At 40.0% G+C, this 132286-nt stretch overlaps 1 protein-coding gene across 4 annotated transcripts; it reads left to right on the top strand.

Annotated features, from left to right (window-relative positions):
• Positions 1 to 25236: 25236 nt before the first annotated feature.
• Positions 25237 to 131315, top strand: ARHGAP21 (Rho GTPase activating protein 21). 4 transcript variants are annotated; one of them, XM_065731369.1, is made up of 24 exons: positions 25237 to 25602; positions 68593 to 68775; positions 70964 to 70985; positions 82473 to 82565; positions 87606 to 87684; positions 93878 to 93932; positions 103487 to 105434; positions 116300 to 116458; positions 116620 to 116722; positions 116809 to 116845; positions 117524 to 117649; positions 118471 to 118755; positions 119769 to 119833; positions 119913 to 120061; positions 120911 to 121053; positions 121193 to 121348; positions 121454 to 121532; positions 122428 to 122501; positions 122606 to 122695; positions 124835 to 124960; positions 125154 to 125195; positions 125541 to 125646; positions 127425 to 127456; positions 128714 to 131315. In XM_065731369.1, exons 1-24 carry the CDS (start codon positions 25525 to 25527, stop codon positions 130445 to 130447), a joined length of 5964 nt encoding a protein of 1987 aa, XP_065587441.1. In that variant the 5' UTR covers positions 25237 to 25524; the 3' UTR covers positions 130448 to 131315. The 4 variants fall into 4 exon arrangements, with proteins under 4 accessions (XP_065587441.1, XP_065587440.1, XP_065587439.1 ...); XM_065731368.1 differs by having other exon boundaries at positions 25237 to 25608; XM_065731367.1 differs by lacking the exon at positions 25237 to 25602 and adding an exon at positions 46888 to 47288.
• Positions 131316 to 132286: the final 971 nt, after the last annotated feature.

The raw sequence follows: 132286 nt of genomic DNA, 5'->3' as shown, positions 1-132286 counted from the left end.
TTACAGATCAAAGCACGTCCAAGGAATGGGTAATTGTGCACATGTATCATTAACGTTGAGTTTGGTTTCTTCTTTCTGTTCAGATAGTTAAAAAAAAAACAACAGAAAACTTACTTTTCCCATGGCTGTTTCGTGGCTTAATAACAGCATTGATTCCATGTGTCACAATGTTTTTGAACCGAAAGGCCACTACACATTTTTTCAGTTGCAGTTGCACCCTATGACCCACAAAGCTGTGCATTTTTATTTTTATTTTTAAATCAGTTCAGTAACATCTGTTGCTGAAGAAGAGAGGATGTTCTTTACAATCAGTTATTTTTCTGGACATGGTGTTCATGTGTTTGGCAGGCATCCATTTTTATCTCAGTTTTACTTCTCATGCACTCTAACACCAGCGTCCTTTCCCCACCCACTGAATACAAATTAACACGGGCAGTTACTCAGATTGAAGCTACATGAATGTTTAGCAGTCTTCAGGTTTTAGATATCATTTGATTCAGTCATGCTTCTGTCTGGTCCAGTTCCAAAATATCTGAAAGTAAAGGAGCTTTAAATAATCTGAATGGTATGTATATAATTATTATCATTTTTCCCAAGCAAGCTGCTGCATGCTTGTCTTTGTAGTTGAGCAAAGTAGTAAATAGTGACTGGGTTTTTTCTGATTTCTTACTATTAGTGATGTATTTCCTGAATGCACTGTGTTGATCTTAGAAATATTCTGTTTGTTTGTTTGTTTTAATTACATTTCTATGTGACATTCAGGTGTTTGCTAAAACAAACAAAAACGTGTATGTGGTATTCTGATCTGGAAGAGTCAAATCATCCCTCTTTGCACACAAAATGCTTAACTTGGAGACGGACTTACAGCACGAGTCATCTCTACTGCTCTGTAGTGACAATAACATTTATTTGAATAAAAATAATGGAATTTAGATTTTAGTACTTCTTTAGACTGAAGAAGACAGAGACATAACCAGCTTCTCTCCATTATATTCATAGAACAAGGGGGAATGGTTTTACACTAAGACGGGAGATTGAGGTTAGATATTAGGAGGAATGTTTTCACACAGAAGGTGGTGATGCACTGGTACAGGTTGCCAGAGAGATGTGGATGCCCCATCCCTGGAGGCATTCAAGGCAATGCTGGATGTGGCTCTGGGCAGCCTGCTCTAGTGGCTGGTGACCCTGCCCATGGCAGGGAGGTTGAAACCAGGCGATATTTGAGATCCTTTTCAACCCAGGCCATTCTATATGCTTGCATTTTCATTGTATCCTGACAAAACAGCACTGAAAACCTCTGATGTAATCAAACTTGATACACAAGAAGCCTGCAATTGACTCTAGCTACCTGGAACACTTTAATTTTGAGTTTCAGTTAAAAATGAGAATCTCTAAAAAAAAAGTAGAGTATCACAACAAGTGATAGAAGTCTGCTCTCCCTTTTGTAAAGCCAGTGATTTAGGAATGCCTTTTCCCTTCTTTTACCTTTTCAGATGTTCTCCAGAAATGGTCTACCTATAGCAGCTGAGATGAACGCAACGTCTAAGTATACTGTGAAGGGTAGAATAGATTAGATTAGAGAAAAGAATAAATTCATTTAATTAATTTTCCTCCTTAGATTGAAGAGAGAAATGTACACATTCCTCTGCCAGGAATTATGGGCTGGTGCCATCCTTTCTGCCCAGGAAGTGCTGCTTTGTTCCTTTGTCTTCTCACAGGAGCACATGTATCCACACCTGGACTGCTCCCTGCTACCACAGGTTCTTTTGGAACTTGAGTTTCAAATCAGCAAAAACGTCATCTCAGTGCAGAACTTTGCTGTCGTGCTTTGTTCCTTCTGCTGCTGCACAGAGGAGTGAACTACTGGCAAACAGCTGGAGTCTGCAGTACAGCAATTTATTTGTAATACTGAGAGAGAAAAAGGTTTGGATACCGTTCAAAGACTGACCTTTAGTTTGCTTTGGGAGTGGCCTGACAGTTTTTCCTTCTTTTTCCATAGCAGTAAGAGACAAAAGCGACTTGTATTTCTGCGATCCAGTACTCTGTTAGACCTGCATGATTGAACTTCTGATAATGATAAGAAAATTTCATTTCCAAACATGACACAGCATTTCATTAGATGAAATCATTGCTACGCTTGTTGCAAAACCCAGTGGTCCTACTATTAGTAAAGCTTCCCACATTTGCCAGTGCTGTTAAGTTGTAAGGCTTGACAAGGGACAATGCTGGAAGGTCAGTGCTATACCTTTACAGCTATTGAAATTGAAAAACATGAGAAATTATCAAAGCTTTTGTGGAAGCAATGGAAGAAATCAGCGTTATCCTGAAGTGTTTTTTCTCAGTTATTTTGTTTTCCTAAATTGTTAGAAGTATTTACCTTTTTTCATCAGATTGTTTTTCTGTAGTTTGTGCAGGTGTACCTTTCTTCCACATGCTGTTCTCTCCTTTGTCCTCTTATCTCTTAACCAAACCCTTGTCAGCCTTGTCATTTATAATGAATGAAGAAGGAACAGTCTCACAGATTGTTGTTTTGTTGTTTTTTTTTCAAAAAAGGTAAGCCCCGGTTCTGTGATGCTCAGGGCTGGATTTTTGAAAGTACTTAGGTATCCAAGAAATTATAGCATTTCACTTGTTTGGTTATGTGCCTACCTGCATCCTTCAGTGGTTATGTTCCTTTGAAAATACGCTTGTTACCCCATCTGGATAGAAAGCACAACCTGGGATGAAACAGGAGGTACCAGAATGAAAAGGAGAGGCAAGTACAATTTCGTCATTCTTTGATTTGGGCATCAATCTCTCTCGTATTTCTGAGTTATTCAAGGGTTAAATTGATTTATTTGTTTGGGTTTTCATGCGAATTATTGGAATAGTGTTTCTGCTTTTTCTTAAGAAATTTGGAATGGGGTGAGAGTGAGAATTTGAATTTTGTAAGACATAACTCAGCCTAAACAGTCGCAGAGTGAGACAAAAAGCAGACAGCTTTCATGACACCAAAGGCAGGCCAGAGACAGAGGTGTGTTCAGCAATAGCAGAGCAGAAGAATCAGAGAGGCTAAAAAATGAAGTGTCCTTGCAAGCTTTAATTGTGGAACATTAATTGGAATGAGTCCACTAGTGAGTGTACAGGAAGGATACTGAAATCAGTTAAATATGACCTGCTGAGTGAGTATGGAGATGGAAGGCACTGAGAGGCAGTTTGATCCTGAGCCCATTTGTGCCATATAGGAAAGAAAACCGTAATAAACCAAAATTGTTTATCTTCCCCCTGAAGGCTTTGCACATAATAACAGGATGTTATTAACTGCTTTCAAGCTTTTAACTACAGACAGCCAATTTAAGCTTCCAAATACTTTTGCCTAAGTTATGTATGAGGCAGAATCAGCTATGTAAAGTAAGTTTGAATCTCTCTTTCCCTTTAATCAAACAAATTACGTACCTATGTTTGTCCATCTGACTAGAACCCAGTGTGGTTACTCACAGTCTGTCTTACTTTCGAAGGCTTCAAGATCTTTCCATCTCAGGCTTTACCTTATTCCTTACATCTTCATCTTCCCATTTTCTCCTAGTCTATGTAGGGCAGAAACCAGTTTAGAAGCTCAGCAAGTACTGGGAGCAAGGTGAAGGATGATCTGGTGAATGCAGTGTTGAAATGTGTCACAAATGTGGATGAGTTTGCCACCCTGAGGTAAAACACACCCCATGAACGGCTGAAACCCCTCCAACAGGCAGGTACAGATCTTTCATGAGAGATATTTAAGAAAAGGAGATAATTCTGGGGGAAAAGACTTGTGATTTGTGTCCCTAGGTATAAAACTAGAGAAGCTAAGTGGTTTGGAAGGCACAGGGAGAGCCCCATGTATCACCAGCTTTGCTGAGCCCTTCCTAGGGGCCCAGGTGACATCCTGGCTGCCAGCTGCCTTCAAGCTAGGGAGGAATCTGCCCATGGCCATGCAAATTTGCACAACCAACATCCCGCTGCGCTGTGGTATTTCTAGCTCCAGAATTCAGACAAGAATAGTTTATCCAGGTCAGGTCTGTCATGCAGTGATTCTGTCGGGCTTCCACTATATCTTGGAGCAGCTTAGCCAAAATATACACCAAAATATTACTACGCAGGTCACGAAGTGGAGTCCAAAGCTCGTGAGTGTTTTCCTGACTATGCTTTACGTATTTTAGAAAGAGTCAACTACAAGAACACATTTCCTGAGCAAAAGGGAAGAAGGAAGCCAAGGTACGCCATGGCACTGCCTCAAGATGATCTGAATTCTTCAGACCGGCACAGCATTGCTGATGTTATTTTCTGTTCCTCAAACTGTGTTTACGCTGTCTCAGCCTCAGCATGAGACATTTAAATTGTTCTACAAAAGTGTTTCATAAAGTAAAAATAGGCTGTGAAAATTGTGTGTAAGCTCCTCAAGAACGAGGAGCACGTGTTGTATATTTGGATAGCAAAACAACTTCAGTGCGGGCCCTGTTCCTGCAGAGACACACTGACTGACAGGTGCTCATAGTCCCCAGGTTACACCCTAGTAAGTCTCAGCAAGTTCTCAGACTAGTTTTTAGTTAGTGTAGTGCAGATGTGCATATGGAAATACATATGAAAATATAACAATTTTCCATGTGAATGTCATTGCTTCGGCCTGCCAGTATGATGGCATCAGCCTCAAGATAGGAATGCCGGTATCGCGGCTAACTCCAAGAATTTAAATTTTCAGGTAAATTGCATACGTTACCAGATAGGATGGAAATGCAGTCATATGGGCCTTGGTAAAGTTCACCGAATGTTCAACTGACTACGACCCCTCGGAATCACCTCCGGAGGACACAGCTGGGAGAGGGCAGAGGGCAGCCCCTCCACCAGCCTCATCCCCAGCCTCTCGTGGAGGTCTCCTGGTATTTTCCCAGCTCAGTGCTCAACTTCAGAGCAGATGGGATCACAGTTTAAAACTGTAAAGATGTAGGAGTTAGCTTTTCACTGAGAACCGGCTCTAAATTTAAATGAAAGTCGTTAACATCTTGAAACATCCCTAACCTTCTCTTAGAAGCTGTCCTGCTGTGAGTGCCAGTGCTGCCTCCACACTGCTTCTTGCCAGCACCAGCTCCTCTTGCCCTCAGTTGGCTCCTGCTCGTGCTCCAGCCTCTTCACTGAATGTGCCCCGTGAGACGGGTGCTGCCTGTGGGCTGTGTTCAGGCCCAAAACGCCTGGCTGCAGCCTGTGCCAGTCTGAGGCTCCACTGGAGACAATTAGGTGAGCATGAAGGATTTTGAAAATCAGGTACGGAGATAATTTCTGTTTGCCAAAATTACAGCACCGAGACACTTCAGCACTAGGGCAGCAGGGTCTGGCCAGCGTCCTCTTGCTGCTGGTGAAAGGAGCTGCTGCTTTCACTCCCTCAGATGATTGTGATGCATATGGAAATGTAGTGTCCCTGTAGTACCAGTACTGTATTTATCTGTAACATAGCTCATAACTAACAGAAAAGGAGCTGCAAATTTACAAATTATTGTTGAAGAATTTGGGGCTCTGGGAGGGAAATTCTCCTCTGCCCCAACATACTTTGCAAAAAAACCCTCCATCATATTTTCGAAAGTTCAAGTGACTGCAGAAAGCAAATGCTTACAGTCCCATATTCCATCTATAGACTCATCTGAGGTGAAAACAAGTCCTGCAAATTTTCCCTCACTGTTCTGAGTTAAATAAAAATAATCACAATAAACTTGCTACAAAAGTTAGCCTTAAAATCATAGAATCATAGGGATTGGAAGGGACCTCAAGAGATCATTGAGCCCAACCCCCCTGCCAAAGCAGGTACCCTACACCAGGCAAAATACACTATTAGGCATTCATGTTTCCCCGTGCATTAACTGTTTTGTGAAAGGCAAAATGTTCTTAATTATGTATAATTGTTAAGAGAAATATAGACATAGAAAAATGGCTTAGAACAAAACCCTGTATTTTTATCCCTGTTTTTAATGAACGTTCAACTAAAATGTATTATTCTCTTTTCCACTTTCTCACTGATTTCCAGAGCTCTACCAAAACTCCTCATCTCTGCTCTGGCTGAGGTGCAGCTGGTGACCTGGAAGCACAGTGCACAGGTGCCTCAGCAGCACCAGGTTTGCTGCCCGCAGCTCCACAGTGGGCTGTGCCCAGCTGCCACGAGCCTGGCTTGTGTGATGCCTCTCCTGCTGGATCTAATTTTTCTAGTGGCTGGAGAAACTTCTGGAAGCTCTGCCGGCCTCGGCACTCTGTGCCGATATGTCGGCGCTCATCTGTTTTTCTCTGAAGGTCTGTCCATCTTTCAGAAACATTTTTCCTGACCAGGCCAGATTCTTGGCACATTCCTCCAGCATTCCTTTAAACAGGCAGTCAGCAAACAACAGAGCAAACAGTCCCCAGCCCTCTCATTGTTTCCTGACCCTGCTTTACCAGGGGTGAGCCCGATAGATGATTAAACTAACCACAGGCCTGGCTTGTGCCAGACCATTCCTTCTGAGCTCTCATGACATTAATTCAGATTTCTTTTAGTTCCTTTATAACTACAATTGAAAGTAGCCGTTGTGTGTGTTCAGCACCTCCTGCTCAGATATTTCACGTTGGCCAGGGTCATGCTCTGTCCTCTTGCTCTTTCTGGACATCGTCTTTCTTTCGTTGTTCATATTTTGACGTTGCTCTTGAAAAGAAAGTGGAGATACATCCAATGAAGTGGCTGGTTGGCTGGGGTGACATCCAAGGGTAAGGCACTACTTGAGATAAGACTGTTCCAAGCCGACCCTTTGCAGACATTTCTAAGCTGGCTTTCATGACATAAACATGTGATGTGGGCAAGTACACAGTCTCACATTTTGATTCAAAAACTAAGAGGTTACAGCCCTGATTTTAGAGATACATGTCAGCTCCCCTCTCATACTATTAAGGAGAGTAGCACAGCAAATAAGAGCAAGCTGCTGTAAGATCCTGGCACTAATGTTTTTTCACACCCAGAGGGGCACTGCACATGGCAGTGTCCTGTTTAATGGCAGCCCCCCCAAGGTGATGTTCTCATTGTAGGACCATACAGTTGCACCAGGGTTCAGCTACTCACCTCCTTGCTCAGCATACTCTGCTTGCTGCCTCTTTGTTATAACACCTCCTGTTTACCTTGCTGCATTTCTTTTATTGTCCTGCTTTGATTTTTGCTGCATTCATGATTCTGTTTTGCCTTAATTTCACTGGAATTGTCCATCCTCTGCAAGACTGTTGGACTCTGAAGGATCTGCTGTGCTTCCTTTCTGATCTCCCAGAACCATTGCTGAAGCTTCTAGCAGAATTTTTTAGTAGCTTTATTTTTCCTTCTCTATTTAGATTTTACTAAAATAGGTATTTGACTTTCCAAGCAGAGATGCTTTGTTACTACCAGGAGCAGGTGGTTCTCATTTCAGAAATTTCAGTCAAGAAACCAAAGCATGTGACATCTTGTGAATCACAGATTCTTGCTTTCTGTCTTGACTTTTGTCTGTTTGAGCTGAAGGCTGATCCTGAAATGGATAATTAAGTGAAGTTGCATACTGCACCACTAGTGCCTAGCCAACAATATCTGGACAAATGGCTTAGGCGGAGTCAGCACGAACTGCAGAATTAACACAAATCACTAGATTTTGGCCTGCACAATATTTTTATATTTGTACTGTTGCTGATTACAGAAAAATGATGTTCCCTGATAACTCCTAATCCCCTAAGTTTTACCTATCAGCAGAATTCCATATCTATTTTCTTTTCAGAAAGTTAAACCAAAATCTAACTTGCCATTGCCCAGTCTTCCTTCATTCCCACTTGAGAGCTGGAGCTGCCCAGCCAGACCATATCGCCAGGCACTTCAGCTTGTCCTGGGCTGTAAAAAGTCAAAATGTGTAACATACCATATTAAAACCTATGTCCACACAGTCCATAATGTCACAGGCCATACCAGTGATCCAGTGATAACATGACTCTTGTTTTTCCTGTCGCTGTCAGCAGGTTAGCAGTGAGTACATAGTAACTACGGATCCTCTTGACTCAGTTATTCAGACAGTGGTCAAGGTGTGAGTGTACAACATGGCCACATTCATTTAATGACCCACTGAAAGGAGGAATCTGCCTTGGAAATTTAAGAAAAAAGCATGGGTCCAACACACACCTTCATTCCTCTCTGTGCACTTCCCTTCCAAGAAGTAAAGGACCGAGGGATAACTGCAGATCTGAAGAGTGAGAGAGGATGGAACACATCTTATGGGGAACCCTATCTGCCCATGGGTGGTGTGGGAAGGAAGACTAGTGAAAGAGTAGGAAAAAAAGGAGGAAAAAAAAAACTTGACAGACAAAAGTGGGAGATATAATAAATAAGGGAAGACAGAGAAAGAAAAGACACTGAAAAAAAAAACCAACAGACTACGATAAGAAAAAATAGAGTGAGGAAAAAAAGCCAAGAGCCATTGGAAAAAAAAAGCCATTTTTTCAACATTCATTGCAAAAGGTTATCTATAGCAAGGGAGGATATTTGAATTAAACATCTCAAATTCAAACCTAAATATCTTGTGTGGTTTAAAATTTATCTCTAGATTTTGATGTCTTTGGCCAGGGTCTCTCTCTTTGGTGTTATCTGAATGGAGTGAGTGGAAAGAAGGTTCTGCTGTCTCCAGAGAAGTTCATCCAATTTCTACTGCTAGCACGTCACATAACAACAATAACTTTACACTTAGGTCACAGAGATATGTCAGAGTATCTTCTTTTGCACCTCACTGCAGTCCAGACAGGCGGGAATGCAATGCAGTTTCCTGGGAACAGAAACGCCTGAGCCCACAACTGTTCTTTGTGCCACCTAATGTCTGAATGTTTTCACATTTTCAGTTGTGTTCAAGTGGCAAGCACCTGGAGCTCGTGCACATGCTGTTTGAGCAGCTCTTGATAATGTCAGCACCACAAAATTACAGTTGTTATCCATGACACAATGTTCTCTTGCTGTCTCCTTGATGGATTCACTGTGGAAGAAAAAAATGCATATTTACAGGTGCAAAGAGCAAGGCTTCCCAAGGATAGTTTAGTCTCTTCTACCTGCCCCTGACCCAGGTGCTCTCTCCTTGCTGCGGTTTGCTCCGTGAGCAGCATATCCACAATCCTTGCTTGTGGTGCTTTCTTCACTTCTGACCTCTGTCTACCTTGATTTGGCTTTTGTCCCTTCTGCTCCAGCATCATGACTCCCACGTCTCCCAATTCATAAGTGGAGGTAAAATGTGCCTTTCATCTTAATTTTAAACTGTTACTTCTAAACTCTGGTATTTTAAAGACGAGCTCGTGGGGGAAGGAGAGGAATATTTCATCTCGTCCCTCTCGGCAGCTTTCTTCTGACTAAGGCTAACAAGGAACAGCCTGTTCTATTGATGCTGCACTGCAACCCAAGCTTCCAGAAGACCAGTTATCTCTTAAGGGCCTCACAAAAGCCTCTATTGATTTCTTTCTAGCTAATACTACTGCTCCCTCCTCTGATCTGTCTCCTACTTTCAAAAGATTTGATCAGTTTACTCTTCGTGCTTTCATTTCGCTTCCACAGTTCTACTTCAGCTTCTCTGTCTTTAAACTTTCTTACAGAGTATGACAGGATCTTCCTTCTCTTTCCAGCATTTTCCGAACATTCAAGAAATAACTGTTTTCAGTCACCTTTTCTTCCCTCCCTCTACTTGGCCTCTGAAGAATCTCACCACAAATAACATTTCATCAGCTTTCCCCATGCTTATGATTCACCAGTCTTTCTACTTCAGATTTGCCATATTCTTTCCAAGCTAAAATTTGTCTCTCTGGCATTAATTGCAGTGTTACTGTCTGGTATTTCCTAAGTTGAGTTAAAGCAGCACCCACACAGAGATATTTTTGGTAATCTTTTCTTAACACCACTCCACTAAACACATTTTCCTGCAACTCTCTGGTTTCTGCGTCCCCTTATTATAGATAACTGGTTTTGCTTTCCTACATCTGTTACTCCCACTTCATGTAATGCGTTCCCATCGTTCTGACACAGGTAGGAAGGAGGTGGTGGGATGCAAGGCCACCAGTCATCGTACCTTAAAAGACCTGAGCAGGTCCCAGCTGGGTTTGCTGTACAAAAGTAGATTAAATCCTAAAAGCGTCCTCTAAGAGTAACTTATCTCATCCTTTGCTCATGTTTTTGATTTGTCTCTGCATTTGAAAAAGTGAATGCTATATAATGAAGCCAACGGGATTTTCCTAAAGATGACTGTATCCAATTGTGAAGGTGTAAGCACAAAGGAGAGGGGCTGACTGTTCAGCACTGACCAATGGGGAATTACTGCGAGTAATGAGATTAAACCGAACAAAGGAAAACCACTGAAGGTTGAACATCAGGAAAACGTCCTGGCTGTGTCTATCAGACCATGGACCAATTTCCCATGGGAAGTGGTAGAAACTCCATTTCTTGAGTCATTTAAAATTAGACCAGAAAAAATCACTGAAAAACACAAGGCTGCAAACAACCCAGATGGAACTGGATGGGGATGAACTAGGTGGTTTTGAAAGGCTGCTTTGGTCTCAGTCTCTCTTATTCTGAAATTAAATATTTTGCCTTGTTTAGGGCCTGTTGACACAAGACTGCCAACCCCGCAGCTGTGCTGCGTTCTCCTCCCCTCAGTGAGGCTGAATTGCTGATGCGACTGATCATTTTTCTGTACCTTGTGAGTGCTACAGACTGAGGTTGCTGGTCTTCCTAGTGGACACTCTCCTGGACCCAGGTCCTCCCCATACTGCAGACCTGGTTGGCTCCATCATAAGGGTTTTCTGCCAAAAACGTCCTTTATTTTGCACTGACTCTTCACTACTCCCTCTACCATGCACCCTCCGGGCTGAGATCCCCTAGATGGCAGAGCTGAAGCAATTTAAAATGTGAAACTTCAGACAGCTTTGCTGCAACAGCGGCTGTCAAAGCCCACAAACTTCTCTAGAGCTGCTTGCTAGAAACAATGTCTGCTGTCGTGGTTCACTCTACTGTAGGTGAAAGGCAGACCAGATCCACATACAGTCAATGAAGGTAGGATTTAGCCCCAGGAGTATATTATTATCCATACATTATTCAAGTGTCCAGTTCTCATGGACTGCAGGCCAAGAAAACAGCCCCCAATCCACCTACACCAACTTTCTGAAAGAAAACAACAACATAGAAACAACTACTGCAACAACCAAACAGCTTTTAAATAGCCGTGTAAAAACTTGGAAGAGCAATGACAATGATGAGCAGAGTTCAAGGAAGGTACAAGTGACCTTCTTGTCCATTCACACTTCTCAAACCCTTTGTTATGTAAACCTACAGGTTATCCAATTAGGAGCGGTTAGTCGCAGTTTCTCTTTTCCCTTGCACACAGATGTGTTTCCGACTAACTGAACTCTGCTGCACTGCGTTATTTTTGGACTGTAGAACTGAAGAAAGCTGAACCCAACTGGGGTCATGTTTTGAGGATTTCTTTTGACTAAAATGTTGTGCATCACTTCCTGCGAGTTTAAAGATCTGATAAAAACTACTTCTGTTATCTCTAGAACTGTTCCCATTTTCTACAGTTTGCAGAAGAGGACAACAGGTCAGGGGCTTCTTTTCTTTTTTGTGCTGTTTTCGGCTGAGCGAATGCATGCAGAATGTTCTCTCTCTCAGCTGGCAGAAGGATTTAGTTTTTGAACTGTTGTTCGATTGCCATGAGATGCCTGAGAGTTTCACATCTTACAATCAGAGATAAAGTAAATAAACTGATCTTGGCTGTGGTGGATATACAGAGGGAAAAATGAAATGAGCTGGGAAACCAGAAGATTGAGTGGAATCATTTTGAGTCCCTTTTCTTACGTATCTGAATGTATAAGTTTAGGTGAGTAATGCAATCCAAATCAGGAACTAAAAGTAGAATATAGCTACGAAAATATTTTATCTGTGCTGGTAAAAGTTATCATGTACCAACTTTCTTAGCTTTGAATTTGTCCTTCACGCTTTATTCCCTAGAGATTCTTCTTTATATCGGTAATTCAAAATGCTTACAATAATTTTTTTCTAACAATTTCCTTACTACTCCTTCTAACTATCCCATGTTTCTGTTATTTTTATCTCTTGTTTGTTAAAAGTTCTAACATTTCTGATTTCCCACTCACCTTTGATTGTCTCCATTCATTTCACACTTACCTGTATTTTCAGCATTTTCTTCTTCCTTTTATCCTGTTATGATATTCCTTTTAAAAGATGTCTTATCTTTATAATTCCTGTGTATCTTTTTTTCTCCACAGTGCAGCTTTGCAGTATCAAATGCTCATGTTGCAAAATTTCCCTCATATAAAGATCAACAATAAGTTAGCTGGAAGTCATTCGTATTTCATTATATTTGGCAATGAGCAGTGCACTTTTAAAGAGCCTCCACCCTACAGCTGCATCTCATCACTGATCCATTTAAATTCACTAATCTAGCCAAAACCCAAATGTTTCCCATTACAACCTGTCTCTAAGTGACATCTATGTGCTAGTTTAGAAGTAGATCTTCCTAACAGAACTCCTTTGGAGGTACAACAGGAAAATATATTTTTCTGGTTCAGTGCTAAACACTTGCATGCTTTTACACTGAAATGAAGGTAGAGCCATGTATTCCCATCCAGCTCCATTGGGATGAAATAGACATGGAAAGTGTTCCTATATATTTGTAGGAATTCCTCCACAGAAACGGAAAGTCATGAAAAACTCTGAAGTTTGTAAAGAACATAGGATGGAGCATCATCTGCTACTGATATCACAAAGGCCCTCGGGGGTTAGGGGTGACCACACCACAGTAGTGTGAGCAGAGTAACAAGGCCTGGTTGGCCCTGAGGCACACAAAAGTGTGTCAGATGACTTGTTGGTTTGCTTGACTTTCCTCTGTTTTGTTTTCTGCCCCCTCTACTCTGCCCTGGTGAGGCCACATGTGGTGTAGCATGTCCAAATCTGGGCTCCTCTGTTGAATAAAGATGGGAAACTTCTAGAGAGTCCAGTGGAGGGCCACAAAGGTGATGAGAAGCCTGGAGCATACCCTACTGTGATTCTGTGACTTTCTCAATATGATTATACTAATCCTAATCAAGATGGAAAGTGTCCTTCAAAAACAGAAGTGGTTTTTGCAGGTCCTGTGACACAGTAGCATTTGGATGCCAATCTCAAAGAAAGATTAAAAAGGGTTTTCTTATAATTAAGCAGGGAAAAAAATCAGCATATTCAATACTATATTCATTACTTCATATACATAACTGTTGAAATAATGATAAGTACCTCTTTCAGATAGGCCTTCATTCCTCATGCCACTGTCACATCCCCCATGTTCAGGAGCCTCAGGCCACCTCAGCAGTCCCAGTCACGGCAGGACGTGAGTATACAGCAAGTAGGTGTCTCTAATTTTGATTCTCAGGAATGCGTGGGAGTCTATTTCATGACACTCAGATAAAGGAGGATCCAAGGTGAGATATGCAAAGGCTCAGGAGAGCTTTGCAGGACCTGCCACCATGCGATCCACAGAGGCCTGACCGAATTCCCTCAGCATCCATTGGAATACGGTGGTTTCTCCAGCTGGCCTTTCTTACTGCCAAAAGCATGTTTTAGGTTGGTCTCTGGATCATAGTTCCTGCTGTGTGCACAAAACTAAATCCACCTTTGACCCCACTGGCACTTCTTTTCCACATTTTTTCTTCACCTTTAAATCACATCTCTAGCACCTTCAGCATCTGATGTAACCTTCCAATACATTCATCCCTATGGAAGAAATACTGTTAAAACTCTGAGCTGTATGTGCTTCGTAAATTAACATCACAGCTGTGATAAATGTGGCAGTTCTTGGACTTTGCTGGAAGCACCAGGAGAGTAACTGCACTAGCATGAGTTCAAGTCACACCCGAGGGGTGTCCTACAGCCACAGGGAATGGGGAAACAATCTGTGTAAGGGAGGCTTTGGTTCTTAGTTCTAGTTATACGGACGGGATGGAATTCCAGCTACTACCTTGTTCAGCAGTGATCAAGATAAATTGTTAGCCACTCCTTGCTACAGAATAATTTAAAGAATATCTGTGCTGCAAATCTTTCCATTGTGTTGTTCTACCTAACAGATCTCTGATGAACAACAACAACTGCAAAAAACAGCCCTTGTGAGAGTATATACTGTGAAAAGACAAGATCAGAGTCCAGTTTTAATGCATTTGGCACAGTGTACAGTGCTAAACTCCTCACCCCTGTAGAGGTCAGTTATATCACTGCTCAATATTTTAGTTTTCTCTGTGTTGGTGTATGTCAGTTGTGCAATGGATTTTCTAATTATTTCTTACACTAGTGGACACCATTGCTCAATTCTTTATTACTACCAAACGGGTCCAATTTCAATATCAATAACTGTGACGTGTACCAGGCAGACTGTTTCCAGGGTCACAGCTATCCCTGGCATCCTCCGCAACAGACAGACTGCTAAGTTTTGTAACACGATGGATAAAACTAAACTGAAAATCGATATTTTCTCTTATAGAAGCTTTCAGAATACTATTCCTGGTGCTCTGTTTAGAATAAAAAGGCTTCCTTACTGAAAACAAAACTCCCATAATGCTGATCCTGTAGAACAATCACACTGTCACTCACGCCGCAGAACAGCATTACAATTTATGAAGTGATAAGCCAAAGAAATAGGAAATACCTAATTAACGTAATTGGAATGTCTCACTTAATGTACTCAGCTAACAGCAATGCCACAAGGAGAAAATTTCCCCTACACATTTGGATGAAAGCCTTCATGTTAACACGTCACGCTTATTCCTTAATATAGAAGTAATTAGTACTTGCATACGTAGAGCAGAGTTGCACAGCAGTCCACTGCTACCGTCAGAAGGATGCTGTTTTATATCCACGGATAAAGCATTACTTTTATTGCAATCCTCCCAATATGAAGATGGCAGAAAGAAGATGAGCTAATAATAAGTCATTACAGTGACACAAGTCCAAGCTCTCCCAACAGCCAGTGAGGAGAAACAACCCTAAGAAGCTGATGCAATTCCTCTTAAAAACAGTGTGTGAACACATCAGCTTCTGCGTCTTCACTGACTACTGAGAGAGCCTAGCAAACGAGCTCAGTGCCATGAATGATTTATAAGTGGGTGAAATCAGGTGTCATGGATACTGCCCTTGGTCTCCAGTGCACTTGGAGCACAGAGCACAAGGCATGCAGAAAAACTTATTTGCCTCAGGGCGTTAGAAATTTGTGCTATCAGGCTCCCTGCTCACCTCGCTGCAGTCAGACTCATAGGGATTTGCTTGCACTTGGAGCCATGTTGGAGCAGCTTCATGAGCACCTCATTCTTGGTTTTAAGAGCGTGCTGAACTGAAGGTGAATGAGACGTTCAATTTCAGAGAGTACCCAGTATATGCTGCACTAATCTGACAATATTTCAGCAATGCTCCTGCTCTAAATTGCAACCAAAAGCAAGTATGATTAAGAGCCAGAAGGAGAGAGGGAGTGTGAGAGCCACTTCAATAAAACATTTCCAGCCAATGCTCTGAAGAACTTTCAGATTCTGCACATATCCTGTGCATAGTCAATGGAAACTGCATGAGCAGACGATGAAAAGACTTGGAATATAAAATGAGCAAAAACTACAAAAAGAGTAGACCATGAGAACAAAGCCCTGACATTTGTCTGAGAAGAACCAAACCCTTCAGTGGCTAGCCAGACCTGCTGGCTACTGAAGAGTGGCATTCGAACCCCTACACAGCCTCAAGCTGTGGGTCTGCTCTGCAGTGGGTGCCACGTCTGGCTGTAATGAAGAGCTCCAGCAATGCTTCTGTGTGGGATGCTCTGATCCTCTCGTGCAGCAGTGCCCAGCTCCCTGCAGCAGGCATCTCCTCTGGCCAGACCTGTTGTCTCTCTGCCCTCTTTGAGCACAGAGTAGCAGAAAAGTTCATAGGAGCAAAGAAAGTGGTTTGTCATTCTCTTGCTTTGAGGGACTGTGTAAAGCCAGGTCCAACTGTATTCACACATCAGGGAGGACTTCATCAGTCCAGCCAGCTGTGAAACAACCTCCTGGCTCCAGGTGCACCTAAAGGAGCAGCTGCCTGAGATAGCTGTCTTCAGAGGATGGCACACAAGCCATCCTGTACCAGTAATTCAAGCAGTGTACCTGACTCTTGGCCCCCATCTTTGTTCCTTTACATTTTTTTCTTCATTATCAAGAGTGTAATCCTCCAAGCTGGAGTCACAGAACATCTTTCAGGAGGAAAAGCCAAAAGATGACTGCTGCAGAGTTTCCACTCAGTTCATCCCCTTTGCTACAGCAGGAACAGTTGGAAGGGGACTTGAGCTGCGCACAGCTGTTATTTACCTCTGGTTTGAAATGCTCAAAGTTGCAGTAATCTGTTTATTTTTCTTTAACTCTTTGGTGCTTTGGAGGTACCACACATTTCAAAGGCCACATTGCTAAATTTTAAGACAATTATTGGGCTGGCAACGCTGTAGCAACTGTCCCTTTGTAAAAGAAAAGCAATAAATAAAGGAAAGCAGACTGAATAAACATAGAAGCTATCGGCACAGCAAAAAAGTCTCAGTGAACAGAGAGGTTTGACGAATGATGACTGGTGCAGATCTTTGCTTTATCTCTGGCTTCCATCAAGATTCCTCTAAAACGTAACCATGTCTCCAGGAGTCCTGGCACAACTCGGGGTGATGGAGAGGTCCTGCAGCCAGCACTGCAGGTCTGGTGGAAAGCACACGGGAGTGCAGTGTGCCAGGCAGGAGGCTCTCACTCCTGGGTTTCTTTTTCATATTATCCAGACCTGGTTATTAAGGTTAATTAACCTCAAAATTAACCTATAAACCTATACACCAGGCAACTGTACAGCCCTGCAATCTGATAGTTCACCCCAAGTGAACACCAGGAACGGCCACTCCAACTGTACCAAAAAGACTAAGCCCTGTCCTTAGATTTTTTTTGGGGGAAAATGCTTTGCATTACTGCACTCAAAGTTTGTTTTGTATTTTGCTTAGGGTTTAAGGACTGCCTTGAGAATTAAGTTAACTTGGACGATTCCTTCTTGCCTCTCTTGTAATGTTTTGGTCTAATCCTGCAAATGACCTCTGTGTGGACATGGAATCCACATGGAGCTGTTTGGAGACCGGTGCATGCGAAGCAGCCCAGTGCTGCACTGAAGAATTTGAGTATATCTAATGAGTTTAAATATTTGGCTGCTGCTTTCCTCTGGGAAAGCAGTTCTGAAATGAACATCTGAGGGTGTCCCAGCAGAAGACTGGGCTGAGAGCACTCTGAAAATGTGGCTTTGTTTCTTAGCAAACTGCTTTCATTTTAACTTCTCGCTGCACTATGTTATTGCTGATCAGATTTCTGGATCAAACTGTGCCATTCTTAACAGAGAAAAAATGAAGGAGGGTGCTAATAATTAATTTAGTCACACTGGAAATGTGTTACATTCAATGCTTTCTCCAGTTTCTTTTTTATGGACTGCAGTTTGTACAGGGAGTAAACATCACTTGTTTAAAGAACATGAGCATGTTTGCTCCTTATATGCAATAACTGACATGGCTTGATTTCTGCCTTATTTTTTTCACCAGTCCAGGCAGGTGAGGAGTTTGGAGCCTGAACGCAGCTCCAGATGTTCCTCATGCTCACAGCTGTCTCTGATGCTCCTTAAAACTAGAGCAGCCTCACATTACGTAGTACATCTAACTCTGATCAGCCAGCATCTAGTGTGAAAACTGACATTTGTTCAAAGGGTTTATAAAAGATGTAAAGAGAATAAAGTGCAATATTTTCTGCCTCTTTAAAGCAGCACTTGCAGACAATCCTGTCTCTGGAAGTTGCATGCAGCTTTCTAGGGAATTTATAAGTCTTCCTTCAGGAAGCTACAGTGACAATTTTGCCCTGTTAAAATACCAAATATGTTCCTGGAAAATTCTCACTGTATAGACATAAATGCAATTTGACCTTCCCACTTTGTTGTTTTTTTGTTTGTTTGTTTTTGTTTGTGGTTTTTTTTATTTTTTGTTTGTTTGTTTTTGAGGGGATGGGAATGGGATGCATGCTTTCCTGGATACTGTCTCCCTATTTTCTATCTCAGTAATTAAATGCCAGAACAGGAAAATAGGTGGTGGGAAAGCAGTGGGGAAGGGAGGGGGAGCAGGAGAAGGAGAGGGAGAAGAGAGGAGGAGGAGGAGGAGGAGAAAAGAGTATAATATCACATTCAGAGTCCCCATAAATAGTAATCAGCTTACAGGTTTAGAGACCTTCTGGCCTTTAGATGCCTCCTGCTGTCCCAGAGAGCATCTCCTGTGTCTCTGTTTAGTGAAAAGAGAGCTGAGCAGCGGACAGTTTAAGTAGCAGAACATGGAGTCAGGTTTAGAGGTACCTGGTTCCTATCTGCTAGAAGTGTTCTGATGAGCTCCAAGTGAAGTAAAAGCTCTTTGGACAGAGTGGACAAAATAAGAAAATAGCAACTTCGGGTGGAGCATGTCACTGCTGGAAGGAGGGAGGGTTCTAATGAATTTAATATATTTGTATGATATGAATGCATTATTTTTCCTTCTGATCTTGCAATGCCTGAAAGCTATCTTGACACAGCCCTATCTGTAGAAGAAGACCCATCCAACAGCAGGGCTCAGGAGAAAGCTGTCACACCGTGCCCCTTCTGAGGGAAGCCGTGAGCAGTCACATTAAAAACAAGAGGAGTAGCCTGAAACTTGGAGACGGCTGTTCACACCTCTGTGCTACTCCACCACAGCTTCACCAATCAGCAGATCAAGCTGCTGCTGATGCGATAAAGCAAGCCAGAGTGATAACACCGTGGTCGATTCATCACCAGCTACTTCCCCCTACATTGTCAGCTAAGTAGTTAAACTAAACATTTCACAAAACGGGGCTGATTTATCCCCCCTCAGCAGACAGCAGAGAGCCAAACACAGAGCTGCTCTTTCAGCAAAGGGGGTAGGGGAACAAACATTGTCACCTCACTTCTCCCTACCATTTGAGCCTTTTCTGTCATGGCCAATTTTAAATAGATTTGATATTTATTATCTTGAACTCTTCTAAACTCTGTGTGCATGTGTGGGAGGGGATGGTTTTAAGGGAGAATGCTGCACATCTAATAGTCCCTGTTGGTTTTCTAAAACAAGTTAGCATTGTCTGACCTGAAGTGAATAAAGCCACAACAGAACTGATGCTTTATCTGCTAAACACTGGCTCCTCTAATCTAAAACAAATGAACGAACGCAGATAGTTTAAGTGAATGCAGAAAGATCAGAGTGATTTTTTTCCCTTAGCCCTTTAGAAAATTAGGAAATCTTGTTGTAAACAACACGCATGGCATTTTCAGAAACAAGTTGTCATTCCACAGAGACAGTTTCCAACAGCAAAATGTGAAAAACGAGTTTTGCTTTGCTTATGGTTTCAGCATGTTTCAGTAGCTTCTCATTGCTAGGAACCCAGGATAAAAGTAAAGTGAGTTCTGCTGGGCTCCTCCTAGTTGTAATCTGCTTGCTCAAATTGTGCATTGCAACTAATTCCCCCAGGCACACTGAATTATACTTGACTTTGTTTTTGTCTCTGGATAGATGATGGTAAATTCCTGCAGGCTTGAACAATGTCATAGTTTGCTTCACAGAGTACCAAGTTTGCTTTTAGTGAATGACTGAAGCTTGTTGCTGTAAAAGGTGTGCATCAGCCTGCTTGGACTCAGGCTGTCAACCCCTGGGTCCAGTTTGAGCAGACTGTATGCAGGCACGCACAGCAGCATTAAGAAGTACCTGGGTGTGAATTCACAGCACACCAGAAGCTTTCCACCATCTCTGTTTTGAACATGTCTCATGGAAGAATAACCCCCCCTTGCCACTCAGTCATCGTTGCTCCGAGGAGAAATGAAGTTAGCTGCACACAGCCTCCTTTCCACCTGGAGATGGACCAGTGATGCTGGCCAGGAGAAACAACCACTTCTCTGTGAAGTCCTGGCTTCTCTTTGTGCCTCAGACCTGGACTGTGTGACGAGCAGCATCCTGACAGAGACAGCTCTCTCTCACACCTCGATTTTGTGATCCAAGAAGATGACGCTGAAGACTTGGGGTGCTGAGATGCTGCTTCTCACAAGGCAGCTAGCTGGTTCCCAAAGGAGACAGCAACCAGAAGACAAATGGCTAAAAATCCAACAGGGTAAGGACCAGATGCCCAGATATCTGCACAAGCTGTGGTATTACTCTCCATTGATACTCTCAAGTCCACAAAATGTTTTGAGAATAAGCAGTTCATTGCCTCCTTTTCCAAACCCTGGCCTCTAGCCTGAGCACAGGCACAATCCTCTGTCACTGCAGTCACGTCGTACCTCCTATTTGAAAAAGATGTTGGAGCCATATGCACACACACACGTACAGATCAGAATGGGCTGCCCAGGGAGGTGGTGGACTCACAGTGTGTTCAGGAGCGTGTTCAGGAACACAGGAGGTCTTCAAGAAATGTGGAGAAGTGGCACTGAGGGACAGATTTGGTGGGCATGGTGGGGATGGGTTGGGGGGGTGGAATACATGATCCCTTTCCCAACCTTAATGATTCTATCATGCTGATTCTCCTCTGAGGAGAACACAAACGGCCAGGGAGCCTGCATAAAAAATCTCTCTCTTGTGTAGTAGTGAAATGCAAGGTCCAGAGAGAAGCCTGACCCAGGACCATGATGCCTGGCAGCAAAGCACCTCTCCCCTATCTACCACATCATTCCACAGCCTGTATGGGAGGAGCCAACTTGACCATTTCTAAGTCATTTCAGGTCAGGACTGGGTGGAAAGTTGTGCAGACTCATGCTGTTAACTGGAAAGAAGCTGCGGTGTCCTGAAAGCAGGGGCTGGAATTGTCCTAGCACAGGATAGAAAATAAGGCCAGGGAAATCAGCTCCTGGCAGCTTCTGCGCAGAAGGTGGCTGCCCCTTCCCATGTCACAGTGCCAGAGACGCAGGTCCTGAGAGTGCAGATAGAAATAACTCCACACTCAGCCTCACTGAGCACACCCAGTAGTCATTTTCACTTCACGGTCCTGAACCTGCCATGCATTTATGCAATATCACACCCAAGCTGGCTCATTGCTTCAAGTCATTTACGGCTATGGCAGGGGAAGGTGATAGGCTGTGTTGCCCACCAGACTGGTTAGCTTAGTGGTGAAGAATATTTTGAGGACATATGAATCAGCACTGACACTTCTGCTCTTACAAAGCATGTCTCCCTGCCTCGCCTCCATTCAGCAAGCCTGGTGATGCTGGCTCTGATCTGCTTCAGTGCCCAGCCACTCTCAGGGCACCGCACTTCCCCTTTGTTTAACCTGGTGCTTGTCTCAGCCTTGCCCTGTAGCTGCTCTGCACATCTCATTACTCACGGGCACCACTGGCAGTCATCCTCATGTTCCAGACTGAAGCCCACTCAATGCATTTTTTACCATGACTTCCATACATTTTTCCTTTTGTAGTAAGTCACCTCGCCACCTTCAAGATGCACGCCCCACCACACATCTTCAGCAACCTCTGTGACTTTCCAGTTGGAAAATGTGTTGTTCTCACAACAGCTTCAGCTAGGCAGAGATTTTACCAGGGGACTTAGTTGGGCAGAATACAGTGTATGCTCAGAATGGGACTACTTCTAACAGCTCATAGCAGGGTGCAGCTGGTGGAGACAGCATCACTGAAGCTTCATGATGCCAAAACCTTCTCCTACTATGAGCCCAGTGGCAGGTTTGGCTGCAATTCTTGGCAGTGCTCTGGAGCACTTAGAAAGCCTCAGCATCCAGGGCCAACTGAGATAGGTGTGATCGCTTGTGGAGAGAAGATTGAAATAAAAGCAGGGAGGCACTTTGGTCAGAGTTCAGCGTGCACAAGGGAGCCAAGACTTAGGCACGGCAGCAATGGCATTGATCTCTGCAGCCAGGGGGGAGGTAATAGAGAAGTCCACAGAGGGAGAGGGGAATGTTACGGTACAACTACTAGAAAACCAGCCATCATCAGTAATATCCAGGGTGAATAATGTGTCAGTGTTGGATGGAAAACATGCCTGTATCATGGATGAAACAAAGGAATCTTAATGCAGAAATCTGTAAAGCAAATGCAGACAACGCTCAGATTATTGTGTGGCTCTAGTCATGGCTTCACAGAAGGCTTTCACTTATCTAGAAAGGAACTGTAGTATCTTGGAAATATTGGTTAATGAAAAATGTGTGCATCATTTTGACCTGCCATTCTGGGGACAGTGTGATGAATCATCCTCACGTAGGGCACCAGACAGTATCTCTGGGAGTATGGAAGCTGCTGTACTGATGCCAGTTGGTGCCATGTCTGTGCACTGAAAAAGCCCACAGCCAGGATGCTCGCTGTGGTGCTCGCACACTTTGGGGAGTTAGCAGCAGTCTGAAACAGAGAAGTTGCAGAGGTGTCCGCATTCAGCCTGAACTGCCCAGAGTAGACCCTGACTGTGAGATTTAGGCAGATGGGTTCTTATAGTAGGAAGCATTACTGAATGGATCACCTCAACAGCTCCCAGAGGTGACAATTTCTGAGACCAAATGTGTCGAACTGCTTAAAACAAGATCTCTTCCTACTCACTCTTCCAAAACCCAGACCCTTTAAACTTGAATTTTTTCCTACTGGACTCTTCACTTTATAGTCTTTCCCTGTACCATCACAGAACACCCAGGGTTTACCGTTATCTCCCACTGCTGCCTATCTAATCTACCCTACCAGGTGCTCCACACTAATCTAATCTGGAAAGTCCTGTAAGAAATCTGTTGTCACTTTGGCTTCTGTTTCTCTCTGTGTTTTTCCCTAAGGCAGGGCAGTAGAAGCAGGCCTTCAGGACAGCTGGGACAACTTGGGCTGCTTGGGCAGCGAGTTTGTGTTCTGGGTCCGTTTTTGTGTCATCACTCGCCTAGCAGAACTGGCACAGGACAATGAGCACAGTGCAGGCCCAGCTCTGCCCACCTCTGCCACTGAAGCGAACCAGCACCCAAGTGGCTCAGGTGCTGCCAGAGATGCCTGCACCAGCTCTCCTGTGGGGATGACACTCTTTAGCAAGGAGTCATAATAAACAGTAGGACGGTGCTAACACTTTAAGCTGCTGCAGCTGCCTGCTAACAGAATATGTGTCAACACCTTCAGACTGGAAGGTGAGAAAGTGACATTACAGCTCTCAGTTACCCTAATTCTGCTCTTGCAACCTCTTTTTATTAAATCACTTTCAGAGGTGGCTGAGGGACTCAGATATCGCTTATGTGGAGTGGGGCTGAGAACGAGCATGTTTCTGAACACTTTCCTCCTTCTGTAAGTTCTGTTGTAATGATAACACCATATTTAGAATGAAAAATTACAGCAGCCTTATGCATGAAAGTCCTACAGACATCTCGGCCCCCTAAGCAAAAACATCTGCCACAAAAATAGAAAACTGTGATTAAGGGGAAGAAAATGAAGCACGTACAGTTTAATAAGGATCTGGCACTGCAAATATTCTTTTGATAATTGCACTAATAGAACCTTCCCAGAGTTAATAATATCTATTCCCCCAGCCTCACCATGAAACAATCTGAGATTCTGGAATCACATCTCACTCTGTGATATTTTTGCCTCACTGTTATGTTTTGAACACTAAGGCTCGAGAATTTGATTGGCAGTGTAAGAAAAGTAAAAATGGGAGATTTGTCACTGTATTGATGTAGCTGTGGTGATATAAATAGAGACTCACCAGATACTAAATGACTGCTCAGATAGTCTATTCATGTTTCAATCTGAGACGTTTTATAAATCTGACAACTTTCTGCACGGATATTAGTTATGATGCTAATTTAGATTTGGAGCCGGTACTGCGGCTCCCAGAGGAGAAGTGATGATTACGAATACATGGAACTTATTTAATATACATAATAGATTTCCAATGATGTTCTGCAGATTGACACAATGACTACAGCGCAGGGAGCAGCGCGCAGCCAAGCACACAAATACAGCTCTCGGTTTCGTCTGGGAACAGCTTCCAAACGCGCAAAGTACCTCAGCCGTTCCCCTTCTTCACTCTTTCGGTTTCAACTCCGCTCTTTTGGACTTCTTGACAACCGCGGATTGAATCATAAGTTCGCGCAGGGACTGGACGGCAAATAAATGTTGTGTGACGGCGAGAGACGAGGAGGGAGCTGGCCGGGCTCGTCCCGAGCGCGGGGATCCAGGTGCACCGCCGGCAGCGCAGCCCGGCGTCCTCCGCGAGGGCGGAAAAGCGGCGATTACCGCCGTCCCGCCGGGAAAGCTGAGGGGAGAGAGGGACCGCCTCGGGGCTCCACGCGGCCGGGAGCCAGCTCCCGCGCCGTCGTCTGAGCAGGAGGCGGCTGCATTTTCGGAGGGAACAGAAACCGCCGGCCCGCAGGCGAGGGGGGGGGGAACGAGAGCTCCGGGCGCGTCTCGTCGCCGCCGCGGGGCAGAGGGGCCCTAACCCCGCGGCCGCCGAGAGAGTAGGGGCGGGCGGAGCGAGGGCCTTCCCCGGGCCGGGGGTCTCCGGGAGTCGCGGCGGCGGCTGAGCCGCACGGAGCCCGCGGGCGATGGCCCCCACCTCCTCACCCCCCCCGACCCCCGCCGAGGGATGCCGGTGCCCAGGTGGCCGGCAGCGCAGGGGCGCAGCTGGCGCAGCCTGAGAGTCCTCGGGCGGGGGCGGGGGCGGGGCCGGGCCGGGCGGCCGCGCTCGGGTGGAGCGGCGCGGAGGCCCCGAGGGAGGGGCGGCGGGCGGGGCGCGGTGGTCTGATCGCCGGCGGCGCCGGGGGGAGGGAGGGCGGCGCTGCCTGGGAGCGGCGAACAAAAGCCCGGCTTCGGCGGCGCGGGGCCGCGCTCTTTTGTTGTCGCTTCGTCGGTGGAGTGAGTTCCGTGGCAGCCCGCCCCGCCGCCGGCACGGCCCGAGGCTGTGGGACAGGCGGCGGCCCCCAACTCGCGCCCGCCCCTCGCGAGTTGATCAAAGTTGGTCCGGCCCGGAGCCGCCGGCACGCCCGGCCCCGCCGCTCCTCTGCCTCCCGCCGTCCCTCCCCGTCCCGCTCCGCGTGCGGCCAGGCGGCAGCAGCAGTACGGGCACCGCCCGCCCCCGCCTCCCTCTCCTCCCCGCGGTCGGGGCTTGGGATAGGAGGAGTTGGAGGAAGAGGAAGATGACGAGCGGGCGCAATTAGCCCAACGAGGGACGGGTGGCGGCGGCTCCGCGTCGGGACCGATACCTCCGTGCTCTCTCCTGCTGCTGCCATGAAGGCGGACGCCGGGGAGCGCCGCTGAAGCCCGGCTCGGCCGCTGCCCCATGGCCGCTGCGTGACGGGGCCGAGCCCCCCCACCCTCGGTGGGGCCGCCCGGGATCGGCATCGTCGTCGTCACCGCTGCGGCCGCCGCGCTGGGTGCGCGCGAGCGGCTCCGGCGCTGCTTCCCCGCTCCCCTCTCTTCCTCGATGTGGGCTCCAGAGGATTTGCACCTCCTTTGTAACCGGGAATGAGATAATGGCGACGCGGTGGGCAGCGGGGTCACCTGGCGGAGATGGAGACAACGAGCCCCCCCCGAGCGGCGGCGGCGGCCAGGTAGGAGTGTACGGGCTGGGCCCGGGCGGCCGCCTCCCGCCGCGGGGAACGGCTTGGCTGGAGCGGGCTTAATGGCCGCCCCCTCTCCTTCCTCCTCCCGCCCTCCCTTTCTCTCTCCCTCTCTCTCTTCCTGCCCGCCCGCCCCGGAGTTGCTGGGAGTTGGACGCTGGGAGCGGTGTGGGGCCGCGGCTCCCGCCCCGGCTCTCGGGGTGTTCGGTGGGGGTGGCCCCGTCCGTTTCCCGTGCGACCGACCCCGCAGCGCGGCTTCGGGGTACGGCTTCGTCCTTCCCCGCAGCGAGAAGCGTGAACGCGGTGCTTCGTGGTGGGAATGCCGGCCTGTCCGCGGCGACCGGCGATAAACGCGCTCTGAGCCGCGGTGTTTGTTGCTGGAGTGCTTCTCCGTGAGTTTAGCCTGAAAACTTAACGGCGCGCCCCGTGGTGTCACTGCGCGTGTTGGGACAAGCAGCCCGTCTAACGCCGAGCTGTACCCCGTGATTCCCTCTGTGCCCCGTCGTAATGGCGGGTTAAACAGTTAAACGACTGTTACTACAGACCGACAAAGCATACAGCAGCTTCAGCCGAGCTGTCCCGAGGTACGCCTGAAACTTTGCTTACGAAGACCAACTTCTGTGTTGTTCCTGACTTGAGGCGCGCTGCGCCCGTGATAGAAGGCTGACTTCGGCTTTGGAATGAGCGTCCTTGATGTGGAGTTACCTTTTGTCGGCTGGAACTAACTGCATCAAGCTGGTACGGAACCTAGCGAATTGAGAAAGGGAAGCTGGTTTTGAAGCCGGCAGGTTTTAGTCTGCTACTATCCTCAGTTCACCCTTTTGCCTTGATTTAAAGTGCCACATATGGTGGCGTAAGATTTTTCTCACTGCCGTTGCAGTCTCTTAGAGCAGGTGGGTTACGTGAGGACAAAATAGGAGTTCTGAGTAAAAGCAGGAGATGGTAAGGTTTTGGACTTGGTGATAAAATCCACATACAAATAAAGAATTTGTGTTATTCTTGTTAAACTGAAAACAACAGAGTTTTTTGGAGAGTGTATCTTTTACTACTATTCCTGTAGAGTGAGAGGAGGGAAGTGGCCACACGTCAAAGTCTGCTTTTTAATTCTGTCGAGTCTGTTGGTCTCTTGGCTCTGGCTCTCCTCTTGTAATCTACCTCTCCCTCCCGGTAAGCCCCGATGAGGCTCCTGGCACTTCTGCAGCTCCTCATCTTAAAGCTGTCTAACTCCTAGGTGTGGGATTGTAAAATGGGCTGCACTGTCTGCTGTTTTGCCTGGTATTTTGGTGTTGCAGTTAAATGTTAACTGCTAGAAAGTACGCGTTTACTCTGATAATTGTACACTGATGGCTGCCTCAATCACAGCAGGTCTGACATAATCTTTACTTGAATGAAGATAGCCCTCCTGAATGCCTAATCAAGGTCGCAGTGCTTTCTCAGGCACTTCAGTGTACATATTCCTGAGTGGCTTCAAGTACAATTTATTTCCTTATTCTTATATTTTGTTTCATAGAATGGTGTGAAAGGCCAAGAGAGAATGAGGGTTGTGGTCTTCTGAACCTGTGATCTACTGTCTGGGTTTGGCTGATGGAGCAGTTACTGTGTGCAGTGCTGGTGTACTGTGCGTGAATGATCTCTAACTGAAATATGGTGTGTATTAGGCAGTAAGGACATCATTTCTCCAGGGAAAAACAAAAATCAGGAAATGTTTTCAGTGAAAAAACTCAAACCCAAACTCATGAATTTGTGGAGAAGTTGATGGGGGGGTTTCATAGTGTGCTAATACTGGCATTAAAGGTATTAGCATTTGGGGGGAATGATTTATGTTTTTGGGATGCTGTCTTCCATATGTTGTTTGCATTATAATGCAGTATTAACTCACGCCCATGTAATAACTCATACACCTGCAAGTGCAGCAAGTTGTGGTGAGGAAGACCCCCAAGCACAGCCTGTGTTCATCGTGGATGAGGCAGCTGCAGCAGAAGTTAACATTTCCAGCCAGTCAGAGGTTTTGAAAACATACAATGATAACTGTTCGTCTTTGGTAAGACACGGGTTGGACAAGAGAAGGGAACTCGTGAGCAAGAAACTCTTGCTTCTGTTATCTTTGCACACACAGATGGGAAAACTGCAGATGTATGGTTTGACTCCTTTAGTTAGTGCATATATGGGCAGATAATAGTTTTTTGTGTGGCTGCCTATTTTTTCTGTCATCGTGTTCAATTTCTGTCTTGCTTGACCATGATTTCTATTTCTGTTTTACACTTCTCTTTGTTCCTTTTGCCTTGAGAGTGTACCTGGTGGTCTCTCTGACTCTAGAGCCCTGCACTAAAATGATTGTTGAGAACAAAGATTATGCATTCAGGCTCACTGTGCCTATTCAAAGGGACAGTGCACGTATTCTGGGCTCTTGGGGGAGTTGGCAGAGAGGGCCAGGGAATCTCGGGGCTGTTTGCTATTCTTTTTGAAATCTGACACACATTTGCAAATGGGAACAAAAATTGCCGAGCTTATGTTCATAAGGATAGATAAGTGAGAGTGTGCTTTCTCTTGCTTTTAGATTACTGAGCGTATGCTATCTCCATTTTGTCAGGTTCTAGAGGTGTTTTGCTGTAGAGATTAAGCCCTGCTGAAGTACAGGCAGTACTGCCTTAGTCACAACATCGCATTTACAGGCTTGTCCAGATTCAAGGCTGGACCTGGCTGCTTTGCTGTTGTAAATATAAACTCCATTTTTCTGCCTCCTACTTCGCATTTGCTAAAATCCCTCCCCTCCCTCCCCCAGAAAAAAATCCATCCCCAAACCAACTGCATCACTTTGTGGTGCAGTTTGCAGTAAATCCATATTAAAAGGAAATTAAAGAATGTTAAAATATATAATTGAAAAAATACAACTGACATCTGTAGCTTTCAAAGGGAAGCTTTTATTGTAAAGCATTGTTTCCTCTACTTATGATTTCTAAAAAAAATAATACATTTTATTAAGAGGCTTTGATACTTTTTCTGTTGGAAATTTGAGCACTTTTTATTTTTTTTTTAATTGGAAATGCCTAATACTTTACTGCAAAAAAAAATGTGGAGTGTGTAGGTTTTTTTTCTGGGCAGTTGGATTGTTAGGAATAGGAGACCTTCGAGGCATTCCCGGGAGTTCCTGTTTTGGGCAAATAATTAGGGGGTGTGTTTCCAAAGGCTACAATAAATGAGAAGTTAGATTCTTCAGTACTTGCACAAGTTCAGTATTTGTGGTTATAAATACAGGGGGAGGAAAAGTTCTGCATATTCTCTCATGTCTTATCAGAGGGAGCACAACTGCATAAGTTGGACAGATCAGGAACCAGAGAAGGGCAGCAACGACAGTCAAAATAGAAAATGACTGGCATTTTCATGAACATTGATTAGTGGACTGTGCTTACTATTGCACTGGCCTAGTTGGGATGACACTGATAAGCCTAGAGTGGTGACATTCAGGTGTTATGTGTCTGCTGTAGGAGCAGGAGCTCTGGAGGGCTGTATTTAGATACCGTGTGCCAGTCTATATGTAATTACACCTGTAATTGTGTGAGCTACTCTGGAACTCTATCAGTGGAGATCAGTACCTTTTCTGTGTGTAGAGGCTTTAATGTAATGTAAAGAGGCTTAATTATAATGTAACAACTCAAAATCGGTGAAAGGCATTTATAAAATTTTATATGTAAAATAATACACAGTACTAGAAAGAAACACTGTTGGAAATGGCTGGTAGTTGTGGTGTTCTATAGAGAACTGTGCACAAATACTGTATCAAGGGAAAATAGATTCAATAAAGATAGCAGTGCAAACAGAGAGTGTTCTTCTTAACTATTCAAAAACGTTGAGTCAAACTGTGTTTGTTCATGCAATCCTGACACTGGTTTCTGCTCACATTTACGTCAGGGTAGGCCTGAGGTAGTTCTGACAGAACGTGGACCTCTTCTGTAGGGAAGTGTTAACAATTTGGTAAGCGATAGTATAAAGCAGCAAATTATTTATTTCCTTCAGAACAGGAGGGGATGTGCCTTCAAGCGTAACTGGACCTGCCATTTCCTTTTTTTTCAAGTGAATTTTGGCTTTCCAAAAAGACACCTTTGTTACACTGCATCAGTAGCTGTTTGAAAAACAAGAACTTCTGGAAGAGAAGCTCAATGGATTGAAGACCTCCTTGAACTGAACCAGTGCAAAATAACTGCATTTTCAGTATGCAGTGTACATGTTTAAGTGGTAAATCATAGAACACCTGGTGTTGGAAGGACCCAGAGGAATCAGCAAATCCAGCCCCCAGCTCCACACAGGACATCCCAAAATCCAAACCCAGTGTCTGAGAGCGGTGTCCAAACGCTCCCAGAGCTCCATCCCTTGGGCCGTGCCCACTGCCCCGTGCAGCCCGTCCATGCCCACCGCCCTCCGGTGCAGAACCGTTCCCTGACCCCCAGCTGCCCCTCCCCTGACACAGCTCCATGCCGTTCCCTCGGGCCCTGTCGCTGTCACACAGAGCAGAGCTCAGCGCTGCCCCTCCGCTCCCTGCGAGAGCTGCAGCCGCCATCAGGGCTCCCCTCAGCTCCTCTGCTCTGGGCTGAGCACATCCAGGGCCCTCAGCTGCTCATCTTTCATCTTGGCCTTCAGACCCTGCTCTGTAATAGCTTTATATTCTTATATTGTGGCACCCAAACTGCACTCAGTGCTGGAGCTGAGGCTGCGCAGAGCAGACAGCCCTTCCCTTGCTGGGCCTGGTGTACCCCAGGGCACACTGCTGGCACATTAAACTTGCTGCCAGCCACAGCCTCCAGATCCCTTTCTGTGGGGCTGCTCTTCAAGGCTCACATCCCTTACTCAGTACATGTACTCCAGGTTGGCCCATTCCAGGTACGCAAAGAATCTGACACTTGCCCTTAAACTTCATGTGGTTGCTCAGTCCTTCAGTTTGTCAAAGTCCCCCTGTAAGGCCTCTCTGCTCCCCCCAAAGGGAATCAGCAGCTCCTCCCAACGTAGGATTGTCTGCAGACTTACTTAGTATGTATTGGAGTCCAGCATTCAGATCATTTATAAATATGCTAGAGAGAGCTGGCCCTGAGGTGTTTCTGTTTTAACAAACAGCAAAGCACTGACTTGACTTTTTTTCCTACACTAAGTTCTTTTAAGCAGTCCCTGTTGTTAAACTAAATGCAGTAATAATATCACTGCTCCTTCTGATATATGATTTCTTGTCTGTGCTGTTTACTTGTATGCACAAAAAAAATTGAGCAAACTGTTGGGAAAGAAAAAGCATCTGATGATGCTTATACGCTTTGTGCATTTGTGTTCTTGTACTACTTGAGTGTACAAAAATGTCTTGTTGATGTCTAAATTGAAGCTCAGCAGAATTCTAGCTCAGTACTGCCTTTGGAAAAAGTAAAAGCTGATATTTTTATTTACTTATTTAATTATGTGAACATGTGTGCATGTTGCTTTGTAGAGGAGGTGATGCCAACGTGGATGGGTGCAACCTTCGTTATGGAACAGAAACGTCTCTGTTATCTTTTTCTAAGGAAACTTGCAGTTGTTTGTATGTTGAATTGCAGAGGCTAGGAAGCAGCGTATAAAAACTTAGGAAATGATGTTAAATGAAAATGGATTTATTTCCTGTTGCTAATAAGAGGTCATTGTTTCTAAAAAGCCTGACATAGACCCACTGCAAGTGGCAGGGTGGTGTAACTGCTGTTGAGGCCAGTGTGTCAATAAACTGGACTCCAGAAGTCATTCTGAGCTGTGAGGTGTGGCTCCTTCATTGCAGAAGACAACAATTCCTGTGAGCTCATAAAGTCCCTGGGTTTAGCTCAGTGCTACAGAGAAGGAGTTTGCCTGCCTCCCCTAATAGGTAATCTTTATACCAAATGATGTGTTGTGCCAAGTGTGATATGTAAACAGTAGATGAGAGTTAACGCTGCCTGGTTGGATTGATGGATAGTGGAAATAATCATGTAATGCTCTGCCTGTTCATTATACAATTAATGTAAAGATACATAAGATTATTGTAAACTGTGTATTTTTTTCCTGTCTGAGCCCTTCTTATAGCTTCTCACTTTTAATACTTCTTTATGAAGGCACTTACAATAGTTTTTCCCCATCACCAGTAGCAGATAAATGCAGCAGGAGTGTAAGTGCAGGTGGGAGCAGGAACATCAAACAGACTTGTGCTCCTCCTCTCAGAAGCCCTGCACATCTTGTAAACCAGAAGGTGCTGAAGAAAATGCCTTTAATCTTAGGGTTGAAGGTGTGATAAGCTGTTTTATGTATACAGCTCTTAAATACTTGCAGGCCTTCTTCATTGGAAGGCTTTCCTATGTTGTGTCTTTGCCTTTTCTGTTGTTTTTAAACAGGATGAAATGTGTTTTTCTTTCTCTCATTACACTGGAGCTTCCTGAATTGTTATATACATTGTTTTTCTGTAAAGATGAAGCAGTTTTCTGAATTTACTCTTTAATCTGTGCTGTGAGATTTGAAGAAAACTTCTATGGAGATGATATCTGCAGTCTCTAAAATCTCTTCTTCACTTGCTGATAGGCAAAGCTATGGGCTTTGCTCTCTGAATCTCTTTATTTGTATTGTGGGGATAGAACTGCTCCATCTTCCTGAATATCTGTGCCCTATTACAGCTTTGAATGCCATCACCAAACTGTGCTCCCTAGGAAATGTTGCTGCTCTTCTCTTCCTGATTTTTGTGTTTCAGAAAGTGCTTCTGAGTACTGGGAGCTGTTGCTGCAGCTCTGAGCAGCACATTGTTTGAGAGAGCCTGATTTGGATCATGTCAGTAAAGATGTGGTGCTGGTTGTCAGGTGCTGTGAGGGCTTACTGGAGAAATACCGGCAGCTCTTTAGATTTTGACTTTTTCTTGCAACCGTGAGCATACACCTTTGGAAGTGTAGGTAGTAGGCTTATTTATGTTTCCATTTATTATTATTATTTTTTTAATTTTCTTTTGCTAGCAGCTGCTGCTTTGCAAAGAGTGAATGAGGAGCCCCCTTAGGGGCCATGGCTAATTACAGCTCGGCTCTTGGTGGAGGGGTGTGCTGCAAGATAGACAGTTTTCTTTTATGTGTGTGGCATTTGCATAATGTGTTAGGACACACTGTATGGATTGCATTAAGCACAAGCAAATACACTGTAGGGAATAATCTTGCACTGACAATCAGTGGCTGCCTAGATGACCTAATCCTCATTTTGAATTTTGAGATTTGTTCTTTTTGTTTTTCCACTTTGAAGGACAGGAATGAGAAATAAGAGAAAGCTTGGAATCTTGTTGAGAATAGTGATGTTGAACACTTCTGAGTAATGACTGTAGTTGGTACACATCTGCTGAAAAGAGAAATGTTTTTGAATTCATCTTGTAGCTGAAGTGGTAGCATGTTCTCCTAGTTACATTTCTACATTTTAATGGAGTATTATTTCTTAGTGAAATTTAATTACAAAATGATTAAATAATTTAAAAATATATTTTATTTTCTCCTCTTCTGTTTTTGCCTCTGAGTATTTAGGACTTTCCATGTTAAACAGTTGATGAGAGTGTAAGAGAATTAAAACTCTACAGGGTTGGGGAGTCAATGCTGCTTAAATCAGTGTCAGCATTTAACATGTAGGTGTTGTCTAATTCACATTTCTGCACGCTTATTTATTTCAAATTGTGAAGGCAGAATGGGTTAAAATACAGGTATGTTTCCTAGGAGTGCTACCTGTTTTGACCTGGAGGTGAACTTAAGAAAAATAATCATGTGTCCAGAAAGCCCTTACAGAGTATTTGGATTATGACAGATACATGTGGTCTACACAGTAGCTCCTGGTATTGGGGCAGCCTTCTCAGCTGAGAATCAAAACATTGTGTTGTTTGGGCCACTGAAAGCAGCAGCACATCTACTATGTGCCCTTAGGCAGGTGGCTCTTACCACCTTTAAGTTCTGAGGATCTGGTTAGAGTTAAATTGGGAAGGAATGCCTTGGTTTGCATGGAGTGCTCAGCCTCATCATAATTCCTGTTTTGTTGTTCTGCTTTCTGGTTTTGATGCAGTTTGAATAGCAAGACTACGATTATTGTGAAAAGTATTCCCATGTGTAGCCACAGATGTTTCTTATCCATCAATAGCTGTTAAATCTTACTTGTTTCTAATTGCATGCATTTTAAATTTCATTATTTCCATTCACCATGGTGAAAGGTGAGTAAGTAAACTTTGCCTGGAGTAATCAATTTTCATGGCAATTTTACAGACCTTCTGTGTACTTCCTGTTTTCGTATGGGTTTGGTCTGAACATGGTCCAGCATTCTCTATTTTAGTTAATTAAATGAATTGAGAAGTTGCTTTGGAGCTCCCTATAGGTGAGACTTGAATGTGATTTCCTTTATGGCCTTTAGAAAGGAATAATGAATGGCTGTTGTTCTGCTGTTCTGATGTCAAAGTATCCTGTCTCCTCCAACTGACACTGGGAGGAAAGCTAGGAGACTGCTAGAAACAAGTTTACATGAATATTGTTCAATCTGTGCATCAGAATCAGGAGTAATTCAGTACCCATAAATACTCGAGTGAGCTGGTGTTCTGATACTGATATCATGGAGGTAATCTTGCAAGCTCATTAATTGCATCTCTTTTGTTCTCATTAAAAAAAAAAAAAGTTGATCATGGATTTTTATTTTCTTAATAATAATGACTGTCCCAAACGGCTCCTGTAGCTCTGTTGTGGAACAAAGGTTTTTTTTTATGTATGGAAGTGTTACAAAACAGGACGTTGTATAATGGATACAGGCCAATACTAGTAGCATTGCATAGCCTATGCCCTTTAGCTGTTCTTTTTTTTTTTTTTTTAATGACTTTGTCAGTGGTTTTGAATAGGTTTTTTTTCCTGTGTTTACACTGTGACTGAGAATTTGATTCAGCTGTACAGCTGGACAGGTCTTTCTGCTGTTTTTGTGAGTTAAGTAGTAACAGGGAAGTGAAGTACTTACTTTTCTATTTTCCTTTGTACACATTTTTTACTTGCTAGTGAAGATAAATGTTGGTGAGGAAATGCTGAAGGACCTCTTGATGTTCAGTATATGTTGATAAAGCGAAAACTGTGTGCGTAAATGTCAAGTGATACGTATGGGGAAGGTTAAAACAGTCAGTGCTGCACTGAAAGTGCTGAGAGGTAATGCTTGACTTGGAGCTCATGAGTGGAGTCCTCAGAGCTGTGATTGCTAGTTCTAAAGACTCAGTAGGTTAACTCTTCATGGTGGTCAAAAAAGCAAATTGTCATCCATTTCAACATAGTTTTGAGCAGCTAATGTTCTCTGTCATGTATTGGTGTGTAAATCCATGGCACCATTGCAGCTGATATGTCTAGGCCTGGTTCTCTTGCTTCCCTCTTTGTTTTTCCCCATTTGAGAAACAACATAGCAGAACAAGAAGAGTGTCAGAGAAAGGACAGTTATTACTGAACATATGAGTTGTCTGTGTACCAAAAACTAAGGAATTTAGGACTTTATAGTTTAGGAAAGAAGAGACTGTGGAGGTGTAGTGAGAACTCGAGATGCGGTGGCCTTCTCAATCTCCCTTAAATTCATATGGATCAGTGTTAAACTCTGTTCCAATATTTGTCAGGTGAGTAATGGAGAGAGAATGAGCAAGAGAAGCTGGGCCTTAAGCATAACAGTTGATTAAGTGTGTTACTCATCACTCTAATACTTTGGAAGCTGAAGGTGTGTATGGAAGCTGAAGGATAATCCAGATAGGTTTTTGGAAGAGCAGTTTCTAAATACCATTGCAGTGGAGCAAGTTACGGTGTGTGAGTAATTGAAGCCTGGATTGTGTTCCAGTGATGCTTGCTCTTGTGTTCTTAATTGTCTGCAGTCTTTTTGGTCACTTCTGGAGGAGAGCTAGGTGGATCTTTGATCTGACCTATGGACCTCTTCCTATCTTTTAATGCCAATTCCATGGTAGCTCACCAGAACTTCTGCTTTTGGGCCTCTCAGGCTGTGATTCTGTGCTAAGCATGCTGAAACAAGGTAGCTATTGCTGTCAGCAGCAGGAAATGCAGTTTTCCAAATGTCTGATTTTTTTTATGTGCTTGTTTCTTGAAGGCTCAGGCTAGATATCAAACTTAAGATAACTTGCTTTTATTATTTTGTAAACATTTCTATTAATTTTTACTGCATTAGTGGATCTCAGTCTCCAGTTTTGTGTTCTCATACTACTTTTCTACTTGCTCATGGTCTTGCAAGTACTCAGCAGCAAACCCAGTAAAATCCTGAGGGCTATAGCAGAACTGCATTCTCCTCCTTGGGTGGATGATGCCACTGTGTCTTCTGACTACTGTAGAACAGTTGGGTTTCCTGTATTCCTCACGCACTCCAGTTCTGTGGTACCTGCTTAGGGATAGAAGATGTTTGCTATGCAGCTCCTCATAGAAACTACATAGCTTTGGGGCCTGCTGGCATTCAGGTATGGGAAATAGTGGAGGGATAGGCTGTACCTGTCAAAAAGCAACTTTTCCCATTCACCAGTCCTTAAAATCAGTTCTTGAGAAGGTTGAGAGAGGCTCATTTCTTACTCACTTGAAATGAGTTCTGCTGATTTAAGGTTTTTGTCTTGTGTTGATGGGCAGAACAGCAGTCTGCCCACTTGAACCCATCCTGAGGTGCTTGGCATTATGTTTAAAGCTAGGCCTAAAATGTTTAATGGCTTCTGTGGTGGAGATGGTTTCTGCTCGTGTAATCAGTGATTCATGACTGAAAAACCAAATTCTTAAAGGTGAGAAGAGACAGTGGTAATACCAGACAGTTACTCAGCAAGGTGTGTATGGGATAAACAGTTCTGTTAGGCTTGTATGTGGGCTATCAATTAAACTTGAAAAACTATGTGTTTAAGCTTGTGCTTAAGCTTCTCCTCTCAGAATGTTGTGATGTCTGTTTTTTTTCTCACGTTATCTGGTGTAAGTTTATTTGGGGAAAAAGATTCTAACCCCCACCTCCTACAGCACACTAACCTTTTTATTCACTTCACAGTCAGGTATGAGACAGCAGTACTTTGGATGATGCAATGTCAGTTAAAGATATAACAGTTGTTTCAAGGCACCCTCATCACTCAGAATGGGAACCTGGAGTTTGTAAACCAGGATTTTTATCTGTATATAATGTTTTGCCTCTGTTGTGAGGGAGGTGAAACACAAACACCATCAGTAATGTCCAGTTCCTTTTAGTTAATGCCAGAAAGGTGAATCATAATGTTTCAAGGTTTGTTTTTTTCCCTTTAAATTCAAGCCATTAATGCTACCGGATGAGTTGAGGGAAAGGTATTATGTATGAGATTAAGAACAGGATTTGTGGGAGTGACTTGACCTTAAGTTCAGTTAATGCTGTAGTCTCTTCCCCTTCTTAGATAATCTGGCCTGGCAGATTTCTCTTTGCTTCTTAGGGCCCAAGATACCATAAGCTTTCATTCCTTGAAAGGCTCTTGTAGTCTTCCCTACTTGGTGAACAAGAAAGCAGGGATTGCAAAAATATGCTCTCAAATGAGGATTACTAACCTCTTCAACCCATGAGGAGCAGCAGTAGTATTTGCCCAGTGTTCTTTAATCTGTGATGCCACTGTTCCTTTGTGAAACTCAGCTTCTTCCTTCCAGATATATTTTCTCCTTTGGGAAAGAAATAGGAATAGTCGCATTTTTCTCACTACAGAAACATTTCCAATTAGTTCTAATTCTGTAGTAAAGCCTTTCTGAGATGGTTGCACTTTCTTTCACAAATCCATTTTGTCACTGTTACTGTATGTACTATTATTACCTATGGTAGTAGAGGCTTTGCTATTCTATGAGGCTGTTTTGTACTATGAGTCCCAGCCAGTTCCCTGAAGTTCTTCTCTATTTATTGCTTAATGTTTTACAGTCTAGAATATTTTTTTAAGTACAGATGACTTCAGAAGTTAGTGAAAATTTATGGGTAGCAAAAGATTTTATAGTGGTTTATATTAATGAAGATTTCTTAAAAAAAATAAAAAATAAAAAAATCAAACAACAGAAAAACTAATAAAATACCTGAAATGGGTGAAAAATGACATTGTTCCTACTGTGGTACTCCATAAAATAACCTAAGTCATTTCAGCTGAATATTCTTACGGATTTCAGCAGGCTTTAGACCACCAGTTCTAGTAAACAGGCTTTTGGGAAAAGCCTTTTAATTCTTGAGACAAACAGTTGTGTCTGTTCTATTATATGCTAGAATATAACATAAAAAGTAAGTAAATAGTTTGCATCATCTACTTTCCTGCTAGCTATGTTTCCATGGATTTGGTGCTAGGTTTCAGTACAGATACCCCAAGCACCTTAGCATATTCTTACAGCATTAGAGTACAAGGGCTTCAAATGCAAGTTTTATTTTTATGAATGTATAGCTAGATACAGTATCTGGTGTCTTCTTCCAGCATTAGCAAAATCTGCCTAAGAGAACTACCTCTTCCATGTTTTTTTTTCTTTGCTAGAATTCTGGCTCTCAGAGACAAGTATCAAACTGAGTTTTCCCTTTTGCATTCTCTTCCCTATATTATGCTCTGTTTGATGGCATTTGAGGAGGCTGCTGGCCTTCTTTGCTCTGAGGGCATGTTTGTGAATGTTGTTCAACTTGCTGACCATCAGGAGTCCAAGGGTTTTTTGTGCTGAACTGCTTTCCAGATGATTGACCCCAGGCCTGTGCTGGTGCTTGGGGCTATTCCTCCCCAGGTGCATGACCTGACATTTCTATTTGAGTTTCTTGTTTGCCTGTTTTTCCAGCCTGTCAACATCCACTTGAGTGGCAGGATGCTCACCCAGTGTATAAACAACTTTCCTCAGATTTGAATCATCTGCAGACTTGATTGAGGGTACTCTCTGCCTAATGGTCCATATCATCAGTGAAGCAGATTTTAAGAGTATTGACTTCTGGGGCTCACCACCAGCAGCCAGCCTCCAGCTGGACCTCTTGCTGTTGATCACAACTTTCAGTCTGGCACATCAGCAATTTTCAGTCCAGTTCACTGTTCATTTATCTACCCTATACTTGATCAGCTTGTCTATGCAGACTTTATGGGGGACAGTGTCAAAAGCGGTCCTGAAATTGATCCTGTTTTGACATCTGCTGCTCTTCCCTTTTTCACCAAGCCTATAATCTCCTTCCAGTAGCTATCGTGTTCATTAACCATGGTTTCCCCTTTGTAAATCCATCTTCTTGTCCTCTGTATGTTTGGAAACCTTTGTTACTCTACACGTGCCTTTCAGATTCAACTGCAGTTGGGCTTCTGTGAGCACGACTCCAACACTCTGACAAGGTCTGCGTATTCCCTTCGGAGCACCCAGGTCTTGTCTGTACCTTTCTTGTATTTGAGTTCAGCCAGAAGCTCTTTCTTCATCCCTGTAGGCTTTGTGCTACCTTCGCTTGATTTCTTGCCCATTGGTGTGTACCATTCCTGAGCTTGGAAGAGGAGATGCTTGAAAGTCGCCATATTTTCTGGACTCCCCTCCAGGATAGTCTCCCATAGGACATTACTGTGCTTATCCCTGAACCCTTCAGGAGTCCTTTCCTGAAGTCCCGGGCTGTGATGCTGCTGTATCCCAGGATCCTGAGCATCACTTTCATGGTCATTAGAGTGAAAACAGAAAGCTACAGAAAGAGCCACCTCTCCAGTACCAGGTATTTTTGCACAGCCTGTTACTGTCACTTATCTGATGAAGAGCTTAGCATGTGGGTAGCAGTTTCAAGATTGATGGGTCACTGTGCATTCCTAAGTTATAATGTGAACTTAAAGAAAACACTTAGTATCATATTAAGGATCAAGGCCTATTTTCTTCTGAAATAAGCAACTCCAAATTGAATGCATATGTCTTGGTGTTTACTACAGTCTTCCCCTAAGAAGAAAAAAACCTGCTTCATTACAGGTTTCTGTTAACATGTGGGTTTTTTTTTGTATTCCACAGATTCACCTATGATTGTTTTCCTTTGATTTCTTTTTGAATATCTGAGTTTGCAGTAACTTGTTCTATAGGACTTCTGGATGAAGTGTTAGTAGCCCACCAAGCACTGACAGATATCTGATTGAGTGATCTAGGACTTGTTTTTCTTGAAACTGTAACTTAACAGGCATTACTCTTTGATTGGGTTTCACTGACACATTAACTTTGGGTATAGTTCACTTAAACTGCTGAGAATGTTGCAATAACATTCTGAGTTCTGTTCATTTTCACTTGTATAAAAATCTGTTGGTGGATCGACACCTTCTCAGCTGCCTGAAGTATGCCAGTTCAGGCTGTCTTTAGCCTGGATTTCTGACTTGTGTTATTTCAGTCTCAGTTTGTTTTTTTGTTAGTGGAAGATTTGTTTATGACTAAGAATTAAAAAAGTTACATTAACACCGTAACAAAAAATTCCAAATTCATTAATAAGAATCATAAGATAGCCTGAGGTGGAAGGGACCTCAAGGATCATTAAGTTCCTACTCCCGGCCATAGGCATGTTGTCAGCTGCTAGGTCAAGGATCAGGTCAGGTTGCCCAGGGCTCCACTGATCCTGGCCTTAAACATCTTCAGAGATGGGGCATTCATGACCTCTCTGGGCAGCCCGTTCCAGCACTTCACCACTCTCTCAGTAAAAAAAAAAAAACAACAAAAACTTTCCCCAATATCTAAACCTCTCTTCCTTTAGTTTAAAACTATTCCCCCTTGTCCTGTCACTATTTACACATAAAAAGTTGTTTTTCCTCATGATTATAATCTCCCTTTAAATCCTAGAAGGCTATGAAGAGGTTTCCCCACAGTCTTCTCTTTTCCAGGCTAGATAAGCCCAGCTCCCTCAGCTTGTCAGCAGATAAGAGGTGCTCCAGCCCTTTAGTCACCTTTGTGGCCCTCCTTTGGACCTCTTCAGAAGTTCCACATCCTTCCTTTGTTGGGGGCCTTAGACCTGGACACAGTGCTCCATCTGAGGCCTCACAAACGCAGGATAGAGGGGGACAGTCACCTCCCTTGCCCTGCTGGAGCCTGGCTGCCATTGACTGTCCATGCTGCAAGCACACACTGCTGGCTCACATTCAGTTTTCCATCAACCAGAATCCTGAAGTCTTTCTCAGTAGGGCTGAGAACTATTTCATATTTACTTAGAACTTTTTAGGGTGGGTGTGTTGTGGGTTTTTTTTTAACCTTTCTTATTAGCTTAGTACTATAACCCTGAATTTATCAGTTTAAAAGAAAAAAAAAATAAATCTGACTATTAACTGTATTCTACTCTCAAAGAAACAAAATTATCCTTGGTGATACCAGGGAAATATTTGCAGACAGGCTGATAGTGATAAACAGAAATAATCAAACTCACCCAACTGGTAAAGGGGCCCTCTGGCTGTGCAGTACTCCTTAGGAAGCAGCCTGTGCCTAAGAGATGCTCTCCCTTCTGTGGCTGGCTCTTATATGAGCCCAGGGTGGCTCCACTCTGGGTCTGCCCTTTCTGGTCACTTGGGAGCACAGGTGCAAACACTTTACCTGTGCTCCCTAGGCCAGCCACACCCCTCATCAGGTGCTCAATCACCAGTTCAAGCCTTCACCTGACAGTTCCCCTCCAAACTGCATCCAGTTTTTTGTGGTCATAGAATCTTCCAGGACAAATGGTTTCTGTTGTATTCAGTGCAGAGGGATGGACTGCTGATGTTCTGTTAAGTGTTTGGTTGTCCTTTTATATTGTCAGTCACTGTTATGTAGCCTAAAAATAGAGACCACTTGACACCCTCTGTCACCCTACTCATCTTCATCTTTTCCTGCTGAACAAGAAGTTATGTATGCTGTTGGATTTCTACATTTAGCATATGGCAGAGCATTATATTTTTAAATGGGTCAAGACTCGAGGAAGGTTTTACATCCTGCTTTGGAAGTTCAAGCAATTCAGTGAAATAGAAAATGAACGCTTACAACTGCTATTGGTAGCATTGGGATTGTAATTCTTACTGTTTTACTTGTGTGGCAAACCGGTGTGCTTTCATGTTTTTTGTTCATGATTCTTGGAGTGTCATCTTCTAAGTGCAGGGATCTCTGTCTGCTTGGCGCTCTGAGGCTGGTGGAGCCAGCGTGGCCTGGCCTGTGGCAGGGAAGGCTGAAGTGCAGCTGCAGGGCATTCAGCGGCTGGAAGGGGTGTTATGGAGAGAGCAGTCAGAATCTGCTCAAAGGCTCTGTAGAAGTAATGGAAAGTCTCTCCTGTAGCCGAGGAGAAAGAAAGGGGCTTCTCATTGAGGATGGTTGAACACTGGAGTGGGCTGCTGGAGTCCGGGAACCTTCTTCAGCGACGTTTACCATTTAAGTGGGCAAAGGCCTCAACAGCTGCTTGCATTGTCGGTGGTCTCCACTGACAGTGATTAGAACTGTATGTTCTTCTTCCTCTGATATTGTTTTATTATGTTGTATAAAATTTATTGGCATATGCTTTCTAATAAAGATGAGATTATTTCTTACCATGTTTAGACCAGGAAAGTGCAGTTATCCAGGCCTGTAGAGTTCTTATATCTTAAGAAAACAGAGCTTGCGAAACATTGAATTCCTTTTTCGCACTTAGATTGATTTCATTCGGAGGCCTACCTGCATGGTACTTGATGAAGATCAAGCTCAGCAGAACAGTGCTATTTTGGACTGGTGTGGGTGGCATCTCTTTTGGAGACAAAGGTGTTTCAGACATGGGAATAAAAGTAACAGCTGATTCATCTTGGTGCTAAGTCTGTCCTCTGGAACTTTGGGAGAGCTGGGAAGAACATGGCTTTTTTTTCTCCCCACGTAAATTTTGACTGGGGTGATGGTTAGGTACAATTCAGGGTTCTCCTTTATCACCTGACTCCAGAGGATGACATTTTGGTAAGGAAAATTAAAATCCATTTGACTTGCTAAGTAAAGAACTGCTTTGCTTGCATAGCTCCTGTATTTAACTACTTGTTTTCAGGATCAGTGCTTCAGTGAAAGTACAAATCCTCTTTGTAGAGGATTATTTCTCATTGATTTGACTTCATGTTGGGAAATTCTCTCATGCTTTATTTTAGTATACATCTTTCTCTTCTGCCAAGACTTTGGGAATGAGGTGGAAGAAAGATGGATCTGAGACTAGTGTGCTTCTAAGAATGATAAATGGTGATGGTAGAGCTATAAATGGTATAGGTCGTTGTACCGCAAAAGTCCATCATTTTATTACTGTCATTACTTCTGTAGATACTACTACTGGTTTCCAAGGCACTGATGGAGCTACAAGTGAACTTGTTTGAGGATTGGAGTGAAGTTATAACTCCCAAATCAGTGTGGTAGAACACTGTTGGCCAGAGTTCTGGTACAGCTTTGCCTGTACTCTCCAGTAACAGTGACAACCCTAAAATGTTTTGAAACTCAGAGATTTTATTCACTTCTATTTACAATATTGGTTGGAAAAAAATACTAGATCAAATTAAAAGTTGTAAACCAGTCACTCTCCACAGGATAGAGTGAAGCAGGCCCTCATTTCTAGAATTAGTTTCAGATGAGGATATCATTTTTTTTCTTCATGAATTGTACAGACTACTGTAACTCAGAGACCAGTTTTCTCCAGTCCCTGGGAAGTTTTATTTTCCGTCTGTGAGGCCTGCCTGTGACTCTGGCATTATTCTTACCTGTCTGTGGCTCTTCATGACCTGTGGGCTTATCACCTTGCTGCTGTTGCCCTAATTGTATTTATTTATTTATTTTTGTCTCATGTTGCTCTGTGCTTTCTTTCCCAAAGCTGGAGCAAGCTGTGTTCCTTCCCATAGAGGAACCCACTATTTGCTGTGCTGGATGTGTTGGGGTTAAATGGTGGGAATGACAGAGCACAGGACTTCCTGCCCTCCTCATTCTTCCCCTCATAAGAAGCAACCTGCTGGGTTTGCTAAGCTCATCATGTAAGCACTACATACTTCATGTATGAAGCAGAGGTCATTTGGAAAGTGAGATGGTTTCTAATGCTTAATGAATTCCACGTGCTTTAGCTAGTGTGCAAATTTGAGCAAACGTCTGTTTTTAGGATGCTGCCTACTTTCATTCTTACATGTTGTGCTGTAGGGAAGTATGTTATTCTGCTTATCTCAGCTTCTCTCAGGGTGTGATGAGCTTTATTTTTTTGTTCAGAATTTTGGATGGATGAATTGTGATGCCAGCAAAGCAAGGTTTAAAAATAGAATTCTGAGACACGTTATTACTAAGATGTACTTAGATAGCATCCCTGCGGTGCTAAGTGTGTTGATTCTGTGGTTTTCTGCAATCAGTGTACTTCCCTTTAGTGGTAACCACTGAAAATTACCTTGGGTTCATAGTGTAATTGAAATTCTGAGGCTAGAGGGCGAAGCTGTTGACTTCCTCTAAATGTAGTGAGGCAGTGCTTCTAGTTGAGGAAGAACGGGTCTTTACCAGTGCTGCAGTTGTATTTTGCATGCTGCTTGTTTTTGTCATAAAAAGTTTCTTTCATCCTATGCTTATGAAATGGAAAGGTTTTAAATTCTAGGGTTATGAAAAAAACTATCACGTCAAGTTTCCTTCATGCTGCAAGTAACTGCCTTTTAAATGTGGGCAGGGTTGGACACCTGGCTTCTGGCTTTTTATCCTTCTAACAGGTACTGCAGTAATGCTTACTAGTAAGTAGTGCTGCTCGTGCTCTAAAAATATGGAATTGGCACAGGCTGCCCAGAGAGATTGTGGAGTCTCCTTCTCTGGAGACATTCAAGACCCACCTGGATGCCTACCTGTGCAACCTGGGCTAGGGAGCTGCTTTGGCAGGGGGTTGGACTTCATGATCTCTAGGGGTCCAACCCCTACAACTCTGTGATTCTGTGTTATATCCTGTTGTCTGAACTCTAGAAATACCTGAGATTTCAGATATACTCCTTTCTTCAGCTTAATATATTGCTCCATCTATCTGGTCAGTACCTTGCTATTTGATTTCCCATATGAGATGCTTGGGTCTCACTGTTGCTGAGGTAGGCACACGATCCTGTACAGCACACTGTAAATGATATTCCAGGAGCTATGTGTCATACTGAGATGCAGTGATACCTTTGCAGTATTCTCATGTATTTTGAATTTGACCTTGTTCTGTATAGAAAAACTTCCATGGAATCGTAGAACCACCTGGGTTCACCTTGGCCACCTGGGCACTCTGCTGGCTTACGTTCAGCTGAGTGTCAGTCAACACTGCCAGCTCCACTTCTTCAACACAGTCTCCTAACCACTCTGCCCAAGGCCTGTAGTGTTGCCTGAGGTTGTTGTGGCCAAAGTGGAGTACCTGGTGCTTGGTCTTGTGGAACTTCATCCTACTGGCCTCAGCTCATCTATTCAGTCTGTTCATGTCTCTCTGAAGGGCCTTGCAACCCCTGGTCACACTGATACTTCCCTTCAACTTGGTGTTATCTGCAGACTTAGTGAGGGTGCACTCTATCCCCTCATCCATGTCATCAGTAAAAGTTGATAGCCTGCTTTTATGCCTCTTAAGACTTTCTTCTTGAGAAGTGTCCAGCTGTTCTGGACCCTTTTGGACAGACTCCCAGGGGGTTCTCCCTACCAATGTCTTGAATACTTCAAAGTCTGCCCTCTGGAAGTCCAAGGTAGCAGTTTTGCTAACCCCCAACTTGACCTCACTAAGAATGGAGAACTCTACATTTCACAGTCACTCTGCCCAAGATGGCTCCTGACCTCCAGATTTCCTACCAAATCTCTGTGAACAGCAGGACTAGTGGGGCACCTCCCCTGCTAAGCTCTCTTATGAACTGTGTGAGTAAGTTATCTTCCACACACTTTAGAAACCTCCTAGACTGCTTCTTCTTTGCTGTGTTGTATTTGCAGTATATATCAGGGAGGTTTAAGTCCCTCCCAGGAGCAAGGCCAGTCATACAACTTCTGTGATCTGATGGCAGAACACCTCATCTCTTCATCCTGGTTAGGTGGTCTGTAACAGATACCCATGAGGATGTCAGCATTATTGGCCCTCCCCCTGATCCTTAGCCATAGTGACTCAACCCTCAAACCCCTCAATCATTTCTAGCCCTGAGCTCAACAACACTGAAGCTCTCTTAACAGAGAGCCATGCCACTGCCCCTGCTTCCTTGCCTATCCCTCTGAAGATCTTATAGCCATTCATTGCAGCACTCCCATTGTGGGAGCAATCCCGCCATGTTTCAGTAATGCCAACTAAGTTGTAGTTCACACAGTGGCTTCCAGCTCCTCCTGTTTGTTGCCCATGCTGCAATGCTGCATGCATTGGTGTAGATGTGCTTGAGCTGAACCATTTGCCTCACCCCCAACCCCATCATCATTTTTCTAGGCTCACCTCTGCTGAGCCTCGCTTAAACCCCTTCTTTGTATCTAGTTTAAATCTCTCTCCTGGGCTAGGATCTGTTTTCTCACTTTGAGATGGGTCAGACCCATCTACAGCCAGCAGGCCAGGTGCAGAGTAAACTGCTCCGCAGTCAGAAGAACGCAAAGTTCCTGTCATGGCACCATCCTGTTAGCCACATATTTATGAGATGGATTTTTCTGCTTCTCTGAGTATCTCTTGCTGCCACTGAAGGGATAGAGGAAAACAATATCTGTACTCCTGCTCCATCTCCTAACTGCCCCAATGCTCTGAAGTCCCTTTTGATAACCCTCAGTTTCCTCTCATCAATGTCATCACTGCCAGCCTGAATGTCAGTAAAAGAGGGATGAACTAGACCATGAAGATTTTAGTAATGTCTCTGACCTGTACCCCAGGGAGGCAGCACACCTCCCTATGGGAAGGTTTGGATGACGTGTTGGGTCCTCTCTTCCCCTCAGAAGGGAATCACCTGTGAGAATTATCCTTCTTTCCTTCTTGATGGAGGCAGTCTTGAGGTGTGAGTCAACTGCCTCATCCTAGACAACTTCCTGGGTGGAGGAGGTTGCCTCGTCCTTGAGTTTCAGAGTCTCAAACCTGTTACGGAGGGGTACCTGGGGAAGCAGAATGGGTAGGGAGAGGGTCTTACGTTCATTTTTCTTGTTATTGTCTTTTATGGGCAGAAGGAAAATGTAGAAAATGGGAAACCTGGTGAAAAATAAAAGATTATCAAGAAAACCTGACTGTTTCTCATATGCTCATGTAAATGTTTTGACAAAGGTAGGACTACAGGGTCATTTCATCGTAATTATTTTAGATGTCCATGGTGTTATAAAGAATTTATACAAGCAGTAGTAGATTGAAATGTATTAAAAATGGTAGTGTGAGGCACTGCACATCTTTTCTACTTCTCCTCAGATGTCTATGATCCCTACAGTTTTGTAGGATAACAATGATACTGTAGGATTACGGGGAAGAGAATGATGTATTAACCAAAATAAAAGCTATGAAGTGTGGTTTGTGTAATAGTGGGACATGGAGGGCAGTACACTTCAAAATGCAGGGCCCATATTCTTTGGACAAAAGACAGGATAGGAAACAGATGCTGTAATGGAGTGAAACAAAGAGGTAAGAACTCCTGAGTCTGATTGTTATTTATTTTGTGGTTGCCATCAGTCTGCTCACCTGTTAGTTCTTTTGCAGTTGCTCTTGAACTCATGGGCCAGTTTTAAAATATGAAAAGAGGAAAGGAGAAAAGGAAGTGCCTGGAAATTTGGAGCATGTCAGCAGCTGGGTGGAAGAGAAGCTTAGATTTGTGCTTCCCACTGGAGGTGAGGTGGGGGAACCTTGGCTGTCAGCACAGGCATGACAGCAGCCTAGCCAAAAACTTCCTGCAGAGGGAATCTTAGGAGAGGAAAGATGATGAGAGGGAGATTCAAGATGTGTGAGGCCAAAGTCAATTCTACTCATTTCGTAACCTGATAAAGTTTATTGCTAAAATAAACCATAAACTTTTCTAGAATTCCAAGGCTTGCTGAATTATAACTTTTTAAAGTGTATTTTTTTTCCAAGGCTATCCAGTTTTGACTGAACAAATGCTTTAATGAGAGGACAGAAAGCTACACAAGTGTGAGGAAAAGCTTTGATCTAGTTAGTGTATGTGTCTTCTAAAATGAAAAATACTGGAAGCAACTACAGATGGTTTCAGAATGTCAGATGGCACATTTGATAACCGTGGGGAAAAAAATATGGAGAAACTGAAGAGAAATATTCAATAAGAGGTCTTCAGTAAGGATCTCTGTAAGAGGATATTGGGCTATGATCTGAGGTGCTTCTCTATGGTTGCACCTAGTGATTAGCTTTATCCAGATCTTGTATTTAGAGATTGCCAGATTATTGAGAAGATTTAACTGTGTTATAGCTGTGTAAGTAAACATCCTAATGCATTTGAAGGATTTTCTTTATAATTAGTATAGCTAGAACTTTATTTTCCCATGTACTTATTTACGCCCTAATGTATGCAAGGAATTATTTATTTATTTTATTTTTTCCTCAAAATGGAAGTTGGAGGATTCTGAAGCCTGATCTTGGGCAGGTACATAACCTCGTAGTTCTGGTTCGGGGCTGGGGTCAAAAAGAGCAGAAGTTGTCACGTGGAAGTACAGCAGTACAGCGAGGAATCTGAAGACAAAAGGAATTCTCTGTTAGCATTGCCCCTGTGGAAGGGCTTAAGCCAATCTTGGACCCAGAGTTGAACCTTTCAGGGCTGCATCTGCTGATGTTCTGTTCTAGTAGGTGCCACTTGGCAGGCAGAGTGCTTGGAGGCTGTGCCAGTCACTGTGCTTATTTCTCTGCAGACAGAAAGCCTTTCCAGTCTGCTGTTGTTATGAAAGCCATACAAGTTGATATGATTTAGTTTAGATGCTTTTACCACTGTTCCCGGGGAAGAAAAATTCAAAACCTCCCTGCTGTCTAATCTAGTAAATGTAATAATGTACCATATAATTGCCACTGTGTACAGTTTGTCTTCTTGAGGCATGCATGGAATAGAGACATGATTAGTAATGTAGCTTACAGTCATCATCATTTTTGTGATGACAAATTTGATGATGGTGTTATATTACTTATGAGCACTGAAGTGTTTTGATCAGGCCTTACAAGGTAACCATAGAGAGAAAGCTCCAATTTTTTTGTGGAGATGATGTAAAATATCCAGGTGAAAAGGACTATTGTAACTCAGAACACAGTAAAAAATACGTTTGCTTCCTTACATTTAGAATTTTGGTTTTGCTTTTTCATCCTCTACTGATCTGTAAAACAAAGGGTAGTGAGAACAGATCACCACTGAAATAGAACTGATGCAGTTGTGAGGACAGGGGATTAGGCAAAGAGGAATTTCCAAAGGAGTGTGCTGTGTTTCTTCTGCCCTCCAGGACTGTGAAGGTGGAAAGCAAGTAATCATCAGTTGAGCTGAGGTAGCGGTGATGAAAGCTTGGGAAACCTTTTGTGTTCTCACAAGTTTGATCTTGTTAACACAGTGATGTTACAGAAGTGCTGAGTGGTATCACAGAAGTATACTTTGTCTAAGAGTTTGCGTTGCATTGTATTTCTTGTTCAGTCGCCTTAATCCTGGATGCCTATCTCGGCAAGAGAGCAGTGGTAGAAGCTTTCTCCCAGTTTCCAAAGATCGCCAGCTCCCTTACTAGTATTCAATTTGGAGACTTTTGTGGTGTGTTTTTTTTTCTTTTTCTGTACTCTTTTATTTTGTGAAATAACTTAGAAAATAATACTTTCCTGCAGCTGAAGTGAGAGGCCTGTTCTAATTCTGAATACCTGCATTCTGAAGGAGAGAAGTCTGTAAATGAACAACTTAGATAAAGGGGGAGAGAAAATGCATCTTGTATCATGTCAGAAGCAGAAATAAATTAAAGAAACACCAAAGCAGTCTACTGAAAACGGGCTACTGAAAATGACTGTGTGAGGCTAACATCTAAGTAAGGGGCAGTGCTTTGGCTTACTTGTGAACTGGTAGCTCAGGGGAGAAGGGTTTTCTCTCTGCTGTGATTCAGCCTAACAGTCTCCACATTAATATTGCTGTCCAGTGTCCTTGAAAATGAACAGGATGACAGCAAAGTTCTGTGAGAATGGCTCCCTATGACTTCAAAAGCCTTCTTGCAACCAAACAGATGAGGACTTCATTCTGCATTAGCAATGTCTTTAAAACATTCACAGAAGCAGCTCTGTATGGTTTATACGTGGTTCTGTACCAGCTGTTGTACAGCTGTATTTATCCCTGAAGGATATCTGTTGTGTTAGTAGTTCTCTCAGCTGTATTGCATCCTAAAAAGAAGTTGATCTGGGGGAAGAAAACACTCCAAATTCTTTTTAAGATGAGGGGAGGTGGTTTTGGCATTTACGTTTTTTTTCCTACTTAATGTTCATAGCTTTTGATAACCATTCCAATGATGGGAAGGAATTCAGAATGGAAATCCTATTTCAAGCCTCTTCCTGCTCTTGACTCAGTGTGTAAAAACTTTTCTCATTGTCAGTCTTGTCAGCTGAGCAATGGAAAGAGTGTGTTTTTTTATTATTTTTTTAGATGAGCTTTTCCTTCTTGTTCTTGTTAATTTCATTTACTAAAATGTGCCAGACTTCCTGTGGAGCTTCACCATCGTCATGAGGAGTCTAGACGTAGTTGGCAACCTCTGACATACATCTGAGCTTGAAATTTCCTTAAGTGCCCACTGTGCACAACTGTAGTTAAGAGAAACAAATGGAACCTAGAAGTACTGTTCAAGGCTTCTGTCTGTGAGAAAAGAAAATCTTATCCTTTCTAGAGCCTTGTAACTTCTGGTGAAAGTAATTGCTTTCCAGATCTGAAAACATGGGAGAAGGGAAGAACCAATTCAGAGGCACTGTTTACATTTGTTGCTGGTGTCTATGTATGTCTTTTGTTTTCTTTTTGAAATCCTAAAATGTCATTAGGAAGAAAGAAGTATTAATTACTCTGTGCAGAGTGCAGCAACATCCTTGTGGTTACTTTGTATGGGAATGCCTGCTACTTGTTTCAAGAGCACTGGTCTCTTAACTGCATAGGTGGAGCAGTAAGTGATCGGTTGGAATGGGACTTGCTCCGCTCACTGGTGTTCTCAGTCCAGTCATCATTTTCTGAAGTACATTTTCCATGACTGACTCTAAAAGATAACCTTAGTTGTTACTATGCATCGGTACGTGTTAAGATGCAGGAAAATGGAGTAAATTAAATCCTCCGTGTCGTCGTCAACTTTTCTCAGTCAGAGCTTGCAGTGTGGCAAGGGGCTGTCTGGGCAATTGAAGTTGAGACCTTTGGAGCCTGCTGACATGGACATGTGCCTGCTGTCATTCTCTGCTGCTGGGAGTGGACCTTTACATGCTGTGTTGGCCTCTGTACCCCAGTTTGAAATGTGGAAGCCTTGTTCTTAAAATTTTTACCAAAACAATGTAAACTTTATGTATAAATATATATTTTTGCAGTAAGCTTTTTTTGTAAAAAGGATTAGTAAATTGAGCATTGAGAACTCTTCACTGTGTGCCTACCTGAAGGTTGTTCCGTCGGTTCTACTGCAGTTACTCAAGGATTTTCTAAGCAGAATCTCCAAAGCATGGCTGTGCTTAGAAGAAATACAGAAGGTCTTCCAACAAGCATGTAACAGTGATCTGTAAAGAAAATTCTATTCTGTTCTAAAATAAGGTAGTGGAATTTGATTTAACCTCGTACCAGGAAGGAGGTTGTCTCTTGTAAATAGGAGCAATTGACAGGCTAGCTGAAGACTGTCAGGAATGGTTTTCAGTAATGGCAGATTAAACTTAGAGGTACACAGACTGACTTGGAAGAACATTTTTTAGGGAATAAATGTCATTTACTGTTGGAGGTGCAGCCTTTGTAGCAGTTCTTTTATCTGAGGACGTGAGCAAAGACTTAGGCTTGTGAGAACTTTGGTCTTTGTCTCCTTTTGCACTTACTGAAGTTTAAAAGTGTTTCGATATTGACTGTTAATGGCAAAAAGCCAAGCCAATACTGACTGTGTCTGAAGATGTTTTCCTACTGCAATCTATTGTAATTTATGCTTTTATCTGAAGGATTCAGATACTTCTGTGTGAACTGCAGTATTACATAAGTACTGGCCAGATTTGGGGGATGACTTGTTTTAGAATTTCCATAAAACAGCTTTGAAAGTTAATGCCAGAAAGTAGCAGGTTAATAATGGCTGTTGATCTTACGTGAAGAATTGCACAAACATGATTCTTGAGGCTGAACTGACATCTTAAATTTTGAGCAGTATTTTTAATATGCCATATTGAATACTTATGAGGAGTTTGAATACATTAGCGAGACTACTGGATAATGCTATATATAATTCCAGAAGTTGTTTATAGTGAGACTGATTGTTGCAGAATTGGACTACAGTATTGTTTAAAACATGTCTGATTTTTTTGGTCTGAACAAGCAAACTTTTCTCAACTTTCCAGACCTCCTCTCCCTTCTTCCCTCCACCCTGTTCAGCTGATGACAGCGTTTTTCCACAGCACAAGTGATGTGCAGCTGAATGTTGCCAAGCCATGCACAGACTGATGCATGGCCTTCGCCAGCACCCCTGCCTGCTGCTCCCACAGGGTGCCCGCTCCTGCCTTCATCCAGCCTCCCCCTCCTGAGTGCCTCACTGTCTCGTTCTGCTCTGGCATCTCTGCAGTATTCCCCCTCTCATCAGGACCTTCTCAAGCATCCTTCTGCTCCAAGATTTCTCAGGCTTACATAGTTATGATGTCTGTTGTAAGGAAGTATGTCTGTTCCACCTAGTAATAGTTGCTTAGCAGGACTCGTCTTCCAGCCTCTTTGTCAGCACAGGCTGCTTCAGTGCTGGCCATTTCAATTGTACAAAGAGCTCTTATGCTTTTAATATCTCCAGCACTTTAATTTCCCTATTTTTCTTTTCTTAGGCTATATTAATTTCATTCAGTGTCACGTTGATACTGCTCTTCTCCTTTTTCCGTTATGATAGTAGAGAATTTCTGTCACATACTTCTTAAACAGTGTAGATCTCTTGCACACAGCTGTGTTCTGGCAGTCTTCAGACTCTTCACATTGGTGAGAAGGGAAGAGACTTGCTTGGACTCTGACATGAATTCCCAGAACCCTTGGGATGAGAATCTGAAACAAGTTTCGTGATTGGATTAAAAGCAAACGAGACTGTATCAGTGTAACTGTTTCAGTGTGACGAGCTGCTGTTTATCTCTTGTGTACAAGTTCGTTCTGTTTCCAGACTGCTTTTAGTGTGCATTTTTTCTTTCACGTTTGAACTGAAAATTTCAGTAGTTTGGCTGTTAGTAAAGCAAAGGTTAAATTGGCCACCTGGTTTTGAAGCCCTTAATAGGTATTTCCTCGTGATAGACAAGTCTTCTGCATCTCAAAGATGTTCTTCCTTGAGGCAGTGCATGAATACTCATTCAAGTGGGATTCTTTCCTTCTCATCCACATCTATTCTGTTTTCCTTGTCTTCCCCTTACTGGAGGAGTTGCTGATCCTGGGTATGGAGGTACCTGACACTTGTGTGGAGGTACCTGACACCTGTGGAGCCATCTCTGCCCTTTTCTTGGCTTCAGTTCAGAATTCTGAAGTCTGTTCTCCTCAGGGGAGTTTATTGGTGTACCAGACATTTTCCAAAAATAAGACATTATGATTTTAAGTTATTTGGAGCTCCAGCTGATATATAAAACCATGTCTGACTGGTACTAAAGAGTTTGTTTGTTAGTTGTGGTGCTTAAATGTAAGATAATTTAAACGTAACTCTGTAACTAGTCTAGTGGGACATGTAGTCATCATTGAAGGGAAAGGGGCAACACAAGTTAGACAATCAGTTCATAGAGGGTGAAGTGTATGTTTGAGATAGGGTTGTCTGCAAACTGCAGAAGAGAAGTATGTAAAGGAAGAAAGAAACATTTCTAGTACTTCTCTGGTTCTCAAGATCCCACTGTTCCATTTTCCATTCCCCTGCCCATAGGGCAGTCATTTTCTTTGTTGCACAACACAGACAGCATTCCTGTGTGCAGTGCTTTGACAGGTTAAAAGGGACTTTTTATTTAAGAACATGAAGTATAGGAACCTCTGTGACTTACAGTGAAATCTGTGAGGTTCTCCTGGCTTTGGAAGGTGGCTCATATTGTGCTGTGCTTTAAAACAGAAGGCACAGGTTTTGGCTGTCGTGAAAATGCAGCAGCCAGTCTGATAGCTGCACCTCAGCACTTGCCTAAGCAAGTTTAAGATGTATGATATGAATGATTGGTGATGTTTGGACTGGTTTCAGCAGCAGCAGCAGGAAAGGAAAAAAAAAACAAGCACAGCGTGAGAGCATGCTTTTGTATTTGCTGTAGTGAGAATTCGTAGGATGTTCCGATTTCCCATTTCTTTTCCAAGAATGCATAATTTGACAGTTTCGGAAATGTTGTTTTGAAGAGTGTTATGCAGATCTGTCAATTTATCTTGTTGAGTTGACACATGGTTGGGGTGGGAAGGGAGTCTGAGCAGGAAGGAAGGTCCTTGTTCCTGAATGTCATTACTGCATAGCTCTCATATCCTTCAGTATCACTCGGGCAAAAGCTGAGTCAGAGCACAGCAGCAGTCTGCGCTATAGCCTGACATGGCCCAATTCAAGATTCTGGACTGCGTGATCAATCACAAATGGAGCTTCATATGTAACCTCTATTGTGCTTGGAGCGGTCAGGTTTGTTGTTTTCTTATCTTAAAATATTTTAATATGATTATATAACTTAATATAACGAGGGGGGGGAAGGCTCTAGTGTCATCTGTTTCTCCCCTCCATCCTATTGAAAAGTGTAGTATTAAGAATAAAGCCATAAACTAAAGGCTTTCCTACAGTTAATAAAAATATAAAAGTGCTTTTTTAACATTTGGAGTACTTCAGATTGTTCTGGTACAGTCTTAAACTTTGAAGGAGGATTTACTCCATGAATTGCACAAGGTGATATATTCAGGAAGGGGGAGGTGTGCCAGGACCATCTGCATTGTGAATAAATATAAAGCTGATTTGTTTCCCAGTTTAACAGAACTCAAACATTTTGGCCATTTCAAAATGGATCATGGATATGAGAGAAAATAGAGGAGAAGAGAGGAATTAGACAAGGCTGGATATTGCATACTTTTTTGAATATACAGGATAAAATAACAGCACAGAATGTAATTCTGTTCTTAATTTGGACAGATGAAAATGTAATTGACTTATTTCCTGCAGAACTGGAGGGGAAAAACCCTACCTGGATATTGCAAGGCAATGTTTGTAAATAGAATCCACTTACTGAGAATATAAAATAGTGCTGTTCTGTTGCAGTACTACTTTCAAGGTGAACGTTACCTGTGTTTCTCACCTAGCATTCAGCCAGTCACTGGAGACAACTTTGTGTGTTCTTCTGCAGCATTTAGGAGAAGACTTTATAAAAAATCACAGTTGCAGCTTTATAAAAAATCACAGTCCCAATACAGTAAGTAGAGGCAAGTGATTCAGAAGTATTCTCACCATACATTTAAGTCTGTAGGAACCTTCTTAAAAATCGTTTCCTAAATGTTATAATTTAAAGAAGTCTCATCTGTTCGGTTGGAAAGGTCAGAGACAAATGGATGCTTTTAGAATCTTAATTACAGATGCTCAACTGTCACCAAGTTGGATCTAGTTTGCAGGCACTTAGGTAAAAATTCATCTGTATAGGCAAATTCAATCTGACAGTAGCTTCTTGTACTTCAGAAATCAAGAAGTAGTAAGGAAGGGGCAGGCTGATGATATGGACAGCCCCACAAAGCTTTAAAATGAGTTCGGCATAAGAAGGGGGAAGGGAAAATGGCATTGTTTTTTGAGCAATAGAATGAAATGAACTGTTAAGAAAACAGAACAATAAACTAAACCCAACACAGATGAAAAAAGAACACCCAACAAGGCAGGTTTCACATAACCTAAAAGAAACCTATTTCTTACCAAACTGGAAGAAAACCATGTCTTAGATCAATATAGTTGAAATTAATTGCATGCTTAAGGTAGAAATGTTGCAAAACTGTTTGATATTACTCATTTTTCTTAGATAAGTAGAATATATGGCTGCTGTGGTTTGTGGGTGCTTTGTGGTGGTTTTTTTCTCTGAAAGTAAGATGTCTGTAAACTGTACACTGTAGTGAGTTGCTGCTGTTCGTTTAGCTTTTAAATGAACTTTTAAGTTCACTTATGAGATATTATCTACCAGGAAGAGACTAGTGCAGTCATTCTACTGCATTAGAATGCTATATAAAACGTAGATGCAGTCAGCCCTGGGAAGAGATGCATGCTGCTTTGTATAGCAGTGTTGCTCCTCCTAGCAGTGTTCAGGAAGCCTGCAGGTGAGGAAGCAGGTAGGTACAGTCTGAGGCTAATAGCTCTTGCTCAAGTACAGCTGCAAAACCCAGCTCCCATTTGGCATTTGGCATTCGTGAACTAGCAGAGGTCATGCAACTGTGTTGGTGATTTTCATCCACTCTAACCCCTGCACATCATCAGGGGAGTGAATACAAACCTGCTTTATTGTCTGTTAATCCGATTCAAGAAATCATTAATGATAATAGAACTTAAGGCTTTTAAGAACTTGTTCTTAGGACTTTTTTGTTCTTTGCTGGCATTTGCTCTACTCAACTCTTCTGGTGTTAAAGTTCCCAAAGTCTGGGTCTTAGAACAGGAAGAGAACAAATATGTGAGAAGCAGGAATATTTTCTTCTGTCTACCACGATAATATAGATCTTAATAAATAAATAAATTAAAAAGTACTTTCACAGTGCAGCATGACAGTCACTGTAATTGTGGGGGCCTTTTGAATCTGAAAGAGCAAGCTGCTTTATTTATTAGAGTGTTTGCAAAGGATATGCAGAGTTCAGTGCAAAATTAGAAACCTGGTACAATCAGATTTCTTGATTATGCAAATCGTAGTTGTGTTGGTATCATTGGATTACCATTTTTAGCCTTAACATGGTATGGGATTGAAAGCTGTGTGGCTTTCACATTCTCTTATCGCAGTAATGACTACCCACCAAATGGAATTACTTGCAGAAATTCTTCTTTATGGGGACAGTCTTAGAAAGAGTTTCTGTGTAGTACTGAATGTCTTGCTTTTCCTTTGTGTTGTTTGTGGTAGTCTTATGGAACATGAGGTAGAACTGTGGAAGTCTGAAGGAGAACTTTGACATGATTACACACTTAGAAGTAGTGAAAGAGTAGCAGGTAGATTTTTACCATGGGAGACCAGTATGTATGTACTGTACATCTACATATGTACACATGTTCATCTGTGTCTATACTCATACAGACTGCCCCAGCAGCATCATAGATGATTACTGCTATTGTTAATACAGTGTGGTGCTGCTGAATTTTTAGCATTCTCTGGAGGAAAAAATAAAACAACTTCAAAAATAAAGTGAAGGAATCAAGTGAAAGTAATCCTTTCCTTTGTTAGTCTGATGTTTGTGAAGTTGTAGCCTCAGAGTCATAGTTGTACTAGTACTGACCCATGTAAGAGTCACAGAATTGCAGGTGTTGGAAGGGACCTCTAGAGATCATCTAGACTTAAGTAATGATTTTACTCACTAACTTAATCCATCTTCATTAAGATGCAGCAGAACTTCCCCTCTGTTTCCTGGTAAGGGTGTCCTGTATCAGCCTTCAGCAGAAAGGCAAACTCTTCGTGCATTGCATCTTCATTCACCTCTTGGCCGAGGTGGAACATGCTAGAGACTCTGAAACAGTCAGTGCTGCTTCTTAAGGTGGCTGAAAGGATTGCTGGTAGATAATGTCAAAGAGGCAGTAGTACAGTGTTGTGTAATTTCTTTTTCCCCTTGCATCACAAAAGCATTGTCTTCAAGTCTTAGGCAGTGGAATAGTATACCATGAGCTGAATGTAGGTCTGTACCAGCAAGGAGCAGCTCGTTGCTGTGCTAAGCAGGCTGCTACCAATTGGAGGAGAACAGGTGTTGTTGCTGTTCCAAATTCCTAGCTGATCACTGCCTTGCTCCTGTTCTCTGTTGCTGTGTCCTAACCTCTTAACAGTGATGGTCTTTCAGCTGTCTGAATGCTTACATTTCTGGTGTCCTAGTCAAAGACAGGTATTCTGTAGAGTTCTGTCCACTACAGATGGTCGTACAGGTTCACAGTACCAGAGTGTGCCTCACCATTAAGTTGTCAGGCTTGAGAGAACTTTCACAGATGTCACTATAATCTTTGAGTAAGTAAGTTTTCATGTGGTGGTGTCATAGCAGCCAAGATTTTTTATTTTTTAACCTTGAGTTAATTCTTGCAGGCTATGTTTCTGTCAAACAGTGTACAAGAATGAGATGTTGCAGTGCAAGCTCAGCTGTGGTATTGCCTTCAAGCCTTAGGACGCAGAAGCACTGCAGCGGCTGCTGCACTGCAGCTATTTCCCTTCCTCTGGAGAATCTCAGATAACATTAAAAAAAACACAACAAAACACGAACATTTCAGTCTTCTGAGTATGTCACTTGGAGGGTGAAATGATAAAGGTGATTGCATTCCTTTTCAGATATTTGCAGCTGGTAACAGTTTTTAAATGTGATATTTATGTTATCTTCTTGTACTCTTATTTCCGTTCATCTCCTGCCTCAGGGAGGGAGGAAATACGATAAAAATCTTGTCTCATAGCAGTGCAGAGTGTGATGTTTTCAGATTTGTTGAGTAAAAGGTGTAAAATCAGTGCAGGAAATGGCTGGTAGCTTTACTCATTGTGGGAATTTGCATTGCTGTTGGAGAAACATTTTGTAATGTTCAGAAGTACAGGGAAGTAACTCGGCAACAGTGAGCAATTCCAACTGGAGTAATAGGCATGCAAGGACAAGTAGTTCGTAAATAAGCCAGTGGATTTTTGTTAAAATAGATTTCTCCTCTGCCCCCCACCCCATCCTCCAGACAGAATACAACAGAGGTTTCGTCGTCAGCTCTCCTGACGGTTCTTGCTGTCATGAAGGCTGCAGGCTTAGGAGGAAATACACAGGTCACTTATGATCACATTGTAAGGCAGTGTTTAAAAGCTGCTGGATTTGCAGCTAAACTGAAAATCCTGTGGACAACTTTCTCTTTTCTATCCTCTTAGAGATACCTCATCTCTGTTGACATAAAGATTGAAGATTATTTTTTCTCAAGTTAATGACTTCAGTCCTTTTTTTTTTTTTCTAACCATCTTCCTATGTACCTTATAAAGGTAAATTAGATTAAATTCTTCAGTGAAAAAGCTGTTTTTCTCTGTGCTGTACATGCACAGTAGATTATAAATTTAGGGTTTTGAAATACAATGTTTGGCTTTGCATCTGTGCATGCTGATTTATACTTAAAATGAGCACTTCAGAGTGTAGGGCTTTTAAAACTTGCAGTGTGTTAATTTGCACATTATATAATTTACTTTAAATGAAATATCTTAAAACATGGAATTATATTTAAGTGGCGCATTTTTGCTGGTGTGCATTTATATTTTCTGTACAAGCTTTAACACTGGGTAGTGTTAATTATGTATTTGGAGGTTGCTTTGGAGAGGAGAAGCTGTGTATGCAGGGTTGTAAAGGATTTTCAAGCAGTGTCTTGCAGGTTTTGTGGTATTTTGAGCAATATTCTCTGTGTTAAATCTCTTTCCTAGGAAGTGCAGGCATGATATGAATAGCTCCTTTCTCAAGGAACTTCTTAAAACTCTCTTCATGTGTGACTCTGTACATCTTTTGCAAACAGGATAGAATCTGAAATAGCATCTCACTTGAAATAACCATATTTAGGGTGGCAATCTGGACTTTGACACTGGGAGTCAATTCCCTGATCTCCCAAAGGCTTGCTGGGGGCAAGTCAGGCCTTCATGTGCACATGGAACAAAATCCAAAGTAAAACTGCAAAATGGCTGAGTTGGAAATCTGATGACTTTAAATCTGATCTGTTTGAATAATTATTTGTGCAGATGAAGTGGTGCAACTAATCCCATTTAGCTGCTTTTTTTTTAAAAAAAGAAACAACAGGAATGAGCATGTTCGACTTATATTGGAAAAAAATACTAGCTTCTCAAATAAAAGATCAGCCTCATACCTGTGCTAGAGAGAGCAAGAGTGAAGTGTGTTTCTGTCCCACTGCCAGGCCCACAGAGCTCAGTGTTGTGGCTGCATCACAGAGTAGCCCAGGCTGAACCCTAGGGTTCGCTGGAAGTGCATAAAGGCTTAAACTCTGTCCTCAGCAGAGCTGATGACTTGTGTAACCAAGATATAGCCTCTGGGTATGACAAGGAGAAGAAACATCATGAATTGGAGAAGTGTGTGAGTTGTTTTGCAGTTGGCTTTAAAGCTGTCCTGCATCTGATTATTGAAACAAGGCCTGAGGAGATAGGGTTTTATACTGCGCAGTGGCCTTGTTTTACTTAATGGCCTGTGCAGAACTAACTTTGCGTGCATGAGCAAGTGTGCTGTAATAGATTCTGGTGAAAATGCAGTGAAAGCAATCTAGTATGTAGTGAGTGATAAAGTGTGTGTTATACCAGAAAGTGTAAGAGTATGAACTTCATCCAGTTTAGCTCCTAATTTTGCAGTAATGGACTTAGCTGGGGCCTCTCCCCGTGTGTAGGAAGCAGAATGTGTCACGGGCAGCTTGTATTTGTGGATTTATCGCAGAGTTCCATAAGCTACAAGAAGAAGCCATGAGCAGGCTGAGTTGGTGCAGGCTGCTCTTCTGTCTGATTGCTGAGACTGTTCTTTTACCATGCATGGAGTAACCTCATGCATTGCTTCAGTGCTGAGAGAGAAGCGTGCTCTTAGTCTGTCTCTGATATTTCCAGATCTGACTGTAAGGTTAAGGACAAAGCATTTCCTATTCTTAACAAGCAACAGCAGAACAAGCAGAGAAGCAAAAGTTCTGATTTAGCTACATTAAGATCACATGACGTTTTGCTGTTATGTTACCAGCCCTGCAGATGTTTCCTTTCTCTCCAATTTAAGGAGGATGTTGCTGTTAAGCGGGGAGGCTTTTGCTAATGAGCCTGTAAGAAAACAAGGAAGCTCTAAATTTCTTTTTTGTTTTTAATGTTTTTCTGACTACATTTATTCCAGTGAACTTTTTATTATTCTAAATATCTATTGTAAGAAGTAAACAAAAACAGATTTTGAAAATAATTTGCATCTCTGTCCTGTCAAGTCCCTGTATTTTCACTCTGCTTCTTGGTGGTGCTTAGAATTAGCTGTTGCTCGGAATTGGCTGTTGCTGTATGGAAAGTAGAAGGTATGAGCTAAACCTGAATACGCTTTGGCTTTTGTAAAGATTCCTGTTAAATCATTACAGGTTTTGATTGTGGACAAGCTACTACAAAAAAACCCACAACAATTATATACTAGACTGTGTACGTGCACATATATATGTTTATAGTGTGTGTATGCCATATTAAAATGTGCCCTTAATGAGCTGAAGTATGCTGAACTCACTGGTACCTGGTGTTTAAAGGGGGATCTGGTACATCAGTTAAAGTACATGTAGGTGAAGGAGTTGCTGATCATGCTCTTGGAGAAGTTAAGAGGCAGTGAAAAAAATTCAGGTAGCAGAACTGCAATATGAGAAAACCAGAGCTTGCTTTCAATGAGAGCATTTTAACAATGAGGAGGAAGGTAGAAGTTGCTGGGGGTAGCCTCCACCTGCACTTTTCAGGTCCGTGGAGTGGTGATGAAACTGATAAGCATTACTACTTTTCTTCACAGAGCATCCTTTCATGAACACTGGTGCACAGTAAGGAAAACTTAAGCTGTGTTAAATAAGGTGCACGTGGACAAGTTTGTTTTTGCTGATTTTCTGCTCTGCCTTGACCTTTTTGAAGACTGAAATCCCCTTGTGAAGATACCATTTCTCCATTGAGTGATGATGTTTACTGCGCCAGTAGTTACAAAGGTACAGGGAAGCTCATGTCCCTATGCCCATCTCCTTGTGCCCCTAAGCCAGCTATGCAGCCCGCATGGCAGCAGTGATGTCTCCTTCCCTGTGTGAACAGCCATCTGCTGCGTTGGCACAGAAACTTTGTTTTTGAAAGGTTGCATATTTCCCCCCTACTTGATGCTTCTGGAGTCCTCACATATCGCTCTCTTGAGTCTTTCTCCACACCTGGGCTTGGCTTGAGAACATCATTAATGCATTTTATTGAATTGAGTTACTCACTTTCAATATAAATTTCAAAGTCTATGGTTGTGCCTTCCATCTCTGCTACAGGCAGTCAGCCCCTACCTTGTTTTGGAGAGCTGAGCTGAGTTAGTCTGTTGTCCTTTCTTAACCTTCTCAGTTACTGGATCTTCCTCAGCGGCAATTCCAGAGAAGTGTGTGTTAGTCCTGGGAAGTCAGCAAACATCACGTGCTTCATATGTGTACCCATCAATGCCACAGGTGATGAGTGGGTCACCTAGTGACTGAGAGCTCACACTGAGTTGGGGATCCTCCCTCTTCCTTCATGAGGAGCTTCTTTGTGAAACAGCTGTTCTGAAAACAGTCTTGCTGTTGGTAGGTTTTTTTTCCCCTTGCCCGGGTCGGTTTTATACACCTCTATGACTGCCATCGACTAATGGTTGTGTGTGTGTGTGATGACTCATGCTTCATTTATCTCCATATCTCAGGGTTTTTTTTCTTGTGGTGTGAGAACAGTTTCGCAGCTGTTAGATTTTTTGAGCTTCGAGGGCTTGTTTACATCTTCACTTCCAGTTTCAGGTGCTTCACTGCAAGGCAGTCTCGTGGTGCCTGCCGAAATCAGGTTCTGTGACAACAGGACCTGGGCATCTAAGTCCCGCCCGCAGCTTTCTTGTGTATAGCACTGAAGTGGATGGAATGGAGTTGAGTATCTTCTATCTCTTGTGCTGTCACCAGCCCCAGCAGTGCCTATGGATTGGGATCCATCTCTTTATGGCCTATTCAGTGAAAGAATGGAGGAACACTAAGGGATGTTCTGGGGCAGGAAAAAACCTTTGTGCTTCAATACATGTACATGTCACAGGCTGCCTGATTCTTCAGTTAGTGCTGATTGTGTTATGGCGTCACTCCTCTAGTTAAGACTTCGCTCATTCTGAACTGCTTTCACTCCAGTCTGCTCTGTTGCCATGTCTACTTCTAGCCTTACTAAGAATGGGTTTGGGAATTTCTGCATTCTGCTTTTCCTGATGGTCAGTTTGCAGGGATTTTTCAGTGAACAGCTGAATGTGTTACTGAGGGTGAAAGTGCTTGAACTCATTTATTTGTTTCAAGGACAAAGCTATTTCCTGGCTATTTGGAGGATAAGTTTGCTTAAGGTGTCAACCTTGTCTTTGACTGGGAATGATTTACTTTCTGTAAAACACAATTTTTACATTCCAGTCTTGTTTTAAGGCACTGGAAACGTCACCTCACCATGGATCGAGACCATTTCAGTGCACGATCGTAGAGCTTTCAGCTTACTTGTATGGTTAACAGAATGAATGACAAATAGCATTGTAGTTGAGATATTTTACAGATGGTATAGTTAGAAAGATTCTCATGATGGGAAGAGTCAATCAAAACAAAAGAAAATGCTCACCCCTGTCCTAGGCTTGCAGTAGGAAACTCCAAAGGAGCAATTTCCAGAAAGAGATCCTTCTTCAGTGGTGGTCAGCCCTTAAATGGGGTCTGGGAGAGGTGGAGACAGACTCTACCCCTCTGGTCACACACATGCATTGCCTTCACCTGTGCTCCCATGGCTGACTCAGTGCTTGCCTCAGGTGGTTCAGGCTGTCACTCAACAGTTCCCATACACTTTATGGTCATTCTATGTATATTGGCCAATAGACTTTTCTCAGAGTAATGGTGATTTAATGGAGTGCTTCCTGAAGTTGCCCACTGTGTGAATACATGTATAAAAACTCATAAGTAGTATCATCACTTATGAGTTGATGCAAGATATAAAACACTGGCTTTCCTTTTGGATGCTGGCTATACTGCAAATAAGGATGAATATAATAAAAAAAAATGTTGCACATGACAAAAAATGTTTAACAAAGATTAAGATGTTCTTAGAAGAAATGCTGCACGTTTTAAGAACACCCAGAGGCAGTGTATTCTGGGAGTTATGTTTGGTTATGTTTGTTTCCTATCATACTGCAGAACTAGGGAACCACGCGTTCTCTAGGATGTTGAGTGATTGGCCCAGGATCACTTAGCTGCAGGAGCCCAGGTGACAGAAGGTGATGATAAAAGGTGAAGGGGACATGCTGTTCTCTGAGCAAGACAAAGCTCTATGATTCATCATTTTTGGTCACAGAGATGTACCAGAAAAGTAGATTTTCTTTGTGCGTGGATATCTTCATTATTTGTTTGTTTAACTTCTTGTCAGCTTCTAGCAAAGTAATTTGAAATTCTCTGTGTGGTTGAGACTAAAAGAGTCAGTGGTTTATTTGTTTGTTTGGAAGTTGTCAGTGGAACAATCGGATTATTAAAGAGAAACCTGACTTGCAGCGAGACCTACCATTATTATGTGGATAACAAGATCCTCTTCCCATTTGGGCATTTTTGTGTTGCATAGTCTTAGCCAGAAATGACCCTTTTTTTCTGTTATCTTTTTAAAGAATCTTACACTTTATGTTTCAGAAAGATAGGAAAGCTTTTTTCCTTCGAAACTGTAGGTTGAACAGGGCAATTGGCTAAGCAATAGCTACTTGGTTAGAAAAACAGGGAAAATAAATGACCTGATACAAGAAGTGCCACTGTTTATAAGCAAGCCCAGCATTTATTAAAGCATTTGGAATATCCTGTTACTGTCTCAGGCTAATTGTGGGATTAATAATGATGTGCAAGATGCTTTTTGGTTCTGGCTTATGTCAGTGGTTTTTAAAAATCATTTGATGGCAGTTAAATCAGGAAAACCGGGTGACATCAACCAATTTTTCTGTTTGACATATACACATAGAACTAAACTGCTATTTGTTGGTAGACTAGATGAAAGTTGAATATTACTTAATCCTGGAACAGGAGACAGACTGTGCTTATTGAGCTACTGGCAGGCAAGCCCAGCAGTCAGTCTAGTCTGTTGGTTGGTTTTTGCTTAAATTTAGGCTCCAGAAAATATAGTTTGGGCAACAGTATAATGCTGTTATTTACATAATTTGTCAAGTGTTCTGTATGATTAAAGAAAGATGTTAAAACCAAATGTGTAGAGCAAATGATTTGAGTGCCACGAGTGTTTCAGGCAGGATAGACTGGGTAAGTGGGGCAGGGGAGCTGCCCTTTATTTAAGAAGTACATAGATTGTGGAGAGCTGCCTTCAAAAAGCAGCCATGACTGTGCTGGGATCTTCTTGGTTAAAGTTAGGGTCCAAACCAATAAAGGACATCTGATGGTCAGTCTGCTGCAGGCCACCTGATCAAGGGGAGCCTGTTGATGATAAAGAATCTCAACTTTAAAATGATTTCTGTATTTTCTTCTAGTACTGATAGTGCAAGGTGAGATTAGGTATTGTGTTCCCTGTTACCCATCTATGAAGATGGTAATCAGAACTCATAGTACATCTCTTTGTCTGTTTAGGCGTCCATGAAGACAGCTGATAGTTTGTATTGCAATCATTTTGACTGTTGCTGGACTGTTTGTACTAGTTGTAGCATGTTACTTATGTATCCATGTTGATTGGGTGTGTTGGCTTTTTTGTTTGTTTGTTTGTTTTCATATTTTAGCAATAAAAAAAAATTATTGTTCTGATACTACTTTTGAGTATACTATTATTTAGAAACACTGGTGCTATTGTTGTACTACCTTAAGGTACCATATTTTTCATGGATGCTTTTGTTGCTCAGAAAAACAGAGTTAAATACAATATTCAAAGCAAAAGACGTGTTTTACAGTGCACTTAAGCATCTGCTGTATGTCCTTGTAATTGCATATAACAGGAAATGGTGTTTTGAGATAGTTGGTGTAAAAACCTCATATGAAGCAATCCTGAGGGAAATGACGCTTGAATCATTTTTAGTAGCCTGGGATTCTTCAGTCCTTGAACTCAATTGTATGCATTCTGACATTCATGTTGAGCACTGAATTTATAGAGACTGCATTTTACTGATACAAACATCTAGACCTTCAGTAAGGAGTACAGCAAAGTAATATTTGGTTTGCTAGATTTTATGTGACATGAAAACAAGACATTCATTTTTCATTCTCTTGAAATGCATGAGTGTACTCCTACAGACAAATCACCTTAAGGATATCAGATGCTTACATGTTTGTAGCTGAATTGCTGTCATTTTTGGATCGCGAGAGATACCACGTCAGATCTCTGCTTTCAATAACATTCTTGCCTATGCTAAACATCATCTGTTTCTTGCTTGCTGTCTTGAATCCTTGTTTTGTTTGTATTTATGAGAACTTTTTTGTTCCTTTCTAAAGCCTTTTCTGGCAAGAGATATTTCGGGTGGGTGTGCTGTGATTGGACACTTCACAGGGTCACTCAACAGATGTTGACTCTTTTCTTTGTAATTCAGATTGCTTTTTGTTTGCATAGGGGCTCAAAGTTGCTGTTACCAACCACATCTCGCATTTATCATTTAACACTGGCCTTTTCTGTTGTGCTGCTGGCAGATGTTGCAGGGGTCCAAGGACGGTGTGAAGATAACTCTTCAACTTCTGGTATGCTCTGTCAGGAAATAATGCTTTGCATACGGAGCACTGTCGTTCATGAATAGCTGTTAGTTCAGCAGCTGTCATGAGTGATAAAAGTTTATGTGAAGTTACAGTGAAATTTCCCACTTCAGTCAAATGCTGCATCTCCTGCTCCTTAGACCTAGGGAAGTTCTGGCTGTATTTTGATCTCAGGTCACTGTGTGTCTGCATGATCAGTCGTTACACATACTAAAACTATCTTCAGGCTAATTAAGGAGGCTTTTGTCAAGGGGGAGGGAGTAAAGCACATTTTATACTTGCTTTGCAGGTTACTGCTTAGATAGCTGTAGTGATACATAGTTGTTAAAAGTTTTTCCTTCCTGTGGTACCTGTAGTTGTTCGATTTTCAGAAGTTCTGAATCAGATGTTCCCCAAAAAAGTCTTGAGGAAAAAAAGGTTGCAAGGAATATTAAATGGGTGGACTGTAGCCTGTCACTTAGTGGAGGAAGTTACTTTCAAATGTTGAGGCCAACGATATGTTTTTATTATGAACTACTGGCTATGTAATTTTAATACGATGAAAATATTCTGAATGGCACTTTTTCTGCTCATGTAATAAGAACGGAAGAGTGAGAAGGTACATTCATTTGTGCAGAAATGAAAAAATACTGTGAACAGATTGGTGGGAACACCTCAGCACTGCCCTCACAGTCGGGCTAGAGGACTGTGTCACGCTTAACCTGATCTTTGCGTTCCTTGAACTTTAAAACTAAAGCCAATCTTGGCAGTTCAGTTCTCACTAATTTCTCATTCATTAGTCATCTAATTGCACAGTCTTGTTTCACACTACTACTTTGAAGCCTGGATGAAGGTGATTGACATGGACAGACTGAGCAGAGATTGAGCTCTTTGTATTCACTGTTCTTTTCCAAAACCTGCCAGCAGTCCCTCTGGGATGTTCAGAGGAGCAGTCCCATGGGGCTGGTTCACTGCTGCTGTGCAGCAGAAGTCCAGCACCTGGTTCCATGAGCAGCTCTGTCTCCTGCCCTGCCTGCAGCACCATGGGCCTACTACATTTGTGTATTTTTCTTCTCTGAAGAATAGGGTGAGTGAGGGCTGGTTTGTAGAGGGCTGCCCAGCATTTCTTTGTCTTCCTTCAGGCACTTAATGAGATGTGGGTTTTCTGGGTTGTGTCCTTAGCATCTGTGTAGAAACTCACTTTGTTTTATGTAACAGAATAGAGAATGAATTAAGTATCTCACCAAGCAGCTGCAAAATCTTCCTTGTAATTCGCATTGCTGTCACTGTGGTGGAAGTTGAAATGCTTTGTATTCTCTGTAGATATTGATTGGAGTTGGCTGGGCCCACCTTAGCAAGCACTGCATTTTCACATTGCAGCTGTAAGGCTAAAGCTAATGGGATTATTTTGGAGAGCCCAGGAAGAAATCTGAGCAGAAAATTCTGCCACGAATCAGGCGGTTGCTGAGCCACGGCAGCAGAGCTGCAGAAAGACAAGAAGGCTATTATTTCTGTTTGAATACCCTTTGAATAGGCTATAGGCTCTGGTATCTAAATTTGTTTCACGCATCGTTGAACTAGGATATTTAGAGGAGGTTCATAGGGTTCTTGTGTACTTTCTTTGTATGTTTTCAGCCTTATATGATTTGTTACGAATGATGTGGCACTCACTTTGAAAATAAAAGTGGAAGATTTCATATAAAGCTGCAACTATTTTTTAAAATCCTGCATTTCATGAGTCACAGATATCTAAAATTACCCTTAAGAAAGAAACAAATGGTTGTTTCTGCAGATGTGGGATTGTAGTGCTAACAGCAATAGGAAATTAGATCTTACATATCTAGTGCTGGTATACTGTAATGTTCAGAGAATGTAGCTAAGGGTGGAAAAAAATAACAGGTGAGGTAAAAAAAAATATTGGAGGATGTTTTGCTGAAGAAACACAATCAATTTTATACTTACTTTGTTTTTGTACCAGTTGTTGTAAGTGAGGAGATGCTAGTTGAGAAAACCATGCCTGTATTTTAAGTCAGAAAAAGGCAGTTGTATTTGTAATGTGTGTGAGCTATGTGTGGTCAGAAATTGAGTCCTAAAAGACAGAAAGAAAGGATCTGGATATTTATATCAAAGTAAACTAAAAAGCAAATAAAAACAAGCTGTATGTGTTCCTTAGGGTTCAGTTCAACCTGTAATTGTTGAACGCTGACTTTCTTAATATGTAACTCAAAATATGTAACTCAAATTCCGTAAGTGAGATGTAACTTAAATTCTGTAAGTTATACGACCAGAGATGTAATACTAAGGATGCTGCTTTACAATTGACTTTTCTTAAGACAACATCAGTGATTATGCGGTTACTTTGAATGATAGAAGTTACATTCTCAAGTACACAGTAGTGCTTTTAAAATACAACCAAATTGTGATTTACAACTTGTATCTGTGTCTCTTTTTATTTTAGGCAGCAAAAAATAAAGATGGAAAAGAGCAAAGTGAAGCTATATCACCATCACAGGAAGAAGAAGCTTTCTCTTGGCCTGGTCCAAAAACTGTTGTGTTGAGGAGGACATCTCAGGGTTTTGGCTTCACCTTAAGACACTTCATAGTTTACCCTCCAGAATCTGCAGTTCAATTTTCTTTTAAAGTAAGTGAGATTGGTTTTTTGTTTGTTTTTGTTTTTTACTTAAAGCCAGTCTCATTCATCTGTACACTCTTTAGTGTATATTTCAAGGGTGGGGCATGGGTTGTGGTTGTTTACGTCTTCAGAATTGAAGTCTGTTTAAGCCATTGTCCTAGGAGAATAGCCTGGAAAAAGCTTCTGAATATTCTAAAATTGCTGGATGTTAGACACATTTTTCCTGTATTTTGTTCTTCCTGCTGAAAAGAACAAGAATTTTGCAATTTCCTTTAAGTCAAGAGACAAATCAGTACCACCTTATGCTGAAGAAAATTTTTCTAGCTTAATTAGAAATAGAGTTGGAAGTACTTCAAAGGTTTTATTTACAGCAAGTATTTAAAAATGTTAAGCAGCTAATTGGTCTGCCTTATTCAAGAGTAGCATGTATTCTCCTTCATGACTGAGCCATTTGGAAGTGTCTGTAGTGTCCAGTGCTGGACAGTATACTTAATACTGATAAAGATTTGAATATTGAGAAGGGTTTTTTTGTTTGTTTGTTTGTTTTTTGCTATTGAGTTTAAATAGCATTGATTAGAACTTGCATAATCAGTTTCTTTAAAATAATGATACACTCTGAGTTTTCTTTTTGCTTTTGCAGCTAGGCAGAGGAATAGGTATTGACCTATTCCTATTCCTATCCATACCAAGATGAAGGAATGGTTATTGAAACTTCACGTTTTTCACAGACAGCTGATTGATGCATGTCTCTAGAAAGAGTCTTTAGCTAATGCTGTCTTTTTTACTTTAGTGGCTGCAGAGGAATATTAGTATATTTTTTCCAGTTAACAGACAGAACTGTTCAACTTCAGGGTTTACTGATGATGATAATCATCAATCATGGCTCTTACAAAGTCAAATCAGTACCAGAACTGTGTTTACTCCTTTATTAATTTATTTTATTTATGTGTTTATCTTATAGTTATCATTACATGGTTTCTTTTAAGGCTCTAGCATACACCCTGAGAACTTCTGTACTGTTGCAGTGTGTTGAGATGCAGACTGTACTTAAATTACGTGTGTCAAGAAAGAAATGTATTACACCTAGGGAAGACAACTGTATCTCTCTACAGTACTGTACTCATATGTAGGTCTCTCTTTCATCAAGTCTTCGTCCCTTGAATAGTATACTGGGATTAATGTTCGGTTGCTTAGAGAGTATTTAATGTGAAAAAGGTTGTGATTTGTCTTTAATATGGGAAGCCTAGAAATTTGAAATTGATCCATTTAAAAGTGAGAGAGAATGTACAGGTGAAGATTATTTGTGTGATCATCACTTTGCTCTTTGTTTCCTTCAGGATGAGGCTGATTTGATTAGCAGAAGTGAAGTAAACTGTTGGAAATACTTTCTAAATAGTATGTATTAGTCTTAGGACCTTTATTTAGTAGAAAAACTCCATCAAGTCAGTTCAGAAAGAAAACGCATTTCCATTTTTTAACCATTTCAGTTAGAAAATTTCAGTGGAAATGTGCTGAACAGGAAATTATCCAGGCTCTATCAAAAGTCGCATTCATATTAAAATACTAACGAGAAAGTAACTGAAGTAATTATATGCTATTTTAAGCATGTCCCCATCAGTACATTCCAGTTGTAAGCTTTTTGTTAAAGTTTTGTGGGTGGTACATGGTAGTTAGAATTATAAAATACAGTGAGATGACCAGAAGGAGAGTCTTCAAACCTTCTCCTAAGTAGAGTTTGGGATTTGTATTTTTCCTCTAGCAGAAGTACTGAAGCCCAAAACAAACTTGATATTTCAAATTTCACTAAGAATATTCAGAGCTTGCATATAAAAAAAAAGTTAGAAAGCTGTCTTTCATATTATTTAACTTCATGAATGATAGCAGCATATGCTTGACTTCTGGGTGGAAACATATTTCCAACAACACCAGTGCAGTGTTAGGCTTTATGGCAGTGTTTTGGATATTTTTCTACATTTGTTTTCAGATTTTGAGTTGTTTCTTTGAGGATGTTTCATGAAACTGTTGAATTAGGCTGCAATTTCAGAATTAAAGCATGTTGGAATATTTGTGAAAAAGGATGAAATATTGAAATGCACAATTGGGGTTACAAGTACACTTCAATTCATCCTTGCTTAAAGATGCCTGTGTATTTTCCATTTGGTGAATTTTTAACACACACTCTTTCTTTTTTCCATAGGATGAAGAGAATGGAAATAGAGGTATGTTTTGTTTTCATTCTTTCACAGACAGAATACGTTGAACATTTATCTGCAACACTTGAATAACCACCTAAGAGTTTAAAATGTTAAATTAAGTACCATCCTTAGTGTATTTCATGACATCAGAACAAAAGGAAGAAAATGTGGTTTAGTTGCACCTTGTAGCTTATGCTGTTGCTATACTTTACAGTTGTTTACTGTAAAGTTTACACAAGCAGTGCACTGTATCACTTGCACTGCTTATACCATTTTGTCATGTTTGATAAAAAGGCAAAAACACAGTAGGCATTTAGGCTTTACAATTCATCTGTGCAAAGAATAGTAAAAAAGATTGTGTGTGGTATTGGTATTTGTACAGATGCTCTGTGGAACACTTTTTTTCAATGCATTAGAAAGTAGCTGCTATGAAATTTGGTTTCCATTGAGACTTATTCTGATAGAATCAGCATAGAAGTATATGAGCCTACTGTTAATACTGTTGATAAAACAAGCATCCATATGTGGTGTATAACCATTTAAGAAATAATGTCTTACCAGCCTTGTAATGCTATCTTTGATGTTTAGTAGTACTGATCTATTTAATCATTCTCAATGGTTTGTCATTTTCATGTGTATTTTGAAATCTCTTAAATATTTTTCAGTGACATCAGATAGTCTTATTCACTAATTTTATTTTTTTTATCTTGTGTTTTATTAGGAGGGATGGAAAAAGGACTTCTTTCTAGGTTATGTCTGTCAGTTTCTCTCCATTTTCATGTCACACTGCTTTTGTCTGCTCTTTTTAAAAATTTACTAATTAACTTATTTTCACAAAGTAGAACTATGTCTCAGTCACCTAATTAAAATTTCTGTTTAGCATTTAGCTGTTTCCATGTTCATGCCCTCCTCCCCCTTCCCCCCTTTTTTTCCTGGTATATTTTTGTTTCATTACACAGATAAAAATGTTATGATTTGAGTTAGGAAATCAGGTTTTCAGGTGGAGACTGAGTCCTATTTCGCTTTTTTTTTTTTTTAACCATTCTGTCACACTTAAAAGGGGTACAAAGGATGTAGGACTAAGTCACTGTGAGTGTAATGTGCAGTGCTTCACTTTGTCCTTAATGTGGCATTCCAGTGCAGTTCTTTGAAGACAGGCCTGTTTAAACCTCGGTACCTTTGTTTAGAAACTGTGTAGTGAGTGCTGATTTTACTAGTGGGTTGCTTTTTGTTGCAGCAGAGAACAGTACCTGGTTTCAGCTTACTCTTAAAAAAATACCTCATTCAGTTCAGAAGTATACATCTTGTAATTTTGTTTTAGACTTTTCGTGCAACTGTGATATATTGGAAGCATTCTGGAAAACAATTTAACTTAATTTCATGCATGTCATCCATCCTTCTGATCTTACTCATTTGCATTTATCAGCATGTTAAGTAGTGAAAAGTCAAGTATCTTCCAGTTCCTCTTAACTTCTGCCCCCTAAATTTGCCACCACTTTTATCCATTATGACAAAATGAAAATGTAGATCCCTTCAGGAAGGGAATGCAGTCAGTCCTCTGCCAGATCTGAGCATGGAAAAGTTGGTTGTGCTGTAGAGGAAGTTCTGCAGTTCATGTTCATAGGTGTTGTCATAGAGGGGAGAGCTGGATCAGCTTAAGATGCGACTGTGTCTGCTGTCTAAAATGTTCATCTGAGATCTGTTTTTCAGTCAAGGACTGGCAGTAAACAAGCATTTATGTGGTTTATTATGAGACCTGTGCAGGTGGAGCAAGACAGCTTTCTGGAAATTTTTGCGTAGCTACTTAAGCTATGAATCATAGCTCAGCTATTGCTTATTTATAGCTACTTAGTTCACTGTATGCCTTGAAATACAGATCAGAGGGCACAAAACATACTTGGGGAAGATAAGTATATTTATGCAAACAGGAAGAAAAAGTTGAGCTTGCACTCTGTACGGAGGGAGAAATGGCAGAGGCAGCAGATACAGTCCCTAGAATTAAACCTACCACTTTTGTGTAGTATACCTTAAAAAATAACGAAACAGGACAAAAGGATTAAGTTATTTTTTCCCAAACTTTAATGTGACCTTGCAGAAGGCTGCTGGTGGTGTTCCTATTTACATTGCTACAAGCTGTTCCATTCCTCAAAGGATGGCAGTTCGCTTGTGAGGAGATAACTAGTACTTGTCTCATTCACAAAGTCACGTTAATTTAGCAAAAGCAGGTATGCCAGAAATTCTCTGAAGGATTATGCCAAGGCTTAAAGTGATGAAGAACAGAAGAGAAGCGGAGCTGCTCTGGGGCTGCCAGGTGTGTGCTGGGCTGTGGAGCTCTCCCAGCTGGGGCCGGGCGTGCTCCTGGGACGGCCTAGTGCCTGGTGGGCATGCGGAGGAGCCATCTAGTGGCAAATTTCATGCATTTTCCTTCGAGCTCAATCAGAGTACTTGCCTCTGTGAACCCGTGACTTAATTTAACAGTGAAAATATCACAAAACATTTTTCTCTTGAAGACTGTAGGTGGTGATTCGCTTGAGCTTTCCTCTGTTGAAGTCTGAGCTGAGGGCATTCAAGCTGTTCATTTTTGTGAAGCCATGTGTGCCAGTGCAATGTCATCAGCTTTCTGGTATCAATTTGGAGTTAAGATTTCTAGCTGTCTGCTTTCGCCTTTTCATAGACTAAACTTAACCTGTAAAAGTTGAGGGTTTTTTTTTGTCAGCTCTCAGCATTTACATACCCAAGTGAATGCAGAGAAAAGCTTTCCTATTGCTGTTACCTCTTATTGAAAGCACTAAATTTTTCTTTTAAGATGCTAAATACCTAATAAAGTTAGAGGGCAAAAAATAAAAACACATAGCAGCTTTGATGTATCAGTGAATGGAATATTTTCATATGGTTTTATGTTCTGGTATAGAATTTTTGTGCAGCTTTTTTCAGAGTATATTCAGATCATGCCGCTGGCTTAATCTTACTTTTAGTAAGCAGTAAGATTTCAAGGTGTTTAGAGGAAAATTCATCTAGAAGATCTCTAAATGAGGGAAGCTTTGGGAAGGAGGTGAAGTCTGAGGAAGCTGAGGACTAAGTTGGCAAGCAAAGGGATCAGGGCTGTGTGGGCAGGAGAGACCTCATGGTCAAGTCAGGATGGGAGGGGACCAAGTTTATGCATGTAAATGTGGAAATGTCTTTTGGACAGAATGGTGGAGGGAGAGCTCTTGTAACTTTTCTGAATGCCTCTTTGAAGCACCTGTACACTAACAGACTCGGGAGGAGGAATTGAAACTCTGCATGCAGTTGCAGGGCTAGGATCTCATTCGTATCACAGGAGCACAGTGGGATAGCTCACAGGAGTGAGCTGGAGTGCTGCCAGATGTGCACAGGCACCACCATGGGAAGGACATGCTGGATGATCACGGTGGCTGTTTCTGTGAGAGGACAGAAGGGATGCATGGACCTTTGCATTGCAGTAGATGAATGGGAAGTCATTGGAGAGCTTACAGGACAGGTTTTCCACACAGACCCACAAAGACAACCTTTTGGGAGAATTTTTTATACAGAGATATATACATATACTCAACCATAACATATATTATTTGCATTTAATATGTAATAGTAATAATACATATCTAATACAGTATATTTGTATATAAAAACAATCACATTTTATAATAAATATTTGCTTTGTCAACTTGTGGCAAGTGATGACGGAGAAAGCCATCTCCCTTTGAGCAGTTTCATTGTGCACATACGGTGAATGTCATCCTTCAAACGCTCCTTGACTGTAGGTGACGAATTACAAGTCTAGTGCATATTGAATGTCTGTGATTTCTTGTACTTCTTTCTTTTTTAAAATGTTTATCATTACAAAGCATATAGTGATAGTCTCTGTAATGAACTTCATCTATAATACAAGATTTAAGCTGTGTTATTACAGTGCCTGAAAATCTACCAGTCATTACAATCCAGTATCACTTTTTTTTTTTTTAATGTAGTGTTCTTATCTCCTGTTTTTTATATGGAGGTATCTATAGCAACTGGCAGCTTATCTTCCCAGTGAAAAAGAGAAGTGAATTAAATATAATAAGATTCAGTCTCCTTTTCTGTAGAGACTCTAATGAGTATGCGCCTACTAGTGAGACTTCAGACATCTGTTTTCACTGGCATTTTTAGATTGTTAAATTGTTATCACTAGACTTTTTTTTATTCTGTCTGACTTGGGTTTAAAATTTCTGTCCTTCATTTTTTTAAGCTACAGAAGTTGCATTTTGTTGCTTGAGCTCCTTGAGAATGATACTAGTCAGTTTTGATGTTATCAGGGAGGATGATGGAAAAAATGCAGGAAAGACTTTTTATTTCAGACTGCTGCTTATGTAATACTTCATGTGGTTTTGATGTCTTATTTCTTTAAACAGAATGTTGATTTCTGTAATGTGGTTTGTGTGCTCCCAGCATTTAATTTAATCCCAAAGTTTCTAACATCATCTATGAAAGCTCAGTCTGTTGTGAAATAAACTAATTGTACTTGTGATGATGGGAACAGTGCAGATAAGGGACAAGATAAATGATTGTGAGCACAAATATTTGGAGAGGTCCCAGATGGCTGGGATGATAGAGTCTTAAGGTATAAGATAGTGGGATAGGAGTAAGAGGAAAAGAGGTAGATAATATGGTGAATGATGGTGCCATAGTGAGTTGTCCTTTTCTGTGCATCTTTAATCCAACTTACTTTCTACTGCTGAGTGATGAATGATGACTACCACAAGGCTGTACTTAGTTTTTGACGGAGATGTGAGCTGGATGTGCATGTCCCCTTCTAGAGCGTTTAAGAGCAGCCTTCCAATTTGTCACATGCATAGGGCTTCTGAGTGACTCCTAAAAGCTTCAAATAATCTTTGACATTTTATTAAAATCCTAATTGCTGCATGAGTGTAATTTTCATGGATTATGGGGTGAGTCTGTAGTTCACAGCAGCTACCAATTGATTGACTTTACTTGCCAGCTGAACGTAGTCCTGTGCAGTCAGGTAACCTCCAGCAGTCCCTTCCAATGTCTGCTATGCTCTAGTATGCATATGTAAGAATGGAATTGATTGCTCTAGACTGTTTAATCCTGTGTTAAATTTGTAACTTGGTTTATGTTTAGATTTGAGGGAATTGGAAAAAATAATGGTGTTGGCAACTATTGTAGTGGGAAAGTACACTTTTTGAGAAGGTTTGTATTTAAGGTGAAATTGTTATGCTTAAATGCTGGATGATTCTCTCTCCTGCTCTCCTCTTCCTTGACATGGGAGTTAAGGCTGTATTAGCCAAGTGTTTGAAGCTAAGAGTTGCCTAATCGAAATACCAGAGGTGTTAGGAATACTAACAAAATATATTTTTCCTGAATCATGGAACTGAGTGCCAGATATTTCTAAGCTAAATGACTGAAGAGAACTATTTTACTTGTTCTCCTCATTTAGAGGTTCATCGTTGGCAATATGTTTCGTTCAGTGTTTTTTTTAGTTGCTTTACTTCATGCTTGACAGTGGGTGAAATTCAGCTCTGTTGGGGCTCAACTGAGACCTTTGGACTCCTTTTCTGCAGTGGATCGCTAGTGGAGAAATGCTCCCTATGCATGATACTCAGTTTGCAGATTATAAAATCCAAAATTGTCTTCAGCTGCGCTCCATTAAATGTACTCCTGACAGTTTTAACGATTTGTATTTCATTAAATTAAATCTGTTAATAAATTCAAGTTCTGTTATGCTTCCAGCTATCTCTTTTTGCATAGTTTGGGATTTTTGATTCAATAGTCATTTGGAAGCATTTGTCCCACTGTGTCCGTGCATATTACTCCTTCCATTACCTGAAAGTTGTCCAAAGAATTGGTACTCTCTGCATTGTTGAACCACATGAAGTTCAAGTGTGTTGGATGTCTAGAAGCATATTTGTAGATCTTCATGCTTGAGGGCAGTGTTCCCTTGCCCTTGAGTTAGATCTCCATAAAAACCTGTCTTTATAAGTAAGCTATTTCATAGGGTGAGTGATAATATGTGATATGAATTTCAGTCACTCTAGCTGTATGCAGGATAGGGCCAGGAGTTGCTGCAACTGCTGCTAAGTGGACAGATGTTTGAGGGAATGGTTTTCTGTTTTATTATTATTATTATTTTTAGATATTGTTTTTCTTGAAAATACTCTGCATAATGACAAGAAAACCCTGACTTTTATTCATTTCCTGTGCTGTGAGGTTTTCTGAGCATGGTTTGGATGCCCTGAGGAGGAGAAATAGCATATTGTTAGGAAGCTGATCTTTAGGAGAGGCTTTGCAAGAATGAACTGTGTTGTACTCTGTCCCTGAATGTTTGCAGGTTTGTGCTCAATAGGTCAAAGAGAAAGGAAGTGAGATTCGATGGGCACTCACCAGGGAGAAGTGAGCAGGTTAGAATTCTGTTATTTTGCAAATCAGGTGGCTGTGATGAAAGTGTATTCCTCTTGGGTATTTCAGAAAGTGGCAGGAAAGCTTCCCTGTAACTTTACCATGTGGACTGATTTTTTCCGTCAGACTGAAGGTGGCATTGACTTGCAGTCACAGCTGGCAGATCCAGGTAGCATGAATTATGATAGTCATAAATTACGATAAATACTTGTTTTTTGAAAAAAAAAAAAGTAATTCTGTTTGATGTTAATTGGAGCAGCAGTTGAAACAAAATACAGAATCTTACAATTTTGTAGAGTCTGTTTTGATCTCCTGACTTCATGAAGGTAGTTCTTGGAAGTAGGTTGTGAAATTGTCTTATTACAAAATTTACATAAAATTAGGAAAGTTTTGTGTTGGCTAGGAAACCTGCTTGTTGCCATCAACTGCTTTTTTTTGTATTTGTCTTGCATTTGATTATGAATGTTCCTTATGCTTTTTTGAGACTTATTTTCTTCAGTTACTTAGACTAATAGCTTCATTATAAAGATTTCTCGAGTCCATGCTGCCTTTAGTTAAGCCAGTGAAAATTTTTGCCTTGCCCTCTAAATACTTGGTGGTTCATTTTTCTTTCCTCATTTCTGATGTTGAATCTCTGAAGTAAAAGCTCAGGCATCAGTGTACGTTCTCTAAAGTAGCATTTTAATTTGAATTGCATAATTTTAAGGGAGTATTTGTACTGAAAGAAATACTTGAGCTTCTCTGTTAACCAAATGGTCTTCCTGCCTGGATGTTAGCTTGAGCTGTAGCTTACCTTGGCTGTTGACCATTTACTCAGACTGAAGACTTTTTTTAATTGACTTTATTTTTATTTTTATATTTTTTGTCTAAATGGGTTGTATTTCAATTTCTTTTCAGTAAACTTAAATACTTGATCACTTTATATGCTTTTTTTTTTTTTTATTACTCCTATGTGAAACTGCATATCTGTTTTTAACTGCACTTCTGGAGAAATTAAACGTATGAGTTCATCTCCTGCTGCATCACTAAAGTAAACCAGGGAATGATACAGCTGCACAAAGCTGACTGTACTGGAATGCAAGCAATGATGCCTGCAAAGACAGCTTGGTTTATTTCTATTCAAGCTAATACTTGTTTTGTTAACCTAGTTTGGGAGTGAATGACGAGTATATTTTAGGCTACAGGAGGTTTCACGGTAATAAGCAGTTCTAGCTGTAAGCATTTCTGTGCTCAGAGGGTGTTAAGTGTTGAGGTGGGGGTGGAGTTGTGCATTAATTAACAACGTAGTAAAGGTATGTACTGAGTCTGAATTTGCACAGTAGATGCATTTAGTGCAGCTCCTGTTAGCTGAGTGAAGATCGTTTTCAGTTAGGATTACGAAGATCAGATGCGCTGGGATTATGTGATTTTTCTTTTGACAACTGAGAGCTGGGAGATGCTCTGAGGTTGAGGTGTACTGGGGTCCTGGTGCAGTGGGTGTTGTGTTTCCACCAGAGGGAGTTTAAATGCCAAGAAAATGGATGAGGGAATGCCCTTGTGTGATACATTCAAAGCTCTGTCACTGATGAGCAGAAAGCAGAAAGTGTTGCTTTTTGGCAGCGTGTGGCAGGAATGAGATTTAATTTCTTATAATGAGTGAGGGGTGATGATTTTGAATGAATAAATCTTCGATTCCTTCTTGGCTTTTTACCTTTCAGTAGGCTTTATACATGCTAAAACTTCACGGCCTTGATGTGGAACATAACAAAAAGAAATTATGTAACCTCTTCAGCATGCATAGAGCTGTGTTAAAATGGGTGCTTAAAACAATTATTCTAGAATGAGCAACATAAAATAACTGAAAAAAAATCCTTTATGCAGAGCTTCTTAAAAGATTTTGAATCAAATGTCTTTAAATTTTTATCAGAAATAGCTAATTATCTAGAACTAAGCCACGCATGGTTTTATGTAACAGCTATCTGTGGAAGAGGTAGTAGGATGTTATCTACTAGATGTTATTCTCTGAACAAAAGGCATTACAGTAAAGAAAAGTGGTTAAGTGAATGCAGACTTAATTGTAAAAACAGCTTGCACTTAAGTAACGGTTACCGAGCAGTCTCTTCTGCAACTTGCAGAAGTGCATTGCTTATTAGTGCTATGTAAATTGCTTGTCTTATTTTGGTGTTCCATTATGCAGGATTTCCATTTCTGGCCTCAAATCTTGCAATGTAAAAGCATTCTTGGACTGCAGCTCATGCCCTGATTTCAGTAAGCACAACTCTAACAGGCAATTTCTAGACAGTTTAATTGGGCTTCGGTCACAAATGCTTGCTGTACATCTGTTTTGTGCTTTGACCTTTGTGTATGACAGTATGAGGGAGAACTGTCTTACTCAAACATTACAACTGTAGTAGTGCCTTCTACGATCGATTTCTTTAAAAATAAAAGTCAAATTAAAAAAAAATATATGAAATTGTTAAACTGAAGTATTGAGGCCTGAGATAAGATGTTAAATTATCCGTTACTTGGAATTTAGTTCTGTGATGATTGGATGCACATCTTTGTCTTATCAGCCTTCAGCTAGTCTGAAGAAAGTATCATTAACTGCTGTTTCAGAAAAAAAAACTTATGTCTATTTTAAGTTTGAATCTCAACAAAAGCTAAAAAGAAAAATGTGCTTTGAGACAACACACTGGGGGAATTTCATTTATATGCTTACTGAAGGAAGGAGTTGGTTTGTATCTAAGTACATAGAAGACAAAGAAGAACTGAAGAACATCTCCATAGCTTTGGAATCCAAGGCTTTCTTCTTGCACTTGTATGTGGATATTAATAGACTGTGAAATGAACCTACAAATTTATACAATGTAGTAAAATTTTCATCCTAATTTTTTGCCTCTAATTTGATCTTAAACCTTAGGGTAGTGGTTCATTTTTCTGGGAAGAAGAGTGAGCATTCAGTATAGCTTTCTTTGACATGTAGGACAAAGAACCATGCTTGAAGTGTCACTGTCTTTGCAAGTTGTTTCATAAATTAGCTGGGAAAACCTAAAGTGACCACTTACAGTGTTGATGAACCTCTGCGTAGCTACTATTCTCCCAGCAGGTTGTTCAGAAATGGGTGTTCAGGGAAACCTTCAGTCCTCTGGTCTTCATAAGTTCATACGATTTTCTTTTTTTAATATCGATGTGGCAACTGTATTAAAGGTGTTCTGTGTCTAATACTGAATGAGTTCTTGACCTCTTGTGTGTTCTGGCATGAACAAGGTAGCATTTTTAAGTGTTAAGCAGAGTAGCTTAACACCAGCCCTTGCTGATGGTGCCACCAGCCCTTGCTGATGGGCATTTTGTAAAAGCTGAGATAACATCTGACCCAATATCAAGGGGTTAAGTGTTATAAATCAAACATGCTGTGGGAGCTCTATTATCACTATTTTTTTTCTTGTTATTGTTGGGATTCTATCTCTTCAATCGCATTAAGTTGTGGGAATGCTGGGAAGGATATTTGATCCTATGAAAGGTAATTTTTATCTGTTAACTCTGATTGGAGCAAACTTTTGTTCATGGCATCTGGGATAAATTATTCTGTGAGCTCATCTAAATTTGCTGAAATGTTCCTGACTCTTAAAGAATGAGACCTATCCTGTGTTCAGTGTCTATGTAATCAGCAGATTAAAAATGACAGATATTACCTTTTCTTTATAAAGTGCATTTTGTATGACTTGTAGCTGTGTCCTGCTAATCAAATTTCAAGTTATTTGGGGACTGAATTGCCAGATGGATTTTTTTAATTACTATTTCAGTTTAATTGAATATACACAATAGCTATCTGATCCTTTCGAATTTTTCTGATTATTCTCAACTCACCTGGAGTTATTTTGAGACCATTTACAGCCATTTTGTTGAACTGTTTTGGTAAGGTGGCAGGGCTAAAAAATATAGGTGGTGAGGCTAAAGTTTGTATTTGAAAAAAGTGATTAGGAATGAGAAGGGAAATCTGTTTTTGTGCAATTTATTGAAACTGTTTAGATCACAAGTTTTCCTTTTTTGGAGGGTCGCTTTATTCAATCAATAATTGAGAAAGAAAGTATTGCTGTGGATCAGTAAACATGACCAGGAGGAGTATTTAAGTTGTAGTGTCAGTACTTCTGAAAGCAGTACCATTTCATAGAACCACAGGCTGAAAGGAACCTTAAAGACCACTCAATTTCAACCACCCTGCCATGGGCAGGGTTGCCTTCCACTTGATCAGGCTGCCCAGGGGCCTGTCCAGCTGGGGCTCTGTGAACACTTTCAAGGATTGGGCTAAGGCAACCATTTGTCACTGGAGAAGTGAATCAAAAATAAAAGGCGTATTTCTTTTATTGGCAGTGCTAATTTTATTCTCTACTGCTCTTCCTACTTTTTTTTTTCTCTGCAGTTTGCACCACTCTCTGCATTATACCAGGGCTTTCTGGCACACCAGAATGGGATCCTCACAGACTCTGCTTACTTTCAGCCATGTCTGTTCTCCTGTGTGACTCATTGTGTAGCCTCCAAATGGTGATGTTCCCCAACTGGGTGCCTGGTGATAGGAACTGGGAGGGACCCAGCTGCTTTCAGCTAGTTCTGTCACAGTCAAGTTTTGAAGAATCTTGGAGGTTCCCTCGTTGGTTCTGTGAAATGCTTGTATTTTCCACCACATAAGATAGAGGTGTAAGGATGGGTGATACTGGTAATGGTTATCTCTCTGGTAATACTCTGCTCTGAACATGATGAAATGAACTTGAATAAAACTGCATTTATCAGAACACATTCACAAGTTTGTATGCATGCTTTCCCGCTCCCAGCACCTAATAGGTCTAAGTATAGCCAGGAGAAATGCTGTCTCTAGCACCTGTTGCAGTCATAGCATCATCTAGGTTGGAAAAGACATTCAGTGTTATAAAGCTCAACCAATAATCTGACCTACTGAATCCCATCACTAAATTGCATCTTTCCCTTCCCTGAATTTGGATGGTGGTATTCATTTTAATGATGAATGTGGCTGGATTACATTTCATAATAGTTCTTTCAAAGTGGAAATGTTATAATGCAGTGTCATTAAAAACTTTAAAGAAATATTCTTTTTTTCCACTGCAGGAAAACAAAGAAATAGGCTGGAGCCTATGGATACCATATTTGTTAAAAAAGTTAAAGAAGGTGGACCTGCTTTTGAAGCTGGACTGTGCACAGGTACCATTCTTCTATAACCCTGATAATATGTTGTATACATGATATAAAAACATGATTTAAGCTTCTGCATGTAGTTCTGTATTCCACTGAACCTTCTTTTCATTAGGAAGTTTAAAACCTCTCATTGAAATTGTCACCCAGAGATTTTTGTCATAAAATCACCATTGTGTACTTTCAGGAGGTGCTACATAAAGTATATTAAGTCATAAAAGTCCAAGTACTCTTGTTCATTACTTTAAGGATACAAACAGTTACGTGATAAATAAAATGACATGGGTAGGCTCCTATTTTTTGTGCTTTATTACCCATTGATAACTGCAAAAAATTCAGGTTTTTGTCCTTCAAATTTTTATACTTCATTTAAATGGAGTAATAATCTAAATGTCTCTTATGAAATTTTCTTCAGTTGTTTAATTTCTAATTTTTGAATCGGGAAGGAAGTTTTTTTCTGAAATGCTAGGTACTTTTTCACACTTTTATTAAATGTTGGAGGAAAAAAAAATATGTTGGTAAGGAAGATCTCAAAGTGATACGAGCTATGTAGATGGATTCTGTTACAGATTTCTATCCTATAAGGCAAGATGTGATTGCTATGAATTTGTGTGAATGTGTTTGTGAAAATAGTGCAGTGTCTGTACTTTCTTTTGAAAGCAGTTGTGTGCAGGCATTTGTCTGTATCTGAATATTTTTTGTTCTTTTCTTTCTCTAAATAAATAAAAAAATATTGTAGGATGAACTGCAGTTCAAAAACAATGCTAGATGCTACTTTTCAGAGGGAATGGTTATGTTGGCATTATTTTAAGGCTGTTATATCAAGAAATGTTTTGGCTTGATAAAATGCAGCGTACGCTGCACTCCTTCTGATACGGGCACTAAACATTTATTTTGTAGATGTGTTGGCATGTTGGCTTTGTTTTATAGTCGCAATAACGGAGAGAGGAAACTCAAAAATCTGACATTACGTAGTCCTGTTTATCGTCATTACAGTTGGGTCTTTCCCTTTGTAATACCAGCAGTCCTAACCCAAGCTTCATTACCCAGAATCAGTAGGTGGTGTTTCAGGAGCTCACATGGCTGCTACTCAACGGAAAGCTTGATCTACTCTCATAAATTTAAGGAAGGGTGTATCTTAAATAAGAGACTATTCATTTTGTGTATTTTTGAATGCTCTTGTAAAGTTATCTTGGCTGGAGTTAGAGAGATCATATTTACATATCTGATGCATTTCATTAAAGGGAATGTGTCTCTGTGTTCCAAGCATAAGTATTTTAGATAATATTTATTGAAATGCAGACAACTAAAACAGGTCCACACTTCCCATGACTTGGTCTTCATGCCGTGATTATTGGGCAAGAATGTCAAGGGCTAAAATGTATTCAGGAAAGGAGACGTAATGTGTTCGGATTAAATACCTCGATCAGAAGTATTTAATGGACCACTGAATTCATAATAGAAGTACTGTTTAGCTAAAAGCCTTCCTGCTTTTCTACCTTATTTTGGAGTACAGTTTTATGCCTTCCCCTTGTTGTGAACCTGAAACTGAGCAAAGTTGTGTTCTTCAGAGCTGGCTGAAACTTCTTTTTTCAAGGAGCCAGTTATGCAGCATATCCCACTTGAGGGTTTTTTGTCAGGTTTGTGTTCTGGTTCATGGGATGCATGCTTTAAGGAGCCTTGTTTCACTGCTGTGTTTCTTTGAAAAAATAAAAGCTGCACAAAAATAGGAATACTTTGCAAGTAGGTCGTATTGTCTTACCTAATTGCATTTTTCTGTGGGAACACTGTGTAAAACTTCTACATCTGTGGGCAGGTTCCAAAACAGCCTGGAAAAAAGCCAGCTTGAAGTTCCAGGGAAGAATCTGATGTATTCTGTGGAAGTCATGCCATGTGACCTGTAAGGACAGAGTTCAGAGAGAGAACCATAGCGTTTTGTTTTTCTACAACATTTTGAAAGGATTTAGTGTGCTATGATATCAAGTATTTCAGAATTAACTTTGTTTTAATGAAGAATGTCTAGCTTCTCAGCCTAATTACTTAATATGACGGTATGTATGCAAAACAGGTATAGGGTTTACTGTACATTGCAGGTGCCTAGCAATCCACATGACTGATAGCAGTTGTTAAAATGTTCTCAAAATGGCTTGGGTTGGAAGGAACCTCAGAGATCTAGTTCCAGCCCCCTGCCAACTGCTAAATCAAGCGCTATCACTGCAAGGGGCTTCCTACTTAAGTTCTGAAGAATCACGTTTATTCAGTGTTACCTTACATTTCTCCTCGGCAAAACAAACAAGAAAAGATTTTCATTTTTCAGTGAAAAAAATACATTTTTATGATAGACTGATTAGACAGTGAATCTGCATTTATGGCACAGCTTTGTTCTGTCTGTCCTTGATTTCTTCAAGCTGTCTGCTTGGAGAATGGAGGAAGCCTGAGTACCCTGTCTTCTGAACTGGCTGCAGACATGAAACACCATTGTATTTCCACCCAGTGCAATATAGTTGTGAACACGTGTTCTTCATGCAGAGATGCAATTCTGCTATCTACCCCAGAAAATTACACTTTGCATCTCCACACACATGAGCATTCAGTAGCTTTGGACCCTGGAATACTCTGTACTATAAAGCAGCCTACTTTCAGGAACTTGGTCTCAATATATAAAACAATGAGACAGAATTACTGAACTTCCTGTGTTCTTATGTAAACAGAAACCAATTAGTCCAATTTGCCAAAGAACAGGAAACATAAAGAAAACTCAGATGTGCAGACTCTCCAGAGTCTCTCTCTAGAATCACAGCAGGGGGAATCACAACACATCGTGTCCTGCTGCAGTCCAATCCATTCAGCTCTCATGAGGGTAGAGTAGCCCTGAAGGGAGAGATCAGATCTGTTCTGCTGCTGCATCAGAGTAAGAGTGTTATTTGGTGTTTTGCACCATTTGTTCTGCTCTCCTTGCATCTCATGAAGACATATCATTCAAAGATGCTAGTGTGGTACTTTCACCTTTCCTTCATAACTGCGTAATGGCTTTGCAGAAGTTGGGAGTAAAAGTGAGATCTCCTGAATATTTTCTGATAAGCTTTAAAAAAGAATGCTACATTTACTATGCATTATGCAATATTTTTTCTTATATTTTATAGATGATATTTTTCTTTTCTAAACAAGCATCTGCATTTGGAGCAAAAGGTGCATGTTCTCCCTCTATTCTACCCTGGAGAGGCCACACTTAAGAATACTGTGTCCAGTTCTAGGCTTTTCAGGTCAAAATGACAAGGGTCTCCTAGAAGGAGTCCAGTGGAGGGCCATAAAGAGGATAAAGGACCTGGACCATCTCTCTTATATGGACAGGCTGAATAACCTGGGATCTGTTAAGCCTAGGGATGACTGAGGGGGAGTCTGCTCGATGTTTATAATTATCTAAAGGGAGGTGGGAGTCAAATGGATGTGGCCAGAGTTTTCTCAGTGGTGTGTAGTGATAGGACAAGGAGCAATGACCTAAAACTTGAACTTAAGAAGTTTCATACAAACATGCAGAATTTATAGGAAGGGTGATGGAGAGCTGGAACAGTTTACCCAGAGCGGTTGTGGAGTCTCCTACAGAGCTATTCAAGGCCCATCTGGACACTTAACTTGTGTGATCTACTGTAGGGAACCTGCTTTAGCAGGGGTCTGGACTCTGACCTCCTGAGGTCCTTTGCAACCCCTGTGATTCTGTGAGCTCCAGACTAGCAGGACTATATTCCCTTCGTAGCTTAGGAAGTAAGTGAAAGAACTGAGGGAGGTCTTGCAGGTGAAGAGAATGAGAGCCATCAAATGAAGTAGTACACAAACTTTTATGAAATGGAAAATATTACACCTGTTTGGTTGCCTGATGTTACAGTATCACCTAATTAGAAACAGCAGTTAATCCATGTGGCCTGATAGATTTGGAAATTGCTGGAGTCTGTTTAGGGAACCTGCACAGAGCACACATATTTGGAGCACTACTGCCAGGGAGTCAGGCTGAGTCTTCAGAGTGAGCTGTTTTTTGTCTTTGATTTGATCACATCAAAATGATACAAAGGGCTTTCAGTTTTGAAGTGGTGTTGGAAAAAGCCATTCCCTTTGGCTAACTTTGTTGTGTCCTTTTTTTTTCAGTTCTTTTTTCTCCAGCAGCCTTCTAAAACTCTCCAGGCCTGTAATCCTTTTAGACATCATTTTCTTCTCATTAGTAAATTCAAGATACTTCTGTTCTTCTGATCAGAGATTACATCAATACTATTTTTACTGAAAGAATAGAATGAGTTTTTCATCATAAGCTGAAAACATCTCACAAGGCTAAGTTTTTTTATGTCTTCTCAGTGATATATTTGCCACTTATTTTATGATGAGATTGAAGTTCTTAATGAGGGAAGTGCAACAAACTATTTGGAGAAATCTGACAGAAGTAATGTTAGCTCTAAAACCTGATCTGCATGAATAAGGAAATATCCCATTACACTACTGTCCAGGAGGTACTGAATTGATGGCAATGTCTTGGAAACAGCTTGGATTGTTTTGATTAAGTAGGGACCTGGAGCACCTTTCAAACTATTTTTTTTTTTTGTTTTTGTCAGAAGAAGGAAGTACAAAATGATGGTATTTGCAGATAATAAAGGAGGAACATCCAGCTATCTCTGGGAGTGTTCCGAATTAATGTTCAATTATGTTTGGAATGAAATACCTACTTAGATTTGCTGAAGAATTAGGTGGAATTCAGTATGTAGTGTCGTACCTCTAAAGCCTTATTTTGAAGACTGGATTCTTAAGTGAGCCCGTGATACTGCTTGTGCCTGCTGTTTTATTTCCATGATACTCCGGGTGACTGACTTGGAAGTTTAGGACTGAACAGGTCCTATGACAAGTCTTGAAACTTGGTATCCTGTATATATTTACAAGTAATTCTATTGCAAATCTTTAATTTTCTTCTTTTAGTGTTGCTTATTGTGACATACAGTAGTGCAAAATGAAAAGGAAGTTAAAAATGCCTAGACAAATTGATTTAAGGTATAATGTTGGTTTTTGCAGGTGACAGAATTATAAAAGTCAATGGAGAAAGTGTTATTGGGAAGACATACTCTCAAGTCATTGCTTTAATACAGAACAGGTAAGATCCTACTTTTCTCTTTTATTGTACTTGCTCTTTATTGTTAGCAGGAGGTTACTGATTATGGTAATAACAGTAGTACATTCAGTATTTGTTTCCCTGTATTTTCTGAATACTGGCAAAGTTTTGAGAATGAGTGTGCTGTATTGTGCCAGTCTATTTATGTCAGTACTTGTCTCCTGTAAGCAAATCACCCTGGATGCTGTAGAGGAAGGTTGTATAAACTTGAAATAGGCTTATAAGGACTACATGAATACACGTTTCTGCTTAATTTAAAATCAGAAGCTGCTTTGTTTCCTAGGTCTGATAACTGGAGGTCAGAATATCTGGTAAGAGAAAAAAATACAATGCTAGCGCATACCTGGGAAACATCTGCAGTACATCTCAAGTCTCCTTTATATTGCAACAAGTTACAAATCTTGCACAAAGTTGAGAAATTTCAATATTTATTGCTCTTGCAACTCATAGGGGTGTGCTGTATCACCTCTACACAAATCCAGATGGCACTCTCATGTCTAAATCTATCTCCACTTCTTCTTGGTGTCAATTTCTGTTCAATAGGAACAGGTTTCCGATACACGTGGAAAGAAGATGTATTATGGTCAACATGGAAAAATATTTTCTAAATAAATGTTGCGTACCACAGTCCTTCTTTAGTGAATCTTCATGCTATAATACTTAATCATACTTACAGGTAGGAGTGGGAGAAAGAAAATCCTCACCTTCCTAATTCAGTACAGGTTTTATTTAAGATATCACACAACAATATGTGTGTCTGAGGTTTCTGAAATGGCTAAGTGGTAGCTGAAAGTATACAGAAATGTTCACTGTCCATTAGCATTTTCTGTGCAAGAGCTGGAAAGATGGAATCTGTCTTCTTCATAATCTTTTAAAAAAATTGGAGGTAACAGTAACCATGAATCATTTTTTCATTTTGATTTTGTAAAAACATGAATATTGTACAATAGTGTATATTTAAGACATGGGACATAATTGTTCATTTTGAATGATGTACCTGTTGGACATGTAATGAAATCTGTGAAGAGACTCATTGCATCTTCCAGTGGCAGAATGAGGCAGATTCTGAACTCCAGATCTCCCTGTAAATAAAGTTTTTTTCAGACTCATTATTGTAAGTAGTGAACTGTTCCTCACTGCACTCTGGGGAAAAACAAAACACACCTGAGCATGGTTCTATCAGTGATTATTTACTGTAACTGGAAATGGTACATCACACTGCAGCATTTGTTTTCTTGATTTCCACAAATGCAAAGGTGAATGCACTATGGTTAATTAAGAATTAAGGGTACTTGTTTACCTGAGTTGAGGTACGCATGTACGTTATTAATTTGGTGTCTTTCTATGAGGGAGTTAAAATCAGAGTGTTCTCTGATTCTGTAATAAGACCATAGCAAAAGATCATGTCTATTTGTGAAGGGTTTTTTTTTTGTTCGAGTGTTTTGTTTTTGTTTTAATGGAAAATGTAACCATCAGGAAGTCTTCAACTGAACCTCTTAGGGTTAACAGATAAATACCGTAAAAATAGCTTGGATTCCAAAATTAGTCAGGTGCATCTTCCTTGTAGCTTACAGGTAGTTATGGCTGTTTGTGATAGCTTCTCATATGACTAAAGAATTAATTTTCTTTACTGGAAAACAGTTATTTCTGAACTCTGGGCAATTTGTTCTGCATGTCAAGATTTTATTTCTTGTGCTGTTAGAACCATTTTGTGGTACATGAAATTGCTGTACCTCGTACATATCTTGCTTTAGCATACTGTTCCTACATCAGCATTGGCATCCTGGGTCAAAGTGATGGTCTTTTTATGTCAGTATCCTCTCAGATGTTATTCAGTAATGGATTCTTGGAAAAAGAGCATGAAGAATTTAGTGTGTTTGGTCCTGAACCTATCCAGTTTAGGAATTTGCTGAAACAAAGATTTTATCCGCATCACTTGAATTTATAGGCCTCGATAGGTTGATCTTGCATAAGTTCACTTGTGGATATTTTTAAAGTGTTGATGTTAAAATTACCCATTTCATTGTTACAGCTCTGGTTTGTGTCTTAGCTAGTTTTTCATCCCTTGCTCCATAGTTTTCTTTAGTAGGCTTTGTGCAAGACTTGATGAAAAGCCTTTTGAAAAACTGAGTTGTTGGCTGGGATCTCCTTTATTCTTGACTAAAACCTGTTTCATTTATAATCTGTATTGTGTGATCATTTTCTAGACCTTTTAATTGCAGTATTTTTAATTAATGTTTTTAATTACACTCTCAAACATTGCCAACTGTAAATGCTTGTTCTTTCATAAATGTTTCATCATCTTCAGAGCACTTTGTGTAAGAGTACAATGTATATTATCCTCTGCAACCTCTGAAGAGTTCTCCCTTCTTACTGTTCAGCAGTCCAGTCAGTTTGGACTTCTGATTTTTGAATCAGATTGCTTCTGCAGCTTCATTTTCCATTGCAGTTTGCTGTATTTCTGGAAAGCAGTTCCAGAAAGCAACTTGTTCTCATCAAAGAATTTATGCACCAGGAAGGATAATGTCGCCACTTCAGTTTTCTCTGTATTTTAATACCCATGTTTTGGTTTTGTTTTGGAAACAAATAGCAATAATTGGGAAATAACTAGCCTTCTGTTTCAGTAAGCCTGCCCAACCTGCACAGGTAGTAGATTGGTAACTGAAGAGCTGCTTCTCTCAGAAGTGTTTTTAATGAGAAACAGTGTGGTATATTTTTGTGGCTTGCAAGACATTTCATTGAGACAGTGTATTTACATGGTTTAATTCACCTTCACCTTTAACTAACTCAAGTAGGCCCCAGGTGCATTGGGGGACTGGGTGCCCCAGACTGCAGAGTGTGCTTTGATTCTGCCAAAATGCTATCCTCCAGTTATTCATTTTCAGATATCTTAACAAGGTGAACATGAGTTTCCGCGTGTCTTATATTAACAGCCGCTGGCTGAGAAGGTTTTGTAAAAGGAGAAGAAGTACAAGTCTTCCTTGGAAAAGCTTGAGATTCTGTCATCGGGAGGATGAAGATGTGCCTGATGGATACTGCTCACTAAGTAGGGGCTGTGGTCTTCAACAATACTTTGTGCTACATTTTGTTGAGAATTGAGGTAGCTGGACTTGATGATCTTGAAGGTCTTTTCCAACTTTAATGGTTCTGTGATTCTGTGCCAGGTTCGAGTGAATGTGTTTTGATGTTGAAATGGAAGCTCCCTATAAATTCCAGTGGAATTGATGGATGGACTGTAATTCAAGCATGTTTTGTACTGTTCTTAGAAAAGTTTTATTTTCAAGCTGTATAGGGCGTTACCAATTTTCCTCTGGTTAGAGATGATAAAGTTAAGCTTACAGCTTACTTCCTCTGGTTAATGAATGGTGCACCTCAAAAGGATGTCTAGCATTTCCTTTAAAGTTTAGTTGGAACATCACTGTGAAGTCTAGGTTTCCTAGTCTTTGCATTTGGTTGTTAGTTTGGTTCATTAAGAATTTATTCTCATCTGTTTACATAATCAGCTTGGAGATGTGCAGATTACTAATGTAAACTCCATAAATTATTTATGGTTCTATTTAAAAACAAACAAAAAAACCCCAGGTTCTGATTGCCAGCTGTTTCTTGCTTAGTGCTTTTGTTCTGGTTTCTTTTTGCGAACCCATCTTGAAAATGCTGAGCTTATTCAGAAATGTACAGCTTAGCTATTGAATTTATTACATTACTACAAAAGAATGCATGAGAATAGTTGCCATGATGACAGCCCATCAGAGCGCTTTAGTTTGATTCCTCCAAGTCAAGTTTAAATTTTGCTCAGAAACGGTGTAATGAAAATCATTTGCATGATAGATGCCCCTGAGTATTCCTAATACTCTTACCTGATATTTTAGTGTAAGCTGCCGCTTCCTTTGTGTCGTATTTTTTATTCATGTTTTGTTCGTTGTGTATATGCATGTTGTGGTACAATAACTGAAAGCTGTTGCTTTATGTGCTTATGTCTGATGCTAGAATTGAAAAACACTGAGCACTCTCAAAAATATATAGAGTATGAAGATACAGATTGTCTCTAGGAGATTCTGTGGGTGAACTGGAATGGAGTGGTTAAGCAGTTATTTGAATAATTTATAAAACATTCTTCCAGAATGGAGCCTCTTTCTTCTTTTGGATGGCTACCAAAGGAGGTGTTGAACTGCTAAAATGGATTTAATCCATTTTTAATACATATATTTTTTGAAGAATGTAATATATTTGTATAAAACAATCTTTCTGTGTTTAATTGTAAGTAGGAAAACTTCATTTATACAGAGAAGTTTGAAAATGAGTAATGTTTTATATCATACTGCTAATTTCCAAAGTTGATCTTGCAATTAAGGACTGATTAATAAGTTGTCTGTTCGGATTTAAGAATAAATGCAAGCATGTGCTGCCCATTTTCAGGAATGAAACTTAAATACTTCCTAGATACCATAGCTTTAGGCATTTCCATCTGTAATTTATTATTATTTATAATTAGTATTATTATTTCAATTTTACTGCTTAAAAAGTAGTTTAGCACTCATACTGAGGACTTTAAGCAGTCTTGTCTCGGAGTCTGTCCAGAGGACACTGCTGCCAAAGAATCATTTAAAACTGGTTTGCTTTTTATGCTGTCAGTCAAAATGAGAAATGCTTTTTAGATGCACATGGAAGATAAAGGTCAATACTTTTACATCATAAAATTCACTATTCTGAAAATCTCAGAACACATTTTTGAAGATTTGCTTTTATTAGCTGTGCGTAGATTTAAAGGAAAAAAGTGTAAACCTCTCACTGATGATCTTCGATTTCAAACCTAAATTAATTTGTGCTTTTTGGAGAATCCTTCTTTCAAGATGAATTATGGATTAGGAGTATTGTGAAACCTAATACCCTTTCTGTGCTGTTTTGGAATGCGGCCTTGTGTCTGTGGCCAGTAACAACTGGAAAAGGAACCACAGATGAAAATATTTTTCATGTGTGAAAGCATAATAAATCACATATTAGATTTTTGAGGTCACAACTTTCAGTTCTGCAGGAGTAAGAAATAGATATCTTTCACAGTGCTATTGTAAGCTGTCTAGTGTGTTCTGAAGTTAGTGGCTAGTCCCTGTGCTGCTTCTGTCTTTTCCCAAGAGTGAATTGCACTGCTCAGTACAGATAAGCTCAGTCCTAGTCTGATCTGCGCTGCTGGGTTATTTTTTTGTGGTACTTGTGCTGAATCTAATCTGCTTGGTGGTTTTTGTTGTTGTTTGGTGGGGGGTTTATTTTGTGGGGTTTTTTTTTGTTTGTTTTTGTTTTTTTAATATCCTTTCATTCTGTGTGATTTTTGAATGTGAAATTACTCGATAGCATTTTTAATCTCTTTTTTTTTTCTGTTTTGCAAGTCTAGCTAGAACAGTCTGTGCCATCAGCCTCATAGCCCTTCTCTGGACCTGTTCTAGTTCACATTTAATCAAATTGAACAAAGTGTTGCATTAACTCAGATGACGTATAAATGAATTCAGCTGTTCTGTATCCAGTGTTCTGAGTATATTCTTCTGTCTTGTTCATGAAAAGACTTCCCTCTGAAGGTGTTGATTTTGCTGCTTTGCAGTATTTGACTATGGATAACAATTAATTTTACATTCAGTGTCCTGATTTTGCCTGTTTAAATTATGTACACTGAATGGTAAAGATGTCAGGTTCTCTGTTTATCACTTCATTTAAAGTGCTGCCTTTGGTTTCAGCAATTCATACTGACAGTCTCAGCACTTAAAAAAACATATGTATTTCACCCATTTTTCAGATGTCATTTGACTAAGTATGTTTAGGTTCATTCTGATAGAGTGTGGTATGAATGGAAAGGTACAAGTAAGTTCCTGTCTTGCTGTTGCCTGAAATTTCATGTAATTTATTATATTTCCTTGGTAAAAGGTAAGTTTTATTTTTACTCACAGGTGTGTTACCTTGATTTGTCTGAGAATATCCAAATGACTAATAAATATAAGGACTCTAAGAATAAATAATGAAACAAAATTCATGAAGTGTATTGGCTTGGTTTAGAGAGAATGCAGATGTACTCTTCAGACAGATTTCTGTTCTGCACTTACTTTCTCTGACAGAGGTTAATGGATCCTCTTTGTAATATGAATTGAAAATATTTTCCAAAAGTTGATGTGTTGTTTTTTTTTTCTTTCAGTGACAGCATGTTGGAACTTAGTGTTATGCCAAAAGATGAGGACATCCTTCAATTGGTATGTTTATGAAGCTGTCATTCAGATAATATAGTTGACAAAAGGAAAATAAGAAAGTTTTACTGTTGATTTTGAACTCTTTGAACTGTGATAATAGAAAGTAATTAAAATGTTAACTTTTAGTTGTTTGATGCTCATTAGATGTTCTCCTATTTCTTTGCCACCTCTGAAATTGTGGAGGAATTCATTTATGTGGGAGAATGCCTCCTTCACGTAATATTTCTAGTATCTTGTTTAAAAGAGAAGAAAATCATAAAATAATGTTTATATTTTTATTTAATTGTCTTAGTAGTAAGACTTAATTTTAAATAACTGCTAAGAAAGAGCTGTGAATTTTATTAGCTATATCAGTATTAAAGGAGGAATAGGCTAACAGGTCAAGACTATTAGCATGGACGTAATATTTTGAGAATATTTGACAAAAAATAGTCATTATTAGAGGAAATGATGGGGCCACGGATGAGTTTTAGTAGTGTGAATAAGAGGGGGAGTAGGGAGAGCTTTTAAAACCTGTGACTATGTAGGAATGTGGAAATAAATCTTATTTTTTATAAACTGAAAGGCCACATGGACTCAGTGTACTAATGTAGCTGTAACAGTCTGAGGATGTGGGAAAAACAAGGTTAGTAGATTTAAAGTTAAACCTTTCTCTTTGACGACATAAGATGCTCTTGGGCATATCTTTCCTCTTCTGACAAAACACAGAGCGCAAGCTTCAGGTGACATACAGAAGAATAACTGTTGCTTTGAATTAAACATTTATCAGTGAATGAGATAATGGGGGCAGCACTAACAGGAAGATGATAGTTACCTGTGGGCCAGAGAAAGATATTTTGTGAAAAGGAAACAAGTGTCATTCTCTTGTAGAGGTAATGGAAAGAGGAAGAAACTAAAATTTCTGTGGAAGTTCTAGAAATATATGTATCTATGGGGAAAATTTTCCAGGTGCCATTAAAGAAAAAAAAAGTTTTTGAGTTGGAATGTGTGGTAGGGTTGTGAGTTCTGTATTCCAGCCTCCTTTTTTGAGAGTAGAGAGGATTAGTTTAAGAGGTGGGAGTTGTCATTTTGCAAAAAGTGTTTTGCTGCTTTGTGTAGAGCTTTACCTCTATAGAATCTTAAAATCATACAGTCATTACAATTGGGAAAGACCTCTAAGATCATTTTGGTCCACTTACCACCAGTATTGCCCACTAGGCTATATGCCTAAGTACTATATCTTCCTTTTCATCAACTGTCTCCAGGGATGGTGACTCTGCCACTTCCCCAGGCAGCCTGTTCCAATGGCTAACAACTCTTTCTGAGAAGAAATTATTTCTGATATCCAGTCAAGTATCTAATATCCACTCCCCTGGCACAACTTGAGACCATTTCCATTTGTTCTATTGCTGGTCTTGTTAAACTTCATCCCACTAGCCTCAACGCATTGATCCAGCCTGTCCAGATTCCTCTGTATGGTAGGGCCTTCCTTCCCCCAAGCAGGGGAGTATAGAGGTTGAGGTTGCACTCAATTCCCTCATTCAAAACATCAGTGAAGATACTAACAGGATGTGCCCTGCTACCACCCCCGGGGATCACCACTTGTGACTAGTCACCATCTGGTTTTAAGTCCATTCACCATCACTCTCTGGGCCTGGCCCTCCAGCCAGTTCTTTACTTATCTGAGAGTGTACCTGTCCAAGCCACGGATGCCAGTTTCTCTAGGAGAATACTGTGGGGAACAGTGTCAAAAGTTCTGCTGAAGTCTAAATACACTACATCAGCAGCCTTTCCCTTGTCCACCAAGTAGATCACCAAGTGGTCATAGAAGGACAATACTTGTCTGAGTTCCTTCTGGTTACTGCTGGTCTGCTTTTATGTCAGGTTGATAAAGGATTGTGATACAGCATGAAGGAATTTCTCCTTCTGTTTGCTGTGATGCATTTTTTGGGTAAAAATGGGCATGTCTTATGGACTGTTGTTTCCACATGTCATCTGCTAGAGGAAAGCTATGAAGAGATGTTTTCTGTATTCTGCAAGGCTGACCATTGAGTGTACTCAAACCTATCAGAAACAAAAGAGTTTGGATAGCTGCAACTTGTTAGCAGAAAAGATGTCAGTCTTCAGTGGCAGAGTTACAACATCTGAAAATGCAAATAATCGTAGTGAATGGCTTTATACAACAGAAATCATTCATCTGTCTTGTGGTTTTTCTCCCTTGTAGAATGTCACAGGGAGAAATATGATAACTTATAAAGTAAGGGTTATTATCCTTTTGAGATGTGGTCCACCACTGCAACTTTAGACACAGAAAATATGAGTGATTCCTCAAAACAGGGAGACTTACAATCTTCAGCCTTCAGATGTTAGAATCAACTGTTCTAATGATAGGACTTGCTGAAGAGCTTGGCTCAAAGCTGAACACCCAACATTAAAATGCAGCATTTTTGGAGTAACAGCACAAAATTACTCCTTTCACTCTCAGTGAAAAATAAACAATAATTTCTTGTATTCAAATAAGAAATGTTTTTTGGTTTTTTTTTGGTTGTTTTTCTCTTACCTTTCTCATCAATGTTATCTTTTTTTTTTTTTTTTGAAATTGTAAATCTAAATAATTCTTAGAAATTCTTATTCCTGAATGAAGTACAGCTTACCTAAGTAGTAACCATCTCTGTAGTGATAGTTTCCTGTCAGTGTAAGTTCAAGATGAATGATAAACTGCAAAGTACAGTACCCTCATTAATACAGGAAACAAAACATATGTCACAGAAATTTATTGATAACGTTAAGTTACTACCATAGTATTTCAATGTTTAGTTGTTTGGGATTTCTTGATGTGTCAAATTTCACTAAATATCTTCATGTGGTATTATGTAAACTGCTGACGTAAATGCAGCTTTTCTGCACTAATAGATACTGTAGTAGCTAAAGAAAGGTTTATCTATATGATTTGGAGAAAATAGTTTCATTATATTCCAGAATGATGCTGGCTGTGTGTGTTTGTGTTGTTTGGCAGTTTACTTGGTGTGGTAATGACTGGTTAGGTGCATGAACATAGTTGCTTTCTCCTGTAAACGTTAAAATGAAGATAAACTTCAAATTTAGTGTTCAGAAGTGTTGTCCATGAATTCTATTGAATTTCCTGAGAACAGTGCCTCACATCCGTTCATCAACAGAAGCAGTGGAGTGTTCCAGTCCCTGTTTTATTACCTCCTGTGGCGTGTATGCACCCCTTACTTAGAGGGGAATTACATGTGAAGTTGTGTCATTAGTGAAGTTGCTGTCAAAGTCATGTTCGTTTGTTTATTGACTTGATTGTGGAAATGACATTTTGGGAATGGGGAGTAAGAATATTTGATAGCATCTCTGTTCATAGCGAAACCTTAGTTTTGATAAGAACCTTTTTCTTCATGCTTATTCCCAAAATTGAGATTAGTTTACTTAAAGTTATCTTTTTATAACTTTGAACCATATCATTTATATTTAAATCATATAAATTGTTCCTAAGTTTAAAATTTGCAATCTGAATTAGACTACTTACATTTTTGAACCGAATGACATGGAAGAGTGGGTGAAAGGACAGATAACAAAGTTTCAGTGCAGATGGACTTTGATATTCTTGAGAATTAGACCAACAGATGCCTCATGACATTAAGTGAGGAAAATACAAACTTTGCTTGACAAGCATAATAGCCTCATGCTTTAGTGCAGTCTGGGAAGCAACTGGCTGAGTAAGAGAAAATGAGCCAGAGATTGCAGTGGATACCAGGGTCAATGAGTCTCTAGTGTGTACTTGTGAGTAAGGCAAATCACATGCTGTCGTGCTTCAGGGATAACACTAATATTAATAAAGTTGTTACCTCCTTCCACCTGAAATGCTGAAGAGACTATACCTGGAATTTTGTGAGTAGTTTAAGAAGGAAGGGAAAGAACAGGCAAAGGTTCAGAAAAGAGGTACAGAAATGTCGGTGTTCTGCAATGTGCAGCTCATGAGGAGAGAGGTTCGGGAGCTGGGATTCAGCCTTGTAAGGAGGTGGCTAAAGGGTGATCTAACAGCGATCCACAATTATTCAGCATAGTTACTGCGGTCATGGAGGTATCGTTTTCTCAGCAGTATCTTAGGAGGTTCGAATTAGACATCAGAAAGTGTAAAATAGTAGGACTTTTTTTTTTTTACTGAAAGGGTACTATAGCATTGGAATCAGTGCAGATGGTATCTCCATCTGTGAAAGTTTTTGAGACACAGCTAGACAAAGCAATGGCTGAATTAAAGAGTGTTGGTAGTAGTTCAGTGTTGAGTGGTAGATTAAACAAACAAATGTATTTATATATTAAAAATTTTCCTTGTGGCTTCACTTTTGGCTGGGAAAGTTTCCGAATTTCAGCACAGATGTCTAATTTTCCAGCTGAGTTAGTCATATGCATTTTTGCAAGTGGGCTGAAGAGGACCATCTTCTGGAGCTGTGCCTGTAGTGTTTCAGGCTTCTGTGGAAAAAAAAAACCTGAAGGAAGAGCACTAGAGTTGTAGTCACAGTATTCAAGGTTCACATTGGGTCATCCAGCTTTTAAATTGTTAGTTTATATGAATTTTTGAGGTAAAGCAAAGTTGAGGCTAACTGAAGTAAACAGATGAGGATGCTGAAAGAGAAGCGAGAGGTTGGAACAAGTGGTTTTCTCTGTAGGCAAAACAGGGATTGGCTGAAAATACAGGAGCTCACAAATTAGATGGAAATGCTAAAATAGCAGGTATGATAAAAAGGGAAGGAGGACAGGGTGTGGGAATATTGTTAGAGGTAGATCTGCCTTATCAAGAAGGAATTAGGAGGTAAAAACAGAAAATGATGTTCAAAAGCAGCAACAAGTGGTGGTTTGCTCAGTTTTGTAGATTGCAGAGTAAACTTCCTAATTTCTTCTGGAAGAAGAAAATTAGGACTGAAGCTCAGTTATGTAATGCCACTTTTTTCTTTGAAAGCGTGGCTTTTTGGACTGATCTGTACTATGTAATAAAGGTACAGAGATGTGCATTTTGTATGCATGCAAAACAGTGTCAGTGGAGACATTGGAAAATCATTATGTAAGTTGGCATTCTGTACTACACTATGAAAATTTGAAGCTATTATTAATGTGCGTTTTAAACAGGTTTGAAAACAAAGTGGAGAGAGGTTTTTTTATCAAACGAGCAGAATGTGGACAGTTGGAAAACAATTCAGTTTGTCATTTAGCTTGTCAAAAAAGTGTGGCAGAAGAAGAGCTCAGATAGATACGCTGACGGCCTTCACCTTCGAAAATATATGTATGTATGAAGGGCAGTGGTGCCTGCATTTGGAATTTAAGAATAGACTCATACCTGCTTGTTGCTGCAAGGCCCACAGAGAATTTTGCTTGCTGTAATTTCAGTTGTCTCATAATTAATATCAGTCTGTGGTTATCAAATATATTTTGAACAGCAATCTTACATCTCTCTCCATTTACGATTTTATTTAAAGAAAACTTGTATGCAACTATTTTGATGCCAAAAAGAGGAAGAGGAGTTTATAATATAATCTGAGTTTCAATTTTGATTTGTCTACATAAAATTTGTGAAGCATTTTTAACCTTTTTTTGAGAGAAATTAGGAATCTTGTATGTGTTAGTACCACTGATTTCATGTAGACCACACATTTTGGTGAACCACATAGTTCATTTTCTTAAGTGTATTTAATGAATTGCTGTTTTATAGCCTTCAGGTTAACAAATTTAGTACTTAGAAAACACAAACGTTCAAATGATGACACTTCTCTGTTGTTCAAAAGCTTTCCATATGATGCAAAGGAGCAGTGTAAACATACTCTATAGAGAGGTCTGAAATTGTTGAGTCCGCTTTTGGGTCAGCCTTAGCTGTGACTCCTGTCAATACTGGAAATTTGAAGGGTATGGGGGCCAGGTTTTTGAGTTACATTATGTCAGGAGTGACATGTTTGCTAGATTACTTCTTGTGTAAATAAAGAAGAACGTAGTGTAAATGGCACTGAATTTTAAACTGTCTGGCACATTTTAAAATATCATGCTTCAAAAATTCCATATCGAATAGGAACTGTCGACTAAACTGGAGCTGTCCACTTGGAAAGTTATTTTTAATATAACTTACTAAAGTTTGGCAAGAATAGCGAATAGTGCTTAAAATTTGTGCATAGAGTCCAAGTGGGAAATAACAAATACCAGCAAATCCATCTGAATTTCAGGTGGTTAATAAAATGTTGTGTAGAATGTCTTATTCGCTTGAAATAATTTATTTTTCCTATCTCAAGGTATGCATGACTTCACCTCACCAGTTAAAAACTGAATGTGCCTACATAAATTGACAGTAAGAAATTCGCCCTTACTCTCCGGAGTTTACAGATTTTTAAAATTTTGAAAAAGTTCATATTTTCACATACCACTAGAAAACTACAGTGAGACAGTAATATTCGGGCTATGCTTTACATGTGTAGCAAAATACACTAAGTAACTAAGTAGTGTATGACTACAAAGAAGTATATTGGTGCTTCACATTTTTACTCAGTTAAAAATAAATATCACCTTTTGGTTGATGCAGTTAAAAGTATTATGTAACCAAAAGGTTGATAATACCTCATCCAGCTTGGAGTTACTTGAACAGAAATCAGTTCTGATGCGTGTATTTCTTTGGTAGTTGTGCTAGGTCTCTTTAGGACTGTAACCAGGATTATGATACAGCTTAAATATTCCTTTAAAAGGAACATCACAGCCCTTAATATGATTTATCTTTCTTGGAAGAAGGTTGGTTTGTTTTAATGATTTCTTGGGAAATGAGTGGAATTAAGTAGAAAGCATACTTCTCCTTTCATCAAAATATTTTGTTCATAATAACAGTCTTTCAGATATAACAGCAGTCATGAAGACCTGCTCTTTGTTGGTGGGGGTGGGGAAGTGAAAATCTAGCTGTCCTTGTTCTGGTCCCTGTATGAATGTTTGTTTCTGAAGAAGTTTTAATATCTGTGATTGATTTTGTCAGGACCTAGGAATTGATTTTTATACTCATTTGTAGTCTTCAGTTATGATCAGATCACAGCAGCTTTGGAATTCAGCCTTTCTGCTGTCAAAGTCAATGAAGCATTGTCTTGTCGTGGGCGTGTTTTACAAAAGCATAAAGTCAGTGTGTTTTATCTTGGCATAATATGCCTATCCCACGTTTTAAACTTCTATCAGCTTTGTAAAGTAGTTATTATTTGGGTGGGGGGTTGTTTTTATTTATCTCGTGTACCAGTAACCTCCTTACCATCTGGTTTGTTTCTTTGGCATCTTTTCCATTTTTTTTCTCTTCCTGCCTATGAAAATCTTAAATATAACCATTTTATTTAAAGATTTAGAAATAGTTATGTTTGTATGTTCCTTCCCTCCATTAAATGTGTCACATGCAAAAGTAACCTGGCTTGATTTAATCTCCTATTTTTATTATTTTTCCTCCATTCGTAGTAAAAAAATAAAATCACATGAGTGTTTCTGCAGCATCATTCCTCCAATTTCAGACGTGTGGCATGAAAGCAGCTGCAGTCAGCTGACAGCTTGTGGTCGTGTTGAGATGTATGTGAGGAAGGGGCGTGCTGTTTTAAATGCATAATAAAGCTGTTGTTTCGTCACCAGGAAGCAGGGATGGGAGAAACCCAGGGGAAATGAGAGACAGTAATGTTGCTGTAGTGGAAGGGAAGACTCTGATTATTAGAACCAGAGCTCTCCGCGGGCAGCTGTAGGGAAACACCGAGGCAAAATGGCACAAATGTATTTTGTTTTCTGTAAGGGTAGGAGATAAATGCAAGCAGCAGATAAAATCCTGAGATGGACACGCTGAGAAGGAGGGTGAAGTTATTTTTTACGCTCTACTGCCCTTTACCTCTGTTGGTACCTTCCACTGAAATCGGTGTAGTTGTATTTTTAGCTTGCTGTATCCAACATCAATATGAAAACATAATTCTGTCCTTACATCTGTAAGCAGCTTTTACTATGTTTTCCTGTTTTCTGCCAGCTGCAGTTTACAAAGGATGTCACAGCACTGGTAAGAAGCATACAGTAGCCATTTCTGATTTTCTCTAAGGCATGTTTTTCTTAAGTGATTTGTGAGAAGCAGGAATAGGAAACAGCAGTTTTATTGGGAATGAGATTGATAGAACTGAATTCTCTGCATAATGCTAATATCTTAATATGCGGTACGTGCCTGTTACTTGGTTGATTTTTCTTTCAGTGTGCCTTAATATTCACTAATGCTTACTGTAACATCTATTGCACCAGTGTTCTAAATGCCTCACCCACCTCTGTACTTTGTTCTGTTTTAATTTTATGGCTGCCCTTAGACTTTTGTAATCTGTAGTACTAAAAGGACACATTGATATTCTGGATTTGAGCATGTTATGATTTGGAGAGCAAATGGTGTGATATGATACCACACCTAAATGTGTGAAAGCCCTGAGAAATTATTTTAATCTTCAATTGCATTGACAGGTTCTGCTGTTGGCTCTGTATTTCATTATGCTTAAACTGAACAGAGTAATGCTAAAGTTTTTAAATAATAAACTATCATTTAGAAATGCTGTATGCTTCTCATTGACTATTTTTTGTGTGTGCTGTTAATTTCAAGATGGTAAGTGTTGCTTTTCTAAAACAAGGTTACTGAAATATATTAAGTGCAATATCACCATTTTTTTTCTTGTGAGTCAGGCTCTAAAGCATAAAGGTGCAAATAAAAGAACTAAGGAAATTAATTTGAATTTTTAGTTTGTTCTAATATTGTGCAGACAGTAGTGGGTATGTGTGGATTTTCATGTTTGTGTCTCGAAGTTTAAAATGATGCATATTATTCATATTTTTGCAGTAAAATTTGTGTACCATGTACTGAGTGTCTCCCGTAAAATGTAAGATTACTTATAGGGTATTGGCTCACAACAAAGATTGTTACTGCTTCAATTTATTCATTTTATGTTTAGGAACAGTAGCTTTTATGTAGAAGACATCTTAGAGAGATGAGTGTGTGTGTGTGTGTGTGTGTGTGTGTGTGTGTGTGTGTGTAAATGTGTGTGCACTTTTCACTTGTACTAAGTGAATTGAGTTCTTTTATATGTGAGATGACTAGAGAATTTTCTAGTGCTAGTTCAATTTATTGTGCAGCATTTTAACCTGTCAATTGCTATAAAATTCTGGTCCCCAGCAATACAAAGCTTAAATGGGAAGGATATTAGGAGAATCATGATAGGAAGCAAAAATGAAGGCTGAGAAAAATGCTGTCTTTGTTCATGGATTTTTGGCAAACCTGTCTCAGTGTTATACCTGCACTGTCTCCTAGCATTGGTCACCAGTTCAGCTATTGAATTGTTGGGGGAAGGGATGTATTTAGTTACTTTGTTCTGTTTTGTGCTCACTAAGGGGATGGAATGCTATTCTTAATCTTCTAAACTGACATTTTATCTAAAATTATATATACTGTGAATTTCAAACTTGTGTTCCATCTCTTGAAGTTTGTGCAAATGCTGTATTTGTGGACTTCTCTGTCTCCTTTACTACTTAATACTCATAGAATCTTCTGTCCACAGGCGTATTCCCAAGATGCCTACCTGAAAGGCAATGAAGCTTACAGTGGTAATGCCCACAACATACCTGAACCACCGCCAATATGTTATCCACGCCTGACATCTACCACTTCTGTTGTGACACAAGCTGGTGAGATGCTATCTTCTGATTTCTCACTGGGGAAGCAGCAAGTCAGCAGACCAGTACGGGCATTGACACAGCCAGACAGAGCTTACAGAATGGAAATCCAAGTGCCTCCGTCACCAACAGACATTGCAAAATCAAGTACAGCTGTGTGTGTTTGCAATGAAACTGTAAGGACTGTTATTGTGCCTTCTGAGAAGACTGTAGATTTACCATCTTGCAGAAATAATCACGCTGGTTCGTCACACAGGACAGAGGAAATAAGATATGGCTTAAAAGATCAAACCACTCTAAAAGCACGAACCACATCACCGTCTTCTTCAGTGTCTACTGCCATTGTACTTCCACAGACGCCATTAACAAGGCCAGGTGATCCAAATGGAACAGTGATTAAGGCTCCTAATTATCTAGTATGTTCAGAAGGGATCCCAAGCACTAGGCCATCTGTTCAAGCCACGGATTCTCCCTCTGTCTCTACAAATCATTACAGTTCTCCATCCTCACACCAGCACATAGACTGGAAGAACTATAAAACCTACAAAGAATATGTTGATAACAGGCGCATGCATATGTATGGCTCCCGAACGATACAGGAAAGATTAGATAGTTTAAGAGCAGCTTCTCAGAATACAACTGATTATAATAAAGTGGTGCCAAACCGCACCGCTTCACAGGTACGGCGCAGGAGCACCTCTCACGACAGGGTTCCACAGTCTGCGCAGATCCGGCAGCGAAGTGTATCCCAGGAAAGACTTGAAGATCCCGTGCTGATGAAAGAGTGGCCACGAAGTGCTTCACAAGATACACTAACTTCACCTTCAGTTAGTGCTAGGAATCACAGAGTTCCGTCATGGGATTATCTCAGCAAACAGGGTGAAATGCTAGAAGATTTTCATTCTGAGAATCTGATTGCAGATACAAATGGAGACAGGAGAAAGACTTACAAGTGGACAGGGTTTTCTGAACAAGATGATCGGCGAGGTATTTATGAGAGACCTAGACAGCACGCGTTTCATATGTCCCTTAGAGGTCAAAATTCTCCTATGGCTCCAAGTGGTTATATTTCAGACGGTAGGAGAGTGGGCAGTAGAGCTTCTCTGCCTGGTTCTCATTTTCAGAACGTTCCACCAGATGTAAGAGTGTTGCAGTCTTCTCGAGAGTTGCAAACTCCTGGGGGAATTTCAAAGCCTACTTCTGTTTCACAGGAGAGGTCATCTCTCCCAACAGCCAGAAGTTCTAAAAGTAGCTCATTGAAGAATTCCTCCTATGCAGCAAAACCATCTTTTCCCCTTAACCAGAGCTTGGATGTTGTTGCCAGCAAAGACCAAAGAACTGTAAATCACTTGCATCAGAGCAGCCTGTTAATCCAGCAGGCAAGGATCCAAGGAGAAGGTCCCCCAGATCACAGAACAGATATGGGCAAAACCATGCAACCCTCCTCTTTGTCTCCAACTTCTGCCAAACTTGTTCAACAAACAGGTGAGAGTTCAACTACCTCTGATAGCACAGGTGTTTCCACCAGAAAAAAGAGTTATGATTTTGAAGGAGAAAATGCCCACGAGCCTGAAATTCTGCAAACAGATGTTCAAGGAAATGACAGAGATGCAGTCGTCATGAGGGACAAATCCCTTTCTGGCCACCAAACTCCACAGCCTTTGAGGCATCAGTCCTACATTCTTGCTGTCAATGACCAAGAGGCAGCCTCGGACACCACATGTTGGTTACCTAATGATGCTCGGAGGGAAGTCCACATAAAACGAATAGAAGAAATGAAAGCGTCAGGTTCCACCTCGCCTGGTGATTCCTTGGCTTCTATTCCATTTATTGGTGAGTTGAACTGTTACAGTATACATTGCTCTTTTCACTGTTAAAGAAGATGGAGAGCAGCATGCCAGGTTGCTGACTTCTGTTCTTGAGAATCCTAGGGTTGAGGGCTCTTCTCATTTCAAATAATACTAGTGTGGTAAAAGCTGAAAACATTTTTCAGTACAGGAAAAAATACTCTTGTTTTTAGAATCCTTGATCAGTTTTAAAAAGCCTAAAGTGATTTAATTTTTCTAGAATGTTCCTCAACCCCCTGGAGAAGTCTGTATTATATAACTGTCTGGTGATCACTCCACTTAACACTCTGATGTTATTTGTGTGGACACCTAGCAGTTATAGTGCCTTTTGAAACATATTTACCTTTACAGTATAAAGCATGGAATCCAGAAAAGGGAGAATAGGAATGTAATGGCAATCTGTGGGGAAAAAAATGATTTGGAGACAGCTGAACAGGTAAGGAGAATGCTGTCTGAAACAGAGGCTTTTCAGAAATGAAGCCTGTTTCAAGTGAAAGGATAGCAGTGAAATGAGGTGAATTTGCAAGTAAACAAGCCAGTAAGGTTATGAATTAAAAGATTTATGGAAGCAGAAGATGCAAAAATTCACCTGTGGGCTATGACACAAAAAGCGTTGGAATTCTGTAGATTTTGAATCATGTGATCTGAGCGCTTTCCTTTCTTTCTTCATAATTAGCTTCAGCCTATGAGAGGATTGTAAGTAGTAGCAAAAAAACAAGCAGGGAAAAAGTTCAGAGTGTGTGAGGATGTTGGAATCATATGCAGAAGAGAATTTAAGAGTCAGAGTGAGTTTCTTTTCTACTTCAGTTCTCAGTGTGTGTCTTCTGGCTGTTCTTGAGTTGGCTTTTCTGGTTGTGACTGGTTTCATCTTTTGGAGTCTAGGTCTCTGCAGACCATTTTCCATACAGTTTCATTTGCATCTGTGTTTTCTTTAATTTAGTTTAGTAAGCATTTAAAAAATACCACATTTTGATTGTCAAAATTATGTATGTGAAAACCTAATCCTTAAAACCACCAAAGAGTGTCAGGAGCTGTTAAAGGGAGTTAGAGCTTTCTTGTCTTAGCACAATTATCTTCTAGTGTGGATCTGTGGAATGATTTTTTTCCCCTGAAATTATCTGTGCTGCTACTAGATTGAACTAAAAGACTGAAATAATTGAAGGAGATTTGCATTTATTGAAGAGTAGAAATATGAAAGAGTCAGTATTCCATTCTTCTGACAGAATCTTAACAAGTAACAAAAATGCTTTCTTTAAGAGCTAGCAGATGGTTTTCATATAGTTCTTCTTATTGAATGAGATGTATATAGGTTATTTATTTTTATTAGTTTTTTTTATACTATTATTAATGGATGCATCATTACTTCTGGACTCTTCTTGTGACCCCGTTTATCTTTCTTCAGTGTTAGTGCATGTCTGTTAGGTCTGTAGCCAGTCTTTGCACGTTTTCTAAAATTGTAAGCCTAAAGTTAGTGTTAGATGTTTGATTAAGATGTGTGTGCTGTTCATACTCACGTAAGAGTGCTTGTTGCTAGTTTTCTGACCCTATGTAATTTAAATGTCGTGTAAAAGTCAAATCAATCCCCTTTATGATAGGAGGATGCATTGAAAAGACTGAGTTTGATTTAAATGAAGATTTGCCATGAACTCTTAGTCCTGTGGCCTGCTTCCAGATTTTAGAGGAATGCAATGATTAAACTTCAAAGTAGCTTTCAATGTGACAGTGGTACTTCATTCCAGTAGTGGCTGAGCAGGTCAGAAGACAGGAAGTTGTAACTCCCATCACAGTCTTTTGGCCTAATACCATACATGGTTTTGTGAATGCATATGTGCTCTCTTGAACTGAACCTCCTGAGCAGTACAGAAATGCAAAGTGGTGCTGCTGGAGCACCAGCACAGTGAGCTACCGCAGCACTCAGCACTGCCTTCCTGAGTGGGAAATGCTCATGCTGGTACTGGAGCTGTGGAAAACTTCTGCTGTAGTTCCAACACACTTAGGATTAAATATCTCTCCCTGAATAAGGAAGGGGGGATGTCGAATGCCGGTTAAGACTGGGTGTCTTAGGAAGTTAGAATTAATACGCCTGATTCCGAGTTTGTTTGTTCCACTATCGTTATGGCTAATTACAGCTTCACTTATAAGCTTAACTGTCTGTTATTGAGCAGATAAAACTCTAGATCTACTTTGCAACTCGGTTATTTTAACTCTTTTGAAGAGAAATAGCTTGGATTTTTTTCTTCTTCTGTCTAGCAATTGAGGGAGTGTTACTTTGAGTGAAGATGTAAGATCCCTTCCAACCCAGTCATTCTGTGCTTTACCTTGCTGTTGGCCACGGTATTTAAAGAAGTTGGTACGTCTAGATCACAATTTGGTAGGAAATTGAGACAGGAACACTTAGTTGGCTTCTGCAATCAAGTGTTTTGTGACCAACCTGCTCTAGATAGCAAGCCCCACAACGGTGATTTGTGAGCATCTCTGAGTACCGTGATGCCTTCCACCACACACAGAAAGCTGAGCAGACTTTCCATCAAGTTTACTTCTGGCAGTTTCTTACTGAGATTATGGTGATGTGCTGAAGAACTGCCTTTTGACACTGGTCCTTTGGCAACGTGCTGTACTGAAACAGGGAGATTAAATTTAGTTTTGTGTTTGCCAATGGAAAAGAGATGCCTGTTCAGAACAAGGTTGTAGGTAGATGTAGTATTATCTTTTGTGAGAGAAATAGATTGGGAAAATTTAAACAATATATTGTGTGCTAAAATTCTTAAGGCAAGCAAGCATGTGTTCTTAGGAAATGGAAAAAAATCACTGGTTTTACAGAAGAAAAGACACATCCTGGCACTGCGAGCTTCAGTACTTTCAGTATGCTACTAAATACAAGCTATTGTGTTTAGATTTGAAAGCTGCTGTTTCTATTTCAGGTCCAAAGAAAGGCTCTGTTCTTGAAATGTTATCTTATTCTTTCAAACTGTAGCAGTTAGTCTAATGATAGGTTATTCCCTCTAACCAGAAATTCGTCTGTTCTCTGGACCAGTAAAAATACCACCATCTCTGCCAGTGATTATTTAAGCAGTTGCAGTGTTTGGCTGGAAATTAAAATGTTATTTAACTTTTTTGTAACTAGAAGCAGAAAAGTTGTCAGAAAAAAAAGATTAATACATTTCTTAGATGTCCTGAATGATTGTGATGTGCAGCGAGCTTGAAACTACTACTTACTTTTTTCTTCCTTTTTACACTCTTCACTGAGGGGTGAAAAGCAATAAAAAAAAAACAAATGAACAAACAGGAAACTCCAACAGATAATTAAACTCCCTGAATGTTGCCTGAATGTTATTTCAATGTTGTTTTGTAGTGGGCTATCACATGAAAAATACTTTCTGTTAGATGTATTTCAAATCTCTGATCTAAGTACACATCATTTTAGATTTTTCTGATCATTTAAGTTTATAGTTTCATATTAGAGGCTTCTTCTTTTCAAGTGTTCAGAAAAATCACGTAAGTGCTAACAGACGTTTCCTCAGAGATGTGGTTCCATTTCTATCTAGTACAACCTTACCCTAGAAAGTTTTAAGGTCACTTCTTCCCACTGTTAATTTGTGAATAACTGATAGAAGATGAGCCATGTAACACCAAGGTACCATGGAAATAAGTGGTTGTCTCCCTGCCCAATAGGACACAGATACCAGCATACTTGATGTTGGTCTTTTACATTCTCCAGCCGTCTTCAATTAACAGCATTCCTGAGACAAATGAATTCCTGTGTGCTTCCAAATGATTTCTGGGATTAGTGGATGAAACCTTTCAGGTTCTAAAATATCTAGCTTTAGTTGATCTTTTCAGATACTTTTTAGTTTGGTGGCATTCTACTTCTGCATTGATGAAAGTAAAAGTCTATAGGTTTTAACTTTGTCAATGCTAAATACTTCTGATAGAGTGAAAATTTTTTTGCCTTTTTTGAATTAAATAACTTTTTGCTTTTTCATCTAGATACCCTTCTCTGGAGGCACTTAGGGCTCAGAAAAAGATAACATAGATACAAATGGAATGCAGTTAGATTCTTGAAACTAGAAAATGAATTGATGTACATTTGCACCCCACACTATGAAAAAAGTTACGGGAGGAGTAGAAAAAGGTTTGGAGTATTTTCTCAAATAATAAGGAAATAGTTGAGAGTATACATCAAACAGAGGGAAACTGAAAACCTCACTTAAACAGCAGAGGCCATCATTTGACAACGCATTATGTATGAATACCTTAAAGGCAAATGGTGGCTGAACACAGGTGGTTGATAGGCATGTTTTAAGGAAACTTTAATTTCAGCACAAACTATTAGTAGTTGGGGTTAATACAAAAAAATCTTTAACCACTGTGATTTAGTTTTTCCTACAAATTATTGGCCAACTATTCCAAACCATGAAAATATAAATGTAGTAGAGCTAGAAACAAGAGATTCTATTTGACTATTTTGATTCTATTTGATTCATATTTAAATGAATATGACATTCATTTTTGAGGGACTATTGCTTCATTATTTTAGTAATAGCATGGGCACAGCTTTAGGCATGTTGACGATGTTTCTAAGGTAAGCATCAATCTTGTATTTTTTTCCTCAGGGTTTTACAATGTGGCTTGCCAAACTGCTGTTGCTCCATGCTGAACATTTCCATATTTCTTACGCAAAGAACAATTTTTGAATCATTGAGGTATTCTGAAATAACCAAAACACAGAATTACAAATTAGCCTCTAAACTGACTTTTAAAATGTTTTTGTGACTCAATAATCCACTTCTAACTAAAACTTAAAATTTGAAATCATTACTTCTAGAAGAGTTTTGAGTGAGGGCATCAGATTTGTTTGGTAATGGTTAATGTTTTTAAAACAAATAATTCTTAATATCTCATAACTCAATAATTGCGGGTAATAAAGTAGTGCTATTAGAGTTCTTGATTAAAAAAAAAAAAGTATGTTCAGAATTGTACCTTTTTTGCCATGTGGCAGGATAATAGTGTGAACTGGGACCTTTAGAATTACTCTGTAATGCTTTCTAATACTGCGTAGACAAAGATAGCTATATGTTTGTTTGCTTGATGCTGAAGTAAACAACATATTATCATAGATTTTACATCAGGAATAATATAGGAAAGCTTTTTCAGTGAAACTCCATCACTGCACTAAATATGTTATCTACACGAGCACATTAACAGAAGACTGGATTTGCTGATTCGGGAGGCTTGTTCCAGTCCTGTTTCTGTGGCTTACCAAAATGAATGTGATCAGCATGCAGACATGTTTCCATTATGTTCGTTTGGCTACATGAGGATGATTACGTAAAGTAGATATGTGAAGTGGTCCTTTGTAAAGACAGTGAGTGCTGTCAGCATTGCAAGTACTTAAAAACTAGCAAACAACAGAACCTTAACCAACAAAACCTTCTTAGAAAAATAGAGTATAAAAGGTAGCAAGTCCTGATGATGCAGCAGCTTGTCCTTCGAGATAGGCAATTAAAAGCCACTTCTGAGGGTTACGTGTCAGTTCTTTGTGCTATTTGTGTGATAGCAGAGTTAGTTTGATGTAGTAAGTTTTTGACTGAGTGAATCATTTTTATTTTGTTGATTATTTCTGATCTTCTCACTGCTCAGATGAAATTGTGCACTTGGTCTATTTATTTGACTCGTCTTCTTGACATACTTTTAAGGAGAAAAGTTTGTGAATAGGTAGATTTATATTAGTGCATCTGTGTTCAGCTTTCAGCTTCTGCTTAGGTTTCTTGGATGTGAGGAGCCTCGGAGGTACCTTTCTGAACTTCCTTGCCTGTGTGTGAAAGAACATCCTCTCTATTTGGTATCTTGCCTGTCCTCTTGTCTTTCTTCACAGTTCCTATGGGTGCATTTTCTTTTCAGCCTGTCCCCTTCTCACTTCTTTGCCTTTCTTGAATGAAAATAATGCTTTTATTGTTGAGTGTTTTAGCCCTTTGCTTTGGGGATGGAAAGCAGTATGAGCAACCTGCCTTTAAGTCTTCTGCTGAAGGGTGGGGTGTTGACAGAAAGCAATCAGTTACAGTTCCACAAGACTGAGTAACGAAAACTGCATGAAGTACTGCAGAGATGCCTTAAATACATGCCTAATCCAAACTTTTAATACGATTTTCAGAAAACCTATGATACTAGAATACTGCATCTTCTTCAGTGGATGCAGTTTGGAACATTGTATCCCAAGTGGTTTTTTGCATGGGGAGTGCACAGTATCTTAAATTTCTTCACACAGAAAGAAATTTAAAGATATTTGTAAGTGTGTGCTTCTCAGTGACTATGTTTTTATGATTGAAATCTTTAAAAAAAGATAATAGTCTTTGGTAAATTATATACTTAGTACATTTCAGTTTATATACTTACATTTATTGTTGAAATTGAAATCTCTAATAAGTGTTTAAAATCATAACGTGCAGTGCAGTGTACTTAGTAAGTAGCTCAGTTCCTTCTTAAAATCTTCTGAGCTGCTGAGATGCTGCTTGCAAGATGGTCAGGTCCAAAGGGTGCTAAATACAAAAGCTGATTTTTAGCCTTGGAAGTGACTTTTTTTTCTAGTCATCAGCAGAGAAAATTGAGGTGACCTTATCCACTGTCATGCATCTTCACCTCTGTAGGCCTCAGTTTGGAAATCTGCCCCTGTAGATAATGAGTCCACTCTGTGAAGTTAAGTTTGTGTCTTCGAAGATCCAAAATGTTACAAATATTTTTCTTGGATAATTTACATTGCATATGGATGCTGTCCTTTGTAGGTCCCTAATCTCCAAGTGCATGGCAGCGGAAGCGTGTTTTCCTGCATACATTTCTTCTTCAGTTAGCAAATCAGCTAACACAAGTTAACTGTAGTTGGAACTCTTACTGCTTTTAAGAAAGTCTCTGTGTCCTGCCTCCTATAAATGTTCTTAGCTCTGAAAGGCTGTCCATGGAGGCTGCTGTAGCTGCTCACCAGGTGTGTACTTGCGTTTCTGTGTATACACGCAACATCTGTCCTTCTCTCAGGAATGCTCTCAGCTTGTAGAGGTCGTTTTCTGATATCCAGTCTTAGTTTGCTTCATAGCAATGTGGAACAAGTGTTATTCACATTCTTTCCTCAAACAAAAAGTAGAACTTGAAGTACTTCTGAAGTCTTTGACCTCTTTGTTACAGACAACTGAAGGGACACCATTAATCCCTGTAACAACAAACTGAAGAGAATGTGTGTGGCTTCTCCTCTAGCTTGTTTGCTCTGTACGCCTGACCGCGCCCGGTGCAGTCATTTGCATCGACTGCTGAGCAGCACATGTCCTCTCATGCTCTGTGAAGACTTTTGTGGGACAGGTTCATTGGTTTATCAAAGAAACTCCAACGGACAGTGTGACAAGCGCTTAGGAGAAAAGTCAAAATATAGAGGTTTTATGTAGTTAGCTATTGGTTTTAATTGAACAGCAGTGGCAGTGTTTGCAGTGCGTTGAATCAGCAGTCAATAACTTGCGTGGCATGTGTCACAGTTGGCTCTGTAATCATCTCATGTTATATATAAAGGCTTGCCATGAGCTAACCTTCACCCGTGGAAGGGGTTGAACAACTATTCCCCTGGTGTTCCAGTGATGTTACTTGCAGTCTCGTTACAGCTTGCCTCCTGAAACATCATGTTTGATTCCTGCAGGGAATGCAGGGATCCACTGTGAAATAAGGAGCATAGCTGGGAGCTTCTGATAGTTCGTGGAGATAAGCCCAATTGTTCCACTTCTACCCCAGTTAGGGTCCTGGGTGGCCTAATCCTGCTTCTGTGGTGTTAGTGCCCAGCAAGCTGTCCCTGGGCTCCCTGCTCACTGTGTTATTTGATTGTGTGGAAGTGGGAAGGAATCATTTGGACGGTTTCAGCTCTGCTGAGGAAACCAGAAGTACCCTTGCTTGTCAAACATTGGAAAATAGGTATTTGTTTCTCCTAGCATGCCTCCAAGGAAAGCATATAGAACAAACTTTTCAAATCACTGATGGCAAATGAAGTATTATATTTATCAGTGTTTTCTTTTCTGCTTTGCTGTAATCATGTTGTGAAGTTTGATTCTTTTTATTGTAATTAATCATTATATATGTTTAATGACGACAAACTGTCAGTTTTCATTCTTGTGTATACTTTATGTATACACACACACGCACATATATATGTATACATGAGGACTGGCAGTGTGTAGCAGGAAGATACCTGTATTGAGGTGTCTGACTGCATGTCTCAGGAACAGTATTTATCATATTATTAAATGGTTAGGTTGATCGTTAGACTTGAAATAAAACTCTTACATTTTTAAGGGAAACCAATTTTAATCTCAGAAAAACTTAAAAGAGGGTTGGTTTGGGTTTTTTTGTTATTTTTCTCGCTAGACTGGAAAACAGGAATTTTTATTTGAAGAACTGGTGAATAAGTGTACATTTTAAATATTGATGCTGAAGTGCATCGGTTTAAGGAATGATGTTATAGATAATTAATCTTACTATATACTTGGTAATTCAAGAAAACTGCTGTAAATGTATGCTATAAATCTGTTTAGCATATTACAACACTCATGACCTCTAGGAAAAACAAAAATTAATTACATAGTTTTCCCAGTTACATAGCTCAACAGGGAAGGAGTTTGACTGTGATAGCAAGAAAGTGCTTTACACCATGAAGGTGGTATCTGTTGCATTTAAGACAGCATCCACATGTGCTCATCAGGGATGATTTGTGCTGAGCTTTGCTTATAGGCAGAGGGGAAAATGGGTCCCTGGATAGAGGATTCTGTTTCTCATCTGCGTGCTACCTGCACACATCCTGCATCCACTGAAAGCACTAGAGGTGTGCTCTGTATGTGTTTTTGTAATACACTACAACATCAGCATTGCTGGTTGGACTCCCACTGTTATAAATATTTGTATTTATTTATTTAAAGGATTAATTTTCCTTTGTTTCATACAGCAGGCTTTGCAAATTCTGGCTTAGGACTTAGAGAACTTACAGAATGTACCTCTGAAGAGTCAGATATTAAATTTGCTGAAATATAAATAATTTTTATTGCTTTCAAGAACTTAAGACTGTTTTTCTGCAGACAAATTCCTGTATTTAAGTAGCTTTGCTGCTGGGTAGTGTTGCCTGAGCTTTTGTATTCAAGGCTCCTGCAGGTTTATTTCAAGTGGTAACGTCTTAAACTTTTTGAAGTAGAGCCTGTGACATTTTGAGATACGTCTGTAACAGAACTAAGTTACAACTGAGCACTTGCAGTTTGTATGCTGTATGGAAAATTGTTAAGTGAGTGGAAATATTCATTAGCCAACATCAGTGTGCTTCTCAGGGTTTGCTGCAGGGAAACTGAGCAGATGAAAAAGATGACAATAGGACAGTGAGCTATTGTAGTTCGGAAAATGGAAGCATAGCTGAGATTCTTCCTCTGTCCTTGCTGCTGCACAGCAGAAGTCTGTAAACACTGCAGTTTATCACTGGATGCAAATAGGACTTATTTGCATTTAATGTCATGGATTTGCTACAAATTCTTGCTTTCTTTTTTATTCATGTTCCTATTTCGCAGCTAGCTTAGGGGTGGAAGGTTATGCTTTAAAAAATTACTAATAAGATCCTTAAAAATTACTAGATTTAACCATTCTATACAAAATTAGGCTGTCATGGCTAAATCTTTCAGTACTTTAATCATTTGTCATCTTGTTTAAAACTAACTGTGTGCTGCCTTTAACAGAACTGTTAGTAGCCGTTAGAACAGCACAATGCAGCTTACGCAGTTGTGTTGGCACAAGGAAAAGAATAAACCTCTGTTTGCAAGTGTCCATTGATTTCAATAGGCTTTTCAGAAGCTCTGCATATTGCAGTTCTTAGCACCTAGGATACATTCATATTCATGATGGCAGTATAGTCCAGCCCCTGCTCGTGACTTGCTTCTCTCCACCCCTCCTAATCTACCGAAGCATGAAGTACAATTATTTCTGTCATACTTACCGAGGTGTGCTAGAAGATGTTACAGCTCTTTTCTCAGAGTGTTCGAATATCTGTCTTTTAGCTTCTTCCATCTTGCCAGAAACACGTTTAGCTGTAGAAATACTTAAAGCTTTTTGGACTCTTTCACGATGACTCGTGTGGCTGTTGAGACTGTGAGGTGCTGGGCATGTACGGCATGCAATCGTTTGTATGAGCAATTAGTGGAAGAAATAATTGGTATGTAGCGGTGCCATCTTTTGATAACATGAATACTTGCTTCTTTATCTGAATGTGTGGAGGATGGGAGGATTGGTACTCTGGATGCTAATTATATTTCCACTATTTTTTGTTTGCAACTTGGCTTTATTATTGGAACACTGATTTAAACCAAATGGCTTCTGGTAGGTGGAATGCCCATGTTTTATTGTAGGAGGTAGTACTTCGCTGACTCTTGAGTTTAGACTTACTGATGTATCAAATTTATTTTTCATATACGTGCAAACAGACAAAACCAGTCTACTTGAAAATCAGTTTACAAGAGATTACCACAGAATTTCTCTTTCATTCTCTCACAGCAAAATCTGCAATATGATTTTCTTTGCTCTTATCCCTAATGTGTGATTTAACATCCTTATGAAATGAAACAGGCTCTTGTTAAAAAAAAAACAAAAAACAAACAAAAAAAAGAACAAAAACAACCAAAAGCAACCCAAAACATTTAACAGTCTGCATTAGTTGGACCCTTGATGTTTGTATGAAAGATTTCATGTTTAAGATACTTAATGTAACATCCCAGAAATGACAAGTTCAGACATCCGTTTAATTTGGGCTTTTGATTAATGCATGTAATGTTAATTTATGACATATTACCTTTGTAGATGAACCGACTAGTCCTAGTATTGACCATGATATTGCACACATTCCTGCTTCTGCTGTTATTTCTGCATCTGCTTCTCAAGCACCTGCTATAACAACTGTTCCTCCCAGTCCTACATCTCCAATCCCTTTAATTCGGCGACAGCTTTCTCATGATCATGGTGAGTGGTGATTTGATTTTCTTTCCATGCTACTTTTTTCTTTTAACTCTCTGGAGATCAGGTATGAAAATTGTAACCTCTTTACTGCTTGACATAAACTGTCGAAATGTGAGTCAGGTTCCTACCGTGTTAAAAAAAAAAATAAATCTATTTCTTTATAGAATCCATCAGGCCTAGTATCCTGGATAGCCAGCCTGCCACCAAACCAGAGAGATCGAAGTCATATGATGAAGGACTGGATGATTATAGAGATGAGGAGAAATCGTAAGTTCATGAAAAATGTCAGTTGATTTGGAGATTTTTTTTAAGCTTGTAAAAACTCATTTGGACATCTGTTTATGTCCCAACAGGTCCATTAAGCATGTGTCTAGCTTGAAGGGGATCAAGGTAAGTAAATACTTAACAGCTCTTAAAAATAGTAAGTATTACCATGACAAGTTTTATAAATTATGCAGCTGACTTATACAAAGTGATCTGTCAAAGACACATGAAGGTGATTACTTGTTATTCATCAAATTATTCTTAATTTTTTATTGATTTTTAAAATTGCATGTTAATATTTTCCTCCACTGGTGCTGTACGTATCACATAAGTAAACATGGTCTGTTGTTTTGTAGGCTCCCCACTTGATTTTGATTTTCATTTTCCTTAGCCTCTGCAAATGAAGCATATCTATGGTGCTTCCAGCAAAAGCTTAATAATGAGAATTTGAGACTCCCATGGTGCATCCCATTCTGGGGATTAGCAAATCACTATTCTCATACTATCCTGTGGAAACTGTAGGCATCATGTTTTGCCAGGGGAACATTCTTATAGACAATTTTCTGAATATGGTACCAGCTTTTAAAATGAAGAATAGGATGGTTAATTGGAAGGGACCGGCAAAGGTAGAGTCCAACTACCCAACCACTTCAGGGATAATCGAGACTTAAATAATGTTATTAAAGCTTTTATCTAAATGCCTCATGAACTCTAGTAGATGTGGTCTTGCATGTAGAGATCATAGAGAAGCATAGAGGTGTTTAGAAGTACACTGTGAGGTTCCTTCTCTGATGTTCTCTTCAGGTCACAGACAGTCAGAAATCTTCAGAAGATTCTGGTTCCCGAAAAAATTCTTCTTCAGAGGTTTTTGGTGATGCCTCCAAAGAAGGGTGGCTCCATTTTCGTCAGCTTGTTACAGACAAAGGAAAGGTACATTTCATGGTTTTGTTTTTTCGTTCTATATTTTAACTTGGCAAAAACACAAAACTGGTAGAGAACTGAGGTAATAAACTTGAAGATTTCTGGTTATGCTTTTTTAGTAACTTTTTTGAGATAAGAACATCAATAAGGCTGATTTAGACCTATTTGTTAGACTTAGCTTAGCTTCTTTTAGAGACTACTTTTGACAATATTTTGTTGTGTGTATTTCTGTGAAATACACTGTTTTCTAATGGCTTAAGTAGAAAGACCCATCCTGAGGTAAATGTAGCTTGTGGCCTATTTTCTCTTTGACGGTAATGAGAAGCCCTAATTTTCTTGAACATTGTGGAGTTGAATTCAGATTAACTTCCTGCATATGTACAGGATAACTCTTAAGTAGGAATGTTGAATTGCATTATTACATAAATGTGAGTCTGACTTGAATAAATTTTAAAAGACTGAGCAAAAATCCACTAAGGCTTTTGTTGTTGTTGTTGTTGTTTTTTGTTTGTTTGTTTGTTTGTTTTGTTTTTTGTTTTTTTGTTTTTTGATGTGTTTATTATAAGGTCTCTGTGAAATTCTGGTCACGTTGCTTTGTTTGTTACTGTCAAGAGAACTCTCAGTGGGTATTTAAGGAGGACAGGCTATCTAACAAGTCGATCTTCAAACAGAGAGCAGTTAGTGAGTCCCACTTTTGCGAAAGCTTTCTGCAGGTCATTCTTAAGTATGCTATAGATAATCTTTAAAACTTTTGGAGGGTAGCTTTCCTTAACCCAGAAGTATTAATTGTAGCAAATAACCAAACTTATATACTTGTTTATATTTTTCAGCGAGTTGGTGGGAGCATTCGTCCATGGAAACAACTGTATGTTGTTCTTCGAGGTCATTCACTATATTTGTATAAGGATAAAAAGGAACAAATGACCCCATCAGAAGAAGAACAACCTATAAGCATCAATGCTTGTTTGATAGACATCTCATACTGTGAAACCAAGAGGAAAAATGTATTTAGACTCACCACATCAGATTGCGAGTATCTGTTTCAGGCTGAGGACAGAGATAATATGTTAGCATGGATTAAAGCAATACAAGAAAACAGCAACTTAAATGATGAGGTAATCATTATAATATTTTTAATGCTACAGCAAAATTTGTAATGAAGCAATTGATCAAAACATATGCAGAAGCATACAAGAGAATGTGATAGGCAGAGTAGTTGGGTAAGTACACTGAGTTTGTTTTGTTGCTTTTTTTTCAAGCATGATTGTGTTCTGATTATCGATATTTTGCAGTAAATGAATTAAGACAGTGTCTGATTTGACTGTAGCTAAACTTTATATTAAGCTAATCAAAAATCCCTAATGCATCAATCGAAGGTAACTGTAGTATAGAACCAATGTTCAGTCATCAGACTTGCATTGTAAAGTAGCGTGTGCAGTTATGTGGTGTGATGAGTTTCTCGGTTATTAAAAAATGAAACTTTGAAGGATGTTCATTTCTTTGATTAAATGTTGATGTTTTTATCAGCTGAATGTTAATGCTACATAAAAAGCAAGCATATGCTGTTGTATCTAATATATTAATATCTGTCCAAAAATCATTTTAATTTCAGTGATGAGCAACAGAGGAATACTTTTGTGTCTGTGGGCATGCATATCTGTTCAGTTCTGAAGTAATTACCAAAACAATTCTATATGTGTGTCATTAGATGGATAAAAGCATGTTTTGAATTCAGGGCTGTTTCAGCTGTATGTGTAGTAGTAACTGTATGAGTACTGTGTGTACATAAGATTTGATCTTTTTCATGGCAGGTTTTGTTGACTTGCATGTTTTATATTTGAAGTAACTTCCAGTTTAAAATAATTTATCCTGATGCTGACTTCTTTGAAAAAAATATTCTAAATAGTAACATCTAATGTGTAATTACTTGCTTTGGTTTTACTTGTGGTTTTCAAGTGTTTTTCGATTGTTGTTCCCAAGTACTGCTTGCTAGATTTTTTAAGTGTACTGAAATATCAATTTTTCGTACATGTTCTGTTGATGGGAGGAGGTATTGTTTTCTGATAGTTAAAACTGTTCGTTGTATTTTGTAAGATCTCCATTAACTAGATCTCAATTCATTTTATAGGACACTGGTGTCACTAGTAGAGACCTAATTAGTCGAAGGATTAAAGAATACAGTACAATGATGAGGTAAGTAAATTACATGCTACCAGTAGTTCTTGTATGCTTATCTAGCTTCTTTTTACTGAAATAATGTATCTTGCTTCAGTTCTTCAAGCAGCAAAACAGAGCCATCTCCCAAAACACCTCGTCAGAGCCTAAGTATCAGGCAGACTCTTCTGGGAACTAAAGCAGAACCGAGGACCCAGAGTCCACATTCTCCCAAGGATGAGTTGGAGAGGAAGCTTCTCACTAAAGGTTTCATGTTTCTTTCTTTTTTATTTTAATTATTAATTTAGTTCATTACAGCTCCAGTATGAAACTATCAAGGTGCTTTATTCAGGTTCTTCAAGCTCAAGAGTGTGCATGTGAAAACCAGATGTGAACTAGTGATGATAGGTGCAGCTATATATATTCCTAACAAACATTCCCTTACTCGTACGCTGTGCTGCAGGTTATGTAAGTAAATTGCAGGTGTCATGTAAATTCTAAACCTACTGAAATAATGTTTCCAGAAATATTTGACTAAGTACTATTGTATTAGAAGACTTGCAGTACAGGGTGAATGGGAGTTGTAATTTGTTAATTAGTTTATAGTGGAAGTAAAGAGCTCAACTGAACTTTTATCTGATTTTGTACAAATAATACTCTAAAGTGTTTGAATCTGTTTTGGACTGATTAGGAGCACCTCAAACCTGCTAATTAGTGAAAGTAGGTCTGCAAAATGTCAAATATTAGTGTGGCTGTATTAATTTCATAGCTGTTTTTGCATGTCACTGCTACTCAATAGCAATGCAATCTTACTTTAGGGAATGTTGTAAATTTTATTTTTTAAATGTAATTTATGCATATTTAGTTGTGGAATGATAAAATTCCACCCTACCTACTTCCTTTTCTGAGTATGGGTATATTCAAATGCATTATCTAAAGCAAAAAAGAAGACAGATTTGTGGGAAACTGGGCCAGGAAAAAAGGTTGAAAACAAGAAAGGATATTGACCTACTATTTTCTTTCTTGTAAACGTTATCTCTGTAGTAGTGTTTGTGACTTAAATGCCCTGATGTATCTTCTTTGCTTTCTTATTTATGTAACACTAACAACAAAAAGATGAGACAAGCCCACCGAAAGACAAGGGGACGTGGAGGAAAGGCATTCCAAGCATTATGAGGAAGACATTTGAAAAGAAGCCATCTGCAGTAGGAACATTTGGTGTCAGACTAGATGACTGCCCTCCAGCACATACCAACAAAGTATGAAAGAACAGTTTTTCTTTCCCATTGTGACTTTTGAATGCTTTTTTTGCATGTACTTTAAGAATGTGCGTGTGTATATTTATTTATTTATTTATTTATTTTATATATACTCACACATATATTTTTTTTTCTTCAGTATATCCCACTGATTGTTGATATATGCTGCAAACTAGTTGAAGAAAGAGGTCTTGAATACACAGGTATATACAGAGTTCCTGGAAATAATGCTGCCATCTCAAGTATGCAAGAGGAGCTCAACAAAGGAATGACCGACATAGATGTTCATGACGATGTAAGTCTTTGATCACAGTGTTTCCACTTTGAACTTCTGAAAACTTCTAGTTGTGCTATGATTATAGAAATACAAAGACTATTTCCTTTTCTTCTAAATATTTAGAAATGGCGAGACTTGAATGTCATAAGCAGTTTGCTCAAGTCCTTCTTCAGAAAGCTCCCAGAACCCCTTTTTACCAATGGTGAGTTGTTTACCTTAGATTGAGCTACTGTTGAACAGCTGTCTTAAAACTTACGGATGATTTGAGAGAAAATGCAGTGAAATCAACTCTGTAGTAGATGCTGTTTCTTCCTTAAAGAACAGGGAATCACAGTGATAGCACTTAAGAACAAGAGCTGTAAATAGAATTGGCTTTTTTTTTTAATAGAATTACAGAAAGCGTTCAAATATTGTACTAAAATGTTTCAGTGTATCTGTTTTAATATTCTGTTTACTTTGTCATTCTAAACAAATGAACAAAAAAAGCCAAACATATCTTATTTTTTATTTTTTTCTGTTTCTGGGAGAATTGCAGGGGGGTGGGAAGGCAGCATGATTTTGGTATTAACTCTGATTTGGTGGCTATAAACAGATCTTTAGATCTTTAAAATTCCACTAGAAATTGTAACGAGCAGCGAGCAACAGCAGAATTTGACTTGAATATTTGTTTTTTTAAGCCATGCTACCTCTGCTTTATTGTTTTTCGTACATCTCCTATGTTAAAAAACAAACGAACAAACAAAAAAAACAGAATGAAACAAACTTTTCAGAGGAGATCCTGAAAACAGTCCCCTACTACCATAAATTACAGTGTCCTGTTTCTCAGATTTGGGGAGATTGCAGGGTGAGCACACCTGCTAAAACCGTCCTGTACACTAAGGAGTAGATATATTTTTCTCACTAAGATTTAATTAACGAAAGCTTAGGTTTTGATGTGAAACAAAAATAAGTAACGTTTACAATTTCACTGTTGTAATTGTCTGTGGAAGTTGTTTTTTTCCTCACTTTTATCTTACTGTATTTGTATGCTGTATAATGGATTAACTTACAGTTTCCAAAGTTCTTAGCTTTTTAATCAATTTCTGCTTTTTTAACAGACAAATATGCAGATTTTATAGATGCCAATAGAAAAGAAGATCCTGTTGAACGTCTGAAAACGCTGAAGAGACTGGTAAGCTGAAATCAGGTGTCTTGTGTAGTAGGTATACCTTCAAAGGTATACTACAAAGTAAGCATTAAACATTTAATGTTCTGAGTAGTGATTGTTTATTTCAGATTCATGATTTGCCTGATCATCATTATGAGACGCTCAAGTTTCTTTCTGCACATCTCAAGACAGTAGCAGAAAACTCTGAAAAAAACAAGGTAACAGAAAGAAAAGCAAAATGGATTTTGTTTTGGTCCCGTTTGTTAAGAGCAAGCTTTTGTGCATAGTTATTTCTATTAACTAAGACTATAATGTGTTATTGTAGATGAGATTAAAACCTTAGTGATGTTGGAAGATTTTTTGATTGCATCCCTTCAAAATATTCATGTTTTGTGTGTATTAAGTTTATTCAAACTGGTGTTAGTTGTTGTGGGAAGTGGATGGCATGTAATCCACTTGGTCACTAGCAGGAGGTCAGGCATTTCAGATAGCTTAAAACTAGCAATTAATATGCTATATATTCTCAATATAAAGCCTAGAGGAATGCACTATTGACTTTGAAGGTAGCATGAAAGTAGGTGTCTAATAGCACTCTTTTTGTAAAGCAAAAACTTCTGTGTTTTTTTTTTTTTTTTTTTACTGTGCAGACTCCCATAAAATTCAGGATCAGTCTTTACTATTATTAGATTTTGGAATATATGGGAATGAAAAGTTTGGGTCAAAACTTAAGCGAATGTGACCTGAAAGAACCTGTTGACAGAGGCTAGATTGTGTCAGCTTTGTGTGAAGCCTGCATTCCTGTACACTTAATTCAGTTGAGGACTAGGATTTGCTGTAATAATTTAAAAGTTTGACCTTTTAGATGCTTTAGATGGTTTTAAGAGGAAAAAAAAAAAAAAAGCATGGCATATAGGGTAGTGGTCTTTTAATTAATACTTTCTGTCATTTCCACTGATTGGGGAAGTTGGCTTTTGTTAAGTGCTTTTTTATATGGTATAATTCTACTGTAAAGTAAACAATAGTATCCCTTTCTTCAGGGAAGCATAGATGAATGCAAAGCTGTGCAATATGGGTGTGCTTATAGGTGTTCATATCAGTGTAGATGGTATGATGCCTTGTTGCAGGGATACAGTAAAAAAAAAACGTGATTTATGTGAAATAGATGAACTATGGCCAACCTTAAATCATTTAAAAGACCAGAAAATCACAGAATCATTAAGGTTGGAAAAGACCCCTAAGATCATCTGGTTCAACCATTAATTCATCCCTACCGTGCCAACTAACCATGCCCCTCAGTGCCAGTGTCATATTTAAAACAAAATTGTTGGGGTCCATTCTGCAGATAATACATTCCAGGTAGAGGCGCGTAGGCCTATCTGTATTCAAATAGATACACACACACAAAAATAGAACCTGCAGTGTAATTATAGTTAACAGTTTAAGAAACTGTAAGCACCATTGAGTCCAAAGCAAGCATTTATCATTCTGTGTTTTCGGTGTACTGCATAAATATGGTTTAAGTAATGTAAATGCTATAGAATATACGAGGCTGGGCAAATAAGGTTGTGTAATAGTATGACATGTCAAAGGCCACAGTTCACATCAAAGTGAGCAGGAGGGGCTTGGGTCATTCTCTTTGAAACTTCCTTCTTTGTAAGGACAAGAACATTTTCAGCCTATTCTGTCATAGCAGTAAGTCAGAGAAGTAAGCAAGAATGAAAGATTCATATTTTGCTGCTGCTTTCTTGCCATTATTTGTTGGAAATGTAACTTCTAAAGGGAATTAAGTGGATGATTAATGTTGTGACATGACTGGGCTACTACTAAGTCTGTCTCATGAGTAGTTGTGTTGGGTGTGCAGTGTTGGATGCTGCCACATTCTTGAAAGTAAATGTAAATTGAATGAGCTTTTGGTCAGTAGACATAATGTGCTATTTGTTTACTGTATGAAATTCAGTGTACCATGAAAGTATTTTCAGGGGAAAAAAACAGGGAATTACCAAGGTCTTTGAAAACTTCTCTTCCATTTTCTTTCAAAAGAAGAAGTGTTTTGAAGCAAAACGGTCTCTTCCCTTTTATTCTTTAAGTCTTTTCTTGAGTTTCTGTCCTTGTGGAGCTATTCACTTGCAGTGGGTTAATGAAAATTGGATTTTGAGTATCAGAAGTGTTGGGTGCCTTCATTATGTCCGTGTATGGAAGATTGATTGTAGTGTCATTTCTTACCTGAGTCAGTAATGTTTGCCATTTTTTAAAATGACTCTCAAATACTAATAGTGTTACATTAATATACTTAGTTTGTATTATTGTATTTTCCTATTTACATCACATATGATATATGGAAATACTTCATTTCTTAGATGGAACCCAGAAACCTGGCCATAGTGTTTGGTCCAACGCTTGTGAGGACATCTGATGATAACATGACACACATGGTTACGCACATGCCAGACCAATATAAAATTGTAGAAACACTCATCCAAAAAGTAAGTGGGTGATTTTCATTACTTAAAAAGCAAGTTCATGCACAGACAGATCAGCTTTCTCTTATTGGGCCACTTTGGGTCTGGTATTTATCCTTTGAACTCCAGGCTATAACTTTTAGTCCATGTTTGATTGTTCCACATTTGACTTTTGTGTTTCTTGTGGAGTTTTCACCATTTTTATTTTAAATTGTAGCATGACTGGTTTTTCACAGAAGATGATGCTGAAGAACCCCTTGTAAGTATTGTGCCATAAATATTTGCGTTCTAATTGCCTTAGTTTAGAAACTGCTTCTGCTTCCTCTAGAAAATCTGTACTTTTTTTTTTATTGCATCACTGTATGGTTTTCTCTTCAAAAGTACCTTTTTAGCTCTGCAGTCCTTGCAGTAATTAATTTATATTAAAAAAAAATAAGCCATGCATTTGTTTTCAAAAGCATAGAGCCAAATGGGAGAATATGAACATACGAGGAAAACATTCCTCATTCCTCAGACGAATGATGCAATTTTCTATAAATGCTTTTGAATCATAATGACCTGTTTGTGAAACGATGATGAAGACATCTTTGTTTATTAACTATAGACAGCAGTGCAGGAGGAAAACACTGTAGAATCTCAGCCAGTGCCAAACATAGATCATTTACTCACCAACATTGGAAGAACGGGAGTGTCTCCTGGAGACGTATCAGGTAACAGCCTGGACAGTGCTAGTCCATAGGATAGAATAACCTACTCTGTTAATTCACTGTAACTCTTTCTCTCTATTTTCTTTTACTAATAAATTGTTTTTCTCTTTTCTTAAAGATCATTAACACTTCTTACAGATTTGAATTGTTGGTAATCATGCATGATACGTTAGAAAACTTTGTCTGACGAGTATAATCATTAATAAGATGAGGTTTGCACGTTCTATTTTGTTTTTTCACAGTTACCATGCAATCATCATTGTAAGGTGAAGCAGATACGCTGCTGTAGAAGGGTGTGTTGTGATGGCAGAAAGATTGATCTCCAGTGGGGTTCTGATATTGCTCGTTAGGAATGCAAAAAATTATGTTTTCTTGTCAAGTGGGGGACACTTTAAGTATGTTGCAGTATGTCTATACTAAAGTTGATTTCCTTCTATTTATGAATGCCATCCTCTTGTGTGGCTAAGGACAAGCAATGCAGGCTCTTTTTTGGTGACTTTTTTCCCCTTCCCTTCACTATACTATTGCACTAACCCAGCATGTTGTATCCCACAAATGCTCTCCCTTCGTCTCTAGCTTTTGTTTCAGTTTTCCAAGGGTTGCTCAGCACTTACTGAAGCAGTCACTTTATACTGATGTTGTAACAGGCGAAGTTGGAGGAGTCTATCACACGGTGATGTCATTAGTGGATTCTGTAATGTCACTGATGGACAGCTGGAACTGTAGGAAGAAGGAGGACTGTTGCCCACACTGTAGCTGCCTTGTCTGCAGAAACCCCCGTTTCTTGTAAATGAAAAAACCAAAAAGTTGATCTGTGCTGTAAATTTTCTTTTAAGAGTATTTTAAACAGATCAATGCTACTTTTTAAAAGTTTTTCTGCTGTTTCTTGTTATCTCTGAAGCAGACCCTGAGGAGAAATAGCATGGTATGGTCTACCAGTCTTTCTAGTCATAAAGCATTAGCCATGTGTCAAAAAAGGGGTGTGGCAGGGGGCTCAGCTCTTTCTTCCTAGGGAGCGAGTTCCTAAAGGAGGAACGCATCCAAGTTCATATTTTTTAGTTGCTGTGCTAGCCCCTTCCTACCCCCTTTATAATTGTATAATCTTGGGTTTTGCGAGACAGTGAAACTATGGTGTCCATTTTTCATTTCATAACAGCGCTTGTTATAGAAATGTACAAAACTGGTAGCTGCTGAAATCTAGCTGATTTTACAAATAAAATTCTACCTCTACCTAGTCACAGGTGAAGAGAGATACATAATTGGGGTTTTACACACAAAATGCAACTTAATTCCTTTAAAAACTCAAGTCTCCCCAAAAGAATATGACTGCACAAACCGTGATTTGTACCTAGGGCAGCCAACAGTGATAAGACATTCAATTTCGCTTTGTGTGTCCTGAATGTCAGGAGAGTACACACTACAATCCTGAAAAGGTCTCTCAGCTGCGGTTTTGCAGGGGCTGTGTACCTAAAACATTGGATAAACATTAGTATTTCTGTTTTCTGTTTTTGTTTTTAATTTAGAAGAACAGGGCTCCTTTGCCATTCCTATCATTGAGCTGGTTCTGCCTACAATTCACAGCATCTTTTCATGGCGGTGGCTTTCTGTGGTGCAGCTTGCATCTTTGTGAGCTCTGATTATTCACTCTGTTCTGGTTTTTATTTGCTTCACATTTTGTTCTGTGCTTGTCTTATTCCATAAGTCCAGCATTGTCTGTAGCAACAACCAAAAAAAAGAAAATCACATGGAACTGAGCAGAATTGTTTTTAATTTTTCCACAGATTCAGCTACTAGTGACTCAACAAAATCTAAGGTAAAGTATTTTCTGAAGTGATGCGTAGGTATAAGCTTCTGAGATCTGATGGAAGTTTGCTTGCTTTTAGAGTTTTTCTATGCATGTGTGCTATAGGACTGGGTAGATTTTTTCTTTTAAATTAGTGATAATACCATTTTCCTAGCAGCAGCTAATTCTCTAAAAAGGTACCTGGAATTGCTTACATGGTCCCTTCTGTAATGAAGGTCCACTGTTTCCATGATAACTGTTCTCCCACATCTCCCTCTCTGGAGTGCAACACCAGTAACAAATGATCAGATTTCAGGAGCTGTTGAGCAAAGTGCTTCATTGCCCATCTGAGTCTCCCTTTCCTCAGCTCAGAGGGAGAGGCTGTTTGTCTGAACATGGACATCTGAGCTGTTCTTGTTGAGCCCTTGGCACAGATGTCAGATTTCAGTCCAGCTATGTTCAAGGTCCCCTGATGTAAGCAAACTGCCCTATATTGTCACTGTTGTTCTGTTCTTGAATGTTTGCAGTGTGCAGACTGCGCAGTCAGCAAAGACAAACATGTCACTTCTGTTAAGTCTGTGAGGAAGCAGGAAAGTTGTATGGATTTGAAGTGGACAGGTAGCAATATTGGCAGTGTGGGTAAGAGAGTTTTACATGAGTGTTACAAATCAGAATAATTGGACTCTTTTTTTTTTTTTTGCTTCTTTGTGATTCCAAAGGCAGATGCCTTGGAGGGCAGGAAGAAATGTATTTCTGTTAATTTCCTTTAATTGCATCTAAATTAGGGTTTTATATAGCTTTTATTGTATCAGTACTATTGAATTGATAGGATTTTAAAACTCAGAAAGGTGAAAAATCAATTGAAAAATAGTTTGAGAAGTTAAGCTTCTCACATAGGTAGGGAGGTAGAGACTGAAACCACACTGTTGGGACCTCGTCTGAGAAGTGCTTTTGGTTACAAACCAATCTTGAAAAAGCTGTCCTGATTAATGGAGCCTGCTTTAATTAGCCAATTAAAAACAGAGTTGCTGTGAATAAAAACTAGACTTTGTCAAGTTGAAGGGACTCAACACGTGGAATTCTCAGGGTGAAAGTCGTCAACTTGGGCAGTGTCAGATCAAATACATGACAAGGAAATACCTCCAGAATAAGGAATATTTCCTGAATAGAGAACAGGCTTTCTGCTCTGAAGCTCGGGAGATGTTTTTAAAGTCTCACGCTAATGGATATTCTTTGTGATTTGTAATCATGCCCTATTTTTTCTTCTCTTTTTGTTTATTTTAACAGGGTTCTTGGGGTTCTGGAAAGGATCAGTATAGCAAGGAACTGCTCGTGTCCTCCATTTTTGCAGCAGCTAGTCGCAAGCGGAAAAAAACAAAAGAGAAAACACAACCGAGTAGCTCTGAAGATGAGTTGGATAATGTGTTCTCCAAGAAGGAGCTCGCAGAACAGTCTCGTAGTGATGCAGCAAAAGAGGACACAGCTAAAGGGGAGTATGAAAAAGAGAGAGATGCAGGGAGAAAACAGAGAATGTTTGTCCTGAAGGAAAAAGAGAACAGCAGTAAAAAAGATGTGAATGTTGTAAAGGATGAAAAGAAGTCGTTAAGGAAAGAGAGCGTCCCGTCAGAGGAACCTTCACTGCCTTACCATGAAAAACGTCCAAAATCACAAAGTGTCAGCTGTCAGCAAACCGTGCAGAAGAATAACCCTAAAATGCCAATTTCCCAGTCTTCTTCCCAGGTTGAAGAGACAGTGTCTGACTCCGGCACTATGCTTAGCACTTCCTCTCAGGCTTCCCAGCACAGATATTCGTGCAGAAAGGTAGCCAGCCCTGGAATTAAACATAGTGAGTTTTTAGCAGCTGATGTCAGTTCCATCACCTCAGATTATTCAACTACTTCATCCTCTATCTATATAACTGGCTTAGATGCCAGTATGCTGAGCCCTGAAGTGCAGTTAGTAACAGAAAGCAAGGGAGAGGACGCTGACGACGAAAGAAGTGAACTGATCAGCGAAGGGCGTCCTATGGAGACAGACAGTGAGAGCGACTTCCCTGTGTTTGCCACCTGCTCTGCTGCTGACAGGCTGGCCAAGGGGAAGGCTTCAGAAGCGTTTAAGAGCAGTCGGAGGAACTCTGAGGAAAGTGAAGTAAGTTGCACCGAGGGAAGTTCAACACCAAAGCTAGAGGGCCGCAGACTTTTTAGTTCTCACAAACTTATCGAATGCGATACGCTGTCCAGGAGAAAGTCTGCACGGCACAAAACGGACAGTGAGGGTTCCAGGGATGCCAAGAGCGAGAAGGACTTACCCACTGTGACCAAAATGTTTGATATAATGAAAAGAGGAAGGTCGACGAGCAGTTTGGCTACGTCAGCCAGAAGTGAGGCTGACAAGCAGGAACCTACCTGGAGACTAAAAATTACAGATAGGTTAAAGCTGCGGCTCAAATCGTCTGCAGATGACATGTTTGGAGTTGGGAATCAAAAGGCGAATTCTGCAGAGATGGTGAAGAGGAAAAATATCAGGCGAAGGCATACGCTTGGAGGACAGAGGGATTTTGATGAAATAAGTGTCCTGAATGTTTGGAAAGTTCAAGAGCCAAGTCAAAGTAGAGAGAGGGAATCTGAGCTTTCGGCTGTGAATCGTCTGAAGCCAAAATGTCCAGCCCAGGACCTCTCAATCTCAGACTGGCTTGCACGAGAACGTTTACGCACTAGCACAACTGACCTTAATACGGGTGAAACTGGAAAGCCCAGACTTGAGAACACTAGCTTAGCAGACGCATCAAAAATAGATCTGCCTTTATCTGCCGAGGTGCAAGCAGATGAAAGCAGTTCCTCCAGCAGCTTGACTTCAATCAGTAGAACACCACCTTCGGGACCATTTCAGCCACCAGACCAGGTAAATGGTGAGAGTTATCAGAATATGAACAAGAATAACTTCAGCCCAGCAGTTGATGCCCATCCTCATAAACTGTCTGGGACCCAAGTGGTTAGATCTCGATTCTACCAGTATCTTTGAAATGGGGAGATGTGTCCACTGCAGCAATTCATTAACTTAATGTTACGCTTCCCAGTAACTGTGTGTATGTGTGTGTACATATATATATATATTTTTTTTCCTGTACTGTTGTTGCTATGCAGCCTTCATTTGGGCTGGTTTCATCTCTATGCTCTGTGGAACGTCTTCACAGTGCATTACCACAGCCAGAAGAACACTAAAGGTAAAGTGCGTGTGTATATATATACATATATATATATATATATATATATATATATTTTAAGAAAAAGTATATTTGATGGCTGCATACAAATGTTGAACAAAGCATCTGATGCAACACACTGTGTAGTGTATACATGGTTATCTGACTGAGAGTTGGCCTGGCATTAGTATGCAGAAAAATTGTTCTTTTGGTTTAGTCACTAACAAGTGCCTCATCATAAATTCATTTGGTTTGTTAGGGTGCCATATTGTTAAATTAGAGAAACTTACTACAAACAAATGGATGCGTTTTACTGTTAACGAGTTTCATGACATTTTACAAATGTTAACACAGGTGGCTATGGAGCTTCCATTCCTTAGGCATTCCAGTAAATATTGGAGTTTTATATTTCCAATTTTAATACAGATTTTGAGTTTTATGTGACTTGAATTTTTAATCTTCCTGTAAAATAAGTAACTTAAATGTACATACTACATGTGTATCTTTTCTTCAGGTACCGGATTTGATATAAATGTTGTAACATAGGCGTGTAGATAGCGGATGCTGGATGGAACTGGTTTCTTTTATCGAGAATATAATTCTGCATGAAGACCTAATGAATCCAAACCCGTATCATGCCTGTGTGCATACCCACTTAAACACTGGAAATAAAATTGTTTTGGTGACTCTTCAGATGATGTGAGTTCATTCTGATGGTGGGTTGAAAGATGTCATAGAGAGCTGATTTGTGTTTGATACAGTGTTTTTGGAACACGGAAGAAACATATCCACAAGCTTCCCAATCTTCTCCAAGTCCTAGAAGGTCCAGCAATAGCAGAGCAGTAGGTATACTTACACGTTTGGGACTTTGTGTAGTTTTAGCTACGAAGATGGATTTGTACCCTAAAATCCCTCCTGCATGTATGTCCTCTGAACCCGGTACGATTTTTTCTTCTGTTTCCTTATACAACTACTTGAAAACAAAGCAGCTGTTCACTCATTTGCCTGTTCCTCCCTCTTAATTAACAGCTGCTGTCATCCACTTGGCAGAGGATCGTAACTGTGTTGATGACAACTGTCAAGAGCACAGGAAAACTCACTCCTGTGCATGTGTCCCATTACTGCGGAGTGATGGTAGCCGCGTGTGGGCAGAGGGGCTTTCACAGACTTTTCCTTTCCAGAATGACTGTAACAGTCCCATGCTTTCACCTACCGTGTTACTGCTCCCATGTCAAAGCCTGTGAAGAAAAGCATCAGCTGCAGCAGCAGGTGTATGCGAGTTCTCACCACGTGATCGTGTTGGGCCTCTGTACCTGGTATCAGCTCCCATAAAAGTGAACCACGTTCCTGTGCTCTTATTTCAAACTTAAAATGCCCATTACTGCAGCACAGGCAGGAGAACAAAGCAGTAGCAGCATTTGCATGAAATGCATTGCGAAATGGGGATGTTCCGTACAGTCATCGTTGTATTGTCTGACTGTGCCCCAGGGCACACATCTAAAGCCTCGCAGGCTCCACGGTGTCTTCTGGTGCTGCGCTGGCTGCACGGGAGTGGCAGAGCAGTTGGACTCAGGGTAGGAACTTGTGTTAGCAGGCAGCTGGGCAGAAGTGAGGGACTCTGGGAGTGCAAGAAGGGGATCGTGTCAGGGCTGTGGCTC

This window comes from Cyrtonyx montezumae, unplaced genomic scaffold (assembly GCF_038088225.1).
Source record: "Cyrtonyx montezumae isolate F1298 unplaced genomic scaffold, pur_monq_1.0 scaffold_14, whole genome shotgun sequence".
NCBI classification, from domain to species: Eukaryota; Metazoa; Chordata; class Aves; order Galliformes; family Odontophoridae; genus Cyrtonyx; species Cyrtonyx montezumae.
This window is presented reverse-complemented; position numbering and strand designations above follow the sequence as displayed.

Bases quoted from the DNA above. Each gene is read 5' to 3' on its own strand.
- ARHGAP21 (XM_065731367.1), top strand. From the start codon at position 47,193: ATGAAAAGAGGAAAGGAGAAAAGGAAGTGCCTGGAAATTTGGAGCATG. The intron at 119,834-119,912 runs GTAAGTAAATTA...ATCTTGCTTCAG, and splicing joins GAATACAGTACAATGATGAG to TTCTTCAAGCAGCAAAACAG. The intron at 120,062-120,910 runs GTTTCATGTTTC...AACAACAAAAAG, and splicing joins GAGGAAGCTTCTCACTAAAG to ATGAGACAAGCCCACCGAAA.